Source organism: Phocoena phocoena, chromosome 1, assembly GCF_963924675.1.
Source record: "Phocoena phocoena chromosome 1, mPhoPho1.1, whole genome shotgun sequence".
Taxonomy (NCBI): Eukaryota; Metazoa; Chordata; class Mammalia; order Artiodactyla; family Phocoenidae; genus Phocoena; species Phocoena phocoena.
The window spans coordinates 123,445,595-123,589,773 of NC_089219.1; the positions used below are offsets into that span (position 1 = coordinate 123,445,595).

The 144,179-nt window shown below is 46.2% G+C and overlaps 1 protein-coding gene across 1 annotated transcript; it reads right to left on the minus strand.

Annotated features, from left to right (window-relative positions):
* Window positions 1-21,474: 21,474 nt before the first annotated feature.
* FAM78B (family with sequence similarity 78 member B) lies at window positions 21,475-112,887 on the minus strand. Its single transcript, XM_065890543.1, has 2 exons — window positions 112,573-112,887; window positions 21,475-22,219 (listed from the first exon to the last, which is right to left on the minus strand). Exons 1-2 carry the CDS (start codon window positions 112,833-112,835, stop codon window positions 21,697-21,699), a joined length of 786 nt encoding a protein of 261 aa, XP_065746615.1. The 5' UTR covers window positions 112,836-112,887; the 3' UTR covers window positions 21,475-21,696.
* Between the last annotated feature and the right edge of the window lie 31,292 nt (window positions 112,888-144,179).

Here is a 144,179-nt window from a genome sequence, read left to right on the forward strand (position 1 = left end):
TCCCACAGATGCAGTGGGAGAGGAACTACAAAAAGGAAGTGTTTTGCTCCAATGTAGAGGCTCCCTCCTCTGGCTGCAATAACCTCAGAGCACTAGGTTCTAAAGAAAGCTCTGTGATCCTAGAATTTCATATCCATTCACTCAACAAACATCTATTCTGAGGTCCTGGGTGTACGGTATTGCTGTTGACCTCGAGAGGCTCACAACAAACAAACTGCAGAACAGCTGATGTGAGTACAGAGGGCAGAGTACAGAGTGTGGGCAGATGGAATGACTGGGCACTGCATCATGGGTTGGGGCAGGGAGCAAAGGGCATTTGTAGAGGGGACAGACAGCTTGTGCAAAGACACCAAGAGAACAGCATGACATGTTTGCAAAGTTCTGTCCCTAAGTGTCCTATACTTGCTTCTCCTCAATTTATTTTCTTCCTTCCTTTCTCCATTCAGCGTTCTGAAATCACCTCCATCACCTGTCAAAGACCTAGGAACTACTGCAGAATCTTCATGGGAAGCTTGGCCACCCGGCCAGGACATCCTTACCTCTGATGAAGACCAGTGGGCAGTGTCAGTTCAGACTCAGTAGTGCTCTTGAATGAGCTCCTGGCATGCTGGGTCTTAAAAGACGAGGCTCATCCACTCTAACCCCACTGGGCCTCTGCTCTTCCTCAATTGCATCCACATCCGGCCTGCTCCAGACACAGGGCCTTTGCACTGCCTGTTTCCTCTTCCTGGTAAGCCTCCATCCCTAGGTATCTGCATGACTCACCCACCTTTTTTTTTTTTTTTAATGTAGCTGCCATTTATTAAGTGCCTACCATGTGACAGGGGCTGATCTAGCATTTTATGCATTATCTCATTTAATCCTCACCATAAGCCCATGAAGTAGGTATCATCATTCACTTTTTAAGGACTGGAGGGCTCAGAGATTGAGTGACTTGCCCAGGTCTCCTCTGCTAGGAAGTAAAAGGCTCTGTGTGTGTCCAGGTTTATCAGGTTTCAATGTCTGGGCTCTGTTCCTGTTGCTTTTTTTTTTTTCCCCACCCACTTCTTTTAAGTCTATTTTTAAACGCTCCCTTCTCAGTGAACCTTCCCTGGCCATCGTATGTTCAACCCCTCATCAATCTACATCTTCATTTCCTGCTCTATTTTCCTCCAGAGCATTTATTAACGTAGCTTATATTTTGCTTACAAATTGTCTTTATTATCTATCACTCCCCAGCCTGCAATTAGAATGTAAGCTCCTGAGGACAGAGCTAGAACAGTGCCTAGCACATAGTAGGTGTGCCCTACATGTGTGTTGAATAAATAAGAGAGACATGGATATTTCTGAGGACTGAAGAGACGTGGCTGGGCCCATCTTGCACCTCTGCTGAGGGGTGGTTGTGCATTGCAAGAGAAATCGCTAGGAAATTCCTCCGCCCGGTTTCCAAACCCCTGCTCCCTTGACTCGGGGCCCCACCGATTTCTTTCAGAGAGGCCTCATGCCCCTCTGCCAGATCCGGTCACAGCATCTTCACGATCTCACTGGGGCATTGGGACTAGGAAGACAGTGGCGGCCCCTCTTCCCATCCTCCACACGGCAGATGCTGCTCGGATGTTTGTTCAACTGATTGGGCCACCCCCTCCTTGCTCTCACCACAGGCAGTATTTTCTTAGCGTAACTTGGCAACAAAGGTGTGAAACGGAGATATAAGAATGCCCTTGTTCACAGCTTCTGGTTTCTGCCTACCTGAACTCACCAGCAGGAAGATCTTTTATTCGGGGGTGTTGGGGGAGGAGGGAATACAGAGCCGGGGGCCCTGGTTAGCTTTCTTGCTGTTCCTCCCGCTGCTTTTGCAGTGGCCTTTCTGCCCTTGGGATCCCAGGCTGTCCAGTTACTGAGTAGCTCATCGCCCCAGCCTCGCCATGCGTACACCATCACTACAGTGATGCTGGTCTCCGTTCCGTCCACCCTGAGACCTCCCAGCAACCCCTAAAGACAGGGGTTGTGCCATAGGAAGGTGACACAGGAGCAAATCACGAGGGGAGAGATTGGAGGGAAATCCCATCGTTCCCTCACAGAGGTGGGGCAGACCAGAATTCCCTTAAAATCACCCTTCCTAGAATGGGGCCAGGTGAGGGGGATTTCCTCAGGGCTGGAATAGCCCAGGCTTCGCGGGGCCTTAGCAGGCTCCCAGACACAGCTGCCTCTGCTTCCCCTTCCCACAGCAGAGGCAACCTTGGTCCTCCGGGAGCCTTCAGCTAGAAAGGAGCTCGAGTGGAAGTCGGGACCCAGTGCTGGACTGAGCAGGTACGTGAGTGCCAACTCTGGATGAGTTGGTGGACGGGCCATCTCTGGCATGGGCCGGCCCTCTGTGAGCTTCAGTGATGTTTGGGGCTCTCATCCAAAGGCAGGTGGTTTCCCCGGCCCTCCCACTGCTTCTGTAGCTTCAGGCACAGAACTGATGCTATACATGAAGTAGGTGACTTGCTGTTACCCCCAAGAGGGCCCTCAGCCCTCCCCTGCTGCAGGGTTCAGAGGGAGAATTCTAGTTCTGGGGTCTGTTCTTGTGATGGAGGCTGATTTTGCCTGGAGGGTTGATCTCTGGTGGAAGAGATACACCAGAAGCTTTCCAGGAGAGCACAAATCCATGGGAAATAAGTTGTGGCTTTCCCTGCCTGTCCCATCCTGACAGGGGAGAGAGAAGCCTGGGCTGAGAGCGACTGCCCGCTGATTCACCTCTCGAAGACCCTTTCCCTGGATTGGCCACCTCTCCATCCCTGAACCCGGGGCTAGACCCTGACCGGCCGTGTGCTGGGGATCCGGGCACCTCTTCCCTGCGTTTCGGGTAAGTCCTGCAGCTAAGCGAAAAATGCAATGACTTTTTGGACCTCAGTGTTCTCATCTCTAAAATGGCCCGACCGATGATATGTGGGCTTTTTCTTCATTCTGAACTCCCAAGCTGGAGCCTTGCAACGTGCACTGCATAGACCAGAGACCAGGAAACTCCAATTACACCTCCAGCTCAACATGTATTAGCTGTCTTTCAGCCTCACTGAATCTTTTTTCTTCCTATGCAAATACGGGCTCGTAACACCCCACAAGGTTACTGGTAGGGTAAACTGAGATATTATATGGGACAAAACTTTATAAACTTCTAGGTTTTATACAATGGAAAGTGCTTAGAAATCTCTGAATCTGGGAATGAGAGGAGCCTGCAAGTCAGAGGGCATATGAGACCTTAACTCTCAGGGGGCTGGCTCACTTCTCTCTCAGTCTAAATTATCACTACAAATGGACAGCAGCCCTGAGGTAGCTCTTTATTTGACCTTGAAGAGACATTTGAATATCATTAAACACTCCAGAGAGTCAGATGACCTGAGACCTCTTGACAACCTTAAAATGCAACCTGGCCATGGGCATCCCAAGTTGCCTTGCTTTCCACTGGGCTGCTTGTCCTGGAGGTGGGCTCTCTTAAAGAGGCGGCATTTGGGGGGGTCCTTCTAGCCATCAGTTTACAACTTTGGTATTTGGAAGAAAGAGTCAGAGTCAACTCAGAATTGCCCAGGACAAACTCTCCAGTCTGCTGTGTTTGCTGCTGCCAGATGGACCCGTCTGTTTGGGATGGGAGAGGGGTGTTAGGAAGAGAAGAAAAATTCTCCACCAGGTACCATTTTTTACTCGCTCAGAAATTTAACTAGGGATCCCTACAGCTTCAGTTGGAGCCCATTTCTCCTTGTCTTTCCTCAGTGATAGGAAAATAATTGGTTCCCATCATCTTCAATGTAGATAATCTCACTAGAGTGAACAATTGCTACACCACAGATTGGGCTGTGGGGCTGAGACAAAGGCAAATTCCAGAATTTTGCAGATAGATTTGATTTATTTTGTGTCTCTGTCTCATCTGTGACATGAATTTTCAGTTTGAAAACTGTGATCACCATGATTTTAGCTTTCCCCACATCCTTTTTATTTCTTCCTGAAGTTCTTTTATCATCTATCTTGGTTCATTCTCTATTCTTACACATGAAAATGAGATCTGCCCACTTCCTTCGTCTTGAACCTGGGCTCATCAAGGTTTCTCTGTCTTTTGGGTGGTTTTATCCAACTTCTCTTGGAATCTTGATGGTAGGAGCTGCAGAAGCAGGGTGAGGATACTTTTTATACATCCTCCAGGCTGGGAGGGTGGATGAAGAGGTTACTGTCTTTCCTGGTTGCTCTAAAGCCTCCCACCCTGACCATGGGGAGAAGAAAGCAGGCAACATTTGGCAGCTCTATAAAGGTGCACTTTATTTTTGTAGAACTTTCAAATTTTTTCCCGAGGGCAAGTACATTCCCTTTGTAGAAGCACAGGGATTGGGCAGTTATATTTAAGAACCATTTCAGAAAATAGAGTATGCCTCTTGTCTTAGTTTGGGCTGCTGGAACAAGAACTCCATAAACTGGATTGCTTAAATAACCACGAACATTTATTTCTCACAGTTCTGGAGGCTGGAAACCCAAGATCAGGGTACCAACATGATTGGGTTCTAGTGAGGGCCCTCTTCCTGCTTTCTTCAGATGGGGGATGGTGGGGGGAAGAGAGAGAACAAGCTGGGATCTTTTCATTAAGGGCACCAAACCCATCATGGAGGTTCCTCCCACGCACAACCTCATCCAAACCTAATTACCTCCCAAAGACCCCATGTTCAAATACCATCACTTTGGGGATTAAGGCTTCAACATACGAATTTGCGGGGGGGGGGTACACAAATATCCAGCCCATGGCACCTCTCCTCCTGTAGTTTGCATCTTCTAAGCTTTCACAGAAGCCATATTCAGTCTTATTTCCTAGCTTAAACTAATGGGGTCAGTACCAGCTGCCTGTAGGCCAGTGTGACAGTTTTTTGTGTTCACTGGTGGGCATTCTCCAACTGCTGAGGTGACGAAGTTAACAAAGAGGATGCAGAGGCCTGGAATAGGACAAGAAATTCAACTGGTTGCTAACAGCCACAACTGAACCCCTGGGATCTGTTACAGGAGTGTCCTTTTCTCCACACTGATGCTCAGAACTTCCTAACAAGGCCCGTGTAACAGTGCTTCTTCAATACATTTGGTGTGATTTTGCACCTGCTGTTACAGAACACCTTTGAAGTGGGCTTGCTTTGAATTTACTTGAATCAGATAATTAGTTTACAGACAGAAAATATATACTGTTTTAATTTGTCCAACTTTAGTAAGAACTGCTTTGGGAGTTGTGTGCAGCGTGCTATAAAAATAACTCCTTTTAATTCTATTTATTCACTTAACGAATCACACAGATAGTAGGTAAGTGGAACGTTGAGGCAGCCCGCAGAGTTGCCCCAAAGCTTCACATTTGTACCGTGCCTTATGATTTATAATGTAATTTCAAATCCAGTCTTATCTTACATTTGCAGGGAATTTTTCAAGCTTTTGTACACCTAGTAAGATACAATGCTGGATCTCAGTTTTGGATCTTCTGGCTTCATGTCTTGTGCTTTTTACAAATGCATTGAGAAAAATCACACAATGGAGTCAAGAGAGCCTCATTGGAATTCTCACCCTGACACTTAGTAGCCATGTGACCTTGGGAAGGTCACTTAACTTCTCTGAGCTGCAGTACATGAAGTCCTCATAGGTTAAACTAGGAGACAATAAACCTGAGACTGCTTTGGAATGCATAAAGCGTAGATCTCAAGCCTTACGTGGAAAAGGATGCCTGTTAATGCAGAGATTAAATGGGGTGCCTGGAGAGGCCATAATTATTCATGTTGTTGTTATCAGTAAGTGCAATTGACAACTGCTTCTTTGTATATAGCCCACACAGAGGCAGATCTTCTAGAACTCTTGATCCCTCTTTTTACCCCCTCCCATAGTACTTCTCACCATCTAACACACTATACAATTTCCTTATTTATTGTGTCTATTGTCTGTCTTTCCTCCCACCAGAATGGAAGCTCCAGGAGGGATGGAGTTTTGTCTGTCTGGTGCATTGAGGAATGCCCAGCATCTAGAATGTACTATCTGGCACATGTTGGTCACTTAATAAGTGTTTGTTGAAATAAAAAATCTTTTTGCTCTGTGGATCAATCCAATGATTTCCTTCACTTATGCAAATGTGGGCTTTCAGGGAGGGGGCGTGGAAGAAACGCAGCAACTTGCAAAGGGAACCTGGGTCTTTCTGTAAGACAATGAAAGCCAACTCCTCCTCCCCAGGCTGGAAGTTGGGATCTTCAAGGGGCCCAGAACCAGGCTAAGACGAGGATGAGTTGAGATCGCTGACCCGGGGAGGAAAGGGCTCAGGTCGTCGGCCTGGGTACAATGCAGAGGTGTAGAGATTCATCAGGAAGGTGATTTCAGCACACAGTAGGACTGATTCTGGAAGGGCCTCCAGTCCCAGCTCCATTGGCATCCTTTGAGAATAGTGACTGAGCAAAGCATGGTGCTCAAAGCTGTATCAAGGGGACAGCTTGTGTCCTGGGCATCCTGGATGTCTTCCCTCAGGTAGTGGGCAGGGAAGGCAGGAGGAAGGCAGGGCAGGAACGGGTTAATGTGACCCTGTTCTTTCTGCTTGGTGTTTTGACTCTTTTTGGTATGAGTTCAGGATCCAGGGTCCCTGAGAAATGGGGCGGGGGAGGTGGGGAGCCTCAAGAAGGGACTGCTGAGCTCTCTGCTAACAGGACCTAAGAAAGTTCAAGTAATGAATTTGAAAAAGAAAAGAAAGATGACCATATTTGTATTCCAAGTTGATTCAGTTGTAACGTTCTTTTCACAGAAATAGCAATAAATACATAGTTTTTGTTTGAATATTCTGTCTTTGCTCCCCCAAATCTCTTCTTTAAGTGTATGTGCATATAATTAGTTAGGTTTTAAAAAATCAAACACATCCCTGTTTCCTTTTCCAAACCATTACAGAGTTTAACATAGAACTTTACAGGTTTTTTTAAGTGAAAAAGAAATACCACTTATAATTTCAGTTTGCCTCAACTATCACTTATGTTCCCCAAACCTCATCTGTACATTTGAACTGTACAGGGATCCCCCACTTTTTGTAAGTTTGTTTTATGAAACTTCACTTTTATGAAAGACCTACATTAGTACCTGTTTTTGCTGATGGAAAGAAATCTGAAGAAGATTTTTGCTTTACAAGGTGAAAAGCAAAAGTTCAGTGTTTCTTTTGCAGGAGCCCTTATAGAGGCAGCAGGCATCTGGAGCAGTGGCAGTGGCCCTGCCAAGCTCCTTCCCCAGGAATTACACTCAGCATCTTAGCACCAAGCCGCCATGGCTTTGACTTGTGTCTGTAAGCATCTGTGCTTTGTCTCAATTTGTTTTGTGCATCCGTTAGCAAGATGTGTCCCGAGGTAACTGCTTCTTTGCTTTACGCTACTTCGGTTAATGAAAGGTTGTATCGGATAGTGGGGGAGACCTGTATATATACATGCATTCACACTTGGCGTGTTCAGCCACCACCAGTGCATGGTTTATTTCTTAAAATAAATGAACTGGGGGAAAAGTGCAAATTGCCCTTTCCCAGAGAGTGTACCTCAGATCACACTTTCTAATAGAGAAGATGCAGAAATTCCTTGCCTAAAATGTGTCTACAAAGCTGCTTCCCATAGAAATGAGCATGTGTTGCTTGGTTTGAGTTGGTGAAGGTTGGGGATGTCTTAGATTATAAATACATATGCTTAAAAATGTATTCCCCTCACCTCGTGACATGTATGATAGAGAAATATTATTTTCCAAACGTGGAAACCACTATTTACCACTCTCTATTTCAGTATCTGGGTCTCCTTTCTTGCTTTCCCTCTTTTGAGTGGTGGTGGTAGTGTGTGTGTGTGTGTGTGTGTGTGTGTGTGTGTGTGAGTGGGAGAGAGACAGAAAGAGAATGAAGGAGGAAAGAGAGAGAATATGAACTAGTGACTCTCAGCCCTCTTAAAACTGCTGATCCCACAGAATGGTCACATCGCTTATTTAAAATAGCCATGACAGATTTGAATAATAGGTGCAGTAGAGAGAACAGCTGGTACCTAGAGGGCACCAAGCACTTACCAGTCGGGCACTGGCTTCCAAAGCAGAAAAGCAGGTCGGGGGTGAGGCGGTGGGGAGAGGCAGGGGGCGGGGTTCTGGTGGGTGGGGTCCTGATCGGCTGGGTCCCCAGTTCCTCCTACCTCCGTCGGGTTTTCAGAATTCAAGTACAGGTCAAGAGCTCCATCGCCACTATACTTCCCACTCTTGCATAGCTGCGGTCCAATCATTTTAAAATGCACCTCTGGGCTTCCCTGGTGGCGCAGTGGTTGAGAGTCCACCTGCTGATGCAGGGGACGCGGGTTTGTGCCCCGGTCCGGTAAGATCCCACATGCCGCGGAGAGTTTGGGCCCGTGAGCCATGGCCGCTGAGCCTGCGCGTCCGGAGCCTGTGCTCCGCAACGGGAGAGGCCACAGCAGTGAGAGGCCCGCGTACCGCAAAAAAAAAAAAAAAAAAATGCAGCTCTGTGGGAGAGAAGGCAATATCCCAGAAGTCTTAACCGCCTTCGGGAGCTCAAACTCTTCCAAATATCTTGTTTTAGTCTGACCTTGGGTAGCAAGTGTTAAGCTAAAGGAAAATCATTTAGCAAAAGCAAAGCAGAAACTGATCAAAGGGTGCTCTAGGGAGGAGTGGAGGTGGGGAGAGGATGGAAGGGCAAGATCTGCCCTCTGTGTTTCTAGAATTTCTTCTTCCCCCAATTTCACAGCACTGAGTCACAGACTAAGATAGTGCATTATCAGGGAGAAGGATGAGGACCCCTTTCTGTTCCTTACTCAACGTCATCCAGCTTCTTTCTCATCTGAGACTTGCCTTCTGCACCAACAGTGATTGCAGCGCTCTGCCTTAGCCTGCAAGTTTTCCTAGCTGGGTAGGACTTCTGCATCTGCCCTCAGTATGTCCCTGGGACCTTCCCTGGGCTTTTTGGAAAACCAGGCACTGCATCTTTAAGGACCAAATGAAAAAGAAAAGAGACGTTGTTGTTGTTGTTGTTGAATACATACTGTATTTAACATTTTTTTTAATCCCAGAGAAGTGAAATGCAACATCTGTTTGAGTTTATGTAACATCCAAAGACTGACGACTCAGAATTTCCTAATTAAAGTCATTTTTAAGGCACTCTGCAGAGCCAGCTTTCATCTCTTCCTTCGTTGGGTTTTTCTCCAAACTGTAGCAGAATACCTGGGTTCTCTTTCTTCAGAGTGATACACACATGCTCATGCTTTTAACCTGCTCTTTGTCCTGACGACACCGAAAAACAGCACAATTCCAATTGGGAAACAGGAAAGGAAGGAAATACACGTGGGGAGATGGGTGAGGAGAGCATGGAGAGAACATCCAAGTCGATGAACTGATGTGGTAGGAGAAGAAAAGAGAAGGAGCAGAAGGGAAATGGAACAGGGTAGGGTGGGCCAGATGGCTGGCGGCCGGTGAAAAATAGGCTACATTTCCCAGTGCGATTTCAATTAATTTAGCTGGTTCCTTTTTTTTTTTCTTTTCATTTTTAAACATAGGGCCGGTATAAGAGAGGTGTCTCAAAATTATGGAAAGTGTATATAGGTTAAGTGTGCTTGACTGTGCTCATGCACTGATGAAGGTTTGATTTTAGAGAGAGGTATGATTTGAGGGGTTGTAAAAAGTCCCCCTCTGATAAAAAATAAACTCCCCTACTGGCCCACCACTATGCCTGAAATTCCCACCATGAGGGCCACTCCTTCAGATTAAGGCATTTATCTGTAGCCCCTATTAAGACGTAAATGTCACCTGGGAGGGGTAACAATCAACTCTTTCGCACCCACTGACTGAACTGTCTGTCATCTATCAGAGAGTAGGGCCCTGAGAGATGGGACGTAGGGCAGGGACATTCTGACTAATGGGGAAACAAGGCTTGGTGATATGCGATACAGGAGAGGGACCAGCTGGGCTGCTGAGGGTGTGCTTGACATAGTAGTTGCCCCGGGAGGTTACTTGGGGGCAAGAGAGTAACCTTTGAGGGAGATGGGGTAGCAAAAACAATCCTTCCCACATCACAAGTTTCCCTAGGCTGCGTGTGTGCGTGTGTGTGTGTGTGTGTGGTGTGTCTAACAGTTTTTAGATATTACAACATTCTGTGTATATATCCAATATAGAATTCACTTGGGTCTATTATGAACGTAGTATATCTCTATGATTTGTATATAGTGTGTGCACATGTGTACACACACACACACACATTTACTCACACTCAGCAGTGGAGATCTCGTAAGTGTGAAATGTGAGGTGTCCCTTATTAGCCATCTGGGGTATGGATTGTCCAATTCTTGGGGAAAGGACTGGCTTGGGGCAATGTGACTCCTTTCTCTGTTATCAGTAGACCTGCATTCAATTCAGGTGGCTCTGCAGAAATGGCCAAGGCTTGGGTTATAAAGACTGGGCACGGGCATTCCCATCTGGATTGGGATTTGGAGAATAAATGTCTCCAGCTTTGGAGTTTGGGAGCCTGGGGGAAGGGCAAATAGAGAAAGAATCTGGGTAAGGGTAGGTTTCTGCTCTGAGAAAAGCTGGAAGTTGTCTGAGAGCAGCCCCCAGGCTGGGTGCAGGCACCAGCCTCTATGTATAACTGGAGGGGCCTTCCAGCTCTCCAGGGATCTGCTCAGGTTGGTTGACCTGATGGGCAAAGTTCAGTGGGAAGGGTCAGAGATGGGGAAGGTTCAGGGCTGGAGGAATGGGAAGAGAACTCATCATTCCTCAATGGCCTTTTCCTATTCTTGGTGCTGAAGAAAGCTTGGGAAATAAAGGATGAAGGATGTGGGTGGTGGGAAGAAGCAAAGGAGAGAAGACACTAGAAGTGCTTCTCAACTCTAGTCTCACGTTAGAATCCTCTGCGTGACCTTTTAAAAATACCAGGGCCAGGCTACCCCCAGAGATTCTGCTGGAATGAGCTGGGGAGGGGACCAGAACTGGGTTTTCCGTAAGCTCCTCAGGTGTCTTTAATGTGCATGTGGCATTAGTTAAGAAGACAGCACCAGAGCAATTGAGAAGTCTGGTTCTGAGATGGTCAGGCTGGAGCTGAGTGGCTAGTCACCATCATGCACATGAAGAAGGAGAAGGGGAGGACTGATCTGAGGGGGTAGGGTTAGGGGCTTCTGAGAGCTTCTATTTGGACAGTCAAGCCTCTGCTGATGTGTGTGGCTTTACAGCCTCACTAGCTGGTGGTTTCTAACCCCACCTCTGGTTCAAATCTGCTTGAGGTGGAGGTGTTTGGGCAGAGGGAGAGAATTTCCCCCACTGTTTTCTGTCATTTAAAAGAGAAATAATTCACTGTGCCCCATGGGGCCAAGAAGACAAATTCTGGGGCTGGGTGCTTCAAAGATGGGAGTAGATTTTCTGCTCTATGATAAATACATATTTCATAAATAAATCAATAAACAAGGCAATAAATAAAATAATGCACACACTTTTTGCCTTCTTAGGGTGGTTCTTCCCTCACCCCACTGATCCTAGTGACATACACTTTGCCCTTGGTCACCCGAAGGTACCCAGCCTGGCCATGTAGGGGAAATAAGACTGCTTTGGCGCTGGCTCTCCAAGGATCAGAGAAATCTAGAGAGAGTGTTAACACTGGCCACCCACGTGGAGAAGGGAGAAAGAGGGGAGATACATACTCCCTCTCTTTTTCACCCAAAAGTGTAGGCAGGGCAGGCAGGGTTTGGGAACCAATGCTGGAACATTTTAGGTATCTGAAGTCCAAGCTGACCAGTACTTCATCCCAGCTTCACTTAGAGGGATATGCATGGACTTGAGATCTGGATGGACCCACTCTTTCCACACAAAAAGATACAGCAGGCATGGGCCTCCCTGGTGGCGCAGTGGTTGAGAGTACGCCTGCCGATGCAGGGGACACGGGTTCGTGCCCCGGTCCAGGAAGATCCCACATGCCGCGGAGCGGCTGGGCCCGTGAGCCATGGCCGCTGAGCCTGCGCGTCCAGAGCCTGTGCTCCGCAACGGGAGAGGCCGCAACAGTGAGAGGCCCGCGTACCGCAAAAAAAAAAAAAAAAAAAAGATACAGCAGGCACAACTCTCACTTTAACACAGCTCCCCAGGAGCCAACCAGCCAGCCAGCTAGCCCATGGAGACTGCTGCATGGCACGTGGTGGGGTGGGAGAGGTACAGGTCATGGGATGAGGGGATGGGAGGATGGCGAGGAGACAGGTAGGATGGCACCCGTTTTAATGGGAAATCAGCTGTCCAGGGCTTCAGCTTCTGGAGCCACCAGCCATCGCTCATTTCGTCCTCTTTAGTCTCTGCCATGTGGTTCTGCTCCTGGGTGTGCCTTGTCCTACTAGGTGACCTGTATGTGGACATGGAGACATGTAAATAAAATGGGCATTAAGACAGTGACCAAAGAATGTCATTCCTTAAAAGCAGATGTTCATAATCTGGGTTCCATAAATAGATTGCAAGGGGACAACGACCCTGAGATTTTTATGCAAAATTATGGGTACTTATTTACATATGCATTGCTCTGTCAAGATGGTCTATAGCATTTATGTGGTTCTTTAAAAAATGATTAAAAACTAAAATAATATTAAGGGATTCTAGATTGTTTATAGGGGTAACCCATCAGCAAGGCACAAAAGGATCTATAGAAATGGGTGGGAATTCCAGACCCTCCATGGCCTTGGTTCTCAGCATCTAAAAGCACAAGGTAATTTGCAAGAATCGCTGATTCACCAGAACCCTATGGCTCACCCAGTATACCTGTGCATGGGCACATATTTCAACTGTGCTAAAACTTTTTGAATATGCCTGTATTATTCAACTTGAAGTTGTCAATCAGTTTTTCTTTAAAAAAAGAAAAAATTTTGCCACTATTTTTTGGGGTACTTGTATATATTGCTTCATGTAATAGTGGTGGTCCTAACGAAGAAGTGGTGAACTGAAGTTTTAAAATAAAAAGGGTATTTTTGAACGTATGAAAGGAGTTGCTCTGAGGTAAATCCAAGCATCGGACATCTTCCTCTTTCTTCCCTGATCAATTTTGTATGCTTTGTTTCGTTGGAGTATTGACATGCTGGGTTTGCTTACAGGGATGTACTGCTATAATGGCATAACTAGTTCTTATGATTCTAAATGAACACTGTTGCATTTTCAAATTTTATGCATGGTTTCAGTTTCAGAAAGAAGCCAAATTCCAAGTTCTTATAGAGATGGTCAAATAAACTTGTTCCAATTGTTTGAAGTTTGCAGACAACCCCGTTATACATGCAAGTGGGGAGTTAGTAGCCTAGAAGCCATTCTAGAAACTGTCCCGCCCTACACCTTGTGCTCTGGAATAGCTACCATGCTCTAGTGTCAATGAATGCGAGTTCCTCTTCCTGCGGTGAGCGATTGGTCAGAGGCACTGATTGCGCTAGGCTCTGCCAGCCCTTGATGTTGCGCATGGCACAGAGTGACAGACATGGTAGGTGATGGGGGAGAGTAGAGTACCAAGTGCGTACAGGTGTGCAGAGGCTTTGAGACTATTCATATTATATTAATTACACAGTAAGGATGCCTTTGGGTTAGCATAATTTTTGTACAAAAAATATTTTAACTGCATGGTTGAGTTCTGTCTATCAGTTTTCCCCAAGGCAAGGCACAAGAAGGTCAGAGCTCTATGTCAGTGTGCTCCCACAAGCCTAAAACCTTTAAAGGGGTGACTGTGGCACTGAGGACAGGTCTTCTTCCCATTTTACAGATGGAAAAGTGCAGTTGACCTGCATAATAAAGTCAATTCAAAAATCAGGCCTCAGGGGTCTCAGATTTCCTGGTCCACTAGACCCTCCTGAGCATTTGAAATAGGCTTGGGAGATGCTTCCTTCTTTACTGAAGAGGAAAAGACAAGACTGTTTCGGATGCAGAAAGTTGGGAATCCAAGTGAATTTAGAGTTGCTTATTCTCTCATAAGAAATGCCACATTTCCTTTCTGATAAACATGCCCAAAGAAGGCATTTGTCTTTTTTGATTTTGTGAGTGGCTCCTAGGAGCAGGTCTTTTCTTGCTATTTCAGTAGACCCATGAGATTCTCCAGGTGAGATGGTAGATGAGTCTTTAGTCCCTGATGTGTGTGTGTGTGTGTGTGTGTGTGTGTGTGTATGCATGCGCACTGTGCATGAAGAGGTAAGTGGGGTAGTGCCTCAGTCCCTGTTCACCTGATATGCATACGCAGAGTCCTTCTTTCTTTCCTAATTAATTAGAAGTAATAGCTTTCTATAGTTTCTGGTGCGTGAGGGAATGAAGTGGGAAATAATCTAATTGGCTGTCTTGCTTTCAAAGCCCAGTTTATTGAAATAGTTCTTAGCCTGAAGTGCATGTATTATCCTTCCTGTTATTTTTCCAATTAACGTTTCATTGGATCACATCTGTGTGGAATATTCTAATTGGTTTGAAGGGTGGGGGTGATGGGATGAGAGCAGATGGAAAGAGAACCAGCTGTTCCCTTCATCACCAGAGCCGTGCATGTACTGATGTGGCTGTAGGTTTTCCCCAGTGCGTTTCTTTAGAAGAGCTCAAAGAGCTTGACAGAGTGCTGCCTTGTCACCTTAGCCATCCTCACTGAGCTCTTGGGCCAGACAGGTAGACCAAGGGAGCACTTGCCAAGATTCTGGGATTCCTTTTGTGATGTGTGACTCCAGAGGGGAAAATGAGTGGCTTCCAAAGTTTCCTGTGAGCATTGTCTACCTGCTGGCTCTGTTTAGCCTGGAACATAGTAGACACCCCCTACAAATACTTGTAAGAGTGAGTATCCGGAGGGGTCTCACAACACCCTCCCATATCTGCTCTTCTTGTGAAGAGAACAGTGCATAGAAGATGGCACAAAGCAGGGCTGGGGCTGGGGTGAGGCAAGCCAGGTGCCGAGGGCAGACACTGAAGGGGGCTCCCTCTCAGCAGATACAGAATCAGAGCTTGCAAACAGGAGTGAGCACCTTCTTAGATTTTCCAGCCCAGGCACCTTGGTTGGTTTACGCTAGTCCCGGGTCTGGCCTGAAGCAAAGCATTCCGTCCTCCCTGCTGTCTCCTCCCTGCTGCTAGTGATGCTGGGTCTCAGCCAGAATGAGGTCAGCCCCAAACTCAGCCATCTCTCCATTCAAACGCTTCACATGCACCACTCTCAGAGCCCCTCACAGTCTCCGGGGAGGTTTGAGTGCAGCTGGGCTGCGGCCGCTCTGTGTCTCGGCCTTGTCCCCTCACTGCTGTAATTCGAATGTCTATATTCCCTTCTCCCGGGCATTTCTGACCCAGCATTCAGCTGTTTTAAGGGTCAGGCCACGTTTTCTGGGTTAGTGAAGGACAAATAGGAGCCCTGAGGCAGAGAAGAGCCTCCTTTGCAAGGCCACGTGGCCTGCTACCCAAAGGCCTGTTTTCACATTTGCCTTGGTGAGAAGAGATAGTAGGCTCTTGTCAGGACCACTCTCCAGCTGGGCAAAATTACCTTTCTCCCCAGAAAGTCTGTGGTGGGGCCCACCTGGCAGTGAGGCACAGATTGGGGTTTGGGGCAGGGAGCCTTGGGAAGTAGCCCTGAAGCAGGCTATGTGGCTGGTCCAGATGGGGCCATGTGGAATAGGGCTATAGCAGGCAAGGCCGGCAGAGAGAGGGGCCACAGCCAAATATGCCTCCACGGTGGTGAGACAGCTTAGGGGTGGAGGCAGCGTTGGAAAAAGTATTTCCTCCTTTTATGTGCACCCACGTGACCAAATCTGTAATGTTACCTACAAACTGTGGCGTCCCAGCCAAGATCTGGGGCATCAAAAACCGTCCACGGACAGACAGGCCAGTGGAGACCCACATGAAATTATATATACATATAATGCTAATAATTTTTCCCTCTGTATCCCTTGCCTGAGCCAGTGACAGGAAAAACATAGCTGTCCCTGGCTGGCTTCTCCAGGAGACTTAAACTAGGCAAATTGTGCTGGGATTTCAAGTCCAGCCCAGATCTGATCAACCTTTTTTCCTTTCCAGAAGGAAAGGAACTCTTGGAATTCCAGCTCTAAATTCTGCCCAAAGCTGCTTTCTACAGGGCTATGCAGCGGTCTCCTTTCTTTTCTTGACTGCCAGGGTCCAGTTCTCTCCATCAAGGTGTCTGGGGGCAGGGGGAGCTCAAAAACCCCACCTTCCCCCAAGGCCATGTCTCCCTTGGCAGGGACAGTGGGTTTCCCTGAGATGGTCTTGGGCGTCCAGTTCAATGGCACTTGAGGACCTGCAACTAACCCTGGGCCCCATGATTCTACTGAAGTGACAAAACCTTACATCAGGCAGCACTTTAGACATTGTGGAGTGTTTCCAGACATTATCCTGCTGTGTCTTCCTGACTATGATGTTGGCTGGGCGGTATTAGTGGCTCAGTTAACAAAGGAGAAAACTGAGGCTGAGATGAATTACGTGATTTCCTAGAGGTCTAGTTCATCAGCTGCGTTTAGAAAACTCAAGTCATGCTGAGGTCTTGGGCTCTGGCCTCCTGACTCAGAGTACTCTTCCAAGGTGGAAGAGGAGAGAAATCACCTGAGGGCACAGACCCTGAGACAGCTGAACCCAGACTCTTCAGGACAGCTTATTCTGTCTGGACAAAGTGCATCCAGAGATCCATTAGGGTGACCCTGCAAAGGCTCCCTCTGCTAGTCAGTCAGCCCTGCCTGAGGACTAGCAGTGGCTGGACAGGCAGAGAAGGATGCCTGCGTTTAACTAGGGAGAAAATGCTCTGTGAGACTGGAGTAAAAGTGTGGTGCCAGAAGACTGAAATTCAAATCTTAAGAGCACCACAATTAGTGTGACCTTGGACAGGTCACTTGACTTTCAAATCCCTCGTCAGTAAAGTGGGGATATAAAGCAGACCTTATAAGATTGTTGAGAATCAAATGACAATATTTTTGTGTCTGTGCTATGCAAACTGCAAAATACTGATCAAATGGGAGTTATTGTCATTAATAACAATAAGAAGAGAAAGATTAGACCAATACTAAGATTTTTTGTCTTGATTAGAGATGTTTTTTACTCCACACAAAGGAAGGTAAAAACCCTTTGTAAACTGTAAAGCACTGCAGACCTCAAAAGAATTATTAGGAGGACTGAGGTTAGTTAGTGATGGGATCCACCATGGGAGGGAGCATGGCTGACCAAGGAGAGCAACTGCAGTCCGTCTCCCTAGAGGCATTCCTATAAGAGTGTTTAAGGATGGCCAAACAACCTTGGCTGTCCTCTGGCCACTGAGCTGGCAACTCTTCTGAAGGCCTTCCATAGGCAGATGTCCTACCAGGGAAACTGGAACCAGATGTACTCAAGATCTCAGAAGAAATTAACGGCAATAAGACTCTGGGGTAAAAATATCTCTGGGCACTGAGCTTGCTTACTCCACTCCCTTTCTATCTAAGGATCTTTTAGGCTTAATTATAGAGTTCGGGCATTCATTGGGGTTTTAATTAATTTTCTTTTCAGCTTGAAGCATGTGTGAGTGTAGCGGGTCTGTGTGTGTGTGTGTGTTTACATCTTTCTTTGCAACTCAGTCGGGAGCTGGCTCTGGCAATGTTTAATTGTGCCCTCAGTTCTAGCAAGAACGTTCAAGGTGCCAACCGGAGCTTGGAAAGCCATTGTTTCCAATACCTCTGCCCTACATGCTGCTCCTGACACACCGAGGGATGGCGGGTGGCAGGGCCTTGCTCAGCTGGGACCTCAGCTATGGGATGCATGCTTTCCTCCTCCTTTTGTGCTCATGGTGTTTCAGGGATTCTCAGACCAGGAGAGCAGATTTCCTACTCCACTAATTACCAGTACTGTGTTAAGAGATGCCGAGTGACAGCCAACTCCCACACTGCAGCCCCCGACAGGCTTTCTTCTGGGCAGATCTCCCTGGGGATTACACAGTTTTCTGCATAAGAAAACAGTATTACTTCTCTTATTTTAATATGTCCACTTAGTAGACTGGTAGGGACTACATGACTGTGTGGGTGCAAGTGACTTGCTTTCTCCTTTCCTTCGTTCTCTTTTGTGCTCTCTAGGCAGGGAACAACGCGGGAGGTACCACGGTATAGTGTAATAGCATGGGACTTGGAGCCAAGTGGCTCAGTTTGAATCCTAACTCATGACATTTTCTATTTGTGTGCCTATGGATAAGTCACTTAACTCCTTTGGATCTCAATTTATTGTCTGTAAAAAGGGGATAATAATAGCAATATCAACAACAATATTGCACTCATAAGACTGTCCGGGGATGAGAAAATGCATGTGGAAGCCTTTTGTAAAATGCTCCATAAATTGTAGTTCTTTTATTTTACTGCTCAGAACTACTGCTGAGAACATGATTTTGACCTGTGAGATATTCCTAGCACCAGGGAAGAGGGAGTTGCAAAAAGGCCCATGGAAGGGGAGGCAGAGAATGAACTCGCCTCCAACCTTCCTGGGTGCTGTGGACCAAAGCAATGAACTGGGAATGTAGGATGCTGCAAAGGGCCCAGATTAAGAGTTCAGTCTCAGAACAGCTTGCATAGGTAAAAGGAAACCAGGAACATTCATTTTTTGAACATACTTGTGACAAGGATTGCCCTCTATTCTTTAAAGGATGGATTCAATTGTCTCTAGTGCTAAAAGGGTGAATGGCTCAAGGTTGGTGACAATGCTTTGGCTGGAGACAAGGGGAAAACTGTGGGTCTTAGGTAAGTGTGACCATGCTGTGATCTGAGATATGGGAGACCTAGGGTCTTCTCTTGGCTCTGCTGCTAATTATGACCCCTTGAATGATGTGACCCTGAATAGATGAGCTAATATAGCTCGACCTCAATTTCCTTGAGATCATGGAATAAAAAATCTCAAAGGTGACTAAAGAATCTATGACCTAATGAAATGCTCTTTTCCACACAGGAATTAAAAACTCTTGTGCCAACTGTTGTGTGTATATGTGTTTAGAATCCAAATATAGTACTAAGACCACCCAACTAAAACCTAATCAAGGCACCACAGGAGCCCCTTTAAGCTGACGGTGTCTGGCATCAGACCCAGGGACTGTCAGGGGAAGAAAGGCCTCATGGGAGGATGGGGGTGACCCCAACAGAGATTTCAAGGTGAATTCTCTCTTGTTGGAGAGTTTCATTCGGCAATATCCTGATTAGCTGAAAGGTAATGATCTAAGGATGACAGAAAGAAAAGGGATCATTTCCTTGTACAGCAACTATAACTTTAAAATAATAGGCTGCAGGGCAATAGAGCATTCTGCCAGGCTGATTTCAGAATTGAGAGACCCAACTATGGAGTTCGCAACAGTATCACTGACAATAATCATAATGTATATTTGCACAGTGCCTTTAACTTTCATAAGCACTTTCCCATCTACTTTTCTCATTTTTGTTGTTACATAATTTTCCAGAAAACTTGTGGGAGGTCATTTCTTTTAAAACTCTGAAAAGTGTGAGTTTTCAGTAGGAACAAGTCTAACTAAGTATGTAGCACCTTGCTTTATAAATACGATAAAAGTTATGCTATAAACATAATTGTGTAAGTAATGTCTTATTTTAACGGGCAGAAATCTTGTGTAGTATTTTGCAATGTAAAAAATACTTCCTCATTAACCTTCTGTTTGTTACAATTTTAGATTTTTAAATATCAGGTTTTCTTAAAGTAGGGCCAACAGGGATTGGATTCCAGGATAAGTATCCACACTCCAGAATTCCACAAGGGTAGCATCTAATGCATTCACAGGGAGAGAGTCCTGTTTCTGACATCAGTGTGGAAATTAAGCAGTTTTATATTTAAACCATGGAGCTCTCTGGGACTACCTCTCCCATAAAACAAGGAGGCATAACATGGGAAGCGACAGAGGAATCCAAATGTAATAGCTGAATTATTTCTAAATGGAATGTCTCCAGGTCTTCTGTGAGTCACCGATGTGTCATTAACGTGGTATTATAAATAGCTCAGTTTGCCATCAATAACTGATCTATAAGAGAGTAGCTGGTGGTTGGGGTGTGAGATTAACACTACATAATTTGGAGTGGATTTGTTAACCCTCTCACGTAAATAAGCACCATCTCCTGGGACCTGAAGTGACCTGAAATAAATTAGACTAAATTGCGTTTTTAATAAAAGTAATAAACAAGTCCTCCTGTTTTTTATTCTCCATTTTCAAACTCTGATAAAAGACAGGTCACTGGAGCCAACCATGGGATTGTAATAATTGTGTTGAATCGTAACTCTCTCATCTCTGAAATTAGGCTGGCAGTATCCACCCATAAAATCCACGATGATATTATGAGAGTTTTATAATTATTTTGCATGGGGGGGGGGGTTTGAACAAGGATCTATCTATCATCTGTCTATCTATCTATCATCTATCTATCAATCAAAATCAGCACTATGGAGAATAACAGGAAAAGCTCTTTTTGTAGTGATTTAAAAGCTCTTTCTGTGGTGATCCATATGGTAAAGACTGGATACTTTTAAAAGTTTATATTGGCCTGACTAGAGATCTCAGCAATACAGGTTTGCTTACTGTGAGTAACTCAGATTTTCATGAAGAGTCTGAAGTTAAGACGTATGAAGCACTTTCTCACAAATGCTCAAGCAGTTAGAGTTGAGCTTCTGTGAGGCTGAGCTAAAATAAACATATATAGGTACACAGTATATGTACTGGGTATGCGTAAAGCCTATAAGCACACATGCAGGTACAGCTGGCAAATCTGCTAGTAATTATGCTATATATATCCTGGCATGTGTGCTTGCATGTGTGAACGTGTAACAGTAAAAATACTATTCTTGTAGAAATGTCCTTGAAACTCTACCTGGGTTCATGGCTTATAAACAATTATCTTTTTGTAAATTTAGGGCTGGTAATGGGAACAGAATAAGCAGCTGTAAACAAAATCACAATTCGGGTTTCACTAAAAACATGGTGAAGGCCCCAAATATCACAGCTATTGCAGAATACAGAACTATCTATCCAAATACTGTGATTGAGGATACTTTAAATAAGCAGTTTTTGGAAAGAGGTGGGTAGATGGAACCATTGAGAGTCACCATCAGTTAGAACTACGGTCAGCAACTTGGACAGTTCCTAGGAGGCTCTCCCTCAGAATGGAACCAATATCATGTCTCCAGTTTTCTTAGCGTTTCTTTCATTCCAGTGAGTGTGTTGATGATTAACTAAGACATGCACAGGTATTATTTTGCAATAACAAATTATTCCCTCCTCCTTCCATTGCCCATTCTCTTCACCACCTGACTTTCCTTCCAACCCTTTCCCCAGCACCCTCCAGTTGGGCAGTGGAACTGTATGTCTTACAAACACCTGGTGTGGATGTTTTCACTCCCACTTCTAATTGGTTGGGAAGCAGCATTTGCCACAGGCACTGTTTAATTTTGTTTCCGTCCCCTGCATCTCACAGGAAAGAAATGGTCAATAGTTCAAAGGATCATCCTGGTCAGCTCCAAAATATGGCTACTTGCATGGTAATCACAGCAAGTCTGTCAAATCAGTGATTTCTTTATTCCTAAAAGGAAGGGATTTTCCCTAAGGATTATGGTTCTACCACCCAAGGAGCAGCTCTACTCTTCACAAGTGGCTGCAAAGGCTGGCAAACCACGAGGTCTGCTTTGGCTCAGAAACTCAGTTTGGCTCCTGCCACCCCTGGCAACCTCACTGTGTGTCTCAGTGGCGTGTGCTCCACACACAGTCAGGCCAGTCTGCTTCTACTTAGGAGGGATCACAACCAGAGGTGGCCCCCGCTTGGGCCTCCACATGAGGACCTGGGCATCGTTGGCATTGGGTTTCACTAGTGCGTTGGGGGGGATAGGTTCCATCCGGCTCAGGATCCGGGGCTGCTCCTGCTGAGTCCTGCCCACCAGCCGGGCCCGTTGCCCCAAGAGCTGAAGAGGGTCCACCTCAATGTCCACCCTCATCCTCCACTTGATTGTCTGCAGAATGATCTTCTCTTTCGTGGTGGTGTTCATGGCCACCAGCCAGGTAGTGAAACTTTGGTCCCTCTTGATCCTCGTGAGCAGTGGCACATTGCTGTCACTCACTGGCACTGCCCATGTCACACTGGGGTAGAAATTGTCATTCATGCTGACGGAGAACCTGGAGATCTTGTTGGTGGGGCCAACCAGGGTCACAGTTTCTGTGGTGTTCCCGTACCAAGGGTAGCTCACCCCATCTGAGTCACTGATGGCTTTTACTCTCCCTTCCCTCAAGTCAGGCAGTTCCCAGCTTGACCTGGCAAAGCAGAAGAGATGCACAAGAAAAGAAGAGGCTGAATGAATGTTTCAAAAGCTGGAGAGATGCCCACCACTTACTATCACAGTCAACTTGGGCAAAATGGGAAGTTCAGAGGGGAATTCAGGTCAAAAAGTTCTATGCTGTGCCGTTTCGGGATTAAATGAGAACAAATCAAAAATAAAAAAGCAATACCAGAACAAGTTAAATTAAGCCATAGCTGGTCCAACTGGAAGCAAAAAGCTCAAAGAAGCATTTATGAGACCCACAAAGAGGCATCAATTAGCTGGAATGGTGCAATGAGGCAACAATTAGCTGGAATGGTGCAATTGTAATGAACTACCTAGAGGCATTCGATTGCAAAAACCACTTTTTCAGGAAGTATCGCGTCTCTAAGGTTTGTTAAGAAAAGGTGGTGGTTGAAATCTGACATACTTGGAAGGAGGTATCAGGTGGAAAGGAGGGCAAAGGGAGGTAAGGTTAAAGGTTATACTGATTTCCTAGGAAATCAAAGTAGTAGAATTTCTACTCAAAAAAGAAAGTTGTTTAAATTCTAGTCATTGGCCAATCCAGCATTTAGAAGACAGACATAGAAACTGATAACACAGGAGATAATGGTCACCTTTGGGAAAACACTTCAATGTGCAAGTTGTGCCGTGGGCTGGCATACATAGTCTCTACTGTGTTGTTCTCCCATCAACTTTAAGTCCAGCCTGGAAGTCTAATTGCTTAGTTTAGCAAACTTGCCATTCTGGGTGCTTTGTTACTCCTAGCTGCTCCCAACCTTGAACAGAGGGAAGGAGGAGGATATGTGCCCTACTCTTAGCCCATGTGTCTCCCCCAGTGCTATGGACTACTCATCATCCTCATCATAGCTGATACTTACTGAATGCTTGCACTATTCCGACCACCGTGCTGAGTACTTTAATTATGTCATCTCAGTTAATGCACAAAATAAATACATTTTTATTTCCATTTACACATGAGAGGGTGGAGGCTTAAAGATGTTAAGGTACGTGCCAAGGGTTCTACAGATTGTAAGGCGTGGAGCTTGGAGTTGTCTGGCTCCAAAGTCTATGTTTTTGACCACCGTGCTACACTGCCTTCTGAAGTGTCCTCACATGATGCTGGAGGAAGCCAGAGCGGAGGGCATTCAGGCTATCCAGTGGGCTAGCAGCTCCCAGAGCTGCCATGGGAAGATGGACTGGGTCCTCCTAGGGGCAGACGTTTAGTCAGCAGAACCTGGCTATGCATCCTGCATAAATCCTTTCCTGGGACCAAGAATGACTCTCAGCAGTGTTGCATGAGAATTTAATAATTAAGGAAAGAAATGAGACTGTCCGCTCATCAGCTAAGAGGGGGAAGTCTTGTTCGAAATGAAGTTCTTCTCTTAGGAAGTGATAGAATATCCTACGACTTTATTTTTTCTTTTTAAATATTTTTATTGAAATATAGTTGAACAAAATATGTTACATGTGTGTAATATAATGATTCACAATTTTTAAAGCGTATACTCCACTTAGTTATTATAAAATATTGGCCATATTTCCTGTGTTGTACAATATATCCTTGTAGCTTATTTTATTATTTATTTATTCAGTTATTTTTTAGCATCTTTATCGGAGTATAATTGCTTTACAATGGCGTGTTAGTTTCTGCTTTATAACAAAGTGAATCAGCTATACATATACATATATCCCCATATCTCCTCCATCTTGCGTCTCCCTCCCACTCTCCTTATCCCACACTTCTAGGTGGTCACAAAGCACTGAGCTGACCTCCCTGTGCTATGCGGTTGCTTCCCACTAGCTATCTATTTTACATTTGGTAGTGTATATATGTCCATGCCACTCTCTCACTTCGTCCCACTTACCCTTCCCCCTCTCCGTGTCCTCAAGTCCATTCTTTATGTCTGCGTCTTTATTCCTGTCCTGCCGCTAGGTTCATCGGGACCGTAGTTTTTAGATTCCACATATATGTGTTAGCATATGGTATTTGTTTTTCTCTTTCTGACTTACTTCACTCTGTGTGACAGACTCTAGGTCCATCCACCTCACTACAAATGACTAAATTTCGTTTCTTTTTATGGCTCAGTAATATTCCATTGTATATATGTGCCACATCTTCTTTATTCATTCATCTGTTGATGGGCATTTAGGTTGCTTCCATGTCCTAGCTATTGTAAATAGAGCTGCAATGAACATTGTGGTACATGACTCTTATTGAATTATGGTTTTCTCAGGGTATATGCCCAGTAGTGGGATTGCTAGGTCGTACGGTAGTTCTATTTTTAGTTTTTTAAGGAACCTCCATACAGTTCTCCATAGTGGCTGTATCAATTTACATTCCCACCAACACTGCAAGAGGGTTCCCTTTTCTCCACACCCCCTCTCCAGCACGTATTGTTTGTAGATTTTTTAAAAAAATAAATCTATTTATTTCTTTCTTTAGTTTTGGCTGTGCTGGGTCTTTGTTGCTGCGCTAGGGCTTTCTCTAGTTGTGGTGAGCGGGGGCTGCTCTTTGTTGTGCTGTGAGGGCTTCTCGTTGCGGTGTCTTCTCTTGTTGCGGAGCATGGGCTCTAGGCATGCAGGCTTCAGTAGCTGTGGCTCATGGGCTCTAGAGTGCAGGCTCAGTAGTTGTGGAACACGGACTTAGTTGCTCTGTGGCATGTGGGATCTCCCATGCCCAGGGCTCGAACCCGTGTCCCCTGTATTGGCAGGTGGGTTCCCAACCGCTGCACCACCAGGGAAATGGCCATTTTGACTGGTATGAGGTGATACCTCGTAGTTTTGATTTGCATTTCTCTAACAATTAGTGATGTTGAGCATCCTTTCATGTGTTTGTTGGCAATCTGTATATCTTCTCTGGAGAAATGTCTATTTAGGTCTCTGGCCATGTTTGGATTGGGTTGTTCTTTTGATATGGAGCTGCATGAGCTGCTTGTAAATTTTGGAGATTAATCCCTTGTCAGTTGCTTCATTTGCAAATATTTTCTCTCTTTATGAGGGTTGCCTTTTCATCTTGTTTATGGTTTCCTTTGCTGTGCAAAAGCTTTTAAGTTTCATTAGGTCCCATTTGTTTAATTTTGTTTTTATTTCCATTCCTCTAGGAGGTGAGTCAAAAAGGATCTTGCAGTGATTTATGTCATAGAGTGTTCTGCCTATGTTTTCCTCTAAGAGTTTTATAATGTCTGGCCTTACCTTTAACTCTTTAATCCATTTTGAGTTTATTTTTGTGTATGGTGTTAGGAAGTGTTCTAATTTACTTCTTTTAAATGTAGCTCTCCAGTTTTCCCAACACAACTTATTCAAGAGGCTGTCTTTCCTCCACTGAATATTCTTGCCTCCATTATGAAAATAAGGTGACCATATGTGCGGGGGTTTATCTCTGGTTTTCCTATCCTGTTCAATTAGTCTATATTTCTGTTTCTGGGCCAGTACCATACTGTCTTGGTTACTGTAGCTTTGAAGTATAGTCTGAAGTCAGGGAGCCTGATTCCTCCAGCTCTGTTTTCTTTCTCAAGATTGCTTTGGCTATTAGGAGTCTTTTGTGTTTCCATACAAATTGTAAAATTTTTTGTTCTAGTTCTGTGAAAAATGCCATTGGTAGTCTGATAGGGATTGCATTGAATCTGTAGATTGCTTTGGGTTGTATAGTCATTTTCACAATGTTGATTCTTCCTGTCCAGGAACATAGTATATCTCTCCATCTGTTTGTATCATCTTTACTTTCTCTCATCAGTGTCTTATAGTTTTCTGCATACAGGTCTTTTGTCTCCTTAGGTAGGTTTATTCCTAGGTATTTTATTCTTTTTGTTGCAATGGTAAATGGGAGTGTTTCCTTAATTTCTCTTTCAGATTTTTCATCATTAGTGTATAGGAATGCAAGAGATTCTGTGCTTTAATTTTGTATCCTGCTACACTACCAAATTCACTGATTAGCTCTAGTAGCTCTCTGGTAGCATCTTTAGGATTCTCTATGTATAGTATCATGTCATCTGCAAACTTGAGAGCTTTACTTCTTCTTTTCTGATTTGGATTTCTTTTATTTCTTTTTCTTTTCTGATTGCTGTGGCTAAAACTTCCAAAACGTTGTTGAATAATAGTGGTGAGAGTGGGCACTCTTGTCTTTTCCCTGATCTTAGAGGAAATGGTTTCAGTTTTTCACCATTGAGAACGATGTTGGCTGTGGGTTTGTCATATATGGCCTTTATTATGTTGAGGTAGGTTCCCCCTATGCCCACATTCTGGAGAGTTTTTCTCATAAATGGGTGTTGAATTTTATTGAAAGCTTTTTCTGCATCTGTTGAGATTATCATATGGTTTTTATCATTCTACTTGTTAATATGGTATATTACATTGACTGATTGCATATATTGAAGAATCCTTGCATTACTGGGATATACCCCACTTGATCATGGTGTATGATCGTTTTAATGTGCTGTTGGATTCTGTTTGCTATGATTTTGTTGAGGATTTTTGCATCTATGTTCATCAGTGATATTGGCCTGTAGTTTTCTTTTTTTGTGACTTATTTGTCTGGTTTTGGTATCAGGGTGATGGTGGTCTTGTAGAATGAATTTGGGAGTGTTCCTCCCTCTGCTATATTTTGGAAGAGTTTGAGAAGGATGGGTGTTAGCTCTTCTCTAAATGTTTGATAGAATTCACCTGTGATGCCATCTGGTCCTGGGCTTTTGTTGGGAGATTTTTAATCACAGTTTCAATTTCAGTGCTTGTGATTGGTCTGTTCATATTTTCTGTTTCTTCCTGGTTCAGTCTTGGAAGGTTGTACTTTTCTAAGAATTTCTCCATTTCTTCCAGGTTGTCCATTTTATTGGCATATAGTTGTTTGTAGGAATCTCTCATGATCCTTTGTATTTCTGCAGTGTCAGTTGTTACTTCTTTTTCATTTCTAATTCTATTGATTTGAGTCTTCTCCCTTCTTTTCTTTTCTTTTTTTTTTTTTTGCGGTACGCGGGCCTCTCACTGTTGTGGCCTCTCCCCTTGCGGAGCACAGGCTCCAGACGCGCAGGCTCAGCGGCCATGGCTCACGGGCCTAGCCGCCCGCGGCATATGGGATCTTCCTGGGCCGGGGCATGAACCTGTGTCCCCTGCTTCGGCAGGGGGACTCTCAACCACTGTGCCACCAGGGAAGCCCCTCCCTTCTTTTCTTGATGAGTCTGGCTAATTTTTTATCAATTTTGTTTATCTTCTCAAAGAACCAGCTTTTAGTTTTATTGATCTTTGCTACTGTTTCCTTCATTTACTTTTCATTTATTTCTGACCTGAGCTTTATGATTTCTTTCCTTCTGCTAACTTTGGGGTGTTTTTATTCTTCTTTCTCTAATTTCTTTAGGTGTAAGGTTAGGTTGTTTATTTGAGATGTTTCTTGTTTCTTGAGGTAGGATTTTTTTTTATAATGTTCCCTCTTAGAATGGCTTTTGCTGCATCCCATAGGTTTTGGGTTGTCATGTTTTGTCATTTTTTTCTAGGTACTTTTTGATTTCTCTTTGATTTCTTCAGTGATCTCATTATTTCTTTCATAGACTTGATTGACTATATCTTTTCCCATGTTAGGGAAGTTTTCAACTATAATCTCTTCAAATATTTTCTCAGATCCTTTCTTTTTCTCTTCTTCTCCTGGGATTCCTATAATTCAAATGTTGGTGCATTTAATATTGTCCCAGAGGTCTCTGAGACTGTCCTCAGTTCTTTTTTTCTCTATTCTGCTCTGTGGTAGTTATTTCCACTATTTTGTCTTCCAGGTCACTTATCCTTTCTTCTGCCTCAGTTATTCTCCTATTGATTCCTTCTAGAGAATTTGTAATTTCATTTATTGTGTTGTCCATCATTGTTTGTTTGCTCTTTAGTTCTTCTAGGTTCTTGTTAAACATTTCTTGTATTTTCTCCATTCTATTTCCAAGATTTTGGAGCATCTTTACTATCATTACTCTGAATTCTTTTTCAGGTAGACTGCCTATTTCCTCTTCCTTTGTTTGGTCTGATGGGTTTTTACCTTGCTCCTTCATCTGCTACATATTTCTCTGTTTTCCCATTGTGCTTAAGTCACTGTGTTTGGGATCTCCTTTTCAGAGGCTGCAGGTTTGTAGTTCCCATTGTTTTTGGTGTCTGCCCCCAGTGGCTAAGGTTGGTTCAGTGTGTTGTGTAGGCTTCCTGGTAGAGGGGACTGGTGCCTGTGTTCTGGTGGATGAGGCTGGATGTTGTCTTTCTGGTGGGCAGGATCGCGTCCGGTGGTGTGTTTTGGGGTGTCTGTTACCTTATTATGATTTCAGGCAGCCTCTCTGCTAATGGGTGAGTTTATGTTCCTGTCTTGCTAGTTGTTTGGCATAGGGTGTCCAGCACTGTAGCTTGCTGGTTGTCAAGTGGAGCTGAGTCTTAGCATTGAGCATGAGATCTCTGGGAGAGCTTTTGCCATTTGATATTATGTGGAGCTGGGAGGTCTCTGGTGGACCAATGTCCTGAACTCGGCTCTCCTCCTTCAGAGGCCTGACACCCAGCGAGAGCACCAAAACGCTGTCAGCCACACTGCAGTTGTATGATCTTAGGTAGGTTATTTAACCTCTCACCAGTTTTTGGTTTTCTTTTGTGGTACGTGGGCCTCTCACTACTGTGGCCTCTCCCATTGCGGAGCACAGGCTCCGGACGCGCAGGCTCAGTGGCCATGGCTCACGGGCCTAGCCGCTCTGTGGCATGTGGGATCGTCCCAGACTGGGGCACGAACCCGTGTCCCCTGCATCGGCAGGTGGACTCTCAACCACTGCACCACCAGGGAAGCCCCCCTCACCAATTTTGCTTCCTTGTGTGTTGGTCTTGGAGAGTCTCCTAAAGAGGCGGAGGGCACCTTCGACTCATGGTGGGGCACAAATATTTAGAAGCTTGTTCCAATGTGATAAGCCGGTGCCAGTGGGTGCCACTGTCCCTGCAGGACTTTAAACCAATGGCCTAAAAGGGAGTTGTATTGCCAGGTTAATACTGAACTGTCTCAGAATCCTTCACACAGGGACATGGAGAAACTGACTGCTGCCTCCTGCTGCCCCCCACAGTACTCCCGATGCTAGGCAGCCCCAGCCTGAAGGGAGGGGCAGGCTGGATTGCCTGGAGAGGAGGTGAGCCCACAGCTGCAAGAACCTTTTCTCTTGCCTCCATGCCCTTGATAACCGCTGGGAAAAACTGCAGTGTATAATGCTTGGCAGAAACTAAGTAAGAGGAATTGACTTGATGCATAAAGTTAGAGACTTAAGTTACCATTTCGTTACCCATGCTAGTTGTAGCTGGGCCAAGGAGTAGCTCCCAGATAATTCTATAGCCACTTCTTACTGTACAAAAGGGAATAAGTGTTGTTTGAGTGGGGTAAAATCATACAAGTTCAGGTTAAGTGAGAACCAGTCTGCCTGCTGGGTTGATGAAATGGTCACACTGGAGGCAGTTTTGTGCCCCGAGTCAAAGGGTTGTGACAATTATTCAGTCACCAGGCATTCATTTTCTGTGTTGCTTCAACCCTGTTCTTCATTTTATTTACAGTGATCGGGCTCTGCTGGCATTTGGTTTCCTCTGTGGGACTGGAGGACAAGTATTCCCAATAAGTGTAAAATTGTACTTGCCCTCCTGTCCTAAACACCGGGCCATCTGTGGCATGTTGCCCGGGGAGTTTGGCTTGTTATAACACTGTCCTTTTCAGGACTGGCTAGCTTGGCATTCTATTCAATTACTTTGTCTATAGAGTCTTTACATTCATGTTTTTTCTCCATTTTCCTGTCCAGAGCTATGTGAGCAGTGACTCGGGCCCAGGGTCTAGAGGTCAGTTTTGTGGGAAAATCACAAAGCTTAGTTTGGTCCCAGATTTTCTGAAAACAGAGGTAATACAATAAAGTTGCACTCTTGTTCCTGTCTTGAAAGAGAAAGAAGGAAAGCTACCCTTGTCTTGGAGGATTCTCTGGAAGAGAGAAATAAAATAGACTTCTTAATCATCACATCAAAACAAAGGCATCAGATATACAAAGGATAATGAGAGACTACTACAAGCAACTACATGTCAATAAAATGGACAACCTGGAAGAAATGGAGAAATTCTTAGAAAAGTACAACCTTCAAAGACTGAACCAGGAAGAAACAGAAAATATGAACAGACCAATCACAAGCACTGAAATTGAAACTGTGATTAAAAATCTTCCAACAAACAAAAGCCCAGGACCAGATGGCTTCACAGGTGAATTCTATCAAACATTTAGAGAAGAGCTAACACCCATCCTTCTCAAACTCTTCCAAAATATAGCAGAGGGAGGAACACTCCCAAATTCATTCTACGAGGCCACCATCACCCTGATACCAAAACCAAAGATGTCACAAAAAAGAAAACTACAGGCCAATATCACTGATGAACACAGATGCAAAAATCCTCAACAAAATCATAGCAAACAGAATCCAACAACAGCACATTAGAAGGATCGTACATGATGATCAAGTGGGGTTTATTCCAGGAATGCAAGGATTCTTCAATATATGCAAATCAATCAATGTGATACACCATGTTAACAAATAGAAGGATAAAAACCATATGATCATCTCAACAGATGCAGAAAAAGCTTTCAACAAAATTCAACACCCATTTATGAGAAAAACTCTCCAGAAAGTGGGCATAGAGGGAACCTAACTCAACATAATAAAGGCCATATATGACAAACCCACAGCCAACAGCATTCTCAATGGTGAAAAACAGAAAGCATTTCCTCTAAGATCAGGAACAAGGCAAGGGTGTCCACTCTCACCACTATTATTCAACAACGTTTTGGAAGTTTTAGCCACAGCAGTCAGAGAAGAAAAAGAAACAAAAGAAATCCAAATCAGAAAAGAAGAAGTAAAGCTCTCAAGTTTGCAGATGACATGATACTATACATAGAGAATCCTAAAGATGCTACCAGAAAGCTACTAGAGCCAATCAATGAATTTGGTAGAGTAGCAGGATACAAAATTAAAGCACAGAAATCTCTTGCATTCCTATACACTAATGATGAAAAATCTGAAAGAGAAATTAAGGAAACACTCCCATTTACCATTGCAACAAGAATAAAATACCTAGGAATAAACCTACCTAAGGAGACAAAAGACCTGTATGCAGAAAACTATAAGACACTGATGAGAGAAAGTAAAGATGATACAAACAGATGGAGAGATATACTATGTTCCTGGACAGGAAGAATCAACATTGTGAAAATGACTATACAACCCAAAGCAATCTACAGATTCAATGCAATCCCTATCAGACTACCAATGGCATTTTTCACAGAACTAGAACAAAAAATTTTACAATTTGTATGGAAACACAAAAGACCCCGAATAGCGAAAGCAATCTTGAGAAAGAAAAACAGAGCTGGAGGAATCAGGCTCCCTGACTTCAGACTATACTACAAAGCTACAGTAATCAAGAAAGTATGGTACTGGCACAGAAACAGAAATATAGATCAATGGAGCAGGATAGAAAGCCCAGAGATAAACCCATGCACATATGGTCACCTTATCTTTGACAAAGGAGGCAAGAGTATATGGCAAGAATGGAGAAAAGACAGCCTCTTCAATAAGTTGTGCTGGGAAAACTGGACAGCTACATGTAAAAAAATGAAATTATAACACTTCCTAACACCATACACAAAAATAAACTTGGGCTTCCCTGGTGGCACAGTGGTTGAGAGTCCGCCTGCCAATGCAGGGGACACGGGTTCGTGCCCCGCTCCGGGAAGATCCCACATGCCGTGGAGCGGCTGGGCCTGTAAGCCATGGCCGCTGAGCCTGCACGTTTGGAGCCTGTGCTCCACAACGGGAGAGGCCACAACAGTGAGAGGCCCATGTACCGAGAAAAAAAAAAAACAAAAAACAAAACTACAAACAATAAATGCTGGAGAAGGTGTGGAGAAAAGGGAACCCTCTTGCACTATTGGTGGGAATGTAAATTTATACAGCCACTATGGGAAAAAGTATGGAGGTTCCTTAAAAACTAAAAACAGAACTACCATATGACCCAGCAATCCCACTACTTTCTCAGGGCATATACCCTGAGAAAACCATAATTCAAAAAGAGACATGTACCACAATGTTCATTGCAGCGCTAGCTACAATAGCCAGGACATGGAAGCAACCTAAGTGTCCACTGACAGATGAATGGATAAAGAAGATGTGGCACACATATACAATGGAATATTACTCAGCCATAAAAAGAAATGAAATAGTTATTTGTAGTGAGGTGGATGGACCTAGAGTCTGCCATACAGAGTGAAGTAAGTCAGAAAGAGAAAAACAAACACCATATGCTAACACATATATATGGAATCTAAAAAAAATTGTTTTGATGAACCTAGGGGCAGGACAGGAATAAAGACGCAGATGTAGAGAATGGACTTGAGGACATGGTTGGGGGGAAGGGGAAGCTGGGATGAATTTAGAGTGGCATATATACACTACCAAATGTGAAATAAATAGCTAGTGGAAAGCAGCTGCATAGCACAGGGAGATCAGCTCGGTGCTTTGTGACCACCTAGAGGTGTGAGATTGGGAGGGTGGGAGGGAGGCTCAAGAGGGAGGGGATATGTGGAGATATATATATACAGACACACACATATAGCTGACTCACTTTGTTATACAACAGAAACTACACAGCATTGTAAAGCAATTATACTCCAATAAAGATGTAAAACAAAAACAAAAACAAAGGCACTTGGTGAGTGTAGCTAATGGGCATGGTGACCTTGGGAGGCTACACACTCGTTCCATCCATTGCTGTGACTTTGGCCACTGCTCTATTGGAAATCCCTCAGGTCTGAGGCATGTTCTTTTCCATAGGCCCAGGGGCCCCAGGACTACATGATTAATGGAGGGTTTGATTTTGGAAGCAGCCAAAATTCATTATGACTTAAGCGTAGCAAATAGGGACTTAAGCCTAGTGAAAAGGGAGTAGGTTTCTTTTTGAAAAGTATCATATCATTTTTGTTTCTTTTATGAAAAATAGCTATTAATGTGCATTCCAAGGCCGTGGCTTTTTTATTTTTGCAAAAAGAGTTTTGCCTGTAAAATGCATGACTGGTTTATGTAGCTGATAAATTGGCTTTCGTAATAGTTTTCAAATAGTTCCTGATAAGTTCCAAGAATAACAGCACCATTGGAATCACTCTGTGACCATTATGACTACTTTGAATGGGATGCCAAAATCACTTCAAATTCCACATAGCCCAAACCAAACTCACCACATCCACCGTAAACTTGGCCCTTTCCCCCGTCTCTGCTGCAGGCATTGGCCCACTGCTCACCCTGTCTTCCAGGACAGAGTGAGGGTCATCTTTCACTCTTCCTCTGCCTTCTCCTAGACTGCCAAAGCTGTTGTTACTGCATCTTATGAATTTGCCCCATAAGCGATGCTTGAATTTATCTCCCTTTCTCCATTCAACTCTCACTGCCCTTGTTTAATCCAAGTCTTCGGCATCTCTTACCTGGTCTGCTGTAATGGCCCGTAACTTGCTCTCTGCATCCAATCCTGGTCCCTCTCAAATTCATCTCTTAGGCTGCACTCATGTACAAATATGCAGATCTGATTATGTCTTTTCTCTACCTAAAACCCTTCAAAGTCTCCTTTACCTGGACATCACTGGCATCACCTACAGGATAACATTCAAGTTCCTTAATAGGACATATGTGGCCCTCTGCAGTCTGGCCTCCCTGTCTCCACATACCATGCTGTTTCTCACCTCTGCCCTTTTGCTCACGCTGTGCCATCTGCCTGCACTGCTCTTTCCTCTCCTAAAGTCTCACTGTGTTTAACTACTTGACATTTGAGAATCATTGCATGTATCACCTCCTCCAGGAAGCCTTCTCTTCTGTGCTCCCATGGATATATCCAGATCTTTACAGGTCCCAGATTATATTATAATTATCTGAAAGGCTTGCTCCCTTGCCTCCATCATTCCTGGCTCAAATATCATGCACTCAGTGCAATATTTCCTGACAGTCATATTCAAAATGGCAACTTCCTGCCCCAGCCCTCCCCACCCCTGATTTATTTTTCTTTATAGCACTGTCTAATATACTATATAATTTACTTAGCTAATGGTCTATCTCGCCTCATCTCACTCCCTAAATATAACCCCAAAGAAGGCAGGGATTTCCTATGTTTTATTCACTGCCATATCTCCAGTACTGACAATTTATTCACTGCTGTATCTACAGTACCGACAACAGTGCCTGACACACAGGAGTTCAACATTATTTGTTAAATAAGTAAGCGTTGAATTGATCTGAAGTGAAAGATGGGAGGAGACTATTTTCAGTTGGGATGCTGCTGCTTTTATGAAGTTGCAAAGTTGGGTCTAGAGCTTAGGAGCAAATCAGGGCTAGAGATGTAAATTTGGCAACTATCTGCATGGAGAGAATTGGTTGATGTGATGGGGATGTGTGAGATCTCTGGGGATGAAACAGAGATCTTAGGGGGCTTGTTAGATGGCCAGAAGACAAAGAGGAATCTGAAAAGCAGAATAGCCAGTGAAGCGGGGGTAGAACTTGTTTACAAAGTCAAGAGAATTTCAGGGAGTCATCACTGTCAAAAGCCACACAAATGGAAGAGAGTGGGGTTAAGAAAAAGCCATTAGATTTACTATCAAGACAGCAGTAAAGATATGCTGGTGGAGGTCATTCTGTAAGGGGTTATGGAGGGAATGAATAAACACAAGAAAAAATGGAGAGTTCAGGGAGTTCCTTCAAGAAGTTGGGCAATGGGGCTTTCCTGGTGGCGCAGTGGTTGAGAGTCCGCCTGCCGATGCAGGGAACACGGGTTCGTGCCCCGCTCCGGGAAGATCCCACATGCCGCAGAGCGGCTGGGCGCATGAGTCATGGCCGCTGGGCCTGCGCGTCCGGAGCCTGTGCTCCGCAACAGCAGAGGCCACAACAGTGAGAGGCCCGTGTACAGAAAAAAAAAAAGAAGTTGGGCAATGAAGGGGACAAGAAAGATAAAGTAGAGAGCTGCTCAAGCAAAGAAGCTGAAGGGAGGATTTCTGGAGCCAGGCTGTCTAGGCTTGTAAACCTAGTGCTATCACTTAGTAGCTACCACTTACTAGACAAGTTACTTGCCATTTCTATACCAGTTTCCCCATTTATCAAATAGATGTAAGAACAGGACTTACTTGATGTACTTGGTGTGAGAATTAAATGACATAATGAAGGGAAGTACTTAACACAGCGTGGCACAAAGTACGTTACATTGAAGGTTAGTTATCAGTAAGGAACAGAGACGGGGCAGTGTTAGAGAAAAAGGAAATGAACAGCCACTGAACCCTTCCACGTGCAAGCACTTAATAGTAACTATATGAGGCAGGGATTATTATACGCTGTTCATCCATGAGGAAAAGTGGACTAGGCCAAGTCATATAGATGGTAAGGGGCGGTGCCAGGGTGTAAAGGCAAGCCTCCCTGGCCCCAAACTCTGTCTTTTCTACTGCATCACACTGTGGGAAGAGCTCCTTTGAGTTCTAACTTTCATCTCTCTTTCTTTGAAGTCTTTGGTGTGGTGAATGGAGGAAGCAACAAAGACTGCCCTCAGGAGTCTTGGATGTCAATCCCAAGGTGACAGCTGGCTGACCTCAGCAAGTCAGCCTCAGGCTGCTCTTGTGTGAAATGGGGAGAAAAATAACCCCGCCTCCTTAATCTCAGGGCTATCACCAGGATCAAATGAGGTGATGATCTGTGAGCAACTGCTTCGTAAACTGTAACACACTCGGTCAATATTAGTTCTTATCATCTCGTTCCCCTCCTTCTCCAATCGCCCTTCTCCTCACTGTGATAAACAGTGTTTTCCTTTCAGACAATCAGCCATTGACCCAAAGCTCACAGCTACTGGACTCACCAATGGAGCTAATAATGAAAACATCGATTATTGCAACCTACGTGCTTTCTGCGTTCCATTTTTAGAAGAAAGAGACAAATCTCAATCAAACAAGCCCATGTGAAGCATTTCATTCAAATAAGTGGTCCCTGGGTTGAGGTCCAGGTCTCCACCCAGACCCAGCCAAGTTCTCCTAGTGTCCATGAGCGCCAGAGCAACCTCTCTGAAGGAGCCTTGCTTTGCTCTTGCCAAAGCCCTGTGGTCATCAAGGGGATGATGGCCCCATCGGGGGCCAGCAGCAGCATTCTTGAAGGCAGGGAGCGGGCAGGTGTGCAGGGGCACTGCTGAGACTACTGTTCCCTGATGGAGACTGGAATGGGAGTCAGGGGGGCCACACATGGCGAGGACTGATGGTTTCAAGCCTGTAGAGCTCCTAGGGGAGGCCATCCGGGATGGTACTGCACTTAGGCCTAGGTAAGAAAAGTCCCTGCCTGGCTCAACACTTTATAGGTACCCACTCTAGTAATCTTCTGGCTATGCCCTTACACACCGGGCAAGGAGTTTGTGGGGCTAAGAGAGCATGCCCACCTAGAACCTGTGCCCCTCCTTCTAGACCACCCTCCGGGTATCTGGGATCCAGCTCAGATGGCCCCAAACTTGCCTTCAGGGTCTACACAGGCTTTTCTCCTGGTCTGTTTTCCTAAGGGGTCCGCTCCACCTGTGTGTACACCCCTGGCCCCAAGGCTGTTTGTTGGGGGTATGCATGGAGTTTGGACATACACATGTTAAACGTTCACATGCATATGTGTGATGGTCCATATCTCGATACGGTACAGAGCAAGGGGAAGGAAGAGAAACGGAACCAGGGGCCAAAGGTTGGCTATTCCTATGCTGCTACATCTGGCACAGAACTTTTGGAATCCAAGAATTCTAAACCTGAACATGGCTTTCAGGTTGTTATAAAGATACATCTGTCAAGGTCAGAGGATAGAACTTAGCGTTCTGTTAGTCTGAATTATACATTTAGCATTTTGTTAGTTCGGCTTAAAATTAATATTTTAAAATACGGTACGTGGGCCTTCATTCTTCCCCTGGACCCTACAAATATTAGGGATGGGTAACAGGTGGGAGATCTGTATCCACAGCTCTGGAACCATGGACAGTTCCAACCCTGAATTTTCTTTGGGTATGTGAGTTTTATTCACATCTGTTTAGTATTAACATTTACTCTTGGAAACAGCATTGCACCTACTTCTTACATGGATCGCACGACATGGGCATCATTCCATTTCCATTACACCATAAGGAACCTGCTCAAGGTCACACAGCTAGTGCTGGGCAGAAGTGAGTTGCGAACACAAGATCTTATTCTAAATCACACGTGTTCCCTAAAGTGACTCCCCGGTACTAAATTAGTTCTCCAAAGGCTCTGAAAAATAATAACAATCATGGATGACATTAGCTGGCACACTGCTCTCACCATATCTGTTGTTAAAATATTAAAACAGTTTTAGAACAATGGCTAAAGAGACTCCCTTCTCCCCAAGAGCATCCTCCCTGGCTACCCAGGTTCCTTCTCGGGCCCTGGTTCTGTCCCAAATCCAGCAACTATAGGGTTAGTGTAGAGAGAGCAGAGGCAGTTCTGTAGCTGGGTATCAGTCCTGGTCACATGCCAGGTGCTGTTCTGAGAACCTGTGGTCTAACCGCCTCAGTGCATCTGCTCTTAAAGAAGACTGACCGCTGTGTAAACTTTGCTGTGCTTAGAGGGTGGAAGAGAGGCCCCTACCCTGTTTCTTTATGTCATGGCTCAGACCAATAGAGTTACCAGTCAGGCACGTGGAAAGTTTAGTTAAAGAGAACACTACGCTTTCTGAGAATTCAGCTTTTCTTCTCCATCCAGTGCTGAGAAGAGTCATGTGCCTATGTCCTGGGAAGCCTCCTGCCCAGCAACACTTCTGACTCGGCAGAGGCAGTGCCCAGCATCTTTCCTCACCCCCAAACCCCTGCACAGGAGGCTCTGGAGACAGCAGTCCTTGGTGGGCAGGGAGGTCGAGAGGGAGAGGGTGGAGAGAAGACCCTTTGGAAGGAGCAGAGCTCAGGGCTGGGAGAGGGCGGAGGTGGGGCTGGGGGGAAGCCAATACCCTGTATCACCCAGGGAGTCACGAAGCCCATGGCCCCTGGGTAGCTTCCCAGCCCACTCAGGCACCAATCCCAGCCCCGGCACTGGCACACATCCCGATTCTCAGATGGTCTGCACCATGATTACAGAGTAAGTTTTAAAATTAGGCTTTTCCTCATTCTGCACTGTTTATGTCAGACTCCGAGAAGCCTGTAAATACCACCCTCCCACCTCTGCCTCCACCCCCTTCCTTCCTGACCACATCCTTTTCTTTCTGGCACACAGGGAGGCATTTTTTTTTCCCCCACAGCAGAAAAGACAATTTCCAGTGTTTTTAAAGAGTCATCAGTGTTGGGCGAGGCTCCATGTTTAACCGAAAGGCTTCTTTTGTCAGCCACCCTCATGTTCTGTTTAGACTGCGTTTCTCTACCACTGGAGACACCTTCTCAATATGTATTTACTCTTGGGCTTCCCTGGTGGCGCAGTGGTTAAGAATCCACCTGTCAGTGCAGGGGATATGGGTTCGAGCTCTGATCTGGGAAGATCCCACATGCCGCAGAGCAACGAAGCCCATGCGCCACAACTACTGAGCCTGCGCTCTAGAGCCCATGAGCCACAACTACTGAGCCTGCGCTCTAGAGCCCGTGAGCCACAACTACTGAACCCTGCACGCCTAGAGCCCGTGCTCCGCAACAAGAGAAGCCACCGCAATGAGAAGACCACACACCACATAAAAGAGTAGCCCCCGCTCGCCGCAACTAGAGAAAGCCCACGTGCAGCAACGGAGACCCAATGCAGCCAAAAATAAATTAATTAATTAATTAAAAAAATATGTATTTACTCTTCACCACTTAGAGGTCAGTTACTGTCTCGAAGCCCTTGTCCTGGCTGGGTTCTCAGAGACCTCTGCTGCTTCGTCCTAGTTGACAGCCCTGAGGTCTTGGATCAGCGGCCAGTTTTCTGGGTCATGTCTGAGTATGGTTTGCCTCTGACTCCAATTCTAAGCTTCTTGGAGCAAAGCGCCTTTCCCCACAGAGAGAGCTGTGGGCTCCGGTAGCCTCATCCACGGAGCATCCTCATGCGTGCCTGCAGGGCGGAAATGCGGACCCAGGCTGTGTCCCTTACAGAGCCGGCCAGGTATGGGCACTCTGCTGGGCATGTGAGGGTCTGTGCTTGGCCTCAAGGAGCTCACAGCCAGCCTGAGGTGACCAGCCAGACCTCCTGGTGCGTCAGACGCCAGAATTTGTCTTTTTGCTCTATGTGCATGGCCACCACCCTGCTCCTCAACGTTCTTCCTCTCCAGGCCACTGCAATGACCTCCTTGCTGGGCCCCCATGTCTAAGCTTGCCCTGCCCCCCACAAGCCACGAATATGGTTTTTAAGAAATGAACATCACATCATGCCTCACCTCTCTGAAAACTCCGACGACGGCTTCTCTTGCACTGAACATCCACGCTGCATTATTTGGCCCCTGCCAGTTCTCCAGTCTCATCTCCACCACCTCCCCCTGGCTCCTTATACACCCCCCACACTGACCTTTTTCATCCTGGGACAAGACAAACTCCTTCCCACCTCTGAGCCTTTGGACTTGCTGTTCCCTTTGCCCAGAACCCTCTTCCCCCAGCTCTCTCAATGCTTGCCTCCTTTTCATACTCAATTTGCAGCTCCAAGTCGCCTCCTGAGAGGGGCTGCCCGACGGTGCCAGTCTCCCCACCAGACTGCAGGCGTCTCGAGGACAGGCCTCACTGTGCCTCCAGCGAGCCCAGAGCAGGAGCTTCCTTCAAGCTTCTGCAATGAGCGGGCCGAGTGTTTCCAGCAAAGCAGGCAGGGCCGGCAATTGAGGTTAGTTCCAGAGGGCAGCAGAGGGGATGCTATGGGGCAGGGTCTTCAAGAGACCAGGGGAACAGGCCTGATGTGACGACCAAAGGAATGAGAAGGGATTGTCTGAAGACACATTGGGAGGAGCGTCTTGAGGTTCCCGGCTTGGAGCTCGAGTTGAATGTCCTTTTGACGTTCAGCATTGCCCATGAGCCCGGCGCCCCCAGGTGCTGGGAGAGGCCGGAGGCACCAGGTGGTGGGGGTCGTGATCTGGCCATGGCAGTCAGCTGTATCCTCTACTTCCAGCCCTCAAAGCAGACAAATAGCGGACAAGAGAAGAGGGAAAGTGGACATGTGTGTTGTTTTCTTCTTATTTTGGAATTCTGCTACTACAGGTAGAACCTCAGTTAAAATGAAAAAAAAGACACTATTGGATGGAGACATCAAAATGTTCAAAGTATGATGATAAGATGATGGATATTTTCCTTTTATTTTTATTTTGTATATATCCTCATATAAAAATAATTAATTTGTATTTATTCTGTAATCAAAAGAGATGAATTGCTTCACAGAATTGTGTATCGTGAGGGTGAAGCATTTGGGGGAAAAAAAGAGGAAGACGAGTGGCAACATAATGTAGGTTGAATTGAGCTGGGCGGGCCGAGGGGCAGCTGGAGGCGACATGGAGAGGCAGCAAGGAGGACTCACACTGACCTGTGTGCAGCTCTGGACAGCACTGCCTACAGGGCCATGGAGACCTGGGCAAACAGCTAGGCCTCTTGGGTCTTCAGTTTCCAAGTATTATGGTAATAATAATCAAACCCACCTTAGAGGTTGCTTTTAGAAATAAACGAGAAACCTATGCAAAGCAGTCTCTGCAGTGCCTGGCAGAAAGTAGGTGATTCATTTCCTCCTCTGCTCATTTAAGGAGAATGTTGACTCAGCATTACCCTCAAAGGGTAAGAGGTGGTTCCTCCTTTAATGCAGGTGATGTGGGCACCTGAGTATTTCCCTTCCACACCGACAAGGTTACAGGAGGGTAGATGGCCACCCTTCATTTACATGATGGGGACACTGAAGGAGAGAGAGAGAGATGATCCATTCATGACACTCACCAAGAACGACACACATCCACGTGTTCATTTCACAAAGATTTTTTGAGATTTTCTTCTCAACACTGAGTCAGACTTTGTAGTTAACGGAGAGGACCTAGGACACCAACCCTCTCAAATTTTGCATGCGATTTCATGGGAGAAGCGTCCTGCTTTGGAAGCTGCTAGCTTGGCCAGAGACCACTCTCTCATGCTCTTCTGGGATGACGTTTGGGCTACCTTCTCCAACGCGAGCCCTTTCACCTTCAATTTTTTTCATCTATAAAACTGAGAGGGTGGAACGCACAATAATCTCACGAATAAGGCCATGTCTAGTCATATGTTCTTTGACCAAAGACCTCAGTCCTTGTACTGATGGCCAGTGGGATTTTCAGGGCCATAGAGGAAGAAGTTATGCTTTCAGAAGAGAATTGTAGTGGGTACTCCCCAGGGATGGGCTGCTCTCCCCAGAACACAGGATCCTACACAACTGGTTCTCCTTGAGATCCAAGGCCACTGGGGACTCAGGGTAGCTTCCCTGGGTCTACACTGGGCCAGGGTCCCCATTCACATTCCACTCCAGGGTCTGGCACCATCCTGATTGAGTCTCCTGCACTACCTACTGCTGGGGAGTCACTGCAGCTCTTGAGCCCTGATGGGTGTCTCTGACTTGCCGGTTGTCAGGCTTTCAGTCTGTGCCTTGGGTGGTGGAAGGAGACACCGCTCCTGCCTTCACACCACCTGGATCCCAGCCCCAAGCCAGGCCTCTCCTACAGCTCCCACTGGAGCCTAGAATCTGGGAGCTCCTGTGATGATGAAAGGCCTTTGACACTGTCAACACCCAACCTCTTTCTTTCTTTGCATTTTTCCTCTTGTTCCTTGTCCCTGACTGGGAGGAGGTGTGGTTTGCTTATTTCTTTTTTTGTTATTCAAGTGGGATTCCTAGTAGGAATCTTCTGGTGATCCCTGGAGGAGGATGTGTTGCGGTCCTCCCATTCACCCCATCTTGGTGAGCTGACACAGTCTGGCACTGCGTGCCCTGTAGTCTCATTGACTCATTTTAGCCCAGAACATCTGCAGCTTTAACTGTTATTAACAAAGATACAGCTAGTTTTCTGTGGGCTGAATCCAATGGTGGCACATGTATCTGATGAAGACGATGTGAGGAAGCTTGGCTGGGGCCCCCCCCGAGGAGGAGAGAGCCACTCTGCCAACCCCACTCTGCCATCTGGACCTAACGTGGATAGGGGCTGGGGCCAACTCAGAAGTCTTCCTATTTGTCGGCCTGGACAGCAGTTGTGATTTCTTCCCATCCAAGTTGGGAACGACGAAGGGCAAAGATTCTTCAAAGGCAAGGAGATATTGGTAATGACACGATTGCCAAATCTTCCCCAAGATGAACAGGAAGTCACTAGATATATATCATCTGAATGAATGAATGAACCACAGCAGGACTCCTGGGCACAGTGTCTGAGCAGGAGTGAAGGGGCACCGCCCACCCTCTGGTATCAGAGAGCATTCTTACCCTTCCCCTGCCTCTGGTTACAGAGGTCTCAGGACCCAGGGAGAAGTGACTAGGACTTGGACATGTCTGCTGTCATCTTGTTTAAACCTAGCTCCTCTGACCAGAGCTGCCCGAGGCTCACTGATCCCAGCCTGGGGAAGAGAGAAGGTTGGCTCCTTCCACTCGTGCCCACCCCATCAGCTGGCCGTGAGGAATGTCCCACAGGGCTGAGGCTCAAGGATCTGGGTACTGTGGGGGAGGGGGGAAGGTCGATGCAGGGTCTGGGGAGGGGGTTCCTTGGCCTCAGCATCTAGAGGAGCCTAAAGTCTGGAAACCGGGAAATAAAGTTAAAGATCTGTTCATTGGAGCCAGAACAAGACCAGGGGAATCAGACGGAGCAAAACAGCCACGGTGACAGGGTTGAGAAGATGAAGGCAGACAGAGGGGAGACTCTCAGAAGTCAGGCATTATTAATACTGCCTGACTTCATAAGAATTAATACTGCCTGACTTCATAAGAACCGCTAATATATACTGGGGGCTTGCCATGTGCCAAGCATTCGACTAAATGCTTGATACATCAACCTCAAAGGAGGCACTGTTGCTCCCTCGACTTTTTTCTTCCCCCGAATAAGGGACCTGAGGCTCAGGTTAAGTCACCTGGCAAAGTCACAAAGCACGTAGGTGGCTGAGCTGGTATGAACCTAACTCTCTAGCACCTGTGCCCACCTGATGTCCAGAACCAAAGGTACTGGTTCTCTGTGTCCCCTAACCTGATTCCCCAAACACTGGTTCTCTGTACAGGTGAAACTACAGCTAAGATGAGTCCCCAGAGGAAGCACGGTGGCAGAGGGACAAGACTGCCAGGTGCTGCTGGGACCAGTCCTCTCTCATTGGCACTGGGCCAGGTGTGGCCGGGAAGATGGAAGCGGCACTCACAGAACGTGCATATGCCAGTTCCCCTTCTCCCAGCTGCCAAGTCCTTCCGCTGCTTCTTTAGGGAGCTCCCATTTCCCACTAAATAATGGCCAAGGAGAGAAGGGGAAGGGTGGGGAAGGGTCAGGTTCATTAGTCTAAGCCGAGGAGGGAGACAGACACAGGCTCACAGGAGGGACCAGGCTGAGGATGGAGCTGGAGCTATGCAGCGGCGCAGACTTTTAAAATCAGAGTTTACTGTTCTCATTAACTTTCCACTGCGTGTTCATCACAGGCCACGTTTCAGATGTGGGGAGTTATCGGCAGCAGCGAAGCTGGGAGCAGACAGTGTGAGGATGCCGGCGGCTCTGTGTGTGTCCTGGTGACAGGGCTGTGAAAGTGATTTAGTAGACAGGTCCCTGTTTAGCACACAGAAGGGGCGCCTGGGTGCAGGGAGTTGCGCACATATGTGAGCACAGAGGACTTCACGGGAGTGTTATTACACTAGAGGGCAGAGAGATTCCAAAGCACGCAGGGGCTTCTAAGTTTTCCCCCAGTACAGCATGTCCAGACGGGATGCCCCTCTGGGCGACGGTCGAGGTAAATGCTTCACACACTTGCTCTCTTGAATCTGTGCCAACACTACCAGGTGGCTTCTTTTACCACCATCCCATTTTGCAAAGGAGACTCAGAAAGATTAAGAGCTACCTGGGATCACGTGGCTGGAAAGCCGTGGAGCCAGGATTCACACCCAAGCAGTTGCCTCCATGGCCCATATTTAAGCACTCGGCTCTCCAGAGACAGAAGGAAAGTACCTTTTCTTGAGCTCCTACTATGCTTCAGGCACCATGCTAGGTTCTTTATCAACTCATTTGGTTTTCGTAACTGTCTTTGTGAAGGAGGCAAAACCCTGACTTAGAAATTCAGCAACTTAGATTGAGAGAAGTTAGGTAACCTGTGTACATTTCTCCCAGCTAGTAAGTGCAGAGCTGAGGTTTACCCCAAGAGAGACGCCACACCCTTTCTCCTAAACTGGGTGCCTCCTACATGACGGTATTGTGTTTTCAATTTTAAAAAGTTACACTACAGCTGACCCTCGGTATCCAAGGGTTCTGCATCCGCAGATTCAACCAATGGCGGATTGAAAATATTGGGAAAAAGAATTCCAGAAAGTTCCAAAAAGCAAAACTTGAATTTGCCATATGTCCTGGCAACTATTTACATAGCATTTACATTGTATTTACAACCATGTACATAACATTTATATTGTCTTAGGTATTATAAGTAACCTGGGGTTGATTTAAAGTATATGGGAGGATGTGTGTAGGTTATATGCAAATAATATGCCATTTTATATAATGGACTTGGGCATTCCCGGATTTTGGTATACTCTGGGGGTCCTGGAACCAATCCCGCACGAATACTGAGGGACAACTGTATTATTATTTTTTTTTTTTTTGAGGTACGCGGGCCTCTCACTGTTGTGGCCTCTCCCATTGCGGAGCACAGGCTCCGGACGCGCAGGCTCAGTGGCCATGGCTCACGGGCCCAGCCGCTCCGCGGCATGTGGGATCTTCCCGGACCGGGGCATGAACCCGTGTCGTCTGTATCGGCAGGCGGACTCTCAACCACTGCGCCACCAGGGGAGCCCACAACTGTATCTTTGACGCCGTCTGCCCCAATCTGTTTTGTTTGTTGGTTGTTTAATTAATTCCTTTAGCACGTAATTCTTGAAGTCCTTTTGTGTCCAAGGCAATATGAGGGAGGGGACACAAAGCTGGCTGTGACCTGGCTCCTGGTGGGTTTGATGACCTTGATGCAAGGAGGAAGGTGAGGAGTGCCGCTCAACCAGAGAACATTCTGGGGGTGCTGGGATGGCAGAGGGCACTTGTTCTTAGTATTTTGAATGGGATTGTTTTACTGATTTCCTTTTCAGATAGTCATTATCAGTGTACTGAAATGCAACTGATTTCAGGAAGCGCTGTGTCTGCTGCCGTTTCCTTCCGCACCCCAGGGGCGGTGGCTCAGGAGTCAGCCTTCCCCAACATGAAGTCCAGGCTTGGATGCTTTGAGCCAATTCTGCTCAAGCTGTTGGCCACCTCCATCAAACACTCAGGGGACTGCCTTTTGCCCCTGGATGGATCATCTCTGCTCTGATGATTCTGGCATCAGCCTGAGAGCCAGCAGGGGAGCTGGCTTTCAACAGAGGCCTCTGGAACCTCATGCTTTTTAGATGTTCAGTTGAAATCAGGAAATTTATGACTCTTCCTTTATTCAGAAGCCCATCAAAGCCAATGTGGGAGCTGCCGTGGATTCAGCATCACACCAGCATGGCCCTTTAGCCCCACCACGTTCCACTCTGTCCTCACTCTCTTTCCAAGGGAATTTTCTTTCTTCTGCAGACCCTGCCTGGGTGGGGCAGAAAAAGCACTGGGAGGCAGAAGATCCAGGACCACTTTCCTGACTGTCACTCAGCCACATGACTCGCATGAGTTACACTAGGACTCTCTTAGGCCTCAGTTGTCTGAGCTGTAAAATGGAGATCATAATGCCCCCTTACGGATTCACCATGTGGGTTACATGAGGAGTAAGTGCAATGTTAGGTTTTATGCCCATTACAACTTCCAGGCTTCACTGAGTAACTTCCAGCTACGGCCAAGCCGCTTCTGCCCTGTGATCCTATGTGAAGGGCTTCTTGATCAGTCTAGCCCACCTGGCTTTCGGAGGGCTGTGTGACTTCTTCCCAGGAGTAGGGGCAGAGGAAGCAGATGCTGGATTAATCTGGGGTTTGGGTTTTGCTGGGTTGGTGGCCTCTCCCCTCTACGACTCTTCGAAGGCTTCCTATCACAGGTAGAATAAAACCTGGAGCCCTAACTTGCTCCACACGGCCCCACTTAATCTGGCCTCTGACTCGTTCTCCAGCTTCATCTCACACTACACTCCCTGTGCTCTCAGGGCTCTATCCCCACCAGCTTCCCTTATAGTCCTGAAACATGCCTGCCTCAGGGGCTTGGCAGACGGGTGCTGTTGGGAAAGCACTTTTCCCACTGCTTGCACGGGTAACTCTGAATAATCCTTAGCTCTCAGTGCGAGTATTACTTCCTCTGGAACCTTCTCTACTCTGCACACACCCTCCCCCAACGCTGAACTAAACTTGGTCTCTCTTATTGAACCCTGTTCTTTTTCTGATTCATAGAACATATCACTGTTTGCAGTTACATATGTGAGTGTGTTTATGGTTTAACATCTGTCTCTTCATGCGGACTGGGACAGCTCAACTCTGATCACTGTTACAGACCCGGCACCTGCCACAGTCTGCCACACGGTGGTATTTCATGAACGTGTGGAAGGGTGAATGTCTGCAGAAGAGGCAAGAGGATGGAGGGTGTCGGAAAAAGAGTGATGGTGATGACGTGCCTGAGAGGTAAGGAGGCAGGGAGAAGGCAGAGGGCTCTGTGAGACGGAAGATGAATCCAGTGGAAGGCCTGAGGGTGACTGTTTCAATTTAAGATTTCACAGGAGTAGCCTTGAAGGATGGTCTGTTTTGAGGCTCCCAGAAAGGGTACATGCTGCCTCCCGATGGGGTTTTGTGCAGTCGGGGCATCCAGGGGGCCCCGGGAGCTGGGAAATGGACCGGGAAGTAGGAGAGGGCTCCACGGATGGGCCCATGTTGCCGTGACCCTGTGGTACGGGGAAGCCCTGCCCTGCAGGTGTCTGAGGGAGTTGGGACTTCACGTGTATCCCTTGGACTCAGCAGGAGGGAACTCTCTTTGGGAGGCAGGGGCTCTGTGAATACTACTGCAGTGGGGGTTAATAGCAGCTTTCCCTCGTGGTCTGGAGCCCTGTGGCCAAAAACGCTGCATGGACTCTGTGAGACTCAGCTTATACCTTCCCTGGGCCACACTGGGTCTCTTAGTCCTCTGAAAGCAATGAAAAAGCTGAACAGCAGAGGCAGGGATGGAAAGCTAAACAGGAAGCTGGTAATAGCCTCTTGCAGATGTAGCTCTTTTATAATAGAAAGGTTCATACCAAGGTCAGATACACAATACTCCTCCTGTCCCGCCCAGGCCCACAATTCTTCTTCCCAGTGTTCACTTCCTGACCCTTTGCTCTCATGTGGGTTGAAAGATGTCAACATGAAAACTGGGAAACGGGAAGCCGTGTCTTGTAAGTGTCACTTTGCGGGGCTCTTGAGCACACAGCCATGGGGGTAACTCTTTGTTTTCCACCTGCTCATTCCCCAGCCCAGCCCCTGGATGGACAGGCAGACCAATGCCCCAGCCACTGAAACTGACCCTTGTGCAACAGGAAGACTGGGCTGGAAAAGCAAAAGTCATCAGGAGAGGTAGGCGCCATGAGCTGAAGGAGGAGACCACTTGGATGACAACAACAGGGTACGAGCCATCCAAGATCAGAGGTTAAGTCCATCCTTCTATGGCTAAGACTAGACCCACCGAAGGGAATGCTGTCCCAGTCAAAATCGATAATAAAGAAAAACCACCCCATGGTGACAGATGGTAACTAGACTTATCATGGTGGTCATTTTGTAATGCATAAAAATATTGAATCACTATGTTGTACACCTGGAACTAACATAGGGTTGTAGGTCAATTATACTTCGATTAAAAAACAATCATGATGGGCTTCCCTGGTGGCGCAGTGGTTGAGAGTCCGCCTGCCGATGCAGGGGACACGGGTTCGTGCCCTGGTCTGGGAAGATCCCACATGCCGCAGAGCGGCTGGGCCCATGAGCCATGGCCGCTGAGCCTGTGCATCCGGAGCCTGTGCTCCGCAACGGGAGAGGCCACAGCAGTGAGAGGCCCGCGTACCGCAAAAAAAAAAAAAAAAAAAAAAACATGATGAAATGGATGTGGAGGCAGGGAAGTGTGCCAAGTTCCCCTTAGCAGCATCGTGCTCTCAAACATAATCAGATAAACTGTGGGAAGAAGTTACGTTGAAGTCTCACCCAACTACAGTGTCTGTATTCCAGACCCCAGGTCTAGCTCAAATGCCATTAGACAGGACAGAAATCATCTAAAGCGTATACTGAAATATGATGTTATCTCTGAGAGTGGCACTGTGGGTGATTTTATTTTCTGCCTTATACTCTTATGTATGAATTACTTATGTAATAGAAAATGGTATTAAAAAAAGAAAAAAGAAAAACCACCCCAGAGATATGGCTCATTTTAAATCAGTTCCCTGATTTCTTGAACCCTTACCATGTGCCTGGCTCTGTCCTGGGTGCAGAGGACATCAAGACTCGTAAAACAGAGTCCCTGCTCTCAGGGAATGTTGACATTATTTGGGGAGGACTTAGAGGCAGATTACTTCAGTACAATGTGGGATATTTGGGTACAGAGACATGTCATCATGAGGGCAGCAGTGCTTTTGCTGGGAGAGGATGGTGGTGGTAATAACGACTGCCAGCGCTGATGGAGTTGCCTGCTCTGTGCGGGCATCGTTCACGGCCCTTCACATGCATTAGCTGATTGACCCTCACAGCCACTCGGTGAGGCTGGAACTAGCCTTGTCCCCATTTTACAGGGGAGGAACTGAGGTTTGGGGAGGTAAAGAAACTAGACTAGGGTAATGCAGGGTTTTTTTTGTTTTTTTTGTTTTTTTTGCGGTACCCGGGCCTCTCACTGTCGCGGCCTCTCCCGTTGCGGAGCACAGGTTCCGGACGCGCAGGCTCAGTGGCCATGGCTCACGGGCCCAGCCGCTCCGCGGCATGTGGGATCTTCCCGGACCGGGGCACAAACCCTCATCTCCTGCATCGGCAGGCGGACTCTCAACCACTGCGCCACCAGGGAAGCCCTGGTAACGCAGGATTTGGATGCAGGCCAGCTGGCTCCTGAGCAGAATCTGGATAAAGAATGAATAGCAGAAGAGGAAGCAGCACGAGCAAAGGCCTTAACGAGTGGTGTGGGCAGAAGGGGTAGAAGAAGCAATTTCTGAATCACCTAACATAATGTTGGGCTAAGAGTGAGGGAGGACGAGGCTGAAGGGGAGGTGGTGGCCTTGACAACTGCCCCAGGGCTGTCTGGTCAGGTTGGTGCAAGGAGGTAGGGTCTCAAGAGTGATTCCTTGTGGGTCCTGCCACCTCCTGCTGCTATGGAGATGCTCCACAATATTCGGTAACTGAATGAATGGGAAAACAACCACAGCCAAATACGGGCTTAATATTCTGCTTTTCACAATATACTCCTCTTCTAAATGATCTCGTTTAATCTTCATGATAATCCTGTGAAACAGACAGTATGTCCTCCATTTTATAGACAAGGAAACCAAAGCTCGGAAAGGCTAACTGATTTTTCTCAAGGTCCAGCAGTTAGTAAGCAATGGAGACAGGTCTTGAGCCTATATCCACATTCTGTATGTTTCCTACCACACGCCCCACTGCCGTCACTGAGGCAAGATGGCCTGAGAACCTGGAAACTCAGTGGTTGACACAGTTGAGCTATCATTTCTCTGAAATACAGAACGGGTGGGAGGTTTGGGTATGAAGAACCCATTTTTCTGAAGAATTTTCCAGAACTTGACTCTCAGGAAGAAGATCTGTCCAAACTGTTTATAATACACTTAGTAAACATGAACAAGAAACAATTAGCTAATGAGCTTACCACCAATGTTAATCATCTGTGCCAAAGGAGGCAAGCACTGATGCGGGAGATAAAAAGCCATGGGAAACTGTCTTTTGGATGGTGGGACCCAGGCCCTGCTCCCCAGCAAGGGGTCCCGGGCTGGCCTGCCTTCTGCATAGCCTGAATTCCAAACCTGCCTGGTGTTCCTGACCCTACCCACGCTGGGGGCTTGTTTAAAGGGACCCCTACAGGTGATCAGTGGTCTCAAAACCCCCACCCACCCACCTCCTGCCCCCAGTTAGTCTTGCTCGGTTTCTTCTCTTCCACAGACCTTTTGCCTTGGATTCACTTCTGGTTCTCTGCCTAATCTCTGCCCATTAGTCTTCATCCTTCAAACTTCCTTAGCCCGTTCTTGTCATCCAGGATGCAGACCTGGCTTCTCCTTTATTCCATACTCCTCAGTTACAAGCCAGCCTTGCCCACCCAGAACTCCAGTCCTGACCCTTGAGAGCCCTAGGTGTGAGCCCCACAAAGTGAATTTTGTGTACATGGCACACTTTTTATCTTAGGTCCAACCACCCCAAATATAGTCTCTTAAATTTGGTGACATCTGCGCAGTTCTTTTTGTGTGGTACGGTAAAAGAGGCTCTCAGAAATGTTATTCTAATCTACATTTTTGATGAATGAAGTAATAAGGAACTTGTTTAATCCTCCCAACAATGTCCATTTTACAGAGAAGCACACTGGATCTCAGAGACCTTCTAACTTGCCACTAAGTGGTCAGGCCAGAATTAAACCTGGGCCTACCTGAGCCCCAAACGTACACTCTTTCAAATCCACTTGGAACTTCAGCAGTAGTTAAGGATACGTAAAGAAACAAATAGATTGGGGCAGCTACTCCTTAAAGGAGCCTCGCAGAGAAGCATTTTGGAACAGAAAAATCTTTATGTAGCATAAATAAGCACCCATTAGTTTTCTGGTTTTATAAGTTTCTCTAAATATATATATACATATATATATATGTGTGTGTGTGTGTGTGTGTATATATCTATCTATCTATCTATATCTATATCTATCTATATCTCCAGTTCCTTAAAGTGGGGCATGTCAGTTTGTGAGAAATAACCCAGAAAAGTGGCCAAGTTGTGTCTCAAGTCTGGTTGTGAATGGTGGTCGTGAACAGCAGGAAAAATAGGCAGCTGATAGTAAATTCTAATTTTCAAGCAGCTACTCTAAGTCCCTGCCCTTCCCACTACTTTTACCAAGGAAAAAAGGGGTCTTATAGAGACCTGTGATTGCCAAGGGGGAGGGGGTTGGGGGAGGGATGGATTGGGACTTTGGGGTTAACAGATGCAAACTATTATATATAGAATGGATAAACAACAAGGGCCTACTGTATAGCACAGGGAACTGTATTCAGTATCCTGTGATAAACCATAATGGAAGAGAATATGAAAAAGAATGTACGTGTGTGTGTGTATATATATATATGTATCTATAACTGAATCACTTTGCAGAAATTAGCACAACATTGTAAATCAACTATACTTCAATAAAATAGATTTTTTTTAAAAAAATGGAGTCTTGCGGGGGCATTTGTTACCTTTTATTTCCTTCTCCCCGGGCCAAAAGCAGAAGGAAATAGGCTGAAATGTCACTCCCTGCCAGGTTCTATGGGACCCAGAGTTCACAGAACCCCTGTGAAAGCAGGGTGCTTGCCTTCTTCGTCATCAAGTATCTTTCGGGGCCCTTCCCACATGTAAAGGCTCTAGGAGAATGAACCTGTGCTACACGAACGGACGACAAACTCATGAGAGAAATGTGTGTCAAAGAGCAATTCTCTGCAGAGTAAAAGGATCCTGATCAGTAGAGGCTTCTCGAGGGCCTGGCGATGGCAGGCAGGCGGGTCACATGGAAAGGGCTCTTTATTATTTTTTTAAAGAAAGTGAGAAAATGAGCAGATATCGATTAGGCACTGAAGGTAAGGCAGGCGTTGATTTTCAGGAAAGACTTGATACCTCCTGATTGGCTCGGGTGATATAAGGACAGGGCTGCTAGGAAGGGACTGCATATCTTGGGATCAATGACTGTGCACAGGGGAGAGGTGGGGATGTGGGGAAGAGGGAGGGGGGGCACACAGGGAGTGTGAATGAGTGAGTGGGTGAGTGTGTGTGTGTGTGTGTGTGTTCTGGATTCCATGCTTTATAGAGCCAGAGGTCCAGCACAGGGAAGGGAAGCGGGAGGTTGGGATGCAGGGATGATCTCAAACAGCAAGTGCTGAATGCAGCCCCAGAGCAGAAGTCATCTGAGGGGGAATGCGCCTAGGGGAGTGTCCATACCCGCAGCCAAAAGAAAAATGGTGGTAACCGAAGAGCACACAGAGATGGTGGGAATGAAAGTCTCGGTCCCGATGGAGCGGGAGGCTGCAGCCAGGAGGGGGGGCACAGAAGTGGAAGGCTGTCACTCCACTATGGAAGGAGGAAGTATCCTGTGCTCCCTGTGAAATCAGTCTCCAAGCCGCTCTCCCCGGAGGTGTGTGTGCTACGCTGACGTCTGCTCTCTGCCAGAATGCTGCAGTGGGCATTCTGCAATCAAGGTGGACCCAGCGCTGCCCTTGGCCATGCTGCATCAGGACTGCAATGAGTCTGGATTCCTGCTGTCATGTTCTGTCACAGCAGATTTCCCTCTGCCTCAAACAGTGTGTACTTAGAAGGCTGACAGTGCAAGACAGTCCTATAGATGCAGGGACAGAATGCGCCCAAATTCTTTTGCAGTGAACATCCTCGCCCCGTATGGATGCTGCCATGAATCAAAATGGTCACATATTCTGGAAGGAGCCCTGGGAGGAGCAGAGGATGGTTGGGGCCAACTGAGGCTGAGACGTGCAGGGGAAGAACAAGATGGGGCTTCTGTTGTAGTGACAACGATACAAGAGTAGTACTAGTTACTGTGGTTTATGCACCTATGACATGCCAGACAGGATAGAGCGTTTTATATACATTTCTTCCCTTAATCCTTAGTACCATGCTTCTGCACAGTGGATATTATTAGACCCATTTAATATATAAGAACACAAGTTCAGGGAGCTGAAGCAGCTTGTTCAAGGTAGGGAGTCAGAGGTGGCTCAGCTGGCAGGCTGCTCTGACACTTAAGCTGATCCTGTGTCTCCTCATTAGGCAGAGGGAGCTCTGTCCTCGGGCCCCTGCAGGAGCTGGGTTGCGGGCACATGTGCGGGCTCAGGAGGCCGGGCCTCAGGTGGCTGCGTTTTCCCACTGCCCAAGGGCTTGCCAGGCCCTGTGGTGGCAGCTTCCCACCCCTCCCCTTCCCTTCCTTTGAGCACGGAAAACCCTGTGGTGGCAGCTTCCCACCCCTCCCCTTCCCTTCCTTTGAGCACGGAAAACTCAGTACACAGGCCCCTCCTGTTCCCCAGTCCCACTGTGGTGGCAGGCCAGGCCCAGGAGGACTTGGGCAGAGGAGTGCACAGGCATCATAGGCGAGACCAGGGGTGTGGGGAGCAATCTGGGCAGGTCAAAAAGAAGGCAGAGGGGCAGGTAGGGGCAGCGGTCAAGGTGGCCAGCGGGCCAGGATCCAGGGCAGGCAGGCAGGAGAGCTCATGGAGATGGAGTGTTCAGAAGACACGGAGGCAGGCCTGGTGCTGGCCCGAGGTTCGGGCACGTCTGGGGGCGTGGGCACACAGCTTCACAGCTTCTCGATTCTGCGGCGTGGGCTGTCAGGTGCCACCGGGGAGGGGAGGTTAGGGCCTACCCTGGAAGGAAGGCCAGCACGACCGCTTTCAACAGGAACAGTACAGCCAGAGCCTCTGGGCACAGACTGCCATGCACTGCCCCGGCAGAGAATCCTCACTCCCTGTCTCTGCCCCAGAACTCTTGCACCCCAGGGACCCCTAGGCCTCCTCAGTCATCCCTCTCTTCACCCCTGCCAAGAAAGGGGCTGGGGGAAATGGGCAGGGCACTGCCCGAGTGATAGATACAGTGAGTGAGGCTCAGACCCTCCCCCACCACCTCCCAGAAGGTCTCTGGGGCTGGAATCAGGAACTCCTGTGGGTGGAGACACTCCGCCCGCAAAGAGGAGTAAGGTGCTGACTCCCGAGGACTGGTGACGGTCAGAATAAACACAGATAATCAGATCCTAAGAGCAGCAAGCTGCAGACAGCAAGGTAATTCCCAATGTGGCGATGGCAACACCTAAAAATACTGAACTGTGGTTCTCACAGGAATGCTTAATGGCCCACATTCAATCTAGAGCGGCTTCTGGATTATGGGTTAGGGTAAATAAAGAAGATCATCTAAGCGACATAACCATAGGTTTTTAGCTTAAAATGACATCTGGTACCAACAGAGTGTCTGTCTCTAAGAAACTCAGTCATCCCAGGAGCCTCTCTGCTGCTCTCAGCAAGTTTTCATCCTGACTTGTTCTGACTGGTGGGAAGAACACAAGTTTGGACCTCCAGCTCCCCTTTGGGTCCCTGTCGTTCGTTAGCCAGGAGCCACTGCTGAGAACGGGCCGTCACCGGCCAACATGTGGGCCGCGGCTCTGGCAAGGGCGGTGCGCTGGGTCTGCTTCCACCCGTGGGCTGGAAGCTTACCCTGCTGGCCAGCCCAAAGAGCCCCCCACGCACATCACTATACCCCCGTCTCTTCTCCAAGAGAAACAGCTTTAAGCACACAACTTCCTGGTGGCTGGTCAGTGGCAGCATTTTCTTTGGAAGGAAGGAAAACTCAGGATCTAATTCCTGGTTGTATAATGTCCTGGCCATGTGACCTAGGGCGGGTTCCCTCGCTGCTTTATGCCTCAGTTTCATCATCCAAGATGGGGACTAAGGAGAGGAATGTCTCTGACTGCCCTGAAGTCATCAGAGAGGGCTGCTTCAATGCTCTCATCTTCTCTTCACCCAGCTGGCCTTCCTGCCCTGAACACCCATCATGGCAGGTCTGCCTGCATCTCACCGCACCCTGACCTTTGCCTCTGGAAGCCAGCCTAGTTGCCAGGGAAACCAGGCTGGAGTCCTAGGATCAAGCGATGATGAAGAGCTGTGTTCAAAAGGAAAAGAACAGGATTTATCACTGGCCCTGATCCTGGGTATCATGAAACCCTGACTTCACATCCTCTCTCTGCACAGGTGGGCACCTTTGAAGAGTCAGGCAGTAAGAGACTGCAACTGCTCTCTTGCTTCCGCTGTTTCGGATGTTGTTATTCACGATCTTTTCTTCCTCTGGCTGAGGCCAAGGCAAGTGGTGAGCAATCCTGGCTTTTCCTCCCGTGAGCTGCTCCCCAAAGCCCAGCTACTAGTTAACTTCCCTGCTTCTTTCTTGCTTGCCGGTCATTGATGCCATGAGAACATGTCATGTGCATGCTGGCTGCTGGCTAATCCTCAGCTTTGGGAGAGTAGAGTTTGTGGCCCTCGACTATGAAAGACTCAGCTTCTGCTATCTCATCAGGCAGAGCTCCGGGAGACCCCAAATGTATGGCTTGTTAAAAATAGGTACTCTCTCCAGGACTCATGGGCAGGAATAGGAAGGATAAGGTTATACCGGCTTTCACGTTTGTTCTCTGCACCCCAATAAATGGGCCTGTACTTTCAGAGCTTGGTTGTCAAGTCAAGACGCCTAATGTGATGATTGCACCAATGCAGAGAGAAAGCTAGAAGTCTCAGACGAGTCCAGGACAACTTGTAACACGGGCTAGAACAGCTGTCATCCGGCAAGGACACACTGACCATGGTTCACGTACAGCATCTGTGTTGCACTTACAGTCTGTTCTGGAAATGTAATTAGTCTCTTACTTTAGTTACAAATAACTGGGAATTACCACTTCCTTCTGGCCACCCGAAGTGGGAGAAAAGTCAAATCCACGAGGTCCCAAAATATGTCTTTATAACAGAAAATTGTCAAGTGGTTACTAGAGCAGGATGTCTTCTGCACAGGGCTTTTGAGGGGATCCAACGAGTGCAAGCCATCAAAGTTCGAAGCACTTAATAAGTACTTGGCAAATGTTCAATGTTATCTAATTTTCTGTAATATTTAAAATATAACCAGCCAGAAACTAGGGCTCCTGGCTTCCCAGAGGCTAGTTCATTACCTGTGGCTTTCCATTCTTTATTGCTCTCTGGCTGAGTTTCCATCCAGGTCATAGTGATTTTGCCTAAGATAATATAAATTGAGTTCAGTAAGTTGCATGATCCGGGTTCTCAAAGACTTGATTAGCAACAGGAGACATTACTCAGCGCCATGGCCTTCCCTGGCTATAATTCTGCAGTCACGTCTCCAGAAGCAGCCAGGTCTCTCTGGCATATTGCTGTTTCTGTCTAAATCCTTGGGGTGTATCTCCCCACGGGCTCTGTCTGCAACTCTCTTTCAGCTTAGTCATTCCCTCTTCAGAACGGATTTACTAGGGATTAGCTTTCTTATTCATTTATCACATTTCTATTATAATCATACCCACGACCCCAGTCCCTGGATAGACACAAAACAGAGAAAAAGGTCGAGAGAAAATATAGGTCCAAGCCCAAAGTCGGCTTCTATGGAGTCCAGCCTAGTTCTTTTCTTCCAATCTTCACCTCGCTTCACCCAATTTATTTGTTTCTTTTCCATTATGGTTTATTACAGGATATTGAATATAGTTCCTTGTGCTATATAGTAGGACCTTGTTGTTTATCCATCCTATATATAATAGTTTGCATCTGCTAATCCCAGACTCCTGAGCCATTTCTCCCCCACCCCCCTCCCCCTTGGCAACCACAAGTCTGTTCTCTGTGTCTGTTCACTTCACCCAATTTATAAAAAAGCACTAAGCAGGTTCTTAGGTCAACAGTCTGAATTACCTTGGAGAGAAACCTCTGGCGCCTGAAAGGGTACTTTCCCTTAGAATCATCCTCCAAACGCTGCCAGACCGAGCTCTGGGCCCTCAGCCCTCATGGCACTGCCTCAGATAAGATACCTGAGGAAAGGCCTTGAGGGAGACGTTAATTCACGGATTTCCCTGATGAAGAGCAGAGTACACACTGATGTCCCACTCTGGTCATTCCTTTCTGCAGACGCCCCACTATTCAGGGAGAAGCTGGGTGCTCTGTTACTCCAAGAGGCAGGTGTTTCTCAGCTCCTGCCCTCAAACCAAGGAGGATGGGGGTCTGACAACAAGGCCCTGGACCACCTACAATTCTGGGAGTACTTCCTACATGCCAGGCCCCATGCTAAGTACTCTGTACATTCACCTCTTTTCATCTGTGCAACAATTCTATGAAGCACATACTAGGTGACCCCCATTTTACAGATGTGCAAACTGAGGCCCAGAGAGGTTATGTAATTCAGCCAAAGTCACTAACAGGTGCCAGAGCTGGGCTATGAACCCATTAGACTCTGTATTCTTGGGAAACCCACTTAAAATACATTGTTCAATTGGCTAAATTAGAGAGATGAGAGGTTAGAAACAAATCTGTTTTCTAATTAAAAAATAAAACCACAGAAACTTCCTATCATGAATCAGGCTTGGCTGTGCCCCATCTGATGGTCATTCAGCCTGAAGATGATCACTGGCCCCCCAGACTCCGCACGCCCTGTCCTGGCCCAGGTGGGGGGCTGGATGTGTGTGTGGGGCGGGGGGCAGCAGATGAGAAAGCTGACTCTCATGACGGCCCTCTGGACCAGGTAGCTGTCCTCAGGCAGGATTCCCCTCCTGCGGGCTCCGGACTCACAACCTGTCCCCATCAGGGTCCTGCCCCCTACAGGCTTCCCCGGAAACAATGTGGTTTAGTGAAAAGAGACTCTGCAAGGGGAAAAAGCTGGATTTGAAATTCCATCTCTCTTAATTTGTAGCTGCATGTTCAGACGACTTTACCACTCCAGCTTCGGTTTCCTCAACTGTGAAGCAGAGCTAATCACTCCAACAACGTTATAAAGATTAAATTAAGTGTGTGGTGAGAGAACACAGGGAAAGCTTTATAAACATTAGCAATGAAATATATAACAAAGTTCATTTTCATCAGGGTGTGAATGACCATTAGGAGTTTTGCATTTTAAAGAATACTTGCATTTTAAAAGAGGAATCTGATAAAACAAATGACGCTCAAAGCAGTGGCTTGTTGATATGACATCAGAAATCCAGGAATCCCACTTACTTCCTCTGGCAGGCCTGGAGGACTGGAATCGTGCTGTCCCTCCCTTCAAAGAGGCTCTGGCCCTGCTGTGTTGTTCTAGCTGGCCTCCCGTGCATTCACACTTGAGTGTGTTTCCTTGAACAGCCCTGCACAGAAATGAATTGGTGCTTCCTGGTACACATGGGTTGCTGAAGGGAGGGTAAGGAGGTGGGGTCTGCATGCAGATGGGAGCAGCTGTGAGATCTCAGCTCTGCCCTGTAGGATGGGGAGGTTGGGGGAAGATGCCACTTCTGGCAGGAGCAGTGTCAGGATCCGAACGCATAAACCATTAAGGTCAAACACAGGGCAAAAGGAGGCAGCCCAGCACAACCAGTAACACCCCCTACCATGCTGGGATCCACCACCCTGCAGGTACTAGTTGGCATGCAAATTCTTTACATAACAAGATGCAGGGCAGTAAGTAAATCAAATAGACACCATTTATGCTCTTAATATTCAGCCAAAGGCCCCCTCTGTGCACACGCTATGTCAGGCACTGCTGGGGGTTACAATGTATGACGATAAAAAGACATTTTTATCACACATTGGGATTTCTGAGGTGCTCACACATGCACTATCTAACTGAATTCTTGAAACGAACTGTGCAGAACATAGTCTAATGCCCATTTTGAGGTCAGGAAACTGAGGCTCAGGGAGGGTGTCCTGGGTCATAGTAAATGGCAGAGCTCAGGCTACAGGCCATTGGTTCACACATTCGTTCATTCAGTCACAGAGTGGCCAGGATTTTTCCGAATTGATTTTGGTGTAGATCTGTAATCTTTCAGAAAAGACTGGCTGCTGAGGCCAGAGGATCCAGGAGCTTGTGAGAGGCAGGTACGCCTGTCTGGTTGATGTGGTCTCCCCAGGACGGTGGGTGCTCTCTTGGACACAGAGTGGGGAGTAACAGGTAGAAACTGTGCCTTCAAACTGTGCCTCTCTTTTGCTCAGCTCCTACGAGTCCAGAGACAGATCACACTGGGGAAAGAGGCGGCCCAGCATCCACCAATCACACAGGGGGTCAGCTGCCACTTTACACCTGGTTTCATCTCCACTACATACCTGGGAGGTGTTACAACCCCACTTTACAAACGAGAAAAGCAGGAGAGGGATAGGAGGCAGAGGGCTGCTGCTCTGAGGTCGCCGGGAACGCTGACCGCTACAGGGCTGTCCACCATCTTGCACGTCCTTCCCTTCCTCCCATCCTCCTGCTGTCATGGCTCTAGTTTACCCAGACCCTGATTTTCTGTCTCTTGCACTACTGCAATAATTCCATTTGACATTCATTTAAAAAAAAATGTATATATTTAGTGTCAATGCTGGCCACTGGGATAGAATGATGCGCATAAGTTAGTGCCTGCCGTTCTAGTGAGGGACACGACAAGAGAACAGGCAACCCTAAATGAGGACGAGTGCTGCAGCAGGGAGAAGCCCAGGTGCAGCATGAGTGTATGGTAGATGCACCCAGTCCAGCTGGGGGAGGTGGGAGGAGGTGGTGCTCATGGTCAAGGGAGGTTGGGGACCTCCATGATGAATCCAAGTCAACCGTCTTCCTAAGAACCCCCTTTGAGAGTCCTTCTGAAAATGAAAACCTAAGCGAACCACTCCTCTTCTCAAAACCCTTCAGTGGCTCCGTATCATCCACAGAATGAAGGACAGGCTCCTTAGTGAGGCTCCCAAAGTTCTCCATGTTCTGACCTCATCTCTCACCACGTCCCAACGTATCTACATGTTTGTCTCCTGCAGAGTGGAAGCAACTTGAACGCAGGGCCTATGCTCAGTTTAGTTCTCTGTATCCATGGCCCAGAACAGGGCTGCTATATATTTAGGTGTGATGGACTTATTAAAAGAATGAATACATTCCTGAGGTCTGAGCCCTTGTCCCCAAGGAGAAGGCCAATTCTGCCTTCCTTTGGGTCTCCTGGTAGGAATGGTCCAAGCCCCCTGCAATTTTGGTCACTGAGGGGAGAAGAGAAGTTTAACAAGGAATGGGGCATGTGACCCTTCTGGGATGGAGCTGTGCACCCCAATTTCCTGATCTCAGCCCTACAGCGAGTTCTTCCTAAGTCTTGACACAGAGGAGTCCTGGGTCAGTTTACACATCCCCCGAGTCAGAGTCCATGGAAATTCCTTTGGGTGACCTGTTCCTTCCCCCAGTTCTCTGCATCCCATCCCTAGGAGCCGCAGCCCCTCACACAGTGCTCTGTACACATCAAGCATTTAGGGAGTTCTGTGTGAATATTGAACACTCTATTCTTGCCACCAGGATGTGGTTTATAACGGAGACAAATTCTCCTGTACTAATTTTCAGGGAGAAAAGAAATGCACTTCAAGCAAGAAAACTGGGCATCTGGGAACGTTTCCAGCCAGGAGATTTCCAGCCGGACTTGAAAAAATGTAGTCCATCCCGCACTGTAACAGGCTGCGGGTGGGGTGGTGGCCTTTACTCCCCTTTCCCCAGCCCTGTGCTAGTCACCTCAGAGGACACAGAAGAAGGAGATGTGGAGCCTGCCCAGCACAGTATAACAATGTGGATTCCTTATTTCAAAACAGACAACAGTGTAGCTTAGGTTCTCTGTTTCCCCCCCACCAAAACTCAGAAACCATAGCTGTGCTAGCCAATATCTTTGCAGAGTTAGACTGTGTCTGACCCACATCAACCTCAGGGCTCCCGACTCCCAGGGAGATAGTCTGGTCATGTAAAAAACGCTCCCCTCAGCCTTCTCTAATTGTTAGCATAGAGCTGGAGGGTCTCACATATTTTTGGAGGGAGGGAAGAGGATGAGGAATGAGGAAATAGGAGGGGTATGTGGTACCACTATGCTCTCCAGATGTGACAGGAAAGCAGCTGTTGGTGCCTTAACATGGAACAGCATGGTTTGTTCATTCATTCGATAAATGTTTGCCGAGTGGCAGGGACTGTTCTAAGCTCTTGGAGTCACAGTAGCAAACAAAACAAAGCTCCTGCCCTCAGGGAGCTTATGTGGTAGGAGAAAAGGACAACAAACAAACAAACAAACAAACAAACAAACAGGATAGAGGTAATGAAGGATGGGGCTGCTTTTTAAGACAGAGATGCAGGGAAGGCCTCTTTGGGAATGTTGTCCCATTGTCATTTTAAGCAAATACCAGAATGAAGTGATGGAGGGAGCTGCTCGGATGCGTGGAGGGGAGGATTCCAGGCAGAGGGGCCGGCAAAGGCCCTGGAGTGGGGAAGTACTTCTTGCATTTGAGGTTGGCTTGGGGAAGGGGGGTAGAGGTGAGGTCAAAGGGGCTGTGGACTCAGGGGTGATGCAGATTCTATGGGCCCTGGAAGCCATGTTGAACGGACTCTGGGTGTCTGCTGTGCACCTTCTATATGCCAGACATGACCTAGGACGTGGGGATACTCCAAATGAACAGTCATGACCCCCTGCTTTCATGCAGCTTATGACCTAGGGAGGGATGACGGACAAAGAGAGGGAGTCCAGGACCCCATGGTCAGTGCTAAGGGGGCACTTGGAGGAGCTGAGGGCTCAGGAAAGGCCTTCCAGAGGAGATGTCACCAAAGCTGGCAGGAAGAGTTGTGAAATAAGCCAGAAGTCAGCTGTGTTATGGATCCAGGTTTGCTCACTTGCTATCTCAGTCAAGTCCCTTGATGTCTCTGAGCCTCGACTTCATTGTGCATAGAATGGGAACAATAATAATACCTGTTCTCTAAAGAGAAAACAGGGTCATAGGTGTGAAAGTGCCTTGAAAACTGTAAAGCCTCAGACAGATGTAAAACACTGCTATTAGCTCACTGCACTGTTTTCTCTTCCTACGTATTTTGTTACTCTGGGTTTGAGCGCACAGGCTCCCGGCCTCTCTCCTTCCCCCTGGAGCCAGCCGGAGCTGGTGGCTCAGTCTGTGAAGATCTAAGCCAGGTTTCTCGGCCAGAGGCCTGGTTGCATCCTGTGGACTCCATGCATACCATGGCCACCAGTAGGGCTGCTGGAGCCACCCTCATGGCATCTGCTCCAGTGGTAACTGGGATTGCTCAAACACATGTGTAGACACCTGTTTGCTTCTGGGCTCTTTGTCTTCTCCAACCAGAACCAGAGATGGGACCCTGACCCTGCTCCCCAAGCCCCAGATGAGAGGTGGCCACCCTGCACTGCCGTTTTTCTGCATCCGAGAGGGGGACACTGTTGCCACATACAACAGGCTTGGCTCTGTCCAGAGCTGCATTTCTCTGTAGCAAGAGGCATTCAGCCAGGGAAAGAGAAGAGCACGCTCTCTCTGTAAACAAGGTCCATCTGGGGAGTAAATTTCCATCTGCAGATTGGCAAAGTCATAGTTTAACACCAAACAATCCCCAACGAACTTAGAATGAAGTGCTTTCCACAAACCTTATTCTGTGGTTAAGAAGCTCTTTTTCCTAAGTCCCTTCATGAAGAAGACAGTTTCCTTTCAATAATCCCAGGCTTTATGTATTTCATTTTCCAGGGTATTTTCTCCAATCAGAGTTGTCCTATGGAAAACTCACCCTCCTCAGCTGAAACACCCATTCTCGATTCCTAGGGGAACACTGGCTGGGTTCAGGTACTGGTTCTGTGACCCCGAGCACCCCTTGGGCCTCAATAACTATCTGTAAAATGGGGGGATGAGAACAGATGACTCCAAGGTCTCAGGACCCTTTGTTTTTGGGGTTCTTTTTTTTTTTTAGTTTTTTTTTAAAATAGACTTTATTTTTAGAGCAATTTTAGGTTCACAGCAAAATTAAGTGGGAGATAAGGAGATTTCCCATATACGCCCTGCCCCCACTCATACCTAGCCTCCCACATAATCAACATCCCCACCAGAGCGGTACGTTTGTTACAACGGATGAACCTACACTGATACATCATTATCACCCATAGTTTACATTAGAGTTCACCCTTGGTGTTGTATATTCTGTGAGTCTGGACAAATGTATGACAAATGCATCACATGTAGGCACAATTATAGTATGCAGAGTAGTTTCACTGCCCTAAAAATCCTCTGTGCTCCGCCTATTCATTCTTTCCCTCCTCTCCACTCCTGTTTTAAATTCTATGCTTAAAATATATGATTTCAACTACTGCTCTATGTTTAGAAACTCCTCCGCTCTGAGATTCAATACCAAGTTACCTGTGCTAGTTTGACTTGTTTTGTGTGTTTCTTTCTATAATTTTTTGGTATAAAGTGAAGATCTACATATTTAACAATAAGAATAGTTAATCAATCATCCTACTAGTATTTCTTTAAACTCTCTTTCCCCCCAAATATATGTGACTCCCATTCATCACCAGCTAAATTGTAACTATGTAATAGTCTACTTCTGCGTTATATTCTGTGCCATTCATCTGTCCATTTATTTTTTTGTCAATTAAAACTACTTAATAAAAGTGTATCTCAGTATTTGATAGGGCAAGTCCCTCATTTTCAAAACATTCTTGACTATTTTCATTGACTTAATTATTCCACAGGAATTTTTAGATGTGTTTTTCAAGAAAAAATATCCCATTAATATGTAGTGGAATTAATTTCCATGATTTAAGAATTATGTTGCGTCACGAGTTACTTAAGGAGCATAACCTTGGTTCTCTGGTACGGCTACTCCTGGAAGACTAGTATGGCAACACTTCTAATTGGCAGCCTGGGAGGAACAGGAAACAGCTACATGGGATACAGCCAAGGATGGGGCCAGCCAGAGCTCACACAAGAAGAGACCTGACTCCCTTCAAGAAATAGCCAAACCATTTTCGCACTCAATGTCTGTTTGAATATGAATCAGAAAACAAATTTGGCTTTTAAACCTCCAAACACAGAATGACTGCAGTCTGAGCTACAGAAGAATAGAGAGGTAGCAACTCTTTAGATCAGCTAACCAAATCCCACCTGCCCTCACATTTTTCTACTCCAGATACTGGGAACCAAGGCTGTAAGCGATTGAGAAAAAGTCATCCAAACATATCAGATCATCATCGTTGATAAGAGTCCGAGACTTAGAAGTCTTTTTTTTTACCCTGAGGAACCCTTCGTTTTTAATGGCACCACCCTGCCATCTTGCCCTGGCTGAGGAGTCACCATGTCCCTTGACTTTTATCTTGACTGTTCCCTTTCCATGGTCTCTTTCTGCTTCCCCTGACAGTTTAGGGAAAGACACAAGTCCCTGGGGAGGATTCTTGCCTAATACGGCATTGTGTGGAGCATGTAGTTTGCTGTTGGTGTTCAATAAACACAACAGCAGATATAATAGACCCCAAATAGCAAGTTTTTCTTTGTTCACTTAGATGATCAGCTGTTACTGTCTTGGCTCCCCCGACACCTCGTTTCCTCGTCAGCACAAGCTACTGCTTCTCTGATAGGCTAGCAACATAAGCATCCATTTATTCCCACCTGAGAAGCGTAGTTTCTAGGGCCACTGTTTCATTCCAGTTTTAATGGCACTTAATTTTCTATGGATATATGCTTTCATTAGCATAGATTTCTGTGGAGAAGGCAGTCAGCTGTTTTATTCATGGTAGGAATGGCTGAACTGTGGGTTTATAGGTAGGCTGAAAGCACTGGGGTTCTGATTAGTCTGGAAAAGAGTGGACTTTAAATACCTAAAGAGTTATCATGTATTCTAAACATTCCTGGATAATTGGGGCCCAGGGGTTGGACACAAGCAGAGCTTTTGGATATCTGGGAAGGGCACAGGGGCTGAACCAAGTGCAGTCTGAGACGTAGGGCTGGGAATGCAGCTGGGATGGAAAGCTAACATGCATCCTCCTGGAGTGAGAGCGCTCTCTCCAAAAGTCTGGGCCTGCGTGGAGCCAGCCTGACATGAGGCAGCTGGGGAGGAGGTGGGGGGCCCAGGAGCGGTGGGCCAGGTTTCAACTGGAAGCAAGGAGGCAGCGCTGAAGTGGTCCTTTGAGGCAAACCTCCTGGACTCGACAGGGCAAGTGCGACTCATCTGTGGGAGGTGAGGGTAGGAGATGGTAGAAGCAAGGAGCATGCACAAGTGGGACCAATGGGGGAAGTCACAAGGAAGCAGAGTCCGCCTTTGTTGAGGACTTGTTGACAGCAGGAGGGGCCTGGATGGAGTGGGCTGTCTCCTGAGATGAGAAGCTCAGTGCAGACTATGGGTAACCAGGAGTCAGGAGCTCGTAGAGGGGCTTCCAGGATGGAGCAGGTGGTGGTCCCTAAGACCCTTTAAGCTCTAAGAGTCTGACATTCTATGAGGTTTTTTAAAAGTATATACCAAGGTAGCCATCTAATGTGTAACTTCAGTTAATCACATAGCAAATAAAATCCGCAGTAATTTCACACTCTAATGGGTTTTGTGACTTCACAAGATAAACGTGTAACTTAACTGTTAGGAAGAGCCTTACTGGATATGTTTATATATATATATATATATTTTTGTGTGTGTGTGTGTGTGTGTGTGTGTGTGTGTGTGTGTGTGTGTGGTACACGGGCCTCTCACTGTTGTGGCCTCTCCCATTGCACAGCACAGGCTCCGGTGGATATGTTTATTACCTTGACTGAGCTGATGGTTTCATGGGCGTATGCATATGAGTTTAATTTTAAACTCATCAAATTAAATATTAAATATGTAGAGGTTTTTTGTATATCAATTATACCTCAACAAAGCTCTTAACAAAAAAATTGTGAATTAAAAAACAAGAACCTTATGGGTCATGTAATCCATGGTTGGCCAATTATGGCCTGTTGTCTGTTTTTACAAATAAAGTTTTATTGGAACAGCCACGTCCATTCATTTACATATTGTCTTGGCTGTTGCCGCGCTATAATGGCAGAGGTGGGTAGTTGCAACAGTGACCAAATGGATTGTGAAGCCTAAAATGCTTATTTTCTGGCCCTTTAGAGAAAAAGCTTGCCACCCTTCAATCTAATCCAATCCCCCATTTTATAGCTAAGAAAACGGAGGCTAACATAGTTAAGTGACTTCCTTTAGGTTGAGTTAGTTGGTGACTGAGTCGGGACAAGAACCATGGCATCTGACGCTCAGGCCTGTATTTCTCTGCCTCAGCCCATAGTGTCCCAATGCTGGCTGGTCTGTGTACAAGCACCTCTTAATGTCCTGCCACACTCACATTTCACAGACCCAGGGCCTGAGGGGCAGAGGTGGACAGACCGGCCCACGGTCACTCCACCCCCCCGCCAGCCACATGACGGGCCTCACGCTTGCGAGTTCCGACCCTACAGAGCTGGCTCCAAACCACTACTCCAGGAAAGCTGAGGCCTTGGGAGGCAGTGAGAGCTTCTAAGAGCTTCTAAGACAAGCCCTCATCCAGCTCCCCGAGTCCCTCTCAGCATCAGCATTCACCTTCTGTTATCCAACAAAAGGACACATTTACAACTGTCTCAAGTTCAACCTGAAAACCTTTTTCACAGCTTTCCAGGGAAACTACTCCAAGCAGCCCTGATGGGTTAAAATGATTTTAACACACCCAGTTGCCTTCAATTACTCTGGTGGCATCTGCTACAAACAGCAAAACGTATGAGTGCCAGAAGACAATGCAAAGGGTAAACAAGACAAAACAAAACCAAGCCCTGTCTACCCACAATCATATTTAAAGGAACAAACAGCCAATCCGAGGCCCAGGTCAGGCCTCCATTTTCCATGTGGGAGATTTCCCAGAGGGATGAGAACCAATCAGACCATTAGAATGGTCTGTATTTGTCCAGGAGATTATAAATTGAAAGCCAGCACCCACTTCACCCTTCTTCCAGCTGCCTCCCTAAAAGGGCTGTTTTCCTCCTCCTTGCCCTTTATAAGCCTTTACATTTTCTGCATTTCCACTTCTTTTTCACATCTCTCTTAGATAAGAATGAATGTTCATGCAGGAGACTAGAGCACATCAGCAGTCCTAACGTAAGTGGTCAAGAGAATAAAGGACGAGGTTCGTAAGTGGCCACGTGAAGACTCCTCAAGCCTTGCCAAGGCGATACTTTTGACACGTGTGGTTCCCTGGGGCCACAGGACTCCTGCCCAGCTCTGACACAAACTCGAATTTCAAGGGTGACTTTCCCAGCCAAGGGAGGAAAGCTAAGGATGAGAGAGAAGACAGGTCAACAGAGGCAGCTGTGCGTGGGGCTCGGCCAGTGGATCTACTGTTACTTGTACCTTTGAACTCAGCCCGCCCCTCTCAGCAGAGTCAGCCCCTCCCAGCGCAAAGATGAGAACCAACATATATTATGTCAGGCACTGGGTGGGGTGCTGGGAATCAACGGTAAATAAGGTCCTTGTCTTTACATTTAGTGAGAATGTATCTGTGTCAGCTCCTGTGCTAGGGGTTTTACGTGTGCCGTCTCTCTCAATCCTTGCACAGCACTAAGCTCGATATTCTTATCCTCATTTTATACACGTAGCACCCACAACTCAGAGAAGTTAAGTAACTGGTCCAAAGATGTACAGGAATTAAGTGGTGGAGCTGTGCTTTGCACTCGTGTGTCTGGGTGCTTTCTATTACTCCGTGCCGCCGCAAAACCTGGGGACTTTCTTTCACTGCTGTTGCTGGCTGACCGTGCCTCACCCACTTAGCAAGGTGCCCAGCAGCTGCAGGAACACGGGTCGAGGAAGAGATGCGTGGGGTGTGCTGCGTGTCATGTCGAAACGAGAGCCGGTGGAAACGCTGAAGGTCACTTGGAGAAGAGAGGCAGAGGAGTCAGAGGAGCGAAGAACAAACCCGATTTGCATGGAAATACAGTTGTTTATGTCGGTGTGAGTTATATGGATTGATCTTGGCTGCTGTGAGGGCCAGATGTACAGACAACTGTGCTCAGTCAGGCCCCAGGGGCTCCTGAAGAGGGGTCCCTGAGGGCCGCTGTCAGGGATGCTGAAGATAGTAAAAACACCAGACTCCAGCTGAATCTGGAGTGAGGTGGGTGGAGAAAACAGGAGGAGCTGAGAGCTCTTTCCAAGAGAAGGGAGGGTGGGGAGCCAGGGACCTCTACTGAGAGCTCGCAGTTAACCAGGGTGAACGGATGAATGCCTGAGGCGGGAGGGGTCGGCCTGACTCCAGAAGCCCTGGCCGCATCTGCACACACCATTTGTTTTGTCCTTCGCGCCTAAGTTTCCAACAGCTCTGCCTTCTCTCTACTTGGCCACAGTTAGCAGAAGAAGGAAGTGAGAAAGCAAATCAATACAGTCCTGCCGTCAGCTTCAGGTGTTGGTCCCCAGAGCATCAGCTCAGCAATCGCTCTCCATCTCCCTCTTTACCACCAACATCATCTCCACATTCCCCCAATTCCCCTAAAATTTTCAGGGTCTGGGACAATAATTTTTTTAAAAAGCCCACACACCATATGACTAAGTATTTAAAAGTTATAAATCAATCCTACAAATTGCTAAATAAAATATATGCCCTTCTCTGACCTTGACAAGCGTCATGTATGGAAGGCTAGATTCAAATTTAGAATTCTCAGATTCTACCGCGTTCTGCTGGACCACGGTGGAGAGGGACAGCAGTCACACGGATGCGGACACCACAATCCAAGAGGAGTGACACCCACATCATGAAAGGCCACAAGGGGCCGGCCCCATACAAACAGGTGCAGACACTGTGGTCCACAGGGGGCTGATTACACCTGGGCGCGGACACCAAAGTCCACAGGTCCAGGTTCCAACCACACCACCACCTTTGGTCACCTGGAGCCTCTCTGGGGGTTCCCAAGGCAGTGGAATCCACCCTTAGGAGGTAGACCTGGGGAAAAGGTCTACAAGGGTCCTGGAAGCAGGCATGAGGCTGTTTCAATAGGGAATTCTGAGGTCCTGGTTCCTGAAGTATGGTCTAGAAGGAGGAGTCCAGACATGTCTCCTTGGCCCTTCAGAACTGCATACACTGTGGAGTGCAGGGCCCTCTAAGGCATGGGGCCCAGGACAAGGGTCTAAGAGTGGTAATGATCTTCACTGATACCCATTGAGCATCACATACTAATAGTTGTCCTAAGCATTCTATGTGGGTTAACTTAGGTAATTCTCACAACTCCATGAGCTGGGTACCATTATTGCCATTTCTCAGATGAGGAACCTGAGACACAGAGCAGATAAGTTACTTGCCCACAGTTATACTTGATGGAGCAGGCTGTCTGGCTGCAGGTCCTCACTCCTATCCATCACCCCATGCCCCTCCTCACATGGGAGAGCCCACCTTCGGGGCATGTAAGGCTCACATGGCAGCCTCCCAGAGGGATACACAGCCCTCAAGACAACTCCCGATCAGGCACTATGGAGCTCCTACTGGATACTCATTGTCTATATTCCTGAATGTTTGGAATGACTCTTTGTCATATCCCTGCATCTCTTGACTACTTTGCTGAATTACAGATTAATTCCCAGATCTGTGTGGTAGCCTTGCATCATTTCGAGGAGTTGGAAGTGACTTGGAAGATGGATTTTTTTCTTGTCTCAGACAAGATAAGGAATAGAATCTTCCTTAAGGGAGGGGACAAGCATGGTCTGAGGGCACGTGTGGTGTGATGCCACAGCTGGTAACCAGAAGACTGCTGCTCTACCCAGGACACAGATCTGCCTAAAGTGTAAGAGGTGGAAAACAAACAGCCCAGATGAGCAGGCAGTGATGGTAGCTGCTCTTGAGTTGAGGGAAAGTACAAACCAAAGGAAAGAAAACTTTTGTACCTCACCTTGGGTCTCTTAAAAGGGCAACCCACATCTTCCTAAATCAGATAACAAATGTGAAGGAAGATACCATCAGCTCGATATTTACACGTTTGTAAAGTTTATTACCCAACACTGTCAGCCAACTCACATCTTAGATAATCGTAGATGTTGGACTAGAGATAACAGCAACCCACTCTTAAAAGGTTAAAAAAAATCAGTCTAAAGGTGAGAATCACTAGGGAGCTGGGCTCAAATCCTCATTTTTTCCCTTAGCAGCTGCATGGTGTTGTGTATGTCATTTGATCTTCCCGAACCTTGGCTTTCTCACCTGTAAAATGGGGATACAAAGTATCTACCAGGATTATTGAGAGAATTAAATGAAATGATGTTTGTAAAGTCTCTGGTATATAGAATGTAGTTTTTTTTCCTTTTAAACAATTTTCTTTTAAAATTGTTTTATTGCATGATTCTTCAAATTCTATAGTGCTTTACAATTTTCAAGTTTCACATGCATGATTTCATATAATCCCACAGTAACCCTTTTGTCTTTTTCCCTCTGCCCCTATATTTCTCCTCCCCTGTTCCCTCTCCCCACTGGTAACCACTAGTTTGTTCTCTGTATCTGTGAGTCTGCTTCTTTTTTGTTTTACTCACTAGTTTGTTGTACTTTTTAGGTTCCACATATAAGCGATATCATACAAAATCTGTCTTTCTCTGACTTCTTTCACTTAGCATAATGCCCTCCAAGTCCATCCATGCTGCTGTAAATGAAAAAATTTCAATCTTTTTTATGACTAAATAGTATTCCATTGTGTGTGTGTCTGTATATATATATATATATATATATATATATATATATATATATATACACACCACATCTTCTTTGTTCATTTGTCTGTTGATGGACACTTAAGTTGATTCCATAGAATGTAGTTTTTTTTTTAACATCTTTATTGGAGTGTAATTGCTTTACAATGGTGTGTTAGTTTCTGCTTTATAACAAAGTGAATCAGCTATACATACATACACATATGCCCCCATATCTCCTCCCTCTTGCGTCTCCTTCCCACCCTCCCTATCCAACCCCTCTAGGTGGTCACAAAGCACCGAGCTGATCTCCCTGTGCTATGCGGCTGCTTCCCACTAGCTATCTATTTTACGTTTGGTAGTGTATATATGTCCATGCCACTCTCTCACTATGTCCCAGCTTACCCTTCCCCCTCCCCATGTCCTCAGGTCCATAGAATGTGTTTTTAAAATGCTGTTTCCCCCACTCTCAGGCCATTTCCCCTTCCACTCCTCCCTCCTGGGAGCCTCAGTCCTCATGCTGCCTTTAGGAGCCCATGGAGCGGGTTGTTCACAGCTATGGGAGGCCTCTTCTGCGTGGGGGACACATGGTCAGGCTGGGAGGCCTGGGAGGAAGGTACAAAAGCAGCAGAGGGCAGGGCCTGCTTTTGATGAGGAACCACTCTAAGGAAGATGGGAAAACAAACACATTTAAAAGAAATCCCTTGGCAGTGACAGACAGCAGAGCGCTGGGGGGCAGACCTGACACGGCAAGGTGACAGTGTACTGAGAAGAAAGGGTTGGCTGAAAGGGGAGAACAGAATTTCTTGCTGCCTCTGCCGCCTGCCGCTTCCTGGCCTTGACCTTCCAAGCCAGGCCACCTGCAGCTGCTCCAGGGACCTTTAGGCCCTGGGCCTCATGGGCAGAGACCCAGCTGATGGTCAGTCAGCGCCTGGCCCCTCCTGCTCTGGGCCGCCTCTGGTTTCTCAGATCAGCCTGTCATCTCCATTCTTACTTCATTTCTCTCAGGTCAGGCCCTCGCCACTTCTCTCCTAGGTGAGGATGATAGCCCGTCACTGGTGTCCCCATCTCCAACCTTTCTCTCTAATTCATCCTCCACACTGCTGTCAGGATGACATCCCTGAAAGGCCCAACTGACCCCAGTTTAACACTCTTCAATAGTTCCTCACTGCTCAGTGGAGGAAATCCCAGCTCCTTGGTGTCGTCTATTAGTCAGGCCTTTTTCATTTGCAAATATCAGAAACCCACTTGAAGAAGTCAGGATTGGGAGGGAGACGCAAGAGGGAGGGGATATGGGGATATATGTATATGTATAACTGATTCATTTTGTTATACAGCAGAAACTAACACACCGTTGCAAAGCAATTATACTCCAATAAAGATGTTAAAAAAAAAAAAAAAGAAGCTGAGAGTCTAAAAACAGGTTTGCTGGTAGGACAGTGAGAAAGTTCACAGCACGGAAGGCAGGCTTGCAGGAACCTGGGCAGTTCCTGGACCTGAGGGGCCAGGACTGGGGACCATGCCACAGTGGGGAAGAGGCCTTTAGTCACCCAGAACCACACTCCTCCAGCAACATGCCACGAGGGGCAGTGGACTGGTCCACCCAGGCCCCAGCGGGAGTTCCAGGGGACCATTATTATTGGCCAGCTTGGGGCACACGCCTATCTGCCCATAACTCTTGTAGCCAGTAGAACCGGGAAGGTGACTGGTACCTGGGCCTAGACGGAGTGGGAAGTAGATTGGAATCCGAGCTAAAAGAAGTCAGGAGAAGGGTGCTGAGCTGATGAGATGCCCCATGATCTGACCCTGCTTCAGCTTCATTCCCTCAGCATCCTGCCTGGAACTTTACACATTAGCCAACACTAGCCTCCGTGCAGCTCCTAACACACTCAGGTACGTCATATGGTTTCCAACACCCCTTTCCTGGACCATCTTCCACCTTCTTGGCTTGGGTAACGCCTACTCATCTTTCCAGACTCAGTGCACTGTCACCTCCTCCAGGAAGCCTTCCCAGATTAAAGTCTCTTTTTGGGCTCCTAGTACTCCTGTGCATCTTTATATCACTTATTACAGAATAACAGTAAACAATAATAATGACAAGAAAACAAACATATATAACATTTACTGTATGTCTGGCACTGCTCTAGGTATTTGACATACTTTAATTCATTTGCTCCTCACAAAAACCCGATGAGGTAGGCACAATTATTAGTCCTCATTTTATGAAGCAAAGAAACCGAGATACAGGCGGCTTATGTAACTTCCCCAAGATCACAGACCTAATCAATAGCAGAGCCAAGTTCAAACACAGGACTGGTGGCTCTGGGTCTGTGCTTCTAACGACTGCCACTAGAAATGGCTCGAAGAGCCTCAGTCGACCTTGCTGGGTTGTGAGCCCTCAAAGGCAGGGATGGTGACAGCCATCCTCACACACCTAGTGATGGCCGAGCTGGCACTCACGAAATACTGCCTGATAGAACTCAATAGAACTTTCTCTGTCAGGTGATAGAAGGAGGAGGGTGGAAGGAGAAAAGGCTACTTGGGCCCCTGGGAGCTGGATTTTGCAGGGCCATGGAAGGAATGGGGTCAGAGATGTCCAGCCCCACAATGCCTGTGTCCTGGAGGTCACGGTATTGGGTGGGCGGGGGGCAGGGTGTGGGCACAGACACCAAACCATCTTGCCAGAGCCCTGCTGCCCACCAGGCCATTTCTGTGGAATGTCTCTGGCTGACTCGGCCTCACTTTCTTTCTCTCCAACTTGTCTCCATATTCTTTAAGCAAATTTGACTTCTCCTATGGTTCGCCGAGACTTCCTTAGTGGCACAAAAAAAGGAGGCTTCTGCATTGAGCTCTCACAATCGCAGTTCCTTTCTATACATAACTTGGTAAGGCCAGTGTCAGGGTGTGCTGCGCTGGGGGGATTCTCTCCCGGAGCTGAGGCATTCCTCAACCTAGCTGCACTTTCCTACAGTTGCTGGACAGCCAGGCAGGCAGGTCTCTGACTCACTGTCTTTCCTCAAACAAACTACCAAATGCTCTCTGACTTGGTTTCTCCAGTTGCATATTGAAGCTGACTCTGATCACCTGCCCCAGTGGGTCACAGAGCGCCATGAAATAGTCTATTTGTGTCCACGAGGAAGGTGGGCGGCAAGGGGGAACTGCGCCCATAACGGACAGACCATGGAACACGGCCCGTGTTTCCCTCCAGTGGAACCTCAACTCAATACAACCCAACAGCAAATTAATCGATATGAAAGTCAGATACAATGAGAGCAGCCTTTTATTGAGTCTTTGCTATGGGTCAGGCTTTGAGCTAGGCTGTTAACAAATACTGTCTACTTTAATCCTTACAAATCCATGTTAATCCTTTCAACAGTATGACTGAGCACCAGTATATGCCAGGCTCTGTACTGGGCACCTGGAACACAGCACTGAACAAAACAGACAAAGAACTTCGACTTGAATACAGATAGCAAGCAATAAACATAATAAACAAGTAATAAACAACAAGGTCACTATGTAGTAGGCTACGGAAAAATACTATGGGTAAAATTGTAGCACAGGCAAGAGGGACAGAGAGTGCTGGGGGATGGTCCAGGGAGGTCTCACTGAGGTGCTATTTGAACAAAACTTTGTTGGAAGTGAGGGGATAGGCCATGTGGATATCTGGGGGAAGATCGCTGTGGACAAACAGAACTGCCAGTGCGAAGGCCTGAAGGTGGGGATGTGATGGGAGTGTTCAGGGAGTGCTGAGGAGGCCAGTGAAGCTAGGAAGGAGTGAGGGCAGGACAGATGAGGATAAGAGACAATGAGGGGCCATATAAGGTAGGGCCTTGTAGGCCATAAGACGAGTACCATTATTATCCTCATCTTACAGATGAGGAAACTGAGGCAGAGCAAGCTTATGCCCAAGGTGCCATGACCTGTAGGTATTAGAGCTGGGAATTAACCAGCTCTAACCACATCCACAGCGTATGTGCATATCCTAATACTATATACTCCCCCTCTCCACACATGGCAAACCAGGAAGTTTCTTGATATCCTCCCATGTCAACCAAGTTAGGCTAGGTGGGACCCAAGACTCAGAAGTTTCTGAACTTGGAAGGAATCCTAGAGATCTTCTTGTCCAATTCTGGCATTGTGGAAGGAACAATAGATTCTGAGGTTGAAGCCTGGGTGTTCTCTCTTGCTGGGTGACAAGACTTATGACATATGACAGGTATCCTTACCTGTAAAATGGAAACAATCACTCCTGCCTCATATGGTTGTGCAGATTAAATGAAATGATGTGTGTACCAGGGCTCTGAAAAATGCTGGCACTTCCTCCTTTTTTTCCCCCCATCTCCTTCCCCAGCTTCTTGGAGCTACAGTCAGTGACAATCCATCTCCAAGTTCAACCCTGCCTCAGACAGAGACAGGATATGTACTTTTAAAAAAAATTTTATTGGAGTATAGTTGATTTACAATGCTGTGTTAGTTTCAGGTGTACAGCGAAGTGAATCAGTTATATATATGTATATATCCGTTCTTTTTCAGATTCTTTTCCCACATAGGTTATTACAGAATACAGAGTCGAGTTCCCTGTGCTATACCATAGGTCCTTGTTATTGACAAGAGGAATGGATAAAGAAGATGTGGTACGTATATACAATGGAATATTATTCAGCCATAAAAAAGAACAAAATAATGCCATTTGCAGCAATATGGAGAGACAGGATATGTACTGATAGCCTCCCCTGCCCCCAATCACCACCAATCCAGTGGGGAGCTTGGAGTTTCCCTGGGACTGGGGAGCATCACCCCCCTTATCTGTCCCCACACATGGTGAGTCCACTGTCCTCAAACTCCCATCTGGTGCTCCAGGGGTCCCCAACCTTGAGTCTCCTCACTCCCTCTCCCATCAGCTGGGGCCCTACTGTATGTGCTTACAGCTCTGTTTAAAGTGTTAGATTCATAATAGGTGTTTATTAAATGGTTGTTATTGTTATTACTAGTAGAAATGGAACTCACTGCCACAAAAATATCTTGCCAGTTTGAAGAGACATTAGCAAAGGAAAACTTGATGATGGAAAGAGAAAGAGAAATTTAGTTCAGCAATCTGTCTGAACAGCCATTGCACATGTGGGGAAGTAAGTGAAACAGCTGCACCAAGATGTGAGATCACACAGACGGCAGGCTGGGGTTAACCTGCGGGCTGAGGATGGTATCAAAATCACGCCTCACCTGCAATAGCCCTGGTGGGTCAGGTGGCAAACGGATCTGCACAGAATTACTGAGCACGCGCCTGTGATTATCTTTGAAATAACCAGTATAAAACGCAGAGCCATCATGCCAGACAAGGCATTTTGCTATCAGATAAAAACAATCTGTGAAGTTGGCCTCATTAATATAAGCTTTTTTTTTTTTTTTTTTTTTTTTTTCTGGTACGCGGGCCTCTCACTGTTGTGGCCTCTCCCGCTGTGTGCTCCGTACGCGCAGGCTCACGGGACCAGCCGCTCCGCGGCATGTGGGATCTTCCGGGACCGGGGCATGAACCCGTGTCCCCTGCTTCGGCAGGCGGGCTCTCAACCACTGCGCCACCAGGGAAGCCCTAATATAAGCTTTATTGTAGGGATATCAGAAAACTTGTATAAAATAAAAGCCTAGGACACAGGAGCTAAAGGAAATGTGTAAACCGAGAAATAGGAGAGCTGAGCCAACAAATATCATTTTGACACCCTAATTAGACATATTCCCAGGACTTAACCTTTTCTTCTTTGCTCGTCACCTTTCCTTCCTTTGCTTATTCCTCCGGTTAATTCATTCCTCATTCATTTATTTAGTCCTCATTATTTTATTCATACCCTAGTCACTTATTTTATGCATTTATTTTCTTCCTCCCTAGCTGTTCCTCACTCCGCGGAGGCCCTAATCGGCAGTGAAATGGACCAGAGGAAGCCTGCAGCTGGAGGAAAGGAAGCAAAGGTGATGGCCTTGACAGAAGTTGCCATGTGGCAGGAGCCTGGACAGAGGACTGGGGTTCCAGTCCTTGCTCTGGTACATAGGAGCTGTGTGGCCCTGGACGAGTCACGCATTTCTCTGCACCTCAGTCCCCCACAAAACGGGAGCTTCATACCTGTGTTGGTTTCCATCGTGACAGCTGGCTTGGCTAACACGGATGAAATCGTGAAAAGCTATCCACATGTAAGGCTAAGCTTTTTGATCATCAGCTGGAGAATAGAGGAGAGAAGCGTTCATAGATGGATCCCACTGCCAACATCTATAAACCAGAGCCAGGGGACCTGGTCCTTGGACCTCTCCTCCCACTCTCCCCCTGGGAGCAAACCTGGCATGGGATTGTCAGCGAGAGTGGCTGAGGTAGGATGGCCTTCTTTCCTGTGTCAGCCCCACAGATGCATGGAGTATCCCTTTAGCTGGTTAGCAGATAAATATTAATGACTAAACATGTATGTAGGGTGGAAGATGGACGGGTGTCCTGGGAGCCATCCCTTTGATTGTCCCTTAGATGCATTTAAGGATCTCAACATCATAATTGCAGAGTGTACTGGAATAAAATAATAAAAAGGGTGGCAGGGGCCAGGGGAGGTAAAGGAAGGTTCATGGGAGGAAAAATAAACCAAAGCCGAATCACCTGCTGAGGGGACAGGATGAGAATGTGACAGAGGTGTCCCTGGGAAGGATGGAAGCCTTTTGTGGGAACATAAACATGGGGATACCTGCTCACACACTCAAGGGCCCAGCCTCTGTTTTCCTGCCTGGGTGTGTGAGCAGGAAGTCCAGCTGGACCAGTTTGGGCGCAGAGCCCCTGCTGTGGGCACACCCCTGTGTATATAGATTTACAGCGTCCCGGTGTATTGTCAGAATATTAGGAAAAAGCAGCATATGGCATATGCTCTGTGTGCAATTCTGTCCCTGCTGTTAAATTAGTTAATTCCATACTCTGATTCTTTCTGCTTATAAAAGGTGCTTTGCACAGGGACTCAGGCCCCAGGCTGAGCTTCTTTTCTTTTTTTCACTGAATGTTATTTTTTGAGATAAACAGTCCCTAAAAAATGATAAATGGATTGGAGAAGCCCATATCTATTGAAAAAACAAAGCACTGAGCAAACGACTGTGTGCCTTTTCCCACAGGAAGTGTGTGAGACTGTGTACAGGGATGGATGCAGAAGGATTCAGGAAACCCATACATTTAATGCTCTTCCCTGGCCCCTGTTTGGTGCCCAGAGTTCCGGATTTCTGGTTCTTCCTCCATTTCCTCCTGTTCTATTAATGGAAACCTCTTTCTCAGGGATCAGATTCAAAGCTGTAGTCCCCTCTGCCTCCTTCCCTTCCTCCCTGCGCCCCGCCCCCAATTCCTGTTGTTTCTCCCCTTGTACTTTCTTCTCCATTTCCTCGTCCCACCACTATCACCCTAGTCTGGTCCCCCAGTCATCTTGTACTTGGCCTCTCCTCACTCCCATCCACCCCAGACACTACTGCCAAACCCTTTAAACACGGTTCTGGCCATGCCATCCCATTACTCAGAAACCTTCCATGGCTCTCCATTGCCCACCAAGCTAAGGACAACTTGCAAACCCGGCATTCAGAACCTTCATAAACTGGCCACGAGGCCTTATCTCCTGCTACCTTGTCCTCTAGTCCTATGTGCTTCTCTGCCCTTAATCACACTGCTCCCTACTGAAATCCCATTGGACCCTCAGGGCCTATCCCAAACAGCACCTCTTTCATGAAGCGTTTTCTCTCTGCTACCTGAGGGTCTCTTTCTGGTCTTAGGTACGTACACTCTGCATTGCAGTCATTTCCGTGCTTAAATATTCCTCCCACTGGAATTTATCATCCATGAAAATAGGCATGGCTACTCATCTCTCTGGCTCTTCACTTCACATACAGTCGATACTAAACACGTTAGAAGAAGGAAACTTCCTTGAATTGCATGAAGTAAAGCACGGACTTATCAAGTTACTTGCTGGACCATGTAGGGGTCTGGTATAGAATATGCTGTTTCTACTTTCTGCTTCTACAGAATTACAGTCAAATCAGAGAAGACCAAAATGCTAAAGGATGATGATGACAACTCTGTGTGATGTCCTGTATTTGCACACATTGTTATTTAATGTATCTGGATAATCCTATCATTTAAAGCAGTGCTTCTCAACTGAGGCAATTCTCCCGCCACAGGACCCTCAGCAATGTCTGGAGACACATTTTGTTATCACGAGGCAGAAAAGCTACTGGTATCCAGTGGGTAGAGGCCCAGCGCGCTGCTAAACATGCTACGATTCACACGACAGGCCCCCTCCCAGCCCCCCACAAAAAAATTATTTGGGCCAAAATGTCAATAGTACTACTATTGACAAACCCTGGATTAATATAAAAGAGACATTATTAACCCCACAATTCAAATGAAGAAACTGGGGCACAGACAAGTCACGTGGCTTCCCCAAGATAACACAGCACTTTAAGTGGCAGAAATAGGCCTTAACTCCAGGTTCCCTGATTCCCAGCACTGTGCTCTTTCTCCTAGATTATGCGTCCATCTGCATAGCCAGACACCATGGCAGGAACTCAGAAGCACCAGACTGGACCGAGATGCTATTATTAAGCCTGGTAGATGCCAAAGTGACCACAAGGGTGTGGGCCCAGGTTGGATAACTTGGTCTACCACCCAGTCCTACTCCAGGGTGCTTATCTATAGCTCCTCCAAATTGAACAACACAGTGGGAGGCAAGGCCAGCAGCCCAGAGTGCGGCTGACCCCTATCCCAGTAGGCAGGGCCAGACTGCTCTAGGGTTGAAGCAACTCCACTGGACCATGTTGGAAAGGGTTCCAGGGAGAGGAAAAGACTTCCCCCTCCCATCAATGGATAACTGAACCCTCCAGCAGACAGTGGCTTTGCAGAGACCAAATAGTATCAAGGTCAGTTTTCCATACTCCAAGTGCTGTATGCAGCCTGGGAAGCAGCCCAAGGAGAGTTGATATCCAGTGATGAGAATGTCAGCTGGGAAACCCTACACAAAACCTCGCTTACTGAATTTCTTGACTCGAGAGAGCAGAGGGGCAGCATGTTGGCATGGAGGGCCTGACAGACACAGATGCCACTTTTTCTGAGCATTTGGGCCCATGCCCTGAAACCCACCACCTACAGGAGAGCGGTGGGATGGAAAAGGGCTGAGGAAGACTTATGGGGAGAGCAGGAGACTTGCGGGGCAAGAGCTTTTCCTCAAGTATCTTCAGGGCAGCCACGTGGATCTGCGAAAAGGCGTATCTTAGGGACTCTCATGGGCAGAACTGGAACTCATGGACAGCATAAAATTTGACAGATGTGGGCCCAATATGAGGAAGAATAGGGATAACTGTATAAAACTGTATGAGGTTCCATGTCGTTGGGATTCAGGGTAAGCTGGATTATCTCCAAGGGATGCTGAAGAAGTTCCCAGTTGGATACCTCCAATAACCAGCATGTCTTATGAAAGAAAAAGCAAGGCTATGTGGCCATGTGCCAACTGTAGGGCCTAAGCTTATGACCCATCTAGCATGGAACATGTGATTTGAAAAAGCCCTGCCCCAAATAGCAGATGTTCAGCTGAACGCAGAAGACCTAGGTCTTAAATTTTGCAGTGACAGTGACACACACGCATTGCTTTCAACTCTGTTCAAAGCTGTGGACTTCAGTTGAGAAAGACTTCTGCTTCAGCCTGAGGCTGAAAGTCAGGAAGGCCATAAAAGCTCACCTAAGTACACTTTCCACCAATTAAAAAAAATGTGTTAGGAGATGTCTCTACGGTAAGCACGATAGGCTATGAAGACTGGGTGTGTGTTGGCCGCCATTATTAAAAAAAACTTGTAATAAAGTGAATATGATATGTTCAGCAGTACCTTATCATTACTACTGTGTAACACGGGGATTAAGCAGTTCACATAAACAACTGAAAGGTGTTTGTTTGGTTTTTCTGTTCTCACTTTGTTACTTAGAGGGGTGGTTCCCAATCTCTCTCCCAACACTCACAGTAGGAAGAAAATGGCACACTGAGGTTGACTGCCATTGCCTCATTTCAGATTCTGGCACTGCAACTTAACGGTATGCAAGTCATGTAATTTTCATGGTGTAGTTCCCTCATCTGTAAAATGGGGATGATACTACTACTTACCTTTATAGAGTGACTGCTGAGGATTAAATGAGATGTTTAAAGCCGTCATTACCAGGGCTTTCCCATGTCATCTCCCTTCTCCTTCTACCACCATAAGGTGCTGCAGAGAGAGATTCCCCCCATCCCTCCAGTGCATCATTCTCCACCTAACAGTTGTTCCCTCTTGCCAAATTGTTCTGCCTCATTAGACAAAGATTCTCATGTTAGGATGAAGGCACCAAGTTTAAAAGCCACTTGCTTCCAGTTATTTTCTGTGCAGGAACCACTATAAAGTGTAGTATGTTCATCAACTATGTGAACCAGTAAGGTCAGCTTTGTTGCTAATGGCCCCAAAGTATTATTAGATAAACAGTGACTTGAGCTATAATACCAGCTCATTGGTGTGATGAAACAATGCTTCATAGTATCTGCTGGCTTCCCAAGATGAACCATGATGAAAGCAGTAGGGCAGTTTGTAGGGGTGTCCATTGTCCTATTTATCTCTTCAGGGATACGGGAGCAATCTCTGGGGCCAGTCCAAGGTCTTCAGCAGTGCTGGGGATTTGCTGGGCAACTTGTGCTTCCAACATGTTTATTAAATTGGCAGGATCTTGGCAGGAAAGGGACATTGCTGACTCTGGGAATGACAGAGCGACTCTCTTCTTATCTTTGAGAACAGGATTTCCGCTACAGTCTGGACTCCAGTGTTCTTCTCTTGGCTCTGTGTATGGTGAACAAGGGCTGAGCTTTGCAGAACTGAATGTCCTGACCCAGCAGCTGCATGCAGTGCTTGAAACTCCTAATAATGCCCCCTTTGGTTTTTCTCAAGAGCAGGTTACAAGACCTCTAGCAGAGGATGATTGTTCCTGTATAACTTTAGGTTTAGAGTTATCTTTCCCAAAGACGTATGCAGAAGGTACAATTTCTTAAACAAAAGACCCTGCAATTTGAATACTCTTCCAGCAGATGGCAGTGATGTGAACCAAACTACAAGATAGCTGGTTCATGTGGAGAATCCCCCCAAATTCCACAAGTGTAAAACTTTTTGTTTGTTTGTTTGTTTAACAGGTTTTCTTGGTAATGTCTTTTTTAAAAAATATTTTATTTATTTATTTGGTTGTGCTGGGTCTTAGTTGCGGCCGGCGGGCTCGTTAGTTGCGGCTCTCTGGCTCCTTAGTTGTGGCTCTCCGGGTCCTTAGTTGTGGCATGCAAACTCTTGGTTGCAGCATGCATGTGGGATCTAGTTCCCTGACCAGGGATCAAACCCGGGCCCCCTGCATTGGGAGCATGAGTCTTAACCACTGAGCCACCAGGGAAGTCCCTGCAAGTGTATAACTGTTATTTCCACTGATTTATTAAAATGTATACAACTTTCAAACAATATTAATCTGCAAAATTGAGCAACCTTAAAGAAAGAAAAAATATAGATATAACGTGGAACACTCAACCTGATTTTTACTGGTTAGGAATGTTCTCTACCGCTAATTTCACACCCAGTTAATTGCAGCGGACTTTGCAGAGCCGTGGGCTGCAGGCTGTAACCTCTCCCAGGCTGATTCCTTCAGCTGCACCAGCTTCTCTTTCCCTGATGGCTACTTACGAGGAGCTTGCCATTATAATTGTCCTGTTCTGGAACCTCTCTCCTTTCTCTAAACATTATTATTTATTGAGCACTGACTCTATACCAGAAACTGGACAGAACGCTTCATGCCACTAATCTCATTTTTGCCTCACCACAACCCCACAAGTTCCATGTTACTATTTCCATTTTACCATTGAAAGACTTGGATCTGCTGGTGACTGAGCCACATCTGAACTCAGATTTTGCCTCACTCTCACACACACTGTGAGTTCCCCACTCTCTCTCTCTCACTTCCTCTACCAAATTCAAAGAAAAGGAAATTATGGGGAGTTTCCTGATGCTGACACGGGTTTCCTTGCACTGCCCCTATAATGTTCATTTCCTGTCAGAAGGGGGAAATTGTCAACTTTATCCTTTTTGAAAAATAAGACAAAACAGTCTCTCCACCCCACTATTCTTTTATTCTAGGCATTCCCTGAATGTGTGCATATCGTATTTATTTATAGATTCATACAATTTTGCCACCAATGGGACCTCAGAGGGGTTTTAATCAAACTCCCTTTCTTTGAGATATGAAAAACTAGGGAGGAGAGCTGCAGTGACACCCCAGGGTCAAGCAACTGGTTAGTGGCAGAGGCAGGATTGGAGCTCAGGAGTTCTGTCTTATGGTTGGGCTGTAGTGGTACCCTGTTAGGTTTTTCCAGATCATTTCAGAGAGTTCTGAAGAAGCGGCCAATTGAAAGAGATCAGAACATCAGCGTCGTCAACAACGAAAGAAAAAGAGAAAGAAAGACTAGAGGTTAAATTAGTTAAACTGGCTTAAAAAGAATGGAGCATGAGAATTTAAGACACCTCAGTAGGTCAGATCAGCATTCACCCCACCTTACCCAGAGCCCCTGATGGTGGTGTCACCGAGGGTCATGGGAAAATATGAGAGACCCATCTGTAATGTTAACTTTAAGCATTTAGAAAACGTTCCCTAACTTCCCTTTAATAACCCCATTTATATCTGTCATCCATGACTCTCTGAAAGTTCATTCCTGGAATCTATTTATAATTTCAGTCCATACTGTTTCTAGGAGTAACAATTTTTACACATTTACTACCTGCAGCGTAAAGTACTACTTCCTTTTATTTGGCCTAAATCTATCAAGCTCTCTGGCTGTGCTCAGCAGGTCAAGATGAGAGGCCATTAACAACTTTCACCTGAAGAATTATTTTTAAAGAAGCTAATTAAGTCTACAATGAAAATAGGTAAATTTACTATGCAAATACATTAATTAGGACAATTTTGAGGTTCCTACAAGTTTCCTGAAAGAGTTCAGTCCACCTACAGGGCTTTATCTTCTCCAGATGTCTTCCAGGTAGAACCCACTTCAGTAGGAATTTTCTTTACACACCTGCGTGGACATGGTTTGTGTCTGTCCCAGAAGAAAAATGAAAATAGTGAGTCCAAGAGGCAGGAATATATAATCTATAACTACAGTATTACAGCAATGACATCAAGAAAATGCATTCTTTTGTTTCCAAAGTCCAAAACTCTGAAAACAACTCTTTTCTAAACAAAGGTATGTTGGGAATGGTTAACTGACTCCAATATCTAAAGCTGGGAGATGGGATAGCAAGAAACACCATCTTGATGAAGATTCAGGTTTCATTACCTGAATCCTTCCAGATCACGATTTATATCGAAAGCATGCATTGCCCCTTGTCTGTTTCACTAACAGTAAGGAAAAAGCTTCTGTTGCTTTCCTATTCAGCCCAATAGCATGAGACCTGTTGGGTAGAGACATTCTCCTTGAAAATTCAAAGAAAGGACAGATAGATGGCACTCTCTGAGTCTACTTTTGTGGCCAGGGGAGGGAAGGGATGGAGAGGCAATCAGGCCAGAAGGAATTCCAAATGGAACAGTTTCCAATGGAGGTGTCAGGGTTCTTGGGTTACCAGCCCCAAATGACACAGGGACAGAGTGCTTCTAACTCAACACCATGGCGTCTGTCCAGTGGAGAGGGGAGGTTGGTGCCCAAATGTGTTTCTCTCTCCTCTAAATAGATTTACAATCTGTATGCATTCCACAGAGATAGTGCAAAGGTTAATAATCTGAGGTATTTTAGAATCAGTACAGACCAAACCCACTTTCCAAAAGCTGGTTTTTGATGCATTAAGAAGAGATCTAGTCTCCCAAGACCCAGGAAGTCCCCAGGGGTTCCTGCATTTGCAAGATGGAGCAGAAGGAATGTATAAACGTTGCAAGCCTCAACACTAAATCTTTTCACGTAGCCCCTTTGAGGTGGACTTGTCACTCACCAGTATTTTAAGATGGGCTAAGTACAGTGTCTTAACCAAACCCTGCCAGTAATTTGCTTGTCTATGAGACCAGCTGGGAACTAGCAAAGGACACGGAAGATGTAACAGAACAAGGCTCTAAGAATTCTAATGCATGGAGGGTGTCAGAGATCTAATGAGTTCAATCTTATTCCAATGTCTGAATTCACAGCATGGCTTTTTCCAAGAGTGCCAAGTGCTTTAAGGATGACACGTTAATCTTCCCCGAGCCTGGGTAATGGAAACCCTGAGCCTGCAGGGACAGGGTGTGAGGTTGGGGAAGCAGACTTCTAGCAGACTTGTAGCTGTGTGCTGGCCCCTGAGAGCGGATCGGTGACGTGGGTAACAGGACAGCCGTATCCAGACGCCTCATCTTTTTGCCCCGACTGCCGCTGCCAGTGCTGCCAACTCTCACTGCCAGTGTTACTGCAAACTGTGACCCCTTACTTCTCACTTTCTTTATAGCAGCAGAAATTTACTGACAAGTAATAACCAAAAATAAAAGAGCTGAAGAGCAGGTAAGTGAATGAAGGGGGTAACAGGAAGATCTGCCAAAAGAAAAAAGCAATGAACTTATGGAAAGTAACGCTATAGGATGGACAAATCCACCTTCTGTCCAAGGTCCTGCGTTACCTCACCCACATTTGTGGGTGTGCTTGCTCCAGACCAAGAGTCTAGGCTCTCTGTCCCTGAGCAGAAAGAAGATCTAGATGCCTGGTGGGGTGCTCAAGTTCCTGGCCTGACCTAGTACAAATAAGGCTCTACCCCACGTGCTAGGACAGTGCCTGGCACACAGCAGGTGCTCACTGAGTGTCTGCTAAGTGAATGTACGTGTACTGCACTCTACAGTTTAGTAAAGTGCTTGCTCGCCTTAACTCCCTCACTCCTCGTAACTACCATGTGAGGTAGGTGTTATTACCCTCGAATTAAACTAAGCCTGTAAGGCAAAAAGAAAGCGCCTGAACACAGATTGTCTCATTCTATTACTTTTTCTAAATATCTGTAGAAAAGGAATGTTCCAGGCTGACCTAGTGGAAACAGCATGGGCTGGAAGGGAGGAAAACAGGTTTCTATGCCCAGAATGTTAGACTGGAAAAGAACCTGGAGAGCTAGTTGGGGGATGACAAGCAGTTTCATTTTACGTGGTAACTCTGATTTTCAGCAGTGGCCGTGGGCCGCTGGGGAGCATGGTACTGAGGACCCTGGGGCTGCTCTGGGGAGCAGCGTGCTGTGATCGATTAGCCATGTCTGCCACAGGTATGGAAAGGGCTATCAGGACCAAAGATGTTACCTATTTGTCATATTTTCTTTTTCTAGTCTACCTACTTATTTCATAGATAATAAAATTAAGTCTATCAGAAAATTAATGTATTTGAAGTCACACAGCTAGACAGCAGCAGAAGGGAAATTTGAAGGCAGGATTCTTGACTGCTAGTCCAGTATGTTTTCACTGTCATACTATTCTGGTTCCAATACTTAGTTCTAGCTCCCTAAATATGGATAAATGAGTCCCCTATGACTCTGTTTCCTCACTTGCAGATTAGAGGAGATAAGTCCTGTTTTATCTTTCTCACAGAATTACTGAAAACCAAATGAAATGTCAGAATCCCAGAACTTGAAGCTCCCAGGCCCACGTTCTTACTGCTGCACCACGATGCTATCAATAGACACGAAAACATTGAAAGGCGTAAGCAGCCCTAAAAACGTAGAGCAGTATTATTGGAAGTGAGGAGTCTGGAGCCCTAGATTCTGCTTCTGTTGCATCTGCTCCACACCTGCAGGCTTTCTCTCTATAGCCCTGCGTGCAGGAGCTCAGGAAGAGTCTGAATGGGAGAGAATCAAGGCTAACAGGGGAAGCAGACCCCAGTCCCCTGGGAGGCAGTTGGTCCCATGTATGTTGCAGAGGAGAGCATGAGACTGGAGGTGGAAGCTCCATCCTCTTATATTCCACTCATCCCTTCTAGCCTGCTCTCCAGAGTACGTGTCCCAGGCCTAGTCAATGAACATGAGCTGTGTGATTGGAACCTGGGATACTGCAGGTAGCCTCCCAGCTACTCAGCAGTATGGCGTACATGGGAGTGAGGCTGGGATTCCTGGGTCTTGCACTGAGGGGTTTCCTCTGTCTCCTACTTCTGCTCTCTCCTCATCAAAGGCTCCATCTCCACCTTCCCTGCTTTGTTATCTCCTCCTCCCCTTCCTCCTGGCTCACTCTCATTGGTCCTTCAACCAGGTTGCCTATCCTCTGAGGTCCTCCTTCTTCAGCCTCAGTATCACAGCGATCTCAGGAAAAGGCAACCACCCCTCGCCATGCACATTTGTGAAGTACTGGGTTTTGGTACCTTTCATAACAACAGCCACTGCATCTACCTTGTCTCTGTTAGAATGAGAGTTGCCATAGAGTGGAGACCATGATTAAGCCTAGAGGCGTTAGAATACAGAGAGATCACTCATCTTAACCAGCCTCAGATTCATAGGATTGCAGAGCTAAAAGGAACTAACAAGGTCTAGTGTAACCAGCCACTGGAAACAAATTCTAAGTATTAAAATTAACATATCTGAAGTCACGCAGCTGGACAGTAGCAGGGATGAAATTTGAAGTCAGGACTCTTGACTACTAGTCCAGTACTTTTTCACTATGTCATACTATCCTGGTCCCAATACTTAGTTCTAGCTCCATAACTATGGATAAATGAGTCCCCTGTGACTCATTTATAAAAGTATCCCTGAAACATTAGCCCCCAGGCAGTCCACTTTGGAAGTCCAAGAAGCTCTGACCCAATACATTTATTTTTGGATTGTCTCTGCTCACTAGAAAGTAAACTCCATGAGGGTGAGGATTTTTGTCTGTTTTGTTCATTCCTGTGTCCCTATTACCTAGAATAGTGCTTGCAAATGGCAGGTGCTCAATAAATATTCATTGAACAAATTAATAATTGGTCTTCTTTCTAGCCCTTGGGGCCTTTTGAGAGTCTGGTCCTCTTCATCTTCTATACGATAGCACCTCAAGATTCAAGACAGCTGGCATGTCCCCGAGTCTCCTTCCTCCCTCCCTAAGTACTGACAGTCCCTTGAACATTATATGAAGACTATCCAGACCTTTTGCCATCTTGGGGTGTTCTCTGAAGGGCTCCAGAATCACAAAACAGCAAGGGGGCACACCTGAAAATTTTCCTAGCTAGTCCCTGTTCTCATTTCACAGACAAGAATTTGGAAGCCCATAAAGGTACAGTGGCTATGTTAGATGGAGAGGCCTGGGCTCAGAGCTTTATTCAGTAGCGGGTAGGCCAACATCAGAAACAGCTGAGATAAGCTCCACGATGCAGAAACTTTGTAGGTAAAAACAATCCCACACCAACGTATTTCCCATCTTTTCGATGCTATTCCTGTGAGTAGCAAAGACAGGCGTCTCCAAAAAGAAACCAACCACTATGGCTCTCTATGCAATCAGACTTTTTATTCATTGAACAAGCACTGCTGACAGGTGAGTGTGTGCTATGAACTGTGCTGGGCTTTGAGGCTACAAAGTTGGGAAAAATAAGTTTCTATACACTTGACACTTACAGTCTAGTGGAGAAACCCGAGCAAACAAACAAGATGGCCACAGTGATAGAGGGGCAGAGTTGACAGGGAACAGAGAGGGAGTAGCCCTTAAGTCATTGTCAGGGAGATGGGGAAGGCTTCCTGGAGGAGGAGGTAGCATTTGAGCACCAACAAGCACCACCAACACGTGCCTGGTCTGGGTTTGCCACTGGTTTCAGATTGAACCCCGATACGTATAAGACGAGCAGCTGGCAGAGGGGGCTGTAGGGCTCGTCTTAACCAGACTAGCAAATCCCCTGGGCTACTCTTCCTGTGGACACCATCAGCCAGGCTTCTGTTGCCCCAGAAATAGCACAGTATGTTCTTTCAGCCAGAGAGTTGAACAGCCCTGCTGCTTTCTCATGCAGCTCCAAGTTGGGCTGTCCTACTTTGGAGATGAAGGTTAAGAGGCTGGACTCTTCCATGATGCAGAGCAGGGCGGCAGCCTCCCTGCCACCACTGCCAGGGCCCCCTCGAAGGCAGGATGTGATGAAGGCCATGCAGGATGTGGGGCATGGTGGAGGCAGATTTCTCCAAACCTTTTTGGAGGACTGCTTTAAATGAGCAGGAAAGGGGCTTCCCTGGTGGCGCAGTGGTTGAGAGTCCGCCTGCCGATGCAGGGGACACGGGTTCGTGCCCCGGTCCGGGAAGATCCCACATGCAGCGGGGCGGCTGGGCCCGTGAGCCATGGCCACTGAGCCTGCGCATCCGGAGCCTGTGCTCCGCAACGGGAGAGGCCTGCGTACCGCAAAAAAAAAAAAAAAAAAAAAAAAAGAGCAGGAAAGAGAGGTGTAGAGCACACGCGTGTCTGACACCCTACAGCAGAGCCAGCCTCTTCTTAGCTAGAAAATAACCTTTCTAGTAGCGACTAGGATATTCCAGGAGCAGAATTGCTACCTACCCATCACATCCCCGTCCCCACCAAACCTTCAAATGGGCAGATCCCATGTTCATTCTTTCATCCACTGCACAATCCACTGCCAACATGAGACTTCCTAAGAGTTGCCCCTGTCCTGGAGAGAGAAGGCTGACGTGCTGGGAAAGAGCAGAGACCACAATCAGATGAGAGAACTGGCCCCAGCTGGACTGCCGCCTGGGAGGATTTGGATTGGACAGTGAAAGTAAATATGCAAATTAGACTCCAGACATTGTTAGCGCCTAGAGACTGTGATTATAAATCTGGGAAGCCAGACAGCAGCAATACAGAGCTTTGGGCCTTCAGAAAATGATAGGACAACTAATAAATCTGACCAGAGGAGGGAGAGAGGCGCCATCATCTCTGCTCCAGGGTGGGATGAGGAAACTGACCTGCAGAAGGTCTCTGTCCTTTGCTAGGAATGCTGATGCTGAATAAATCATAGGGTGTGCCTCAGTTTCCCTTATTGCAAACAGTGGGCGAAGTTGCCGATTGTCAGGAAACAGCTGAGGTTTCTAAGAAAACACTTTATGATAAAACACAACAGAGACTTTTTTTTTTTGGCAAGATTTGTTATCAGTCCTGACCACTGGTCTGCAGCATGGAGAGGGAGGGGAAGCGTCCTGAGGTTTACAAAATGGTTTCCCATCATCCTATTCGCTCTCAAAACAGCCCTGGGAGGCAGGTATCATTATTAATGCCTCCACTTTCCAGATGAAGAGACGATGGCTTAGAGATACCAGGCAACTTGACTCGCTCAAAGTTCATGGCTAACCCACAGCAGAGCTGTGGCTGCAATCTGGCCTTCGGACACTAAAGCCCAGGCTACCTCTGTAAGTGAAAGCAGCTAAATTAGAGGGGCATTACGTGTGTACAAAGCGGAAATCTTCACGAGTTAGCAATGCTCCCTTGACATTGAAGGCTGGGCCAGTGAGCAGGCAGAATACTCATAAAAGGCTCACCCACCGTGGTCCAACAGATACATATGATATGCCCACTGGGCCAATGACATATAAGGTGCACAGAGACAGTCTCTGCCCTCGTGGTCTCTAGTGCAACAGAGAGATAAGTCAACATACAATTACATCACAGTCAGACAAATGGTTGATAGGGCAAGTGCCCCATCACAAGCAGAGGTTTGGGGACATGGAAATCCCCGTGAGTTTTACTCCAGTTATTGAGCAAGACACCCCATTTCCCTGCATATCCTAACAGCATCAAACAGCTGAAGGAAAGGAGCTGGAATACTGCTACCTGTGCATTTTCCATGTAGCTTTGAAACCACTTTGTCTAAGACAGAGTTTCTTAAAACTATTTCAATTGAGTGTCTACTATGTGCTGGAAGCTGGGCCCCTACAGGTACTTAAAAAGTTTGTTAAATAAATAGATGTAGGATCTTCACAAACACTCCAAGGAAGGCATATTTCTCCCCATTTTATAGAATAGGAAAGCGTGTTCCTACGAGGAGGTGATGGGAGGTGCATATCCGTGTGGGGCCTGGTAAAGGGTAACCTACAGATGAGTGGAAAACCTCTGGTTTTCCTAGCTGCTTCTAGGGGCAGTCCATGACAGCATGCATTGTCTTTTGCACCCACACTGATGCACGCAAAGCCGTACAAGCCAGGGACAGACTGCAAGTGCCCCCCGCTCTGTTGGGGAGGACTGCTCCGGGCTGGACGGGCTGGAGAAGGGGAGGGGGCAGGCTGACAGGTGCTGATCTGGTTCCACAAAAATGTGGTACACCCTGCACTCCTGGCAAGATGTGCCAACTTCGAGAGGTCCTGGATTTCTGTTCTCTGAGCACAGTTCTCCTGTGAGCAGGGGATTGGCACAGTGGTGGACAGGCCTGCTTTGTCCTGGGGCATGTCTGCCTGGAAGGGGACTGCTGCCTTGTGGAGGTCTATACCCAGGTAGGTCACTAGGGGGTGCTGTGCAATGGAAAATAATTGGTAGTGGGTGGAGGGGTCAGACTGCACTGAAATGAGGCTCTAGAGTCCTGAACAACTTGGGTCTATTTCGGCTTGGGACTATGTCCCCAGAAACCCACTTCCAAACTGGAATTTCCCAGATGTCTGGGTCTTTTGTGTGACCTCACCCAGGCCTGGGAAGACTGCATAACTGAGGCTAGGACACGGGGCAGCAGCAGAAGCCTTAAGTCCATGGAGAGGCACTTGCCGAGTACCGGGTACTGAGCTACAGTACATTGGCCCTCTCTTCAAGGGGACTGGGGTCTGGCTGGGACAAGTGGGAGACTATTTTTATATGAGGACTGACCATAAGACAAAGAAACTGGTTTTGTTTGCGATTTGAAGCATCATTATCATTCCTTTAGGTTTGTGTATAATCTTGTTTATTTCAACCAAATTATAAGTTCCCCAAGGGTGCAGCCTTGTCTTCTAAGTCTCTGACCCCAGAGTTCTAACACATGAAGGCATTCTAGGCCTTTTTCTATGGAATGAGGTATGGGCAACCAGTTGCATAAAGTAGGTTAATCTTAAATCTACTGAGTCTCACAGGCCTAGAACAATGGATTGATGGAAGGGTTACCTTAAAAGGAATTGTGCTTATACCCTGAGTGAGGCACGGAGACAGGCTCCAGGATCAAACATGCATAGCACAGGGTTTCTCAGGTCAAGGAGCTCAGTCCATGAGGGCATGGTTTGGCCAACAGCACCAGAGGCCAAAGAGCCCAGTGGTTACGGTGTAGAGTCTGGAGCCAAGATCATTTGGGTTCAAAGCCCAGCTCAAAAGTGCTGTGAGATCTTAGACAAATCATTTAATTTCTTTATGTCAGAATTTCCTCATCGGTTAGTGGCCATAATAACAGTGCCTAGTTCATAGGGTTGTTATGAGGATTAAATGTGTTAAGAGATATGAAATATCTGGGAACACATAAGTGCTAGCTATTCACACATGGAAGAGGCTGGGGCAGTGGAAGGGAGGGACACCGAATCCAGGCTGGGGGAGGATGCCAGGGAAGGCTCTCTGAGGAGATACATCCTGGCTGGGAACTGCATGTAATTTGGTGTGGCTCTGGCTGAGGGACCAAGGAGGAACAGGCAGATGAGATGGATAAGAGATGCCTCTGGTCCCCTAAGCAGGGAAGGTTTAGCGTAACTTGCTAAGGAGTTTGAATTTTATTTCAAAGGGCATGGGGAACCGTAGGAGACTCTTTTTTTTTTGCGGTACGCGGGCCTCTCACTCTTGTGGCCTCTCCCGTTGTGGAGCACAGGCTCCGGACGCGCAGGCTCAGCGGCCATGGCTCACGGGCCCAGCCGCTCCACAGCATGTGGGATCTTCCCGGACTGGGGCACGAACCCGTGTCCCCTGCATCGGCAGGCGGACTCTCAACCACTGCGCCACCAGGGAAGCCCCAGGAGACTTTTAAGTAGGAGGGGGTGACCTGATCAGATTGATAGTCTGAGGTTCTCGCTCTGACCGTGATGCAGAGGATGGCTGGTAGAGGGGAAGAGTGTGGAGATGGGAGGCAGGAAGGCCAGTAAGGAGGCCATGGCATTAAGGCAGGTGAGAAGCTGAGGCTTGCACTAAAGGAGTGGGGATGGAGAGAAGAGGGCAGACAGATCCGAGAAAGATGAGTTCAGTAAGTCATGTTAAACAACAAGACTGGCAGATACCAAAACACCAACAGTAATAATATGTATGGAGCCCTTAACCAGGCCCCATGCTAAACAGCTGGCATGGATCATCTCATTTAGTCCTTACCCGCATCCTACAAACCTCATAGGGGTGCGGGGTGGTGGAGGGATGGGGAAAGAACAGATGTCTACAGGGCCTGGAGGACAGATAAGACACGACCTACCAACATACCTTTGATGAAAATAAAAAAGGAGATTTTATCAAGGAGTAAGTAACGATAAGGCAGCCAAAACAGCTGACAAAAGTCACCAGTGAAATCCTGAATCTGAATCAGTGGGTCCAGTAATCAGGGTTCCCAAGGAATAAAGGGATTGGCAGGTCTCTACTGTTAAGTATTCAGGAAATAAATACCAAAATGTAAAATTGCCTGACAGTCTGCAGTCTGTCAAATGCATGTGTGTGTGTGTGTGTGTGTGTGTGTGTGTGTGTGAGCGAGAGAGAGAGAGAGAGAGAGAGAGAGAGAGAGAGAGAGAGAGAATATGTTTTCACAGATCCACGCATGCTCCGGCATTTGGATGGGAAGAAAGAGCTGTGTGTAAGAGGGGGTCTAGGAATGGGTCTCATCCTCCTTATGAATGATCTTGATGTGGGTGTCACAGGAATGAAATCAACAGATGGCAATAAATTTGTAGGAAATGAAAGAGACAGATTTAAATCCAGGATCACAGGAACCCTTAAAGTGCTTCTCTGCAAGGGAGGCATATGAACATTAAATATTTCCTGAAGGATTAGCTCAGTTCTGAAAGGTGGGAGGCAGGGACAGGGAGGGAGGCTGGCTGTCCTCATGATGGGGTGGGAAGACGCACAGAGTAACGGGGCGGGCGGAGACGGTAGCACAGAGAGGTCTCCCATTCATCTTATGCTGTACTGGCTCTTGACAGACAGGGAGTGGGTGGCTGTTTATTTCTCAAACCTCAGCTATTTCCTTCAGCAACAAGGTGTAAACTAACTCTGCTCAGGGCAAAATCTGCTGCTGCAAAGGGGAAAAATCACATCAAACGTATAGAGCCCACAGGGGAAGGAGGGACCTTCCAGGGAGACACTCTCTCTGTTCTCCACAATGGTACCTCACCCAGAGGCTCCCCTAGGAATTCATTCATCTTTCCATAAAAAAAGCAACTCCCTCTTCCAATCCCCGGCCTAGGAAGAAGTTTGGGGTTTCTTTGAAAGAGCCAGAGATGGGGTGGGTGTTAGGGGGACTCAACACCTGCCAGGCTTGACTATCATTTGAAAGGTACACATCAGCCCCCAGTTCCTTGGATCTCAAACTTTGCCAGAGAAGACAGGTGGGAGGATGCCCTCAGGTTATGTTGAGTCCATTCTAGTCAAAGTGAAGGATGTGTCCCTCCAATGGCCCTGGGACAAAAAAAGCCGAACCCTTGTCTGACATCCCCAGGATGCCAAGGACTGCAGTCATCACCATCCCTGCCTCAGACTCTCACCTCTTCCATCAAGGTTGTTTCTACCATGTTCGTCTCTCCAAGTCAGAGGTGCCTCCTGGACATGGAACTGAGGCAAGATTTTACATTCTGGATGATTTTCCACCTGCCCAACCTGTCTGAATGGCAAAAAAAAAATCATTCCAGAACATATCTGGCATCCTGCCTTCCAGGGCGTCCTGCAGGTTGGTACCAGATGCCAGCTTGGCATCAGCGCTTTGCCTGGGCTTTCAAAGGAAAAGAGGGCTTCTCAGTAGGCAAAGAGGGTGTGTGGAAGGGCCTGCATGGTACAGGACGTTCACCTGCTCTGCGCTGTGTGAAGGAAGAGTCAGATGTTTCCCCCAATTCCCTTCCAGCTGCTTCATGAGTTTAAGAGAGGCCACAAAGCATTATCTTAGCAAAAGTCAGCAGAACGTCCAGTCTTGGGTCTGTATATGATCAAAGACAAGCTCAAGTCTGACACATTTGTGGCACCCGATGGGGCCCATCTATGCAAGTTTTCCAAATGAATGGGGATTGACTCTTTTTCCTGGTTGGCTACACATTAAGCTGATGCCCAAATTCAGGACCCAGGCGGCCAGTGGGATGGTAAAGTGGACAAACAGTGCGTAATGAGTCAGAAGACACTCTGTTAGCCTATGTCTGCACTTTTCTGGCCTTGGACAACTCATACCACTTCTGAGTCTTTGTTTCTTCACTTGCAAGAGAAATGATACCTTTTCTACCTTTAGTCTCATAGTTACTCTGAGAAGCGAAACAAATGTTATGAGCCAAAGCACTCTGTAAGCTTTTATTACCAAAATGAAGGATGGTTATTAGTGACATGGCTTGGAAGCGCCAGAATCTTCCCTGAGGACAATTCAGGGGAGTGCTTTAGGCCTTCAGTTCAATGGACTAATGTCTCAGAGTTACTGCCACTGCCGTTTTGTTGACAAGGCTTTTGACCTCAAGGGCCAATTTCCACCTTCTTCATTCAGGGTTTTATGGCATCTGGGACCACAAAGCATTGGGTTTTATGACGATCCTGTCTGAGTCACTTTTTCGACCTCTGAATTAACCTTATTGATTACTGGGTCAGGGGTGGCACATTAAGCTGGCACTCACGTTCAGAAGCCATAAGGCCAATAGGATGGCAAAGTGGACAAACGGCGGGGAGCGAGTCTCGGGGGACATCTCTGTCAACCTCTCAGCAGAGGCAAAGAGCCTCCTGAGCATTGGTGTTCATTTCATTTCGGCTCGTGGGGCCTGGAATTTTCCTGGGCTTCCTTTTCTAGAAGCATTAGCTCCTTAGCCTTCCCCAGTATTCAGTGCTCAGGCTCGGTTTACGACTTTGTGATAATGACCTACGGTTCCTCTTTGCAGGTTTCATCCCCTGCCACCAAGCACACACACAAAGCCATCAGCGTTCCTAGAAATTCTGAGCTCATAACTTTATTCCAGGGCTTTGAGCTCTGAGTCTGGCTCTCACCTGCCTGGGGTTTTAGCGAGATCACATCTAGGGGGAGATAAGCAGAGAGGTGGTCAGGAAAGAAGCAAGTGCAGCTTCGCAAGCCAGCAATGGACACGGGGAAGGCTGTGTGTGAGGTCAGGACAGCCAGCAAAGTCCTAGGGGTTGCTGAAGGTAACAGCTGGCGTCTCTTACTGGAACGCTGTGGTTCCAGAGACAAGAAGCAGGTACAATGCTGGCAAAATAACACTCAGATGGGAATCAGTGAGCCGGAGGCCTGGGGAAGTCCGCTCGTGGCTGCTGCCCGCTCAGGCCAGATCTTATCTGAGAACAGAGTCCAGGGATGAGCAAGTTAGACCCAATAAGGATGCTTTAGGGAACTGGCACAATTCTGCCCGGAGAAGGCTGGATGAAAAGGCGACTTAATGGCGGTTGTCAACTGGTCTTTACGCACCTATAGGCTTCTCCCTTCTCTGGGTGAGGTCCCTGACCACGAAGCTTATGCTGGACCCAGCGCAATGCCAAGTACCAAGGTGCTCAAAACACCAGCTGTCTGATCCAGCTGGATAAAGGGCTTTTACACAACCACAGCAGGTTTTTTTCCCACTATGAAACACTTCCCAGCACAGTTCCTGGCACATACCAGGTAGTCAGTAAACTTTTGTCCATCTAGTTATTTGTTCACCCATTAAAAAAAAAAGTAACAAAAACATAGTGCCTGCAACGCCTCAGGTGCTATAACTAAGCACTTTATAAACTCATTTCATCTTCCTAACAACTTTATGATGTAGGAACTATTATTACCCCCTTTTATGAATGGGGAAGCAGAGGCACAGAGAGGTTAAGCTACCTGAAGTTACACGGTAAGTAAGTGGTGGAGACAGGATTTGAACCTATGTGCAGAGACTGCAAGGTCCATGCTTTTTTTTTTTTTTTTTGCGGTACGCGGGCTTCTCACTGTTGTGGCCTCTCCCGTTGCGGAGCACAGGCTCCAGACGCGCAGGCTCAGCGGCCATGGCTCACGGGCCCAGCTGCTCCGTGGCACATGGGATCCTCCCGGACCGGGACACGAACCCACGTCCCCTGCATCGGCAGGCGGACTCTCAACCACTGCGCCACCAGGGAAGCCCAAGGTCCATGCTTTTTAACACTACATTGCCTTCAGTCAAAGAGGAATGAAGGGCGATTTTCAGTGACCAGTGGCTCTGAAAGCCATGCCCTTCTCCACTGTGGCACACTCTTCCTATTAATCGAACGCTTCATCTTTAACAACACCAACTATAACAATGATTCTCTAACTCTGTGGTCCACCCACGTAGAAGCTCCAGATGAATACAAGGTAAGATGTGAGGGGTCTAGAGAGCTGGTAACACAAAGAATTCAAACCTTTGATACTGTTCTTTCAACAGTGGTCTTTTTGGCTTACAGATAAATCCTGAAATACCTTTCATATGCGTGCAGTTTGGTAAGAGTGCTTGCAATAGTTTTGTTATCAGGTGTTCAAATTATTTGCTGTTCCCAGCATTCTCAAGCCCTGCCTGGAATATGAAGTTAACTTTTCTCTTTTAGGTGAAGCAATAATATACTAATAATGGTGGTCAGGGCATAGATTTGGAGTCCTTTGAACCTGGTGTTAAATTCTGGTTCTAGCACTGTTACACCATCTTTCAAAAGCCTCAGTTTCTTTATGAGTGAAATAGAGATAAGATGAATTTAAATGAACTTTAAATGAGGTATAATTTGTGTAAAACACGTAGCATCTCATGTTTGTCTTGTCCCTATTAGGTGATGAAACAATGATAGATAACTGGGTTAGGAAAGGACTTACCCTGACAGTCAAGTGGGTAAGACACAGCTCAGATTTCTGAATGGGTACTAAATGGACATGAGGGACGAGACAATTCATTCTACCACTTGGAGTCAGGAGGCCCAGGTTACAATCGTGGTTCAGACCCTTTCTTCCCAATACAGTTGCCTGTTAGGCTAGGCCATTCCTGTAGACTGTTGTTCCATTTTGGAGTGTGTTTCCCAGAGAAATGACAAGATTTCATTTAAAAAACTCAATTCACTGAATTGAATTGCTATCAAAAACACAGACAAAATTTTAAAATAAACGCAATCCTTCGAGGATCTCAACTGGTCTGACACTTAACTCTTTGTATGACCTTGGACAATTCCTTTTACCTCTTTTAACATCTGTTTTGTTTTGTTTTTTTTTTTTTAAACCTGTAAAAAAAAAAAAAGGAGTCAGACCCGGGAATTCCAACATCTTTTCAGCTTCCAAAGTTCTATCGCTTTTTCTTTTTCCAGCATCAGCTACCTAAAGGGAGCAATCAATTTGGAATCAGATGGCAAGTGTGGCCACTTCCTCACTTAACCTGCCAAATCGCTTAAGCTTATGGAGCCTTGGTTTTTCCCCTTGTTACGTGGACAATAATATCATCTCTAAGAGTGAGCATGAAGTTCAACAGAAGCAACATACACGAAAGCACTTTTGTAAATGCTGAAGTGCTAGCCTAGTCTTTGGTCATCGGAGTCTAGCTTTACGTGGTCCCAGCCACCTTGAGATCTCCACAGCCCGGAATAGCTCCATGCAGGGAATCCCCCCACCTCCGGAGAGAATCAGCCTGCTGAGTGCCAGGGCCATGTCAGGCATGTGCGCCTTCTCAGGGGTCCCCGGGTATGCCTTCCGAAGAGCAGACAGCTATTGGAAGGCACACCCCGCCTCCCTCCCACCCTCCCGCCTCCCGTTGGTCCTTCTCAGAGCCATCTGGAAGAGAAGGAGGCAAAACAAGCTCACGAACTGCCAGGAGCCAAGTGCCAGTGCAAAATGAGCCCCGGGGGTAAGGCCCAAGGAGGAAGAGCGTGAAATCCTGGAGCCAGCTCGAGCCTCTGATGCTGCAGAGAGACACTGAGGCTGGCTGTGCTCGAGCGGGGTCCTGAGGCTCTTCAGGAAAGCAGCTTCTTTTCCAGCAGAACGTTCTAGCTTGTCAAGGCCAACTCAGGGCCCTGAAGTGTGTACAGATGGGTGGCAAATGCAGTAGTCATTCAGCAGTCGCTTACCACACCGCAGAGACACTGGGTCCGCGGAGAGAGCAGTTTGCGCCCGTCAGCCGTGCCCAGTGCCCGGCGGGGGTGGGGTCTGACGGACTCTCTCGTCCTTAGCTGTGGACCCAAGATCCCCACAATGCCTTGGCTCTCCTTCTCATCCCCAGCTTCCGAGTGCTAAGAAACCTCAGCTCTTTTTATCAACGTGCCTTGCCTAGGCAGACAACTTGCTTTGAAAGACATTCATTCAAACCAGAAAAAGTAGCCACTGAAAGCTTTGTCTATGGTTGAGGGACAGAAGGATCTAGTAAGCAAATCATAATGTGGCAGACTAAATATCTTGAAAAACCCTCCATTACAAATTTCTTACTGAATCCACAGTTGAGCTTGCAAAATAACCCCCCAGGGCTCAGAAATGAAGAGGAAACTGAAAACCAAAGAGGTAAACAGGCTCTGCCTCAAAACGTACAAAGAAACAGTGGACAGCCCTGCAGGAAGGGTCATGAACCCACAAGCAAGAGGGAGACATTTCAACAGACTTTCTCAGTAATTGATAGATCAAGCAGATAAAACTTGGCAAGAATATAGAATATTTGTATAACACAGCTCACAAACTTGAGCTTACGGACATAAGAAATAGTGAAAACACATTCATTTAAAGCATACATAGAAGCCAATCAGAAATGTTCAGAAGTTGGATGGAGTGACCCGGAACGGGGATTTTGAACTCACGTGGAAAGTGATTTCCCCCAGGGAGACCCATCTCAGTTCTGTCCTGGGTCATGCATATATCACACCGCTGACAAACGGGGATGGCATCCGAAGAAAATGAACACTTGAGACTGGAAATGATTGCATGTTGAGTTATAACAGCTCAGGAGTTCCTTGTTACCTTGTAAATTGGTCTGCACTCTTGAACTCTGGATATATACTTAGTCCTTGACCTGTCCCAGGGAAGACAGCCTGACCATTCCACCCACTTCTTTTTCTCTGGCTACTCTGCTTCCATTTAACCAGAGGTGTTTCTAAGAGAATACTTTTTCAATGCCTTTGTTCTTTCAAAATGGCATGACAACACTCCAAGATGCTTTTCCTTTTCGTGGAAAGTCATCAACACTAGCGTGCAATTCTAGATCCCAATCCTGGTGCCCAGACATTCCAGGAAGCACCAGATGCTGAGGGGAAATCTTGGAAAAAAACCCTCTCGGCATCCAAGTAGGGGATTTCCTTCTTAGAATAACCACCTAAACATGCCTGTGTTCTGACCTAGAAGCATCCCTACTCTTCTGGGCTCAATGGTGGTTGCTTGTCCAATTGTGGGGTACCGGGCCTATGACTCCTCAATCCTGAGTCTGAAGACATTGATACAAACCACAGAAACTGTGGCCCCATGTGAGTGGAGAGGAAACCGTCTTAAACTCTAAGTGGTCACAAACAGTCCCCCATGGGGGCTGTGCCCGAGTGTCTCGGCTTCAGTGCTGGACCCACGCCACTATTCATCCATTTGGCGAAAGACATTGGCCGCATCATAAAAAAGTAACGGTGCACAGATCCTAAGGTCGACAGACAGGGTTTCCATGAAAACTTTCCCATGTCGGCAAATGCACCTTTCCTCATGTGGACAAATTCCCCCCTTCCATTCGGCGCTGAGGCCTGGTGGTTACTGAGGGAGAAACGGGCCCTCAGCACTACATCTGCACCGTGACCCCTTTCCGTCAGCCTTTCTCTAGGTCCAACTCTCGGTATCAGCATGCAGCAGGTCCATCTCTGAAAGTCTTTTCAACAGTGACTAAGCAACCCCACCAGTACCCAGCTGGTCTGGATTCCCTGTGGGATTCAGGTCCCGAAAAGACAAGCTGTCCAGAGACATCTGAGAGGAGCCGGCACTGGCCAGTGCAGGAAGATGCCTGCCTCGACCACAGAGGGGCCGATTTGGCATTCCCAGCTCCTACCCTCCCTTGCGTCTCAGAAGCCTCTCAGCTGGGGCCACTCAGCTTGGCCACCCGCCTGGAGATGGTTACCTTAGGGGAACCATCTAAACTAACTAAACTTAGTTTAGTTGCCCCTTTAAGTCACAAGAAATTTTCCTCATAAAGATCATCCCCACTCATGAGATGAGAGTGGAAGCCCAGTGCAGTCTCAGAAGGTCCAAGGAGGACAGAGGATCTCATGGGCTCACCCGGCGGCAGCCCCCTCTGCATTTGTGTCTCCTCCCTCAGAGGGAGAGGGTAAGCCCAACAGGGAGGACCCAGGAGGACAGGGGGCCTGGGGGCAGGCGTCCAGCTGAGGCCCAGCAGCTTGAAGAGTGCCTGGCCCGAGCAGGGAAACCAGAGGGTCAGAGAGCAAGCAGGGAGACACTGAGATGGACGCAGAGACAGCACAAGTGGTGGACAGGGACGAAGGCAGGCAGAGCCTTCATATACTGAAAAATAGACTTCATATACTTCAAATACTGGAAAATCAGGTAGCAGGGCTGATCAGACAGGTACAGGGAGCCCTGAGAGTTACAGGACTTGACAAGGCCAAGCCAGGTTGGTGGGACGATGGGGAGAGTCCCAAGGAGGCCAGGAGACCTAAAGGTGCCTCCTCCTCCAGGGAGTCCTCCAGGGAGGGCCAGGGGTAGGTCCCAAGTGCAAGTTTTGAGAGGGAGGGCCAAAGCTGGAACGGGACCGTGTATGGGGAAGGCAGACCCCCTGACATCGCACTGGATTTCCAGAGTCTTCCTCGTGAAAGGCAGTCTGGAGTGGTGCAAAGATCCTGGGTTCAGCCAGACAGGCAGAGGTGACAGGCTGCTCGGAGGCACAAACTCGGCCCCTTCAGATCCCAACAAGGGCAAAGCAGATTGTATTGTAGCCCCGACCCGCTGGCTCCTGCCCTTCCCCACCTCCCACCTCCTTTAGAGTAAGCAGACACAGGACAATTGGCTCATGTCCCTGTGCTAAAATGTATCGAGTTCACAAAAAATAAAAGGGGGGGAAGAAAATGGAGAAAACCCAACTAAAAGCCACAACAGAAACAGAGTCTCCAGGCTGCTAGGATCTCCCTCTCAGACTCCCCCATCTGCTCTGCTCCACAGGGGCCGCCCAGCTGAGCCCTGCTGTCAGGGGAGGGACCTGGCCCCCTCACAATCTGTCATCTCTGATACCACTTGGATCCCGTTTCTTCTGGAGCTGCCAGGGGCCATGGAGCTATCCTGCCTGTCTGTGGGCAGGGCCCAGGGGCCCAGGGATGCCATCAGCACCTGGCCTGGGCGGGGGTGGTGGTGTTGAGGGATGGAGAAAAGGGTTTCTGGGTTGTTGGGCATCCACGCTGAATCTCAGTTTCCAATTTTTCCATACACCCCTCCTCCCCTGGGCTGCCAAGCCCTCCCATTTCCTGCCATCTGTGATGGGCGTCTCTGGGGAGCCCCTCTGTTTTCTGGCTTGCCAATCACCGCCTATGGACACTGGGAAAAGGCTGGTTTCTCTGCTCCTGGCAACTGTGTAGACATCCCCTGGGCCCATCTGAGTTCCTCTCTGTGCGGCCCAGGGCTGTGTTGCTTCCTCCCTTGGGCCCGTGGCCATCTCTGCCCACAGACTCGACCCCTCAGCAAACGGGGGGCAGAGGGTGTGTGGAAAAACAGGTGGTGGTGACCCCTGATGACTGCTTTACAGACCAGGGGTGCCCCCAGCCTTGACCCATAGAGTGAGCAACCTGCTCGCCCTCAGGTCTGGTGTGGCCCGGTGGTGAAGAACGTTGGCTGTGAAGTCGGAGGGACCTGGGTCTGAGGCCCAGTTCCAGCACTCCCTCACTGGAGTTCAGTGTCCTCTCTGGGCTTCAGTGTCCCCATCTGTAAACTGGGCAGCTGGGCCAGACGATTGCCCACAGGGCCCTGACACCCCCAAGTCAAGGAGGACTCTGTTGACCCACCACTGGCATTTTCCCGGCTGTTTCTCTGCCCTGTAATCTAGACTCTGCTATGACTGGAAGCTGGAAGCGGTCATGTGCAAGGCAGCTGGAAGGGCAGAGTGCTGACCTGGGTGCTGGGATGGCCTCCTGGGTCTGACCCCGAGACCCCGATCTCATTAACATGCCCTGACCAGCTGAGCAAACCAGCTGGGAGGTGAGGAGGCTGGTTGTTTCCAAAGTGATTTCAACCCTTTGTTCCCCAGGTCCCCACAGCAAGGACAAAAGCAAGCACTCAGGAAATATCCTGAATGCTCCCTGCTCATCCATTTGCTCATTCATTCACTCTATCGTGCAATCAATCGTTCTTAATGAGGCAGTGAAACATCATAAGGAATCACTGGAATTCTGGTTTCTGATCCTGGCTCTGTCACTTATGAGCTGGGTAATGCTGGGCAAGTTACCTACCCTCTCTGGGCCTCTGTTTCATCATCTCTAATATGGGGAAAGCATGGCACCTGTCTCTTAGACAGTGCATACGAAGCATTTGGCACTGGGTAAGTGTTCAACGTTAAGTTGATCATCAAGTTGAGTATGTTGTTCATGGCCTCGTGGGGAGACAGACAATAAGCAAATACCTGCCCACTCCTTAAAGTGTACACACGTACCAGCAAGACAGACTCCCTGGCTCTGAAGGCTAAGAAGAAATCTTCAACAGGAGTTTGGGTTTAGTTTTTTGGCACAAATCTCTTCTCCTTCCTTAAACAAGGTGAAGTCTATTTATGGAAGTTTGAAACGGAGTCTCAAATATTTGAGTCGCTTAAAACCTGATCTCGAAGCGAGTTCCCCAGGCTTAGCCATGGAGGCTGCCAGTTTGGAATGGAGGCTCAGCTGGTGGCTCTTGGGAGGGGGAAGAATGAGAAGGCCACATCCTGTTCCCTTTCAAGCCTCTCCCTCCCCACACATACCAGCTCCTGAACCCTTCCTCCCGCCCATGCCTAGGGCCAAGGAACATCTCATTTGTCTGTTTCTGGCAGTTCCCAGGCTTGCCAAAGGCTGTCCCTGTCACCACTCATGCCCTCAAGCCACGACCTCCTTGGCCTGCATGCCCCCTCAGGATGCTGCAGAGCTTGCTGACTGAGGGTGCTGATTTATTGCTTCCCATTAGCCAGACCTCTGACAGCCTCTGAGCACCCCAGCCTGACACAGCCCACACGCCAGCTTGGAAAGGTCAGGTCTCAAGAGAGGAAGCCAGCCACCAAGGTGCCATCACGTGGCACATGGCCTTATTTATTTTGTCTTAATCAGACACCCTGAAAATTTCTCTTTGCTTCTGTTGAACATATGTAGATGTTTCTATCTACCTTCTCTTGTCTTCAGAGGCCATAAATGATGCCCCCCCAAAGTGCCCATGTGCCGACTGACCCTGGGGTGCTCAATGGCTCTGAGCACGTGACTCTCTGAGGATGACCTCTCGCATCCCCGCCTCCTTTCCCGGGTTGGTGCCGACCATGCACTTGGCTCGGGAGGGCACTAGGGCAGAAGCTGGGAGCCCTGATTCTACCAGCACCTGCCTGCGTGACCTCAAGTGACCTTGAGCACATTACTTATCTAATCAGCTTGCTTATCTAAAATGGGAAAAATGTTTACCCTAAATAGGTTTCATGATTGTTTTGGGATTATGTGAGGTCCCCTTATAAAGGGTTTCTTTCTTCATGGTTTCTTCTTATAAGGAAACAAAATCATGGAAGTATATGTTAAAGATATACTAAAGACATATTGGAAAGAATATATTAGAAATCGTTTCGGACACAAATTATTTCACGTGTGGGTCTCATCGTCCACCCAGGCTGGAAACTGCAGACCTTCCTGAGCCTGGACAGCATGGTTTACATGCTCTAGTATCACCCCAGCCCCGAGCCCCTGGCTTCTCATCTGCGGCCTGACTGATACACCTCAGGAGGACCTGGGGGCGGGGCAGGCAGTCCCCATGTGGACATGGCTGAGTTGCAGGCAGTGTACCAGGGACTGGGAGTGGCCAGGGTCCTGCATGCTGCTCAGAGCCCACAGCTCGGGGCAGATCTGGAAGGGCGACCTCTGGGTGGGACAAGAGGTAGTAGCTACCACCCTCCGCTGAGTATGAATGGAAAACAGCCCTGGCTCTGAAGGGTTTACAAAACGAGTCTCCCTCCTCCCCTCTGGCTCTGAGTGGGGCTGTGGGAGAGCAGTGGCTGATGCATGAGGGACCCCTCTCCAGACTGTGAATGCTTCTCTCTGCCAGGGGAAGTCCCAGGGCCACAACCTCCCTGTTCCTTGAGGCTGATCCAGAGTCACCCTCTAGTAATAATAACAGCCACACTCTATAATAATAAAAAAGCAACATGTGCACGATACACTACAGTTTGGAGAGCTCTTTCACACTTTTCATCTCACTTGATTCCTGACCCCGGGCCAAGGAGACAAGACAGATCTTTTCATTGTCGATTTACATGCATACAAACTAGACACTGGATTGTTAAGGAACCTGCCAAAGGTCACACGGCTGAAAATTGAACCCAGGTTTTCTGACTCGAATCCCTGTGCTGGGGAGCCAGCTGCTATACCTTCAACTGGCACAGTGAACAGTTCCAACCGGCTTGTATCAGGGCCACTGAAGGAGCAGGGTCCACACAGCTAACACACTGGCCTGAGGGGGCCTTGGAAAAGGAATAATAGTATAAGAATTCCTGGGAGCCGACGGAATGTCCCATGAGCTGATGGTAGAGCCAGGGGTCCTTCCCACCACCAGAAAGGGGTCCTCTTTTTCTTCCTAATCATCTGTCCAAACAGCAATTGTCTGGAGAGTTTGAGGGATGAACAGACTCACAAGTCCAGTAACTAAGTGGTCTGGGTGACTGTCTGCTGGGGTCCAGGGCTGTCCATCTGAGCTGACATGTGATCCCCGGGGAAGATTCTGAAGAAGACAGCGTGGGGCTAAAAGCTGCAGTCCAGACTGGCCAGCTTGGGGTCCCTGAGAGCTGAGAAGGCCTCCTCCCCCTGCTCCCAGGGAATGAGCTTCTCAGCAGTGGATGGACCTGGTCCCTTGCCCTCCTGGCTCCACACTCTCACAAAGATTCAGCTCAGCCACTTACTAGACGTATGCTCTCATCTGACCCCCCCGTGAGCCTTAGTTTCCTCATCAGGTGTAATAGTAGCTTCTAGCTCCCAGGGTCATTAATAGGGAGGGTCAGACAAGATCAGAGCGCTACACAAATCAGAGGGAAAGGGGATATTCGGGATCTTGCATCTTACACCAGATTCTGCATCTCCTTACGCAATCGCCAGCCTTCTTTAACCTGGAACACGAAGCATCTGCGGACCTAACCCCGCAAACAGCGTTCGCCTCTGCTGTCATGTGGAAGGTCACTGACATCTTGCAGTCCAACACCTCCCAGCTCACCCGTCCCTGCTTCCTCCATCCCGTGCAGCTGTATTTCAGCATCCCAGGCTACACAAGCCACAACTCGTTGTTAACTCCCATTTATTTCTCCCCTTCTCTTTTCTGAATCATGTGTTTCCTCCCCTGTTCCTCCTACACCTCCCCTCCGGCTCCAGAGTTGTGCTTTATTTCCACAGAGCTTAATGCTTCCTGATAAGACCAGCTAATCCTCTGCTGCTCCTCTTTTGCGGAGATGGAGAAGATTAGAGGCAAAGGGTCAGGCCGCCTCCCCTTCAAGGGCACTCAGTACTTTAATAACGGAATTGGATCCTGCTTTCCCATCTGATGCTCTGGGACTGAGGGTCCCCATCGTTTCTGATAAGAAGCAGCTCTCGCTACTTCCAGATCACGAGGCCCCTGACTGGGGGGGGGGGGGTGTAATGGGAATGGGGGATGGGTGTTGATGCAAGTCTCCGCAGGGAGACAGAGGAAGTAACAGATGTGAGCCCTGTGCTGAGGCGAATTGGACCTGGTAGGACAATGCACCTGGAGACTCATCAGGCTCCCTGGACAGATGAGCCGAGCTGGCCCTCAAGAGGAAAATGCCCGAAGGAGGCATCTCTATGACCGCTGAGAGCCACACTCACAGCCGTGCCGCACATGCGGCCGTGAACAAGGCGGAAGGTGTTCACTTTGGGGTCAATGACCCTACCGGGCAAGGTGTTTAAGTGATTGCTAGGGCCATCACCTCCAGGAGTCCTGGGGTTCAGGCCGCGAGTTAATGATGCAGGTGGAACTGTGCTACGACAAGGTTTCTATGTCCCATCTCCTTGGGCAGACAGTGAATGCCACTTTGTAGTAGGTGACGTGACAGTGAGGCTTCAGTGTTTGCTGAACCTCACTCGTGGTGTTCAGAACACCTCAGGGCGACAGAAGTGACAGACACGAGCCCTGGGCTGAGGAGTAGCGGATCTGGTGGGACGACGCAGGTCAAAATGACACAGAAGCACAGAGGAGTTAAACCGTATGTGCTAAGTGACTGCTGGAATGTCAAGAGTTGGACAGCTTTGTGGGGTTGCCGTAGGTTTTATATGAAAAGCTAATTCTGCAGAGGCATGATTTGTTGAAGAGTACACAGACTATCTGAGGTCAAAAAAATGGCTCCTTTATTTATTTTACACTTGATCTTAGCCAAAAGGCTGAGAAGCGATCCTTTATTTATTTTTATCAAATGTTTATGGAACATCTGCTATGGGTCAAGCACTGTTCACAGAGAATAAAATGGATATAATACCTGCTTCAATGGGGCTTATATTCTTGTAGATAAGTCAGATGTTAAATAAACATATAATTACTTGCTTACTAACTGTAACAACTGAAAGAATAGTGTATTCCTCAAGAGAACAGGAGAACCCTAATTTAAACCATGAACTCAGGGTTGCCTCTCTGAGCAGGTAACACTTGAGACCTGAATGGGGAGTAGGCATTTGCTAGACAACGGTGGGAGAGAAGAGCCCTTCAGACAGAGAGCAGCACGTGGAAAAGTTCTGAACTGGGCTGGAGCTGGTTCCTTTGAAGAAATGGCAAAACAGCTGATGGGGCTTAAGAACAGAAATCCAAAGAGTGGGAAGAGACTTTCAAGTTTTATCTTGATTGCAATGGAAAGTCATTAAAGGGTTTAAGCAGGAAAGCGACAGCATTTATGTTTTTAAAGTATCACTCTGGCTATCGTATGGGGGATAGACCAGAGGGAGGGCAAGAACGGAGGTGGCAGGTTTGGTCAGAAGTCCTCCGTCGGAGCAAATGATAGGTGATGGGGACATGTGCTAAGATGGAAGGGGTGGACGTGGTGGCTGGATGAGAGCTATCCTGAGATGGGATCAGCAGGACTTGATGATGGACTGGATGTCTGGGGAAGGATCCAGAGTGACACTCAGATTTTCAGTGGAGCAATCCAGGGACTGGAGGTGTTATTTATTAAGATGGGAAAGAATGGTGGAGGCGCAGCTTTCGGGTGGGAGCTACAGCAGAGATCAAGAGTGCAGGTTTGGATACATTAAGTTCAAGATGTCTTTCAGACAGCCAAGCAGGAGTTGTATGTAGGCACACACACCTACACTGCAGGTGACTGTGTATCACAGAGACCATCTGCTGCTATTGGGATAGATGAAATTACCATCCATCCAGTATGGAAGGAGAAATGTCCTGATGAACTGTACTAGGAGGTCAGATAGAGGAACAGCCAGAAAGACAGCATGAAAGCTAAATAACGGAAGGAGTCAAGACACAGGAAGCTGTCAACTATGTGGAATATTGATGAAAAGGTGGGTGCGTCTCAAAGTGCCTGCTGGATCTGGCAACATGGAAAAGCCCAGACGAACTGAGCAAGAACAAATCTGGAACAGATAGAAACCAGCTTGGATTGAACTGAACAGTCAACAGAGGTGGGTGGGTATAGTCGAAGCCTCAACAGTCTCGGCTCTGAATGAGGAGTAGAGACGCAGGCAGGAGCTGTCTCCTGAGAGGAGTAAGCTCTGACCTTCTCAAGCTTCACCCAGGACAAGGTTCTCCAAATCCCACACCATCAGCTCTAAGCTGACCAGAGACTTCCCTACGGCTCTAGAAGACAACGCCCATGGGCTCAAAGGGAGTGGGAAGGGCCTCCAGACAGCCATTGCCGGCTCTCCCCTTGACCTGAGTTTCACCTTCATCCTTGGCACGTGAACCCCGCTCTTTGTTCTCGGGTATTGTACTCTAGCATGCAAAACTGTTCCATCGTGGGGCGGGGGAGGGATGGATTGGGAGTCTGAGATTAGCAGATGCAAAGTATTACATATAGAATGGATAAACAAGTCTTACTGTATAGCACAGGGAACTCTATTCAATATCCTGTGATAAACCATAATAGGAAAGAATATGAAAAAGAATGCATACATATGTATAAGTGAATCACTTTGCTGTACAGCAGAAATTAACACAACATTGTAAATCAACTATACTTCAATAAAGTAAATTAAAAAAAGAAACTGTTCCATCATAAAGGTCTCATGCCTCTACTGAGAAGCTCTTGTACGCCCAAGAGGCATGGAGAAGGTATGAAGGGCCTCCTTATACTCTTCTGGTTAAGAAGACCTGACCTGAACCTTCTCTTTTCCAGATCATATTGTCCTAGGCCTTCCCCAGCAGACCCTTTCCGACCTCATCTCCCGCTGTTCTTCCCCTTGAAAGCTCCATTACTACCTACGCATGCCCCCTTAAGACACCTTGTATTTCCCTACCTCCATACCTTTGTTTTTCCCCTTTAGAACTAACTAGTCCCTCCTCCTTGCCTCACTGAATCTTATCCACCTCTCACATTCAGCTTGAGTCCTTACACATCTAGAAAACCCGGCCTGGTCCCCTGCCCCTCTCTCTGGCCTTTCTCCTACACTGTTTGGGAGCATTGGCTTTTTCTGCGTGTGCCCCTACCTCCTACACTGAGGATCAGTGACGCTGCGTGCTTATTCCTTTGTTTTCTTTGCTGGCGCTGGTACATCAGAGGCGCTTGGTAAATGTTTGTTTATTGATGGGTTGATTGAGAAAATACAGTAGCCCTTTCTCCCTGAAGGATGAAGCCTTGCAGTGGTCTCAGCAGGGCTGCATGACCAGGGCTCATCAGGGCCAAATGAGAAATAAGTGGGTACCACAAGCATTCATAGCCTGCTTCCTGTATAATCACTGGAAGAAGTTCCAAGTCATTTGAGTTCAAGTTCAAATTAAGCTCCGGCCATCCTGACCATCAACTATTTCAAATGCTCCTGTAGAAGCCTACTCTGTTTTGGAAATGTTGCGAATTTGAACCACAAAAGCTCATGTTTTCTTTTAAACCTACAGATAGAAGTTTCTTGGCATTTTAAGTTGCGCATTTCCTCTGGCATAGTCCCTTTTAAATGTTGAAAAGGTAGCTTTCTAACTTAACACTCTCTCATGTGTCATGCTTCACGTAACAAGAGCATTGCACAGGGGTGAAAATTCAGCCTGCAGTGTTTTTTCCACTCAAGGTACTGGCTAAAGTGGACATAATAACTAATAGACTTAAATGACTTTCATGCAATATGAGTTTCCATCAAAAAGTTTACACTGACGAAGTTTTCGGGGCAGAAACATTTTGTGGAAATTGGTTCAATCAGATCTGGGCTCCAAAGTGGCCTCAGACACATAGCAATTATTGTAGCCATGAAGAGACAGGTAGACCCTTGACCCATTTCTAAAATAATATGCTTTGTGATTTCTTGGGGACTATTTTTGCTCCCTGGCATCAACAACAGGAAAACCAAGAATCTTAAAATACTGAAAAGTGGTAGTTTAAAGGCAAAACTTTTTTCCCAAATCCCAAAGGCAAGAATTCAGCAAGGACGGGTCAGGGAAGATGTGTCCCTCTGGGCGGGCACCGACTCATGCCCATTGAAGCAGGTTCCCATGAGGGCATAGCCTCTCATAGTCAAGGAAGTTCAACTACCATGTCTGTTTATACCTCACCTCGGCTTCTCCTGAGGTAGAATATATTTTCTTTTATGAAAAGAATGATTTATTTGCTTTCCGCTTACTAATTTACAAGAGATGTGAGGCAACAGAGACCCTTGGCTGTACCATCTTGGGAAAAGTAAGGCTGTTTAGGCTCAGTACCTCCTAGCCTCCTCCAGAGGGGCCCCAGGCTGCAATTACAGCCCCCCAGCAAGGCTGCACACTGCCACTAGGGCCAGGTCAACAGGACAAAAGGGAGGGTGCTCTTGCCCTGTCTGGGGCTTTCTCTGATTTGGCTGGAAATAATAAGTTTCTTAAAAAAAATCTTTTAAGAGACACATGTGTTCAGATATGATCATTCTTTTGAGGGTGTGTCTGTTTTTAAATGGCCTGATTCACCCCAAATAGTATGTCCCCCATTTCTCATATCCAGCTGCCATACAGAAAGACAAGAACACTCTATGTGCAGAGGCACAGAGGAAACTGGGCTGTCACACATCTTCCCTAGGAAGGAACTTTCTCCAGCATTTAGCTTCTATGGTTAAAGAGAAAAGTTCAAACTCTTTGGGGTGGGAATGGGAGGGGGGAGAAACAAAGCGACCTGTCAAAATTCCTTTTAGCACCTACGACTAGTGTTAACTTACATGCTCTCAGAGTGCAATAAAAAGCCTCCAAACTGCTGTTAAAGAGATAGTTTGACCTTTTAAAATGGAAACTCTCCCACCTTATATCCATATTCAAAAGATGAACCTTGGGAACTCTAGAGTTTTAGATTAATAATGACATGAGGCTGCCTTTCTAGAAAAGGGTTTCCCTACAGGCTGCAAGCTAATTAGGGTGCTCTAGACCTACATTGTAACAGCAGGTAGAACGCAGGCCCCAAATCTTTTAGTCATTGTAGTTGCCAACTGCCCATAGTCTACTTCTGAAAGGAGGCTGGCAGGGAGTCATGCAAATTTAGTAAATAAAGAAGTCCTGGACGCGACTGTCAGCAGCCTGCGGTTCCGGGGCAGGCTATCGGCCCCTGGCGGCAGAGGAGTCGCCGCGATCTCGGGTCTCCACCGCAGCCGCCGAGCCCGGCGCGCACCGAGCGGCGCTGCTGAAAGAAGTTGGAGAGCTCCCAGATCGCCAACAGAATTCGGCGGTGGGCGCTGGGGAACCACTTCCAGCGTCGCAATCAGTAAAGTTTTGGAGTAAATAAAGACTTTAGACCGACAAGAGACCCATACTTTCCTTGAGCGTAAGACACACACCGCACCACGCCAGCCAGAGGCTGCTCGCACAAGGCCATCAGCCCTGCTCCACCGGGACGCTCCCGGTGCCTTCCAGTTCCCACCAACCCCAGTACTCGTCCAGAGGGAGCCGAGCCAGAAAAGCGGCTCTCCAGGGTTTGCGGTTCCGGATGCAAATGCCTCCAGTCTTCCCGGCCCGGGGGACAAGGGCTCGAAGTCAACAGTCGAGGGAACAAGGGCAGAACCACCAAGTCCAGCTGGGACACCCGGGACCTTCTCCTCCAAGCCCGCTCGGGTTTCTCCAAAGGACGCGCGGCACAGCCCACGCGCCCCCGGCACTCCACTCCACTCCTCTCTACAGATCCCCCTCAAACTCTTCCCAGGAATCCCCACAAAGCACAGGCGGCGCCCCGAAACTCCCAGGGCACTAGCCAGCCACCCCCATCTCCGTCTCTCGAACCCTCCTTATCGCACCGTTCTCGCGCTCATGGGGAGTCAGAAGCAAACCACGAGAAAATGCCTTCGCGAGGAGCCTCCCTACACACACCCACCCTGTCACTGAAACAAAAGCGTAGGGAGGAGGGAGATGGAAGAGGAGGCGGGAGGAAGGTTTAGAAAGAGGATGGGGAGAGCAGTAAGAAAGAGCTGGGGAGGAGGGTCGGGATCAGAAGAGACCGGGGCCAGGGACCCCGCTCCGACTCCGCGCGGCCGGTCGCTTACATGCCCAGGTCGCTGTAGGTGTTGAAGAACTCCATCTGGTTGCACGCCTGGATCCAGCCCACCACCCAGGTCTCGTGGCGGGGGATGGGGGGCATGACCACGCGGGCCGAAGCTTTGAAGTAGGGGGTCTTGTAGCGCAGGACGATGGGCGAGGTCTCCTCGATGCGCGTGGGGCACTGGTCGATGGTGGCGCACACATCGTACACCACAATGTTCTCGCGCCGGATCCGCGCCTTGCAGGTAATGCTTTGGATACAGCCCATCCTGCCGCCCGGCGCCGGCGCGGCGCGGCGTGGGGCAGCGCGGGGGACCGCGCGGGCAGCCGGGGGCGCCCGTCACACCGGCATGGCGACGCGCCGCCCGCTCCGGGTCCGGCTCAGCCCGTGCCTAGGAGCGGTGAGCCGGGCGCCGGGCATTCTCCGAGGCAGCCCCCTCCTCTCGCCGCCGTGCCGGGTCTCCGCTGCCCCGACGCCAGCCCGCCCCTGCCCACGCCCGCCCCCTCTCTCCAGGGCGCGGCAGGGCGCGCGGAGCGTGCGCTCCTAGGAGGCGGCGGGCGCCCCCGCCGGCTCCAGGGCCAGCGCGGAGGGCAGGGAGGGGAGCTGCACTGCGAGGAGTGGTGCCCACCCAGGGCCGGAGCCCCCCGCCCCTCGCCGGAGAGGAGGAGGCGGCAGCGGCGGCGGCATGTAGCCGGGGGAGGGCGGCGGCGGCGGCAGCGCCGGGTCTGTCTGCCTCCGCGGTAGCAGCAGCAGCAGCAGCCGCCGCCGCCGCCGCCGCCGCCGCTGCATGAACCTCTGCACCGCGGCTGCCCCCCGCGTGCAGCGTACCCAGAGGCTGGCGAGCGGGCGGCCCGAGCGGCAGGCGGAGGCAGCAGTGGCGGCGGCGGAGACCTGCGCTCCCGCCGACCCCGCCCCGCAGCTGGGCCGCGGCGACACTCCTCTGCCCGGCCGCCGCGGGCTCGGGGGGCCGCCAGGGGACTGTGGCCCAGGGTGGAGGGCCCCACGGGCTGGGCAACCCCAGACGAGATCCGCGGAGGAAACTGGCTGTACGCTTTCAGTTTTGTCCCTCTCCGGCTGCCGTCCGGCTGCCGTGGAGCGGGGGGTACTGTGTAAGGGTGGGGGTGTTTAAAGGGCAGCCAGCGCCGGGGTGGGGCCCGACACGTGGGGCCCGGGAGGGGCGGGGCCGCGGTGGGTGGTGTTCCGGGGGTGGGCTTGGGGCTGTGGGGATCCCTCCTGGGTTGGGTGGGTGGGGCCGCGAAGGGCGCGGCGCTGTCCAGGGTCGAGGAAGGAGCCGGGCAGTGAGTCTTTGGGGCAGCCTGAGGGTTAGGGGAGCAGCTATATCTGAGATTGGCCCGTTATTTATAATGTAGTTTGTTAAATTAGAGTTTGGCTGAGGTCTGGGCTCCAGTATGTTGCTACATGCAGTGGATTTCCGTCTTTCCCTGACTGGGGAAGCTTTTCTTTCCACCACTGTATATGGGGAAGGTACCCAAAGAATCCTTCCGTGCCCTAACACCAAGTCACCAAAACTCCCAAGAGTTTTGACTGAAGCTCGAGCTCAGTTTTACTCATCGCCTGCCTTCATCCAAATCTTTTCCTTCTTAGAAAACGCTCTTTCAACAAACCCCCGCACATTGGGGAATTAGAGCAGGAAGGGACTTACCCTAAACACTGCCTTTTGAATGTAGCTGCATCCTGAGACAGGTTGTGCCTTGCAGAACCGACTAGGTGGATTAGAATGCTTAGCAGCCTTCTTGAGGTTACCCAAGGTAACCTGTGACCTGTTAAGTACAAGGAGAACTTGAGAACATTTTTGGAACCGGGCTGGATTTAAATAGTAACTGCTTAATGATACATGTCCAGGGTACCTGTTTGTAGTAATCCATCTGGCCTACAGAAAGCCTGGAATCTTAGGACCTATTCTTTTCTTCGCTTGTCCAGGGCACGGCATGGTGACTAGCACATAGTAGCTGTGCAACAGTTGTCTGTGAATGAATGAATGAGTGAACAGAAAAAGCCTCACTGTAATTGTCCTGTAGAAACTGCCACCACAGATACTGGACATCGTGTACAGTATGATGCCCTGTGTCTAATATTGTCTTCTAAAATGCCAAACAGGAAAAAAATTAGCAAATGGTCTTATTGGGCAGTTTTTTTAACATTTGTATTTTCAAAGCCAATAGCTTCTCTTTAAGTATTTCTTCCATGATCATTGAGCATTTGCTGGATCTGGTGTCCAAATGTGAAATATTCTGACTTAACAGGCTGCACAGGAGGCTGGCTAGAGTTAGTCTTTAGCTAGGACAGATGTGATGAGTAATTTAAAAGTCAGTTGAAATCTAAAAGCACTCTTCATCCTTATTTTAACTTTCCTGGTACCTTGATTCACTTTAGAATTAACAAAAAAGCAGTTTTGCCCTTTGATAACATGCTTATCTCATTTTACCGTTTTAGCCACCGATCTCAATCACTGATCCTTTCATTCAGCAAACAATGACCGCCTGGCAGGAGCCAAGCAGTCAAGGATTGTGCTGAGTACTAGGATTCAAAGACAAGAGCTTGTGGATCACTGGAGAAGATAACCTTGTGAACAGTTTGTCGCTGTAAACTATGACACATGCTTTAATAGTGTGTATTCAGGGGCACAGGAACCCAGATAGGAGAGCCACTGAGAGATTTACATGTGGCTCTCTTGAAGTAGTGGCATCTGAGCTGGATCTGGAAGGTCCGATAAGAGGCTCACTAAGAGTAGAAGAGTGAAAGGGCAGTGCAGGACGAGAGTTGGGCAAATGCAAAAATGCACAGAAGTATGAAAGAACACAGCATGTTTAGGGACATAAACAGCTCACAGTCAATGCAGTTCTCAGTGTTATGTGTAGACCATTGGCATCAGGCTCACTGGCCAGGAACCAGCTATTGATGGGACCATATTTTGATCTTCATTGGAAACTAATGAATGCAAGATTAGCATTTTGAGAAAAATTACTCTCTATCAATTTGGAGGATAGAGGAAGGACAGGTTAGAGGCACTGTGTCAGGATATTGTGATGACAGATGATTTGGCCCTGAGCTAGAGCAGTGCCATGGGACTGGAGAGGCCTGACTGCTTTTGAGAGTCATTTAAGAGGTAAAACTGATTTACTTGGTAACTGAGGAGATGCTGGGGGAAGAGTCTGGTCAACTCTGAGTTTTCCAGCCTCAGTTAAATACATGTGATCCTAATAGCCAAAACAAGGTGACAGAAGTGGAAGCAGATTGAGGTTGTGTGTTGTCATGTTAAGTTTGAGGTACATGGAGTGTATTTTGGGGAGGGAGCCAGAGTTTGAGTTTCAGTGGTTATTAAGTTCCAAGAAATAGACCAAGAGAAAAGCATTTAACTGGGGGAATTTAGTTATCTTTGTTGATTTGAGTTGCTTGTCAGGCTGCAGTTTTGTGGATAAATGTTATCCTTTGTCTTCTGGTAATACATGGTATGCCTGCATAAATAAGGAAGGGCAATAGTAGCCTTCTCCAAATTATAGGAAAATCATATAAAGGAGACTATATCTTACTTTTCAAACTTAAAATGAGACCATGTTATGTCCAGTAGAGTGCCAATAAAGTATAACTCATCATTCACAGACGTGGACCCTTGACATTCTCAAAGGGTTCATCCATGACCTTCATGAGTATCCAGAATCATGAACGTCACCATGACATATAATTTTCACTATAAAGAGCAGTAAAGTGTAACTGAAAAATATAAGGGATCAGTTTTAGACTCATAATGGTTCTATAAATATGGTGCCAAGGTAATTTCAAAAGCTACTTAAATAAATTTTGCCATTAAAATAAACTCTTTACTTCATTACATCTGTACCTTATTAACTCCATATTCTTCTGACGCTGCAAAGAAAAAAAAAGTCAATCAAAGTATGAGAATTACTACATAGATGTCAATGAGAAGAGCTAAGCTGTGCTGGGGCACAAATGCCAGGTGTTGGGTGTGATTCATTCACTAACTAAATGGCTGGCAAGTCCACTCTGGCCTCCTAGCAGGCCATTCAGATTCGTGTCTCAGCAAATTACCTCACTACAGGGACCTTTCAGATCACTCAGTGGAGACTATTTTCATCCATGAACATTCAGTCTGCAAATGCCAGTGGGCCGCTACAGGTAGCTCAAACCAAAGTCTTCAGGAGTACAACAATGTCTCTGTCCTGCTCTTTTAAGTTTCTTTCCTGGTGAAGTAAGTCTCCCCTGCCTCTATTAGCATCCTGTACCTGCCTCTGTGAGCACCTTACCTGCTGTTTCGCAGTTGTTTGCTCACACTTGTCTCCCTCAATAGGCTGTACACTCCTCAAGGGGATGTGTCATCATGCCCTGTTGTCCAGCCTAGTGTCTGGCACCTAGGAGCCGCTCAATAAATGTTTGAATGACTAAATTTATTTTTTTAATCTGGTAAAATACTATTTTCCATAACTTAACTATAAGCTCTGTCTCCTTACCTACAATGAGCATATTTTTTTTAATCTACTTCTTTCTGCATGGTACCTCTTTGTCTTCCCACTGTCTTTCCTCCCAACATCCCTCCTGGATGTGAAAGTGATGCCCTTTGTCTTTGAGCACGAAATCTCCTCTCAAGGGTTATCAGTTCTAGGCACCAAGAAATGGAAAAACTTCAATGACAGGACCTGGATGACAATCATTCCTTGTGAATAACTTCATTTGAGTTTATTCTCAGGGCACAGCACAAATACTCCTTTGTACTTCATGCTTGTGATATTCTTGAGCATGAGAGAGCCCCTCAGATCCCTGAGTTAGAGCCCTAGAGCACACTCTCCAGGATGCTGGCCTCTGCACCCCCTTTACAATCCATTCCCTCAGCCTCCAATGACCCCATGCTCCATCTTTCCAGAAGCAGGGCAATCTCTGACTTAATTTTTCCTATCAGTTGACTCATTACTCAATTTGTCAAGTGAGCTTTTTAGAAACTTTGGGCCACAAAGGCCTATCCTCTAGTTGACCTTGGCAAGGGTTTTCAGAGACTGTAGAACAGACTACCAAATTTGTTGGGAAATTACCTCTGGAACTGCTAAAAAGGGGGATAATTTCTATCTCGCTTATATGGTCTGAAGGCAGGCAAGGAGTTAAATGAATCCTCAATGTCCAAGAGAACAGGATTAAAGAAACAACTCTTTTTGGGGTGAACTCCTCCAACAACCACTTCAAGTCAGAGCAACCAATTTCCCTTCCAGGCTAGGCTAAGAAGCTCTACAGGAGGTGGACCCTGGCAATGGACTCTGACTGCTTTGCTAAATGCGTTGAGCCCAAGGTATGGCAGCTGCTTCAGGTAGCCAATATTTATCAAGCTTTTCCCACCAGCCTCACATTACAGTAGGCTGCAGAGACTACCAAGAATGCCCTCGTCTGTGAGCTGTCCTGTTGAAGGTCACTCGTGCCTGTCTCTGCCACAGAGTCCTTTTCTTAGTCTTTATCTGCAGGACTTGATGCTATTCTTTTAATTCCATGATTCTACAAATCCCAGTTCTCCTCTTGGCTTCTCTGATCCCTCTTGCTTTCCCTGGTACCCACAGGGTATTTTCTGAGGGTCCCTCCTTCCCTGTCTGAACTCCTGCAGGGCATAAACCATTGATATTGGTTTTAACTATTATTTTCTATGATGTCTTCCAAGTCTGTCCCTCCAGCCCAAACATTTCCTGAACTCAAGGCTAGCATGTCCATCTGCCTACTACTGGATGTTTCCGTTCGGACATACTTCCAGTTTCTTCATCTCAGTGAGTTGACACCTCTCATCCAGCAATCCAGTGTCGCATCATGACTACCCTGTTTCTTTTTATTTCATTTATTTATTTATTTACTTACTTACTTATATATTTTTACATCTTTATTGGAGTATAATTGCTTTACAATGGTGTGTTAGTTTCAGCTTTATAACAAAGTGAATCAGTTATACATATACATATGTTCCCATATCTCTTCCCTCTTGTGTCTCCCTCCCTCCAACCCTCCCCATCCCACCCCTCCAGGTGGTCACAAAGCACCGAGCTGATCTCCCTGTGCCATGCGGCTGCTTCCCACTAGCTATGTACCTTACGTTTGGTAGTGTATATATGTCCATGCCTCTCTCTCGCTTTGTCACAGCTCACCCTTCCCCCTCCCCATATCCTCAAGTCCGTTCTCCAGTAGGTCTGTGTCTTTATTCCTGTCTTATCCCTAGGTTCTTCATGACATTTTTTTCCCTTAAATTCCATATATATGTGTTAGCATACAGTATTTGTCTTTCTCTTTCTGACATACTTCACTCTGTATGACAGACTCTAGGTCTATCCACCTCATTACAAATAGCTCAATTTCGTTTCTTTTTATGGTTGAGTAATATTCCATTGTATATATGTGCCACATCTTCTTTATCCATTCATCCGATGATGGACACTTAGCTTGTTTCCATCTCCGGGCTATTGTAAATAGAGCCGCCATGAACATTTTGGTACATGACTCTTTTTGAATTATGGTTTTCTCAGGGTATATGCCCAGTAGTGGGATTGCTGGGTCATATGGTAGTTCTATTTGTAGTTTTTTAAGGAACCTCCATACTGTTCTCCACAGTGGTTCTATCAATTTACATTCCCACCAACAGTGCAAGAGGGTTCCCTTTTCTCCACACCCTCTCCAGCATTTATTGTTTCTAGATTTTTTGATGATGGCCATTCTGACTGGTGTGAGATGATATCTCATTGTAGTTTTGATTTTCATTTCTCTAATGATTAATGATGTTGAGCATTCTTTCATGTGTTTGTTGGCAGTCTGTATATCTTCTTTGGAGAAATGTCTATTTAGGTCTTCTGCCCATTTCTGGATTGGGTTGTTTGCTTTTTGTTATTGAGCTGCATGAGCTGCTTATAAATTTTGGAGATTAATCCTTTGTCAGTTGCTTCCTTTGCAAATATTTTCTCCCATTCTGAGGGTTGTCTTTTAGTCTTGTTTATGGTTTCCTTTGCTGTGCAAAAGCTTTGAAGTTTCATTAGGTCCCATTTGTTTATTTTTGTTTTCATTTCCATTTCTCTAGGAGGTGGGTGATTTATGTCATAGAGTGTTCTGCCTATGTATTCCTCTACGGGTTTGATAGATTCTGGCCTTACATTTAGGTCTTTAATCCATTTTGAGCTTATTTTTGTGTATGGTGTTAGGAAGTGATCTAATCTCATACTTTTACATGTACCTGTCCAGTTTTCCCAGCACCACTTATTGAAGAGGCTGTCCTTTCTCCACTGTACATTCCTGCCTTCATTATCAAAGATAAGGTGGCCATATGTGCGTGGGTTTATCTCTGGGCTTTCTATCCTGTTCCATTGATCTATCTTTCTGTTTTTGTGCCAGTACCATACTTTCTTGATTACTGTAGCTTTGTAGTATAGTGTGAAGTCAGGGAGCCTGATTCCTCCAGCTCCATTTTTCGTTCTCAAGATTGCTTCGGCTATTTGGGGTCTTTTGTGTTTCCATACAAATTGTGAACTTTTTTGTTCTAGTTCTGTGAAAAATGCCAGTGGTAGTTTGATAGGGATTACATTGAATCTGTAGATTGCTTTGGGTAGTAGAGTCATTTTCACAATGTTGATTCTTCCAATCCAAGAACATGGTATATCTCTCCATCTATTTGTATCATCTTTAATTTCTTTCATCAGTGTCTTATAATTTTCTGCATACAGGTCTTTTGTCTCCTTAGGTAGGTTTATTCCTAGATATTTTATTCTTTTTGTTGCAATGGTAAATGGGAGTGTTTTCTTGATTTCACTTTCAGATTTTTCATCATTAGTGTATAGGAATGCCAGAGATTTCTGTGCATTAATTTTGTATCCTGCTACTTTACCAAGTTCATTGATTAGCTCTAGTAGTTTTCTCTTAGCATCTTTAGGATTCTCTATGTATAGTATCATGTCATCTGCAAACAGTGACAGCTTTACTTCTTCTTTTCTGATTTGGATTCCTTTTATTTCCTTTTCTTCTCTGATTGCTAAAACGTCCACAACTATGTTGAATAAGAGTGGTGAGAGTGGGCAACCTTGTCTTGTTCCTGATCTTAGTGGAAATGCTTTCAGTTTTTCACCATTGCGGACAATGTTGGCTGTGGGTTTGTCATATATGGCCTTTATTATGTTGAGGAAAGTTCCCTCTATGCCTACTTTCTGCACGGTTTTTATCATAAATGGGTGTTGAATTTTGTCGAAAGCTTTCTCTGCAGCTATTGAGATGATCATATGGTTTTTCTCCTTCAATTTTTTAATACGGTGTATCACATTGATTGATTTGCATATATTGAAGAATCCTTGCATTCCTGGAATACTTGATCATGGTGTATGATCCTTTTAATGTGCTCTTGGATTCTGTTTGCTAGTATTTTGTTGAGGATTTTTGCATCTATGTTCATCAGTGATATTGGCCTGTAGTTTTCTTTCTTTGTGACATCCTTGTCTGGTTTTGGTATCAGGGTGATGGTGGCCTCGTAGAATGAGTTTGGGAGCGTTCCTCCCTCTGCTATATTTTGGAAGAGTTTGAGAAGGATAGGTGTTAGCTCTTCTCTAAATGTTTGATAGAATTCGCCTGTGAAGCCATCTGGTCCTGGGCTTTTGTTTGTTGGAAGATTTTTAATGACAGTTTCAATTTCAGTGCTTGTGATTGGTCTGTTCATATTTTCTATTTCTTCCTGATTCAGTCTTGGCAGGTTGTGCATTTCTAAGAATTTTTCCACTTCTTCCTGGTTGTCCATTTTATTGGCATAGAGTTGCTTGTAGTAATCTCTCATGATCTTTTGTATTTCTGCAGTGTCAGTTATTACTTCTCCTTTTTCATTTCTAATTCTATTGATTTGAGTCTTCTCCCTTTGTTTCTTGATGAGTCTGGCTAATGGTTTATCAATTTTGTTTAACTTCTCAAAGAACCAGCTTTTAGTTTTATTGATCTTTGCTATTGTTTCCTTCATTTCTTTTTCATTTATTTCAGACCTGATTTTTATGATTTCTTGCCTTCTGCTAACTTTGGGGGTTTTTTGTTCTTCTTTGTCTAATTGCTTTAGATGCAAGGTTAGGTTGTTTATTCGAGATGTTTCCTGTTTCTTAAGGTAGGATTGTATTGCTGTAAACTTCCCTCTTAGAACTGCTTTTGCTGCATCCCATAGATTTTGGGTCGTCGTGTCTCCATTGTCATTTGTTTCTAGGTATTTTTTTATTTCCTCTTTGATTTCTTCAGTGATCACTTCGTTATTAAGTAGTGTATTGTTTAGCCTCCATGTGTTTGTATTTTTTACAAATCTTTTCCTGTAATTGATATCTAGTCTCATAGCATTGTGGTCGGAAAAGATACTTGATACAATTTCAATTTTCTTAAATTTACCAAGGCTTGATTTGTGACCCAAGATATGATCTATCCTGGAGAACGTTCCATAAGCACTTGAGAAAAATGTGTATTCTATTGTTTTTGGATGGAATGTCCTATAAATATCAATTAAGTCCATCTTATTTAATGTATCATTTAAAGCTTGTGTTTCCTTATTTATTTTCATTTTGGATGATCTGTCCATGGGTGAAAGTGGGGTGTTAAAGTCCCCTACTATGAATGTGTTACTGTCGATTTCCCCTTTTATGGCTGTTAGTATTTGCCTTATGTATTAAGGTGCTCCTATGTTGGGTGCATAAATATTTACAATTGTTATATCTTCTTGGATCGATCCCTTGATCGTTATGTAGTGTCCTTCTTTGTCTCTTCTAATTGTCTTTATTTTAAAGTCTATTTTGTCTGATATGAGAATAGCTACTCCAGCTTTCTTTTGGTTTCCATTTGCATGAAATATCTTTTTCCATCCCCTTCCTTTCAGTCTGTATGTGTCTCTATGTCTGAAGTGGGTCTCTTGTAGACAGCAAATATATGGGTCTTGTTTTTGTATCCATTCAGTCAATCTGTGTCTTTTCTTGGGAGCATTTAATCCATTTACATTTAAGGTAATTATCGATATGTATGTTCCTATTCCCATTTTCTTAATTGTTTTGGGTTCGTTATTGTAGGTCTTTTCCTTCGCTTGTGTTTCTTGCCTAGAGAAGTTCCTTTAGCAGTTGTTGTAAAGCTGGTTTGGTGGTGCTGAACTCTCTCAGCTTTTGCTTGTCTGTAAAGGTTTTAATTTCTCCATCAAATCTGAATGAGATCCTTGCTGGGTAGAGTAATCTTGGTTGCAGGTTTTTCTCCTTCATCATTTTAAATATGTCCTGCCAGTCCCTTCTAGCTTGCAGAGTTTCTGCTGATAGATCAGCTGTTAACCTTATGGGGATTCCCTTGTGTGTTATTTTTCCCTTGCTGCTTTTAATATGTTTTCTTTGTATTTAATTTTTGACAGTTTGATTAATATGTGTCTTGGCATGTTTCTCCTTGGATTTATCCTGTATGGGACTCTCTGTGCTTCCTGGACTTGATTAACTATTTCCTTTCCCATATTAGGGAAGTTTTCAACTATAATCTCTTCAAATATTTTCTCAGTCCCTTTCTTTTTCTCTTCTTCTTCTGGAACCCCTATAATTCGAATGTTGGTGCGTTTAGTGTTGTCTCAGAGGTCTCTGAGACTGTCCTCAGTTCTTTTCATTCTTTTTTATTTATTCTGCTCTGCAGTAGTTATTTCCACTATTTTATCTTCCAGGTCACTTATCCGTTCTTCTGCCTCAGTTATTCTGCTATTGATCTCATCTAGAGTACTTTTAATTTCATTTATTGTGTTGTTCATCGTTGTTTGTTTCATCTTTAGTTCTTCTAGGTCCTTGTTAAATGTTTCTTGCATTTTGTCTATTGTATTTCCAAGATTTTGGATCATCTTTACTATCATTATTCTGAATTATTTTTCAGGTAGACTGCCTGTTTCCTCTTCATTTGTTAGGTCTGGTGGGTTTTTATCTTGCTCCTTTATGTGCAGTGTGTTTTTCTGTCTTCTCATTTTGCTTATCTTACTGTGTTTGGCATCTCCTTTTTGCAGGCTGCAGGCTCATAGTTCCTGTTGTTTTTGGTGTCTGTCCCCAGTGGCTAAGGTTGGTTCAGTGGGTTGTGTAGGCTTCCTGGTGGAGGGGACTAGTGCCTGTGTTCTGGTGGATGAGGCTGGATATTGTCTTTCTGGTGGGCAGGTCCACGTCTGGTGGTGTGTTTTGGGGTGTCTGTGGCCTTATTATGATTTTAGGCAGCCTCTCTGCTAATGGGTGGGGTTGTGTTCCTGTCTTGCTAGTTGTTTGGCATAGGATGTCCAGCACCGTAGCTTGCTGGTCGTTGAGTGAAGCTGGGTGCTGGTGTTGAGATGGAGATCTCTGGGAGGTTTTCGCCGTTTGATATTATGTGGAGCTGGGAGGTCTCTTGTGGACCAGTGTCCTGAAGTTGACTCTTCCACCTCAGAGGCACAGCACTGACTCCTGGCTGCAGCACCAATAGCCTTTCATCCACACGGCTCAGAATAAAAGGGAGAAAAAGTAGAAAGAAAGAATTAGTAGAAGTAGAAAGAAAGGAAGGAGGGAGGAAGGAAGGAAGGAAGGAGGCAAGGAAGGAAAAAAAGAGAGAAAGATGATAAAGTAAAACAAAGTAAGTTAAAATATAATAAAGATATTAAAATAAAAAATAATTATTAAGGGAAAAAGAAGAAAAAAATTAAACAACAACAACAAAAACGTACGGATAGAACCCTAGGACAAATGGTGGAAGCAAAGCTATACAGACAAAATCTCACACAGAAGCATACACATACACACTCACAAAAAGAGGAAAAGGGGAAAAAATCATAAATCTTGCTTTCAAAGTCCACCTCCTCAATTTGGGGTGATTCGTTGTGTATTCATGTATTCCACAGATGCAGGGTACATCAAGTTGATTGTGGAGCTTTAATCCGCTGCTTCTGAGGCTGCTGGCAGAGATTTCCCTTTCTCTTCTTTGTTGTCACAGCTCCCAGGGGCTCAGCTTTGGATTTGGCCCAGCCTCTGCGTGTAGGTCGCCTTAGGGCGTCTGTCCTTCGCTCAGACAGGACGGGGTTAAAGGAGCCGCTGATTCAGGGGCTCTGGCGCACGCAGGCCGGGGAGAGGGTGGGGCACGGAATGCGGGGCGAGCCTGAGGCGGCAGAGGCCGGCATGACGTTGCACCAGCCTGAGGCGCGCCGTGCGTTCTCCCGGGGGAGTTGTCCCTGGATCCCGGGACCTTGGCAGTGGCGGGCTGCACAGCCTCCCTGGAAGGCGGGTGTGGATAGTGACCTGTGCTCGCACACAGGCTTCTTGGTGGCGGCAGCAGCGGCCTTAGCGTCTCATGCGCGTCTCTGGGGTCTGCGCTTTTAGCCGCGGCTCGTGCCCGTTTCTGGAGCTCTTTTAAGCAGCGGTCTTAATCCCCTCTCCTCGCGCACCAGGAAACAAAGAGGGAAGAAAACGTCTCTTGCGTCTTCAGCAGGTCCAGACTTTTCCCCGGACTCCCTCCCGGCCAGCCGTGGCGCACTAACCCCCTGCAGGCTGTGTTCACGCCGCCAACCCAAGTCCTCTCCCGGCGCTCTGACTGAAGCCCAAGCCTCAGCTCCCAGCCTCCGCCCACCCCGGCGGGTGAGCAGACAAGCCTCTCGGGCTGGTGAGTGCCGGTAGGCCCTGATCCTCTGCGCGGGAATCTCCCCGCTTTTCCCTCCGCACCCCTGTGGCTGTGCTCTCCTCCGCGGCCCCGAAGCTCCCGCCTCCGCCACCCGCAGTCTCCGCCCGTGAAGGGGCTTCCTAGTGTGTGGAAACTTTTCCTCCTTCACAGCTCCCTCCCACTGGTGCAGGTCCCGTCCCTATTCTTTTGTCTCTGTTTATTCTTTTTTCCTTTGCCCTACCCAGGTACGTGGGGGGTTTCTTGCGTTTTGGGAGGTCTGAGGTCTTCTGCCAGCGTTCAGTAGGTGTTCTGTAGGAGTTGTTCCACGTGTAGATGTATTTCTGCTGTATCTGTGGGGAGGAAGGTGATTTCCGCATCTTACTCTTCCGCCATCTTCCCGGAAGCCTCTATTTTATTTTTTGTGTTCAGGTTTCTTTTGAATTTTATTTTATTTATTTATTTTTTATACAGCAGGTTCAGGTTCTTTTTTTAATTAATATCTTTATTGGAGTAAACTTGCTTTACAATGGTGTGTTAGTTTCTGCTTTATAACAAAGTAAATCAGCTGTACATATACATATATCCCCATATCTCTTCCCTCTTGCATCTCCCTCCCTCCCACCCTCCCTATCCCCCCTCTGTAGGTGGACACAAAGCACGGAGCTGATCTCCCTGTGCTATGTGGCTGCTTCCCACTAGCTATCTATTTTATGTTTAGTAGAGTATATATGTCCATGCCACTCTTTCACTTTGTCCCAGTTTACCCTTCCCCCTCCCCGTGTCCTCAAGTCCATTCTCTAGTAGGCCTGCATTTTTATTCCCGTCCTGCCCCTAGGTTCTTCATGACTAATTTTTTTTTTTTTAGATTCTGTATATATGTGTTAGTATACAGTATTTGTTTTTCTCTTTCTGACTTACTTTATACAGCAGGTTCTTATTAGTTATCTATTTTATACTTATTAGTGTATATATGTCAATCCCAATCTCCCAATTAATCCTATCCCCCCACCCACTTTCCCCCCTTGGTGCCCATATGTTTGTTCTCTACATCTGTGTCTCTCTTTCTGATTTTCAAACCAGTTCATCTGTACCATTTTTCTAGATTCCACATATAGGTGTTAATATACGATATTTGTTTTTCTCTTTCTGACTTACTTCACTCTGTATGACAGTCTCTAGGTTCATCCACATCTCTACAAATGACCCAATTTTGTTCCTTTTTATACCTGAGTAATATTCCATTGTATATATATACCACATCTTCTTTATCCATCCATCTGTCGATGGGCATTTAGGTTGCTTCCATGATCTGGCTATTGTAAATAGTGCTGCAGTGAATATTGGCATGCATGTGTCTTTTTGAATTATGGTTTTCTCTGGGTATATGCCCAGTAGTGGGATTGCTGGGTCATATGGTAGTTCTATTTTTTAGTTTTTTAAGGAACCTCCATACTGTTCTCCATAGTGGCTGTATCAATTTACATTCCCACCAACAGTGCAAGAAGGTTCCATTTTCACCACACCCTCTCCAGCATTTGTTGTTTATAGATTTTCTGATGATGCCCATTCTAACCTGTGTGAAGTGATACCTCATTGTAGTTTTGATTTGCATTTCTCTAATAATTAGTGATGTTGAGCAGCTTTTCATGTGCCTCTTGCCCATCTGTATGTCTTCTTTGGAGAAATGTCTATTTAGGTCTTCTGCCCATATTTGGATTGGGTTGTTTGCTTTTTTAATATTGAGCTGCATGAGTTGTGTATATATTTTGGAGATTAATCCTTTGTCTGTTGATCCATTTGCAGATATTTTCTCCTATTCTGAGGGTTGTCTTTTTGTTTTGTTTATAGTTTCCTTTACTGTGCAAAAGCTTTGAAGTTTCAGTAGGTCCCATTTGTTTATTTTTGTTTTTGTTTCCATTACTCTAGGAGGTGGGTCAAAAAAGATCTTGCTGTGATTTATGCCAAAGAGTGTTCTTCCTATGTTTTCCTCTAAGAGTTTTATAGTGTCTGGTCTTACATTTAAGTCTTTAATCCATTTTGAGTTTATTTTTGTGTATGGTGTTAGGGAGTGTTCTAATTTCATTCTTTTACATGTAGCTGTCCAGTTTTCCCAGCACCAATTATTGAAGAGACTGTCTTTTCTCCATTGTATATCCTTGCCTCCTTTGTCCTAGATTAGTTGACCTTGGGCGCATGGGTTTACGTCTGGGCTTTCTATCCTGTTCCATTGATCTACATTTCTGTTTTTGTGTCAGTACCATATTGTCTTCATTACTGTAGCTTTTTAATATAGTCTGAAGTCAAGGAGTCTGATTCCTCCAGCTCCGTTTTTTTCCCTCAAGACTGCTTTAGCTATTTGGGGTCTTTGTGTCTCCATACAAATTATTACAATTTTTTGTTCTAGTTCTGTAAAAAATGCCACTGGTAATTTGATAGGGATTGAATTGAATCTGTAGATTGCTTTGGGTAGTATAGTCATTTTCACAATATTAATTCTTCCAGTCCAAGAATATGGTATATCTCTCCATCTGTTTGTGTCATCTTTGATTTCTTTCACCAGTGTTTTGTATGCTTCTGAGTATAGGTATTTTACCTCCTTAGGCAGGTTTACTCCTAGGTATTTTATTCTTTTTATTGAAATGGTGAATGGGATTGTTTCCTTAATTTCTCTTTCTGATCTTTTGTTGTTAGTGTATAGGAATACCAGAGATTTCTGTGCATTAATTTTGTATCCTGCAACTTTACCAAATTCATTGATTAGCTCTAATAGTTTTCTGGTAGCATCTTTAGGATAATCTATGTATAATATCATATCACATGCAAAAAGTGAGAGTTTTAATTCTTCTTTTCCAATTTGTATCCCTTTTCTTTTTTTTCTTCTCAGATTGCCGTGGCTAGGACTTCCAAAACTATGTTAAATGATAGTGGCGAGAGTGGACATCCTTGTCTTGTTCCTGATCTTAGAGGAAATGCTTTCAGTTTTTCACCATTGAGAATGATGTTTGCTGTGGGTTTGTCATATATGGTCTTTATTATGTGGAGGTAGGTTCCCTCTGTGCCCACTTTCTGGAAATTATTTATCATAACTGGGTGTTGAATTTTGTCAAAAGCTTTTTCTGCATCTATTGAGATGATCGTATGGGTTTTATTCTTCAATTTGTTAATATGGTGTATCACACTGATTGATTTGCATATATTGAAGAATCCTTGCATCCCTGGGATAAATCCCACTTGATCATGGTGTATGATCCTTTTAATGTGCTGTTGGATTCTGTTTGCTAGTATTTTGATGAGGATTTTTGCATCTATATTCATCAATGTTATTGGTCTGTAATTTTCTTTTCTTGTAGTATCTGTTTCTGGTTTTGGTATCAGGGTGATGGTGGCCCCATAGAATGAGTTTGGGAGTGTTCCTTCCTCTACAAATTTTTGGAAGAGTTAGAGAAGGATGGGTGTTAGTGCCTCTCTAAATGTTTGATAGAATTCACCTATGAAGCCATCTGGTCCTGGACTTTTGTTTGTTGGAAGATTTTTCATCACAGTTTCAATTTCAGTGCTTGTGATCGGTCTGTTCATATTTTCTATTTCTTCCTGGTTCAGTCTTGGAAGGTTATCCCTTTCTAAGAATTTGTCCGTTTCTTCCAGGTTGTCCATTGTATTCGTATAGAGTTGCTTGTAGCAGTCTCTTATGATGTTTTGTATTTCTGTGGTGTCAGTTGTAACTTCTCCTTTTTCATTTCTAGTTTTATTGATTTGAGTCTTCTCCCTCTTTTTCTTCATGAGTCTGGCTAAAGGTTCATCAATTTTGTTTATCTTCTCAAAGAACCACCTTTTAGTTTTATTGATCTTTGCTATTGTTTTCTTTGTTTCTATTTCATTTAGTTCTGCTCTGATCTTTATGATTTCTTTCCTTCTACTAACTTTGGGTTTTGTTTGTTCTTCTTTCTGTAGTTCCTTTAGGTGTAAGGTTAGATTGTGTATTTGAGATTTTTCTTGTTTCTTGAGGTAGGATTAAATTGCTATAAACTTCCCTCTTAGTACTGTTTTTGCTGCATTCCATAGGTTTTGGATCGTCATGTTTCCATTGTAATTTGTCTCTAGGGAATTTTTGATTTCCTCTTTGATTTCTTCAGTGATCTCTTGGTTATTTAGTAACATATTGTTGAGCCTCCATGTGTTTGTATTTATTTTTTCCCCTGTAATTGATTTCTAATCTCATAGCGTTGTGGTCGGAAAAGATGCTTGATATGATTTCAATTTTCTTAAATTTACCAAGGCTTGGTTTTTGACCAAAGATGTGATCTATCCTAGAGAACGTTCCATGTGCACTTGAGAAGAAAGTGTAATCTGCTGTTTTTGGATGGAATGTCCTATAAATATCAATTAAATCTATCTCGTCTGTTGTGTCATTTAATGCTTGTTTTTCCTTATTAATTTTCTGTCTGGATGATCTGTCCATTGGTGTAAGTGAGGTGTTAAAGTCCCCCACTATTATTGTGTTACCGTCGATTTGCTCTTTTACAGCTGTTAGCAGTTGCCTTATTGAGGTGCTCCTATGTTGGGTGCATATATATTTATAATTGTTATATCTTCTTCTTGGATTGATCCCTTGATCATTATGTAGTGTCCTTCCTTGTCTCTTGTAACATTCTTTATTTTAAAGTCTATTTTATCCAGTATGAGTACTGCTACTCCAGCTTCCTTTTGACTTCCATTTGCATGGAATATCTTTTTCCATCCCCTCACTTTCAGTCTGTATGTGTCCCTAGGTCTGAAGTGGGTCTCCTGTAGACAGCATATAGATGGGTCTTGTTTTTGTATCCATTCAGCAAGCCTGTGTCTTTTGGTTGCAACATTTAATCCATTCACATTTAAGGTAATTATTGATATGTATGTTCCTATTACCATTTTCTTAATTGTTATGGGTTTGTTTTTGTAGGTCCTTTTCTTCTCTTCTGTTTCCCACTTAGAGAAGTTCCTTTAGCATTTGTGGTAGAGCTGGTTTCGTGGTGTTGCATTTTCTTAGGTTTTGCTTGTCTGTAAAGCTTTTGATTTCTCCTTCAAATCTGAATGCGATTCTTGTCAGGTAGAGTAATTTTGGTTGTAGGTTCTTCCCTTTCATCACTTTAAACATATCATGCCAGTCCCCTCTGGCTTGTAGAGATTCTGCTGAGAAATCAGCTGTTAACCTAATGGGAGTTCCCTTGTATGTTATTTGGTTTTTTTCCCTTGTTGCTTTCAATAATTTTTCTTTCTCTTTAATTTTTGTCAGTTTGATTACTATGTGTCTCGGCGTGTTTCTCCTTGGGTTTATCCTGCCTGGGACTCTCTGTACTTCCTGGACTTGGGTGGCTATTTCCTTTCCCATGTTTGGGGAGTTTTCAACTATAATCCCTTCAAATATTTTTTCGGGTACTTTCTCTCTCTCTTTTCCTTCTGGGACCCCTATAATGCAAATGCTTGTGCATTTAATGTTGTCCCAGAGGTCTCTTAGGCTTTCTTCATTTCTTTTCATTCTTTTTTCTTTATTCTGTTCCATGGCAGTGAATTCCACCATTCTGTCTTCCAGGTCACTTATCTGTTCTTCTGCCTCAGTTATTCTACTATTGATTCCTTCTAGTGTATTTTTTGTTTCAGTTATTGTATTATTCATCTCTGTTTGTTTGTTCTTTAATTCTTCTAGGTGTTTGTTCTTTAATTCTTCTTGGTCATTGTCAAACATTTCTTGCATCTTCTCAATCTTTGCCTCCATTCTTTTTCCGAGGTCCTGGGTCATCTTCACTATCATTATTCTGAATTCTTTTTCTAGAAGGTTGCCTATCTCCACTTCATTTAGTTGTTTTACTGGGGTTTTAGTTTGTTCCTTCATCTGGTACATAGTCCTCTGCCTTTTCATTCTGTCTATCTTTCTTTGAATGTGGTTTTCATTCCACAGGCTGCAGAATTGTAGTTCTTCTTGCTTCTGCTGTCTGCCCTGTGGTGGATGAGGCTATCTAAGAGGCTTGTGCAAGCTTCGTTATGGGAGGGACTGGTGGTGGGTAGATCTGGATTTTGCTCTGGTGGGCATAGCTCAGTAAAACTTTATTCCACTTGTCTGCTGATGGGTGGGGCTGAGTTCCCTCCCATTTGGTTGTTTGCCTTGAGGTGACCCAGCACTGGAGCCTATTTGGCTCTTTGGTGGGGCTAATGGGGAACTCTGGGAGGGCTCATGGCAAGGAGTACTTCCCAGAACTTCTGCTGCCAGTGTCCTTCTTCCTGTGGTGAGCCACAGCCACCCCTTGCCTCTGTAGGAGATCCTCCAACACTAGAAGGTAGGTCTGGTTCAGTCTCCTAATTGGGTCACTTCTCCTTCCCCTGAGTCCTGATGTGCACACTTACATTGTGTGTGCCCTCCAAGAGTGGAGTCTTTCTCTCTCCCAGTCCTGTTGAAGTCCTGCAATCAAATTCCACTAGCCTTCAAAATCTGATTCTCTAGGAATTCCTCCTCCTATTGCTGGACCCCCAGGTGGGAAGGCTGACATGGGGCTCAGAACCTTCACTCCAGTGGGTGGACTTCTGTGGTATAAGTGTTCTCCAGTTTGTGAGTCACCCACCCAGCAGTTATGGGATTTGATTTTATTGTGATTGCACCCCTCCTACCATCTCATTGTGGCTTCTCCTTTGTCTTTGGTGAGTTCCAGTGTCTTCCTGTCGATGATAGTTCAGCAGTTCGTTGTGATTCTGGTGTTCTCGCGAGAGGGAGTGAGCACACGTCCTTCTACTCCACCATTTTGAACCAATCTCAACCACCCTGTTTTACCTGAAGGTTCTTCCATCTCTATCTTTGCTACTCTCCTCCCACACGTCAAGGCAGAGCAAATTTTTATCATGATTCCCTCTATTGTAGAAACGTTCAGTGTTTTTTTTTTTTTACTATCAAATTCACCACAGATCTCTTGACTTGGTAGCGAAGTACACCATGATGGGACCCCAAGAAGCTGTTCTAGCCTTTTTTCCCTCTGCTTCTATTATACCCTGGGCCTCAGGCCAAGCAGATGGCTCACCATTCCCTTAATAGGTCTCCATCCTTTCCTCTTCTCTTTGTTTAAGCTATGTCATCAACTGCATGTTCATATCCCACCCTGCTCCATGACAATGATAATAATAACAATGGTGTATGTCTCACTGATTCCTTACCTAAGTCTGTGAGGTAATATCGTTATGCTCTTTTACAGACAGTGGTTAGGGGACTGCCCTAACGTCGCAGCTAGCAAGTGGCTGGGCCAGGATTCAGATCTCTGTCTGACCACACGCTCTGACTTCCTGATTCTCATGAGAAATTCTGCAAGCACTTCAGCTAGAAATGATCTTTTCAACCCTGACCTCCTACTCAGAACATTCCTTGGACACTGAGTAACTAATACATGAATGAATAGAACAATAGCAGTTTTTAATAGCTTTATAGAAAGATCAAAGGAGAAGGAAGAGTCAAGGATAAATCCAGATTTGTAGGCTAATTGTTTACTGAATGATAACACCATTGTCCAAATGAATCACATGAGTAAAGGAGAGTTTGGTGGATTGGGGGCTACAGTGATCTTTTTATCAGGATATCAAGTGTTCAAGTGAAGATGCCCCTTGGGGAAGTCACTGATGGGTATATCTTGTTCGAGTTGTCATTTTAGAAATTATAGTTTATTTTATTTATTTGTCTTTTTTAGGCCGTGCTGAGTGGCTTGCTGGATCTTCCAGACCAGGGATCTAACCCGTGCCCCCTGCAGTGGAAGTACAGAGTCCTAACCGCTGGACCTCCAGGGAAGTCCCTAGAAATTATAGTTTATTGTAATTCCTTCTATCATTTCTCTTTCCTTCCTTTTCTATGTCTTACCTTCCCCCCTTTACTTTCTTTTTTTTTTTAACATCTTTATTGGGGTATAATTGCTTTACAATGGTGTGTTAGTTTCTGCTTTATAACAAAGTGAATCAGTTATACATATACATAGGTTCCCATATCTCTTCCCTCTTGCGTCTCCCTCCCTCCCCCCACCCTCCCTATCCCACCCCTCCAGGCGGTCACAAAGCACCGAGCTGATATCCCTGTGCTATGCAGCTGCTTCCCACTAGCTATCTATCTTACGTTTGGTAGAGTATATGTGTCCATTACTTTCTTACAGAAATATCATTGACCTTTTCTTGGTATCTGGTATTATGATGGTGCTTAGAGATAGTGAGGTATGGAAAATGCTACATCCTGTTCTTACCCTTACCTTGTTCATAGCACTCACCCTTTAAAAAATACTGTTTATTTACATGTCTTTCTCATGGATACATTATCATCATCTTAAGTTTATGCCTCATATTTAATTTGACTTTGTGTCTTCAGTTCTAAGCACCGTGCCTAGCACATAGTAAATGCTCAAAAGAGTAAAGGGTGGTCTGGTGCAGAACTAAGGAAAGGGTATTTCAGGTTGAGACCAATGCTTCTTAAATTATAATGCACATATAAAGCCCCTGGGGATCTTGTTAAAGATTCTGATTCAGTAGGTCTGAGGTGGGGCAGAAATGAGATTCTGCATTTGTCGTGAGTTTCTAGGTCCTTGTTATTCAAAACGTGGTCTGTGGACCCACAGCACTGGCATTAAACTTGAGACGCATGATGAAGAAGATGGTGTGTAAGGGAGCAGCAGGAAGTTTAGTGCGGCAGAGCATAGCACCTGGGAGGGCAGGCATGGGGATTGATGAGGTCAAAAAGGGAGGCTAGGACCAGAACCCACAGCTCCCAGTAACTACATGAGGCAGAGGCAGGTATAGTGAAAAGCGAATGCAGTTGGAGTCAGACATACCTGGGTTCTAATCTCAGTTTGGACAAGTACCGGTGGTATAATGTCGTTGTCCCTAATCCTCATTTTCCTTATCTACAGCATGAGGACAGGGAGAGCACAATGTCTCCTTCACGGGGCTGCTGTGAGCGTTAACTAAACATAAATTTCCTAAGTCAATGCCTGGCACATGGTGGATACTCATTAAATGGCAGTGATCATCATCACCAGGGTAGGTGATGGGCAGTGGGAGTCTGGGCAGACAGAGAAAATACTATTTCTGCCTATAAGACTTTCCAGAGTGGATGAACCATCAGCGTGGATGGGCCTTCTGGCTATTGCCCCTCTTGACTTCATGACTAGAGGGAATAAACTGTAAATTGATTTCACAGCTTGAGGCCCCAGGTGAGATTTCCACTCACAGGTAGATCCAGGTCAGTAAACACCCTCGGCAGAAGGCCGTTACCTTCTCTGGATTTGCTTTGGCCTCAACCACATTTCTTCTAGACACCTTCCCTTCTTCTCCCTTCTTACCGCACCCTCAGGTTATCCTACCAAACACCAACTAATCCTGGCTGAGGTGTGTTTGACCAGATTCCTCCACGTGGGTCAGACAGTAGAATTTGTTGGAGCAGCAGTTCAGCGCTGTTTTCTATCCATGTATGTTCCTCCTCGTCAGGGCTGGCCGCTGTCCAGCTCTTGTGCTGTGTGGGACACAGACCCCCACTTGTCCTCAAACACACCCCTCTCCATCTCCATCTTCTTTGCCTCTTTCACTACTCAATCCTCATCATCTAGAGCACTGGTCTCCAGAACAATCTCCACTGTAGCGGAGGAAGAAAATAATAAAATTCCTATTTTTATGTGTGTTTTAGTAATGACTATCTCAGTATTGTGATACTGAGGTATACAATTTATAAATAAACAGGCAAACCCATATGACAACTACCGATCTAGACAACTGCAATTCCTTCTAGCTGGTCTCCTTGTCTCAATCCCATCTTCTGTATTACATGATTATCTTTTTTTTTTCAATCTCTTTTTTAAAATGGAAGTATAGTTAATTTACAATGTTGTGTTAGCTTCAGGTGTACAGCAACTTTTCAGATTCTTTTCCATTATAGGTTATTACAAGACACTGCATATAGTTTCCTGTGCTATATAGTAGGTCCTTGTTGTTCATCTGTTTTATACACAGTAGTGTGTATATGTTAATCCCAAACTTCTAATTTATCTCCCTCCCACCAAAGGTTATCTTTCTAAAATGTACTTCTCATTGTTCACCGGCCTGTCTAAGGTCATTCATTCATTCCTGTGCTGAGCAGTTGTCATCTGTCAGGCACTGTATTAAGTGCTGGAGATACAGAGATGAGTAAGATGCTGCCCTTGTCTTTGCAGAATCCAGGGAAGTGGGCTCCTTGTGATCTAATTCTCCTCTGGGTGATGAAAAAGTCTTTGTAGTCTGGCCCCCTCCCACCCTGCAGCCTAATCTCCAAGCTCTCCCATTTACATTTGGCCACCTCGAGGTGATTAGCATCGCCCAGTTTTCACCCTATGTGTTTTCCACTTTCACATTCTGCAAACATATAAGTTCCATGAGGGCAGGGATCTTTGCCTTTTTGTTCACTAATGTATCCCAAATGCCAGCATATAGTGGGTACTTAATAAATACTTATTGAATGCAGGACTGCTCAGCACATGCTGATTTCCCTCTTCTTTGAGGTTTTTTCTCTCTGGTGAATGTCTTTTGGGTAGCCAGCTCATCCTGCAGAGCTCAACCTAAATGCCCCTCCCTCAGCAACGCTTTTGACCTCCCAGACCCAGCGAAGGCTCACTGTAAAGCCCCTTGTACCTTTTCCTCATAGCACATGTCATGAGTCAAATTCTGGGATTATTTAATTATGATCTGTCTTCCTCGCTAGATTATAAGGTCCATGAGGGTAGGAACTATGTTTAATTTTGTCATTGCTGTTTCCCCAACCTTCAAAACAATGCCCGATACATAGTGGTTGTTCACAAAATATTTGTTGAATGAGGTGAGGGCTTCTTCTTGGTAACCTGCCCAGTATCCCAGTCATTTGGGAGTTATTGCCCTATCTCACTCTCGACACTCCCTTGCCCCCTGTGTGGGAAGGAGATCCCCAAACTCCACCTTGGTGATTGAACCCTGATACTTGCTCATGGACTTCTCTCACGCTGCCTCCCTTTCTTGCTGCTCCTGGATTTGCCCCACTTTGCCCCCTGCCAGGACACATCCATCATTCCACTAGAGGTTCTGATGAGGCCAGGCCTGCCTGTCACCATGCTACCCCTGTGGGATGAGGACCATTTTTCTTAGCACCAGCTTTGGGATCTCCTCCTTAGTTTCAAGTCCTACCCCTCCTGGACTGCCCCATCCAAATTGTGTTGGGGACATGTGTCTGGAGATACCACAGGAAGTTTTGAGGAGCTGGTGTGTAGATCCCCAGGGACTGATTGTGTGGAATGCTCTAATGTGTGCTGTATTTGCTCAGAAAATGCAACCCTGGGCTCAGTCCAGGCTAAATAAATACAACATGAGGGTAGAACTCTTAGTGAGCATTTATCATTTGGAATAAGTATTTATTTTTATTACTGCTGGAAACTATGAATGGAAAGTGAGACCAAATCACATTATAATAAAGGGAATGAACAGTATAGGAAAAACACAATATAAAAGGGAAGGAGAAAAACAGAGACACTCTTTAAATTGGGTATTTACTGGAACAGAAACTAATTTTATCTGTATTGCTCAGTAAGTATCACACACAGTGGAAGCAAAATAACATTAGTGTTTACACTTCCTGAGGCAACTGGAGGCAACACCCACAATCCAGTACCAACGTGAGGCAAGTATCAAGCAGGTCACACATCACAATTGCATTTCACAAACACCTCATGGAGCTTGGTGGAGAAGGCCATGATGTCTCCCCAAAATGTTTGAAGCACAATTGATTGCATCTTAAAATAGGCCCACAGTCTGGCACTGGGAGCTTTATTGCAAAGTTATGTCTCTGAGGCTTTGTGTCTTGCACCTGACAGAGGATTGGAAGTGATATCAACTCTCTGGTCTCAGGAAGTCACCTAAAGCCTTTGAGCCTCAGTTTCCTTGTTTGTATTTGTAATTCAAAGAGATGATCTCTATAGCTATCTCCAGATTTCCTCCTGTTTTTGTTTTGTGAAACATCTTGATGTACTTCTTGGGGCAAAAGATGAGAATTTGACAACAGGAAATTTAGACCTGATAAAAAGATGGTAGTTGGTTCTCCCATAGAAAGGGATATGAACTTGGGAGATGGGAAGAGAGTGGAGAAAAGGGAAGACAGGGCAAGGAAGAGATTGCAGGTGGCCTGCCCAAATTGGTAGGAAGATCTACCCATTTGAACAGGGAAATCTAATGTCCAGTTTTAGAAGGTTTGTATTATTTTTTCATAAAAAACCCACTCCTCTTTGTCCACAGACCTTTAATACAGTCTTCCTTATTTACAAAGGCATTGTGTGTGTTTGTGTGTGTGTGTGTGTGTGTGTGTGTGTAAATTAAAGAATAGGGCTGAGTTCCACGTCTGGGTCAATTAAAGGGCAAATAACTGTATGAGTTAGAATGAGACCAAGAGTTGAGAAGTGACATGAAGTCAGAGTCAGACACATAAGACATAAGCCTCCTGGAATTGACAGAAACCTTGGAAAAGTGAATTAATTTTCTGAGTTCATAGGTAAGCATTTCAGCCAATCCAATCCTTCTTTCTCAAGGAGAAGGAAGACCTGAGTACACCAGGTCACATGCAAAAACAAACAAAACAAAAAAAACACAAGGGCAGAAATCTTTGTGAGTACATACCATTGGAATCAGTAATTCTTTTTTATTATTGCTGGAAACTGCCCCACCCTGTTTACCTTATATGGTTGTTAAGGGTTGAGGAGGGCCATCAGTTGGATAGTGTATGTATGTGAAAGTTTATTACTTTGTCAGATACTGTTATTACTATTACTATTTTAGGGGGCTTAAAGCCCTCTCTGATGTGTCCTCAGATTTTGTGACTCAATTTTCATGCTGGAAAGCATTACACAAAGTTATTGTTTGTTTTTCTTGGTTGTTGGAGACCAAAGTCCACACCATAAGGACAGCATCTTTATTTCTTTCTATTTATTTATTTATACAGCGGGTTCTTTTTAGTTATCCATTTTATACATATTAGTGTATATATGTCAATCCCAATCTCCCAATTCATCACACCACCACCACCACCCCCCGCCACTTTCCCCCCTCGGCATCCATACGTTTGTTCTCTACATCTGTGTCTCTATTTCTGCCCTGCAAACCGGTTCATCTGTACCATTTTTCTAGGTTCCACATATATGCGTTAATATACGATATTTGTTTTTCTCTTTCTGACTTACTTCACTCTGTATGACAGTCTCTAGATCCATCCACGTCTCAACAAAAGACCCAATTTCGTTCCTTTTTATGGCTGAGTAATATTCCATTGTATATATGTACCACATCTTCTTTATCCATTCGTCTGTCGATGGGCATTTAGGTTAAGGACAGCATCTTTCTAAGCATGCTATTGTATCTATGATAATAACTAAAATAAATGCAAAACTGAGAAATTTTGCAAAGGTATAAAGAGATTGAGCAATTTCCTCCTCAAAGAGGAAGAAATTAAAATATGACATTAAACAAATGAAAAAATGATCAATGGGAGGGAATTCAGCTCCTTTTCCAGATGACAGAGAGTAATGGGACCTGAAAAGAGGCGATCTAAAGGAAACTCTCAAGGTAAGGAGTAGAGGCAAAAGCAAAAGAGATTTTATCTACTTTACCCAAATTTCAGGGGGATGTGGAGACAATTGAGCAGAGTGTGTAAAGCAGATATATAAGCAGAAATTATAAAAACCAGAAGACAGACTGGGGAAATAAATGTGATAAAATACATGTCAGACAAGCATAAAGGGATCACCCCCAGGCACATTAGACTGGGGCAGTGACCCCCAACACTCCCAAGGTGGAAGACACCATCATCACGGAACCGGAAGGCTGTGTCTGGGAGATTAGATGATTTCTAAGATGTAAAATGGGAAAGGCTCACTGGGTTGTTGGCCTGTCTGGCTGTACCTATTAAACTTCAGTTCAGACATTCTCTTTTCCATTTTTATTAGTGTTTTGGGAAGAGAAGTAAAGGAAGCTGAGTGCCTTGTTGGAGGTGAAAGCAATGCCTAGAACGTCTGGAGGTCAGAGGAGCATGGTACAGGGCTGGGGAGTCATCCAGAGGACAGGCAATTCAGAAATACAGATGGGATGCATGGAGTCCAGCACAAAGGCCCTATTCATTTTTACTTCCTTCAGGCAGGGGTGGACAACTGTGGCATATGCTCAAAGGAGTAGTCAGAGCAGGGAACTGCCAGCCAGGCTGGGAGTGGATCTAAATGCTCTTCCACTATCTCATACCATAAATTTGGGTGAATAATTTACCCTTCCTGAGCTTCGGTTTCTTCATCAGAAAAATAGGGTTAATCACATCTTCCTCATTGCCCTCAAACAGAATATTATATGTATAAATGCTTGGACATGGTGGAACTCTGAACACATGTAAGCCAGATGATGTAAAGTTGAGTGGAAAGGATGACGTGTTTATTTTTGGAAAACTTCCAAGCCCCTCTGAGGTTCCTTTCTTCCTTTTGGGTTAATTGCCTCTGTCCCGTAAAACACTAGGCTCTATCTCAAGTGACTGTCAACTATTCTCCACTAAGATGTTTACTGACCAATGAATTATGAAGGGTCTCCCCCATGGCAGGCACTGTGCTAGCCATTGAGGGTTCAAAGGTGAGTTGGATGCCAGTCTTGCCCTGGTAGAACTCACAGTCTAGGAAGAAAGAAATAATATAATAGAAGGTGAAGTCCTATAATAGAAGTCCTAATAGTATGTTGTGGGAGGGATAGGAAAGAAGCTTGAGGTAGAAGGGGAAGTTTTCTCAGAACAGAAGAAGTTATCTGTTCTATGATGTGAAGGGTGAATAAGTGTTCCCCATTGAGAGAACAAGAGAGGACAGTGTTTGCAGGGGAATAGCATGGGCAAAGGCATGAGCATATGGAGGTAACATATATTTAGGACATGGAGAGAGGCTGATGCAGATAAATCCTAAGATAGGGATGGAATGGGGAAAGGTGGAAGACGATATAGGATGGGTTGCTGGAGGCCAGGTCTTTTAAAGGAATTTGGAGCAGGTTGGAAAAGCAATGGAATATTAAACTGTAAAAGCTTTCCTGGGTTAAACCCCATTTGGTCGTGATGAATTATCTCCTTTATATATTGCTAGATTGGGTTCCTAAAATTTGGTAATGACATTTAGTGTTTATATTCTGTGGTTTCTTTATTGTAATGTCATCGTCTGGTTTTGCTATCGAGATAATGCAGGCTTCATAGAATAAGTTGGAAGTGTTCCCTTTTTGTAGTATTAGTTTTCTATTGCTGCTGAACAAATTAACACAGATTTAATGGCTTAATACAACAAAAATTTATTATTATACAGTTCTGGAGATCCAAAGTCCACAATGAATCTTACTGGACGAAAATCAAGGTGTTGGCAGGGCTGACTTCTTTCTGGAGGCTCTAGGGGAGAATCAGTTTCCTTGCCTTTTCTGGCTTCCAGAGGCTGCCTGAGTTCCTTGGCTCACAGCACCTTCTTTCATCTTCAAAGCCAGAAGTGTAGTATCTTCTAATCTCTCTCTCATTCTAAGTCTCCTGCCTCTCTCTTTCACTTATAAGGACTCTCTCGTATGATTACATTGGGTCCACCAGGATAATGCAAGATAATCTCGCCATCCTAAGATCCTTAGTTTAATCACTTCTACAAAGTCTCTTTTGCCATATAAGGTAACACATTCATATTCTTCCTTCCTACTTTTCTTCAATTTTTTTTTTTTTTTTTTTTTTTTTTTTGCGGTACGGGGGCCTATCACTGTTGTGGCCTCTCCCGTTGCGGAGCACAGGCTCCGGACACGCAGGCTCAGCGGCCGTGGCTCACAGGCCCAGCCGCTCCGCGGCATGTGGGATCTTCCTGGACCGGGGCATGAACCCATGTCCCTTGCATCAGCAGGTGGGCTCTCAACCACTGCGCCACCAGGGAAGCCCCAGTATGTGTTTAATGCTATAAATTTCTCTCTGAGTGTTGTTTTCACTGCATTTCATAAATCTTGATATGTTGGGGTTTTTAAAATTTCAGTTCAAAATATTTTATATGGTCCATTGTGATTTCTTCTTTGACCCATGGTTTATTTATATGTGTGTTGTTTAATGTATAAATATTTAGAGAATTTTAGGTTGGTGGTTTTTTCTCTTTCAGTGTTTTAAAGATGTTGCTCTACTTTCTTCTGGCTTATATTGTACTCAGAGAGAAATCTCCTGTCATTCTTACCTTTGTTCCTCTATATGTGGTATGTCTTTTTGTTTTTTAATCTGGGTTTTAAAAAGATTTTTGTTTTATCATGGGTTTTAAGCAATCTGATTTTGATGTGCCTTGGTATACTTTTGGTAATGTTTCTTCTTTTGAACTTCTTGGGGCTGTGTCTACAGTTTTCACCAAATTTTGAGAAAAAAATCTTCACATTTCTTCAAAAATCTTTTTCTACATCTTCTTCCTCTTTCCTTTTCCTCTCATTTATGGCCATCAATTACTTGTATATTAGACTACTTGAAGTTCTTCCACAGCTCATTTATACTTTGGTCATGTTTTCAATAATTTTTCTCTCTGTGTTTCATTTAGAATATGTCTATGGTTATACATATTACTATTTACTAAACTTTTCTTCTACAGTGTCTAATCTGCTCTTAATATTTTTGATTGTACTTTTTCATCTTGGGTGTATTTTTCATCTATAAAAGTTCAATTTGGATCTTTTTAAAAATGTCTTTTATATCTCCTCTTATCATGTCCATGATTTCCACTACCTTCTTGAGTATATGGAATGTAAATTGTTTTTGTTAATTTATTTATTTTATTTATTTATTTTTGGCTGTGTTGGGTCTTCGTTGCTGCGCACGGGCTTTCTCTAGTTGCAGCGAGCGGGGGCTATTCTTAATTGCAGTATGCAGGCTTCTCATTGTGGTGACTTCTCTTATTGTGGAGCACAGGCTCGAGGTGTGTGGGCTTCAGTAGTTGTGGCACGAGGGCTCAGTAGTTGTGGCTCACAGGCTTAGTTGCTCCGTGGCATGTGGGATCTTCCTAGACCAGGGCTTGAACCCGCGTGCCCTGCGTTGGCAGGCGGATTCTTAACCACTGCACCACCAGGGAAGTCCTGTAATAGTTGTTTCAATGTCTTTGTTTAATAATTCTTTCATCTGTACCGTTTCTGGGTCTATGTCTATTGACTGGTTTTTATCCTCATGGATCATATTTTCTTGTTTGTTTGTATGTCTGATAGTTTTTCATTGGATGCTAAGCATTTACATTTTATGGTTTTGGTGCTGAATTTTTTGTACTCCTTTAAATGCTTTTGTGCTTTGTTCAGGGAGGCGGTTAAGGATCAAACAGTGTGATCTTTTGAGGCTTGCTTTTAAACTTTATTAAGTGGGACCAGGTAATCTTTCACATGGGCTAATTTGGCAATACTCTTTGGAATACTCTTCCTGATACCCCAACAATTACAGTTTTCTCCACTCTAATTTTGGAGAACACAAACTACTCCCAGCCCTGTATGAACTTTGGGAGTTGTTCCTCCTGCTCTTTTCCAGTGGGTCTTTCTCCTATCTCAGCCAGTTTCCTCATATGTAAGCACTAATCAGTATTCAGCCAAAGAATCAATGGGAACCCTCTTCAGAGCTCTGGAGCTCTTTCTGTATGCAAGTCTGTTTTCTTTGATACTTTGCTCTGTGAACTGTAGCTGCCTTGGGCTTCCCAAACTGCTAACTCTAACTCCTCAACTCAGGGAGACACCTTTGCCTGGGACTCCTACCTCTGTTCTTTGTCCAGGAAACTCTTTCTAGGCATCAATCTAGGACAACCATAGGGCTCCTTTTGTTTGCTTCTTCTCTCTTGGGGACTCTGTCTTTTACTGCCTATTTTCCAATGTCTAAAACCATATACTTTGTTTTTTTAGTTGTTTAAGGAGGGAGGGCAACTAGTCATTTTTACTTCATCTTGTTTGGAGGTAGAAATAGACATAAAAATAACTTAAGATGAAATTGCTTAAAGATTTGACTTTTTAAGAAGCTTTAGATCCAAAAAAATAACGCCATGGTCACAAAAACTTAGAACATGGAGATCTAGGGCATGGTAGGGAGCAAGTGACTAATATCAATATGCCTAAAATCTATATAATCAGTTCCACGCTGCCTCAGATCAGAAGTCCACACTGGACCCTCCTGAAAGCTTTGCTGGAGCAGGACACAGAATCCCTCATCGTCACTGGGTGCTGGGTGTTACCATACTCTTTGTTCTAGGGTACCCACTTGCCCTAATATGCTAGAAGTTGATGAAGTCATCAGGCAGGGTTGGGCCTGGGTCCCTGGTCACAGTGGATTTCCCAGGCTTCCTTGAAGACTATTTCTGCCTGTGTTTCCAGGAAACAGGCCTGAGCCCCATGGGGCCTCCTAACACCTCAACACTGAAACTCAAGACTAAGAAGTGAAGCCATCCTCCAGTGCCTCACTTCTGTTCATTGGGATCATGACTAACTTTGTGGCAGCAGAGTTAGGATAAATGACTTTCTTTCCTTACAGTAATTTAGATCTCCTAGGTGAAGCAGCTCTGCGGATAAGGAATAAGAGTTGGGCAGCTCCCTGTGCTGCAGGGGAACTGGTGGCCTGGATGGTTGAGCATATCCCCGATGACAGCCCTCTGGGGATAAGCAGATGGGGATAGAGTTATCTATAGGCTAAGCCTCTCTCCCAGGCCTAGAATCCTCATTTTAAAGAGTCTGGAGCTAAATAGCCTAGAAGATCCCTACCTTTTATCTTCTTGAAACTCAGTATCATTTCCCTTTTGTTTTCTTTTTATTGAGGCAGAGTCCATAGAAACCAGTGCTAAAGAAGTATAGCCAGGTAGCCCTGCAAGGGAAGCTCTCACCTCTTTGAATGACCACGAAGGGCTCTTCCTCAGGGCCAGTTGTGATGGCTCCTATAGTGATGACAGATTATCATAGTGATGACAAATGCCAGGCATCATCTCTGTGCACTTT

Bases quoted from the DNA above. Each gene is read 5' to 3' on its own strand.
- FAM78B (XM_065890543.1), bottom strand. From the start codon at position 112,835: ATGGGCTGTATCCAAAGCATTACCTGCAAGGCGCGGATCCGGCGCGAG. The intron at 22,220-112,572 runs GTAAGCGACCGG...CTGCTTTGCCAG, and splicing joins ACCTACAGCGACCTGGGCAT to GTCAAGCTGGGAACTGCCTG.